Source organism: Amphiprion ocellaris, chromosome 20, assembly GCF_022539595.1.
Source record: "Amphiprion ocellaris isolate individual 3 ecotype Okinawa chromosome 20, ASM2253959v1, whole genome shotgun sequence".
NCBI lineage: Eukaryota > Metazoa > Chordata > Actinopteri > Pomacentridae > Amphiprion > Amphiprion ocellaris.
In genome coordinates this window covers 27,076,307-27,220,485 of record NC_072785.1, presented here as the reverse complement: position 1 = coordinate 27,220,485, position 144,179 = coordinate 27,076,307, and the positions used below count along the sequence as shown (strand labels likewise).

Sequence of the window (144,179 nt, the reverse complement as noted above, 5' to 3'; positions counted from 1 at the left end):
GTTTAACCCTCCTGTTGTCCTCATTTACAGGCACCAAAAAATATTGTTTCCTTGTCTGAAAAAAAATCCAAATATTCTGCAAAAAAATTTCTGAAAGTTCGCAAAATCTTCAGGAAGAAAATTCCAATAATTCCTTAAAAATTTCCCTTAAAAGTTTTATTTTATTTTAATTTATACTTTTTTGCGCGTCATCGGCACTGCAGACATTTCTAAGTTCTCTCCTTCTAGTCATGTATGTGATGCTTAAAAACAGGTGCAGGACTTTATAATGCAATAAAAAAAAAAAGCCCACGGTGAATAAAAATTTGCGAAACTGAGCCAAAAAAACACCCGGAAGCTGCTTGAGGCTGCAAAGTTTTCAAAATAACTCTGCAATGCGCAAATATATAGCCGAGCAATACATCTAGATGTTGAAATAGGGGGGGAAATGATTCACCTCATAATGGAGGGTGTGGATTTAAGAGTTTCTCATTGTGGAGGCTCCTTTGTGAGGCCCCCCGTCGGCTCTTTGGACTCAGAGTCCTGCTTCATTCAGCTCCTGTTCAGGTCGCCTCTGCTGGTGATGGAATAAGCTGCTTTCTGAGAACATAACTTATTCCTACTAATGGAGTGTTCCTCTCTAATGGTGCTACATAATGGTGATGAGCAACAGGAGTTCATAGATTTCCCACCTTTTGGTTTTTTTTTTTAAACTTTCTTTATTCCTAACCACATCTCTGGGCCCCGGCAGAGACGCTGCCATATGACCTAATTATCTCTCATTAGTGGCCTCAGTAATTACAGGCCTCTCTTTACAGCTCCATCTCACGTTGGAGGGAGGGGGATTTCAATTAGGCCTCTCTCGCTGCAGCTCAGCCACACTGTCACCTGTGCAGCCGAGCACGGAGGTGTTTCTGCAGCTTTATCTCTTTTATTCATTCCCTATCGCCCATCAGCCAGACATGACAACAAGACAGCTTCAAGCTGTATCTCTCTTTCAGGAAAAAATAACCTTTTATGCCATCTTCTGTGTCATGAAAAATACATAAGAGACAAACTACGTATTGCAGCACATCTTCCTGTCACAGGTAAACAGTGCCTCAGTGGCAGGAAAACGCCCAACAGAGCTGGAGATGGAGAGATTGATCGAGAAGCTTTTACATTATTCAGCTAAAAAAAGAAGGGAAAAAAAGCACAGATTCATAACGAGGAGGAATCTGGATGCAGCAGCAGCGAGGAATTACTGCACACGAGCTCATCGTTTATCTCTCAGTGCGACCCCGGTGCCAAATCAGTCACCCTAATTAACAGACCGGCTAGGAACGCCGATCGATACTGCAGAGGGATAATTAACCCCTTGTGTTCGCACTCGTCCCTACAAAAGGTGAAATTGATTGAGATCACCTTTTGTTGGCTAATTGTGGCCCCCGGTCGGGTGAAGGAGGGTCGACTAAACGCATGTTGTGTGCTGGTAGCAGGGATCAGTGTTAGCGGTGTTAGCTGCAGCAATGAAGCAATGACGGATGGCTTTTATTTTGAAATTGCACTGGAAAAACTGCACAGTGGCAGCATCAGATGGAAAAGCAATGCAGGAAAATTATGATATTCATTACTTTTTGCACCCAAAACCTCCTAACCTGGATATCTCTGGTGGCTTCTAGCTTTCTCACAAGGCCAAAGCCAAGTTAACAAATGTGCAAAAGGTGTGCAAGTGCACATTTATTTTGAAATGAAGTGCAATTTCAAGGTCCAATGACTATAAGGGTGATTTTAAAATTGAATTTTTACTATCTTCTTCTTTGATTTACCTCTAGAACTGGTTTGTCCTTTTTTTGCAAACAGTCCAATGAAACAAACAAAAAACAGCCTGAAAGTGGACATTTATTTTGAAATTAAACTTGAAAAACAGCACAGTGGCAGCTCCAGATGGAAATGCAATGCAGGAAAATTATGATTTTCATTACTTTTAGCACCTAAAACCTCCAACCTGCATATCTCTGGTGGCTTTTAGCTTTCTCACAAGGCCAAAGCCAAGTTAACGAATGTGCAAACAGCCCACTGAAATTAAAAAAAGAAAAATATGTGCACATTTAATTTGAAATTGCACCGGAAAATCTGCACAATGGCAGCCTCAGATGGAAAAGCAATGCAGGAAAAAGATGACTTTCATTACTTTATGCATCTAAAACTTCATTACCTTCATATCTCTGGTGGCTTTCAGCTTTTTCACAAGGTCAAAGCCAAGTTAACAAATGTGCAAAAGGTGTGCAAGTACACTTTTATTTTGAAATCTACCTCTAGAACTGGTTTGTCCTTTCTTGTTTTTAAACAAACAGCCCTGTTTACTGTGTTCATCTTTGATTTACCTCTAGAACTAGTTTGTACCTTTTTTTGTTGCAAACAGCCTAAAACAGTCTGCAAGTGCACTTTTCTTTTGAAATTGTACTGGAATAACTGCACAACGGCAGGAAGAGGATGACTTTCATTACTTTATGCACCTGACTTTTAGCTTTTTCACAGGACCAAAGCCAAGTTAACAAATGTGCAAACACCTGCTAAAAGTCATTCTTTTTCTTCTGATCATTATTTTTCAGATGTCTGGCGTTATTTAACAATTTCTGGCCATGTTCAACCAGCTAACCTGTTTTTTTTCTTGCACATTTGCTGCCAGATTTTCACCATTTTCTTTTTTTAAAAAGTGTTGCTACAAAATACATAAACAAGATGAAAGCACACACAACAACTACAAATAACCGCAAGAGTAAAATGCTGGTTAGACAGAAAACCTTTGAACTGTGAAATGTAAAAAAAAAAAAAAAAAAAAAAAAAGCAAAAATTTCAACTTTCTGACAGTCTTTCAACGCAGGAACTGTAAGGCTGATTGATGAACCTGGTTTGTCCCTTTTCTTTACCAAAAAAAATAATTAAATATTCTAAAGTGCCTCTCATTCCCCTGCAGTTTTAGTAGTATTTATTTAAAAATACTTGAATTGTGTTTGATAAACAGTTTTTAAAAGATTTATTGCACTTGTCATGATTTTAGCTGCTTTTTTGGGACACTGAAACTTTAAAAGTGACAAAACTCACAGCAGGCGACTAGAAATAAATGTCATGCAGATAAAAAATACATTTGTCCCAGTCTGAACATCAAGCAACTCTTGATGTTAACTGTCTAAAACATGACAAAGGCTTTAATATTGTAAATCGTCATTTGCATCAAGGCCTTGTGAGCCTGATTTGCATGACTTTAGGCACAGAAAACCTCAAATAACGAGTAAAAATGTACTCACCTTCTGCATCCAGACCCGATAAGGTGATCCGTTTAAATGCAGCCACGCAGGTCAAATCCACAGAAAACACAACATAATCCAGTTTTTCTGCAGGAAACTGAGACACAAATGTCAATTTACTCCAAATCCGACACTGGTAGACGCCATGACGCAGCAGCAGCTACCGGAGGTCTCCTCTCCACACTTCCAGCTTCATTTATCCGCCTCAGGTACGCTGTTTCTGGCTACTCCATGTCGGGAATCTCCCCTCGTCCTCGGTTCTCGGAGCTGCGTTTAGTTTCCAAACCGAACTTCTAAAACTTCTCACCGACGTCAAATAAAACTTTCAGCATCTTTCAACATCCGCACCTGCTGCAATTAAGGAGCCACGTGCGCTTCAGGAGCCAATCAGCTTCTTGGATAAGGCCGCCTGCTGCAGGTAACAGGTGCGTTGATTGGGCTGTGCTGCATTCAGGGGAAGTCCTGGTTTTCTACAGGCTGCTTCACTGTCATGGCTCAAGCTTTTATTATGCACGGTAAAATTAAAAAAAATGTTTGGCCTCAATAAAAAGAATGTTTTTGAGCTCTGATAACTTCTAACCAACAAACTAGAGTGAGCTTAGAGGATTCACTTTTCGTCCCCAGTCAAAGGTGGTTTTATTTATCTGTTCCAGCCGTGTTCAAACCTGTTGGCATTTCATTTTTATTAAGTTGTAACAGTTTACATCAATCTTTTTGAGTTAAGACAGCTTTTGGTGGAATTATGTTCAACCAAAAAATTATAATGAGCTTGTGGGAATTCTTTTTTCCACAATCAAAGGTATTTTTTATTACTTTCCTGCCAATCTGAAACTGTCCAGACATGTTGAGATAACAGAGGGGACTCAAGGTGAAGTACAATTAAGTTATCAGGCCAATTAAAAGTTACTTTAACTTGAATTTCATTTTAAAACCAACTCAATGCGGAATTTTTAGTTTAATTTACACACAATGTGAAATTAATGCAACGTTATTATGTCAGCCCAGCTTTTCAAATAGTGTTTGCAACTTTTAAAGTTTATTTAAATCTGCATATTAGATTTTATTTCTTGCCTGATGAAGATTTAGCAGAATCTGCAGAGCGAGAACCAAGAACTGAAGCAGCAGAAAACAGAAGAGAGAAATAAAGAGCTGCAAGAAGACAAGACGAAGCTGCAGGAAGAGAGTCAAGACCTGGAGGTGAAGCAGCAAGAAAACGAGCAACAGAAGAAGCAGAAGAAGAAGAAGAAGGTGGGCTGCTGGAGCTGGATGTTCAGGAAGTCCTGAGGTGGACGAGGCTCATGAGCTTCCTCTGACTCACCCCTTCCTCACCCTCCACCTCCCCATCCTTTCTCCATCTCATCTTCACCTCTCCATCCTCCCTCCATCATCCAAAAACACCTTCCTCACCTCTTCAACTTCACCCTATCTTCTCTCTTCCTCACCCCATCCCCCCCCAAAAAATCCCTAAAATTTTTTTTAAAAAACTCTAAAAAGATAAAAAAAAAAAAAACTTCTAAAAAAATTTAAAAAATATTTCTTCATGTTTCAGCATATTCTCCATGTTACTTATGACCTCGGTTTAATTACCAGCGTTACTTTTTACTGTTGTATTCTTGCTGTATTTTAATTCACTTGTTTTATTTCAGTGATGTGGATTAAAGCTTATTTGCAGATATACTGATGTCTGCAAATAAAAGAATGTCAATTCTCAGCAATAACATAAACAACATTAATCCACCATGTTTTTCTCAGAAAACTCTGACCTCATGTATTATATGTGACTTTATCTACTGTATGTGATTATTAGCAGCTACTGCTAGGAAAAGTCTACATTTTCTTGTATTTTGTGGCAGTTTTTTTGTTCATCACTTGTCTCCTAAATCTGCAGGAACATTTTCAGAGCAAAAATATAGATTTGAAGTGGAATTTAAGCTTCAGTTGAACAAGTTCTTCACTTTTACTCTGCATGTTTGTAGCATTTTTGTACTCATGATTTAGAGATATTTTTATAATGAAGAATGAAAATCGACCAGGCAGAACCAGAGGTATCATCTTTTTATCCTACATATCTTTCTTCCTTGTTAACACCCAAGGCCTACATTACCCACAAAGCAACACTTTGCACAGTTTGATGTGGTTTATGTTCTATTTTGATGAAAACAGTTATATTTTTCAGTAAAACCAAGGCTCACAATGTTGCTGTTATACTATCTGTTACGCACCCGTCTGGGGGGAAGGTGCATAGCATAATGTTTGTTGAACAAGAAAGGTGGAATATTTTCCCAGTCCCCAAAAACAATGAACAAGTTCTTAGACAAATTATCAAAGATTTATTTACAATATTTTAGAAATAAAAGAGGCCACCACATGGGCTATTCAATCAAGCAACAAAATAACTGGATACAAACTAAAGAGGCATTTTAGCACTCAAACAAAAGATCTTATCCAACAAAACCACAACTACTACAAAAATAAACCTAAGTCTAACAAACAAAAACCACACTATCTTAATCTGACAAAAAAAACACGGGTATTAAGCCAAAGGTTGGAGAGAGGCTCCTCCATCATTGCCGGTCGCCAAGATTTAAAATGGTGAACAGCCAATCAGCGCTGGGTCCGCCTTGCCACCAATCACAGCTCCTGCACACAAAGATCCACAGACAAAGACAGAACACCCACTCCCAGACAACAAAACAATTCAAAACTACAAACACAATATTACCAAAATACGGCCACAGCCATAACACTATCAGTATTCAGACTAGTTCAAAACAAGTCAGACAGAAGGTTATTTAAGGAAATGTAGCAGTTTGTATCAGAAAATATCAGGAATTTGATGTGAAAAATACATTTTAGACATTTTAAACAGAGGAAACACACAGAATATGCAACATCTGAGCATTTAATTCAGCATCACAAAGCTCTGATCTGAATGTTTTCCAAAGGAAAAAAAAAAAATATATATATATATATATATATATATATATATACATATATATATACATATATATACATATATATATATATATATACACATATATATATACATATATGTGTATATATATATACATATATATGTATATATATATATATATATATATATATATATATATATATATATATATATATATATATATATATATATATATATATACATATATATATATGAAATATTTCAATGTATATCATGTTCGTTATTATGCAGCCCAAGATTGATTCTCATAATTTAAATTTTGAGAGCAAAAAAAGACTCAACCCTGTCCGATATATTGTTGGGTTTTTTTTAACTGATAATGCTCTAAATATAAGTGCTCTCCTGTAATGATTTTATTTGGGGAGAGACTAATGCGTATTTCCTGATATTTGAGCATGAATATCCCCCTCGTATCCCCAAAATCTATACCTACATGATCCTGAAAACAAAATTAGCAAACAGGAAAAGTATGAGGCATCTCATTTGGGAGTTTGTGATTGAATGTCTTGCTGTAGCCCAACTGAGCTGACTTTTAAATAATTCTGGAAATTTTTAATACCGGAAATCTCTGTGCAAATCAAAGCCTTCCTCCTTCTCAATATCCCACATTAGAATATAAATAACTCACCAGTGCAAATACATGATGCAGCTTGTTTCAGTGAGTTGGTGTGAAAGTTTATTTCTACTTTTTCCACTCGTCTCTCTATGTCTGACTGATGAATTATCCACATAATAACAATGAAAAAAATAAATAAAAATACAGAGGAAAGTTTGCAGTGAAATATTAATCACATCTGTCTGAAAGTAATTACATCTCGGAACAATACAAGAAAAGTTATTGTTGAAACGCTGAGCAGCAAACACCGGGGACCGTAGCTTTTTCCAATAAAACTGCACTTTGAAATGAAAGTGTTTAAATGCATTCAAGTTTTAAGACACCTCGGGGCAAAACGAGCCCAGATCAGGGGGAAAATAACAACAAGCTACCGAGAAGCAGCATGAAAATTAGTGTGTAAACAGAAAAACTGTTTTTAAAATAATGGGAAGTGGCCTGTTGGAGTCAATAATTGGAGGCTTTAGAATTAGTCATCAATATCAAGTGCAGAGGAAATGCAAAGTCCAGTCAGCTGACTGAGCTCCGGTATGAAGAAGACATCAACCTGGAGGCAGGTGGAGTTTTGAAAAGCAGCTATAATGAACTGTGACAGTTGGAAAGCAGAGGACAGAGGATTTCTCTCATTAGGACGGAGAGTAAAAGAGCAACGAGCTGTTAAATAGTGGAGCAGTTCGTCCAGGGTGACGGACGCTGCCCCGACTGTTGGTACAAATTATAAATCCATCCCTGCTGGAGGGAAGCGGCTAAAAAACACTGAGGGAACGTCCAGTTCAGCTGGTCATCACTGCGGTTATAGCAGCTGAAATTAATCGATCATGTTCCAGGAGAATCCGGAGGGACCCAAAGGTGCTGCAGGAAAAATACTGCATCATTTAACCACCATCAGCAGGGAGAAAAACAAGCTGTCAGGTTTATATCATCATAGTTTATTTAGATAAAACTGTAGCATCTAATATTTAAATTAATCAGGTAAATCTGTATAATAAATAGCACTGTGGGGTCTAATATGACCTTAGTATTCAAATTAGTCAGGCTAAATAGTTAAATTATTTATCTAAAAATAATTCATATTGCAGGTTCTTATTTGTGAATTTTAAATAATCAAGTACATTTAAATAAATAATATTGTCAGGCCTTGACTTTAATATTTTAAATGTAGTCAGGCAAATTTATATAATAAATAATATTTGAGGGTGGTTTTAATGCTAATATTTTAATCTTAATCTTGATATTTAAATTAGTCAGGTTAAATAGTTAAATGCTTTATCTAAAAATGATTTGTATTGCTGGTTATTATTCGTCCGCGTCCCGGCTTTCCCGGGATCTTTCTGCATGGAGTTTGCATGTTCTCCCTGTGCATGCGTGGGTTTTCTCCGGGTACTCCGGCTTCCTCCCACAGTCCAAAAATATGCTGAGGTTAATTGATTATTCTAAATTGCCCGTAGGTGTGAATGTGAGAGTGATTGTTTGTCTCTGTATGTAGCCCTGTGACAGACTGGTGACCTGTCTAGGGTGTCCCCTGCCTTCACCTGAGTCAGCTGGGATAGACTCCAGCCCCCCCCCCATGACCCTAGTGAGGATTAAGTGGTGTATAGATAATGGATGGATGGATGTTTAATATGACCTTAATAATCAAATTAGTGTGGTTGAATTATAAAATGATTTATCTAAAATTAATTTATACAATATATTATATTGTAGGGCCTTAAACATAAATATATAATTAGTCTAAATTTGTGTTTTTAAAAAAACTATATTATATTACCATAATATTCAAATTGGTGTTGTTAAAAAATAATTATTTAGATTAAACTAATTGTTATAGTCGATTATATTGTAGGGTCCTAATTGTAAATTTAAAATAATCAGGTACATTTATGTAAATAATGTTGCTATACCTTGACTTTAATATTTTAAATTAGTCAGGCAAATATATATAATAAATAATAGTGTAGCATCTTAATCATAATATTCAAATTAGTCAGGTAAATCTGTATAAGTAGTAATATTGTAGGGTCTAATATGACCTTAACCCTAACCCTAATATTCAAATTAGTGGTGTTAAATTATAGAATTATTTACCTAAAATTAATTTATACAATAAATAACATCGTACGGTCTTAACCATAAACTTAAATAATTTAAATCAGTATAATCATTAATATTGTAGCGTTTAATATGGCCTTAATATTCAAATTAGTCAGGTTAAATTATCAAATAGGTTATCTAAAATTAATTAATACATTAGATTGTACTGCAGGTTTTTATTCTTAAATCTAAACTAATCTGGCACATTTACATCAGTATTATCAGGCCTTGATTTCAATATTTTAAATTAGATAAATGTATATAATAAAAAACATTGTATTGTCTTGATCCTAATATTTAAATTAATCAGACAAAACTGTATAATTAATAATATTGTAGGGTCTAATATGACTTCAATATTTAAATTAGTCGGGCTAAAAATTACAATTATTTATATTAAATTAATCAGAAATTATATTATAGAGTCTCAAATTTAATATTTATTTTGTTGAGTAAATAATACAATAAATAATACTGTAGGGAGGGTCTTGACTGATATTAAATTAGTCATTGTTAGCCATCAAATTTGTAAAATGAATAATATTTTAGTGTCTTAATATAATATTATATTATATATCATTAGTTGTCATGTAAATTTCTAGAATAAATGACAATGTGGGGTCCTAAACCTAATATTTACAGTCATTTGGTAGATTTATTGAATAGATATTATCAAAAAAGCTCTATCTTTTTTTTTTTTTTTTTTTTTTTTTACATACATATAGACCAATCCTGCCTGCTTAATGATTGGCCATAAATGCAAAAATAGTCACTTTTTAAATTATTAACTTAAATTTTTTTACTCATGAAGTCTCCCTCTGACAGGCACCATTATCCTGTGACTGGCTGCTGCTGGTGCAAAAAATATAAACAAACAAATACATCAAAAGTTAGCCTCTGAAAACTTTTATGGTTGGTGGAATACTGGAGCAGAACATCAATTTATTATTTATTTATTTGACCAGATTTACACCATCATATAACTGGTTTGTATCATTCTGTCTCAGCAGGGTTGAACCATTGGAGACCACATGAACATATCCATCAATGTGCAAAGTTTCAGGACTGCAGCTGCATTATTTCTCTAATTACGGCTCTTCAAACATTGACACACAGATTGGCAGCTACAAAACGCCACAAAAATCGACCTTTAAGAACTTTTAACTCAAAAGCAAGTTTAGATCTGGCATGAGAGGAAGGATATCTTTTCCTTTTAAAGATTCCTTTGAGCGTTTTTGCCTTTATTAGTCAGAAAGTGTGTGTAGAGAGAGCAGCTGAACCACACGCTGGAAACTAAGTTCATGTTTTCCCCTGCGGTCTGAACTCGAGTCAGTTCGGACGTCGTCCTGTTGCATCGTGTTTTTCTCCCCACAGAGTCGAACAGATCGCAGTAATACCTGAAACAGAAGCAGGTCAGATATCACAGGACGGATTTACTCCTCCACAGAAGCAAACTGATCAAAGATGGACCCCTGAGGTGCCATTAGGGTTGTTGGCCGCTCATTTATACATATTTTATTCTTTGATTTCATACTAACATAGGATAAAATATACCTTATGGTCCCAGAAGGGAGGTTCGCCTCCAGCACTGGTGCAAATTTTAACAGCTCTGTGAAATGACCAGACAGAACGATAAATAAACAAAATCCACGTGACAAGGTGGAGAATGAGCCACATATGAACCGTATGTGAACCCTCACATCTGAAATATTCATACACATAGAACAGATTCATATTCATAAAACAAACATGCACACGTTGCACTAAACTGTAAAAATCAAGCCTGTTATCACAGTTTTTTAAAACAATTTCTGTTTTTGTTAAATATGAGATAAGTAGTAAAATCAAAGAAAAAAATCTGCATAATTATATTTAAATAGGCAAAAAAAAACATATAGATAGTTGGTATTATTTTAAAGAGGCATTATTTATATTAAAGTTTTTAAAATGGCAAATAAATTTCTAAATATGTATTTTACTTTATTTTGGTTTTTACAAATTGTAATTGTTTTTGCCAAATTACAGATAAATTCTGGTAAATTCCCAGATTTTTAAAAAAATTTATTTATTACTTCACACGGGCTCAAACTGTAAATATAAACTGTCCACATGAAAATCTGTATTCTTGTAAAATTACACTTTTAAAATAATATTTAAATAAGAAAAAAAATCATATTACAGTTTTTCTCAGTTGATAAGACACTAAATTCCATTCACTGCACACAGCCTCCAACTGACTGCACACATTTCTCAAAAACAGGACACTGCTGTCCAAATTTTGGACACTATTCATGGTTTGCACAGAGTTTCCAAAACTCTTGCACTCTTTTTGCAAAAGACTGAACATGTTTTTTGCTCATTTGAATACACTTTTCCACTCATAGCACACATTTTTCAAAAAGTGAACACTAGGAAGCAGAATTGGGACACTGTTCCAACACTGCTGTCACAATTAAGACACAACAGGTCAAACCTGAAAACACTTTTCCCAGTGAACTGCACACTATGAAACCTGCTGGGGAGCAGCATTAGCTGCTCAGAATGCAATCTGTTGTTAAGGTCAGTAGATGGTAAAGATGGTGCATAAAGTAAATAGTTTCAGGTTTACTGTGGTTTACTTTACATGTATGTAAATGTTGTTTGTCACTTCAGTCACATGTCTATACTGGAACAATACAAACAGTCAGAAATGTTCTGAGAATACTGTAAAAAATCTAATGCATAATTCTGGTTCACAAGTGCTGGTAAAATTACAGAAAGTGGACATGACTGACTTTTTCTGTGTTTTGTGTGCGTTTGTTCCAGAGAGTTTTTCAGGTGGAAGGTATATGAGCAGCAGCCATACTTTGGGAAAATCTCCGTCAATCAGTGGTCTTGGCATGTGGTGATGTTTCTGTTGATGCATGTCAGGGCTGGATCAGACACACTAGATCTTTCTTTCCAGAGAAAACATAACTTGTGATGTTGATGAGGTCCTGAGGTCTGACCAGGCTGAAAGAACTGATGCAGACGTGGTGTAAATATTTACATACTGTACTGTGTACAATACAGTGCTGTATTTTTTTTGTCTAGCATTATTTTCATTTTATAATGTACAGTCAAGCATTGCAATGTCCCTCTCTGATTCATTTATAGGATGCATTTGTGTTTAAGTTGTCATTTTTGAGGACTGGATCATTTTTTTACACTTCATGTGAAAACATAGTGAGAGAAGAGTGTTTTGTATTTAGCACTGCAGTGTCCTTGTGTGTCTTAATTTTGAAAACAAAGTTCAGATTTTGACAATAAAGTGCGCTTTTGACACAAGTGTGCAGTGCTTTGTGAATTGTGTTCAAATAAAGAAAATAGTTTGCAGTGTGTTGGGAAATGTGTGCTATTTTTCAGGAACAGTGTCTTACGAATTGAGAAAAACTGTAAATCAAGGCCCTGTAGTGTGTAGTACAGCTGTTAATGGTAACAGTGTCGTGGTTTCTCACCTCTCTGGGGTCAGTTATTGCTTCTTTGTTTACTATTTCATGGAAATCCCTTCAAATTTGCTGCTGCTGAGACTAAAGCTGGACTGAGTGAAGTGTGGCAGGATGTGGACGGGCTTCCATCGGGGGCTTCCGGCTGGTACAGTTATGGAAGATTCATCGCAGGATCAAACCAGTCCAATTCCCAAGTTCTGTTAAAGACGACACCAGTGATTCCTGAGTAAACAACACAGAGACACTTGTATGAATTACTTTGTATTCACCAGCTGTGCCAGGAACTATAGGAAGACAGGAAGGAAGTGTCTCCGGAGAGTCTGGCTGGGAGAAACGATGGGCTCCGCTCACCTTGTTGCTCTGGAATAAACTCTACATTGAATCATAAAGAGCTGGACGGAGGTCAAAGCTGAGAGGAGGGAACCTGTGATGTGTTCAAATGAGGCTGTTTTCAAAGGTGCGTTCAAAGGAAATATTATCAAACCCCACAGAGAGAGACAGACGGACGGACAGACGCAGCTAATTATGAACGTTTCAAATGAATGGGCTTCCTGCTGAGTAATGATGTCCCATTAATGACACAAATAAGACTAAAAAAATAGTTTTAACAACGGAAACCTCGACATGGCTGAGTATATTGCAATATATTATCTAAGAAAAACAGCACTGTTTAAGTAGCTTTGAACTTAATTTTCTTTTTACTTTATTGTTATTTTCCTAATTTTGTGAAAATATTAAAATAACAAAAGAATTGCTGGGAAAAAAATGTTAATTTACACGTCAACCACAAAAAATAAATCAATTAAATTAAATCAAATAAGTTAACAAACAGGCCCAAACTGTAAATTAATGTCCACATCAGAAATCTTATTTTTGTAAATAAATAAATAAATAAATAAATAAATAAATAAATAAAAATTTGATAGTATTTAAATCAGAAAAAATAATGTTGTTGCCATTTTTTAAAAATAATAATAATAATAATAATAATAATAATAATAATAACACTTTTGTGGTGCAAAAGTGGTGCAAAAAATGAATAAATCAAAAATTAAATACATCAATTAAAATAAAAATCTATTTACAAAGAAAACTAAACAAAAGTGTGAAATATGTCAAGATGAAAAATATGTATTCATCTAAATACTAATTTATCCTTTTCCAATGTGTGACTTTTAATTAGTTTTTAAATCAGCAAAAAATACATATAATAAACATTACTTATATTAAGGATTTAAAAATGGTAAATAATTATTTAAATTGTTATCTTATAATTTTTTATTACTATTATTATTAGATAATATCTTGTTAAAAATCACAGAAACAAAATATGAATTCGTTCACATCAAAAATCTGTATTTTCATAAATAGTAATTTATTCTTTTACAGTGTTTGACCATAATATTACAGTATTTAAATCAGAAAACTAAATATTTTTTGACAGAAATTTAACATTATTTTAAAGACATGATAAATATTTAAAATGTTATTTGATTAATTTTTCCTGTCTTTTTAAAATTTCCTATTATTTTCCTAATTTTCTTATATTATATAAAATAACAAAAATGCAGAAAAAATATTAATTTACACATCAACCATACAAAAATGAATAACTTAAATAAATTAACAAACACGTCCAAACTGTAAATTAATGTCCACATCAGAAATTTGTGTTTTTGTAAAAATAAATTCTTTTGACAGCATTTCAACTAGAAAATAAATTCTATATTTTTAATAAATATTATTTACATTAGGATTTAAAAAATAGTAAATAATTATTTAAACTACAGATCAAATCTAGTTAACATAAAGTTAATTTCAAAAATTAAATTAACTAACAAACAGGAAATTAGTTTCCACATCAGAAATTGGTATTTTTGTTAAAAAAAACAAAAACAAACAAAAAAAACTGATAGTATTTCAATTAACAAAAGAAATTATTTTTGACAGCAATTTTGCATTATTTTAAAGACATAATAAATATTTAAACTGTCATTTGATAAACTTTCCCTCTCCTTTTTTCAATTTTATTTATTTTATTATACAAATCAACATGTAAACATGTAATCCATAAAAAATATAAATTAACTTAAATAGATAAGAAAAGCAGGCCCAAACTGTAAATTAATATCCACATAAGAAATCTAAAATAAAATGCTTTTGCCATATTTTCAATAAACATTATTTATATTAAGAAAGTAAAAGTGATAAATACTTATTTAAACTATTACAGATTATATTACTTTTTTTCAAGGAATGTTCTTCTTTCCAGTGCAGTTGAAGTTATTTACTCCCAACTGCATTTACTGCTGATTGTTTCAGACCTTAACTGGACGACACTCTCCTTTACAGCATTATAAAATATCACTGCATCACACTTCTAACATGCACAATTTAAAAAACAGTTTTAATCCTTGAAAACCTCCACATCCCTCTAGTCTTCTTAAACGTAGGTTCTGCTTGAACATGACAACAGACTAAAGGCTCTCAGACACATAACGGCCGGTCAGGAAAAAGCTGGACAGGTCTGCTTTTAGACTGGATCCAACCTGTCCAGATGGACACCAGAGGCCTCTCCTGAGTGACTGCAGCTTCGCCAGAGATGACATGACAAGAGTGTGGTGCTTTCTGCTGCACATCCCCCGTGTCACCACTGACCCACTTTCCCCTCCTCTAATTGCAATTCCCTCTTTAAAAGTGTATTAGGTTGCACCACGGAGGACCGACGCGCTGCTGGAGCCTGCAGTGAATCACGGCGAGGGGAATTCATCTTTATTGTGAGAGAAGTGGGCTGCGTTCACTTTGTAAAACACAAACATATATTTGCTGTGCTGCTCTACGCCTCACAGCTTTTGTGCCTCGTGTGTTTGCATTAAGTGATGCTGTGGTGGCGAACAGGTTCTGCAGCCAGATTTTCAGAATCAAGGAGGCCTAAAGACAGACCTGCTGCTAGAATCCAGAGAGAAAAACTAACAGAACATTCAGGCTCAAGGTTTCACAAAGTCACGTCTTGTGTGGACAAAATGTTCACATTATTATCATAAAGTTGGCACAAGAAGGTTGGACAAAATGCAAAAAAAAAATCTGTGATAATCTGTGACAAACTCAGTAGAGTTCATCCAGTAGTTCACACATTACATTTAAGAAAAATAAGGAAAAATAATGTGCAAAATAATGTGTAAATTGTGCTGGCAGAAGACATAAGGTGCAAAATCGTGGTGGTGTTTCACAATAAAAAAAACTATTCAAAAGTCTTATATTGTACAACAATAAACATACTAATTATAATATGAATGATAATAATTATATGCATAATGCATAGTGCTGTGACATTTAGTCCACTGAACTACTGGCAAGTTTAAAAGGAATGTTGTCTTTAAAAACTCTCAATAATGACACCAATTACCACAGCTACAAACTTGAAAAAAAGAAGAAAAAACTGACAGCTTTTCAACTTTCCAACAGTCCCTGAACTACTTGTGACGTGTGGTTCCTTCAGGAAAAATCACCAAATCCAAGCTTCAAATCCTGCTACTTCAGCAAAATCCATGTCTAATTTGTCCAAAAAAAAAAAAAAATCAGTAAAAAAGCCCAAATATTAAAAAAAAGAAAGAAAGAAATATATACATGTATAAACCCGAATATAGAAAAAAAAGTTGTAAAACTGATATGTGTGTATAGATATATAGATATACAGTTAGGTGACAGAAATGACAGAACTTTTGTCCTGAACTGGATTGAACTACAGGCTGTTTACACAGAGCAGATAGGAGACAAGTATGGAAACAAATAAGACAGATTTTAGAACAAAATAAAACATACTTTAATAAAATAAATGAAGCATGGCTCAAAAACTGTATACAGAGCAGCAAGTTGTGGTAAGATACATTCTGCATGGTGAAACATATTTCTATAGTTGAAGTGAAGAGTTTGTAGAGTTTGTAGTTTGTATATATATATATATATAAGCAGTAAAATATGTACAGTATGATGGGACACTGTTTTTATTTACGGGATTAGAAACACTTGTTGGCAGTTGGAACAATGTTGTATCTCTGGATTTCAGTCTTTGTTGATTTTTTTGTTGTTTTTGCAAAATATAAATCAAAGAAATGTAACTTTCTTTTTTCTTTTTTGTGATTTATGGCATTAAATGTGTCATGCTGAACAATCTCTCTACTTCTAGCTTTGGTTGTTCTTTTTCCATAAAGGTGCTTTACTTCATATTTGCAGTGAAAAATGATGTGACAGGAGCAGAAAAACAGCCAGAAACTGCTGGGAGTTCAGAGGATTAACCAAATACTGTGAAATATTAATGGCTACTATATCCACAAGTCCTTAATATTACTGAAATACTCCATGAATAACGAGAGAAAACAAGAGAACTTTTGGGTGGATTTCTATTATTTATGACCTGCAGCAGGTCCTGTTTGGTACAGTTCAGGTGGCAGCAAACCAAAGAGGTAAGAAAAAAACATCTTTTATGGCAGCAGATCAACACGAAGTGCAACATTGAAATATCACATCTCCCCATGCTCCTGCTATGTGTGATGTGGTCGTGTGATAAACCTCAACTTTGAGGGTTGATTAGACTCCAGAATGCATCATTAAACAGCTCGTCAGTGCACAATGGACTGTGGCATGCTGGGAAATCCACGAGAGCAGCGACTAAGTCCTCCAAGCCAATCAGAAGGTTCAGATCAACCACCGATGTCTACAACACCCAGACAATAAACTGTGCCTTTAGTGCTGTCATGGAAACACTGTATTAACTTAATTAGGAAGCACTTTACTGAGTGGACAGCCTTCCCAGAAGAGTTGAAGCTGTTCTAGCTGCAAAGGGGGGACCAACGTCATATTGAACCCTATGGATTAGGAATGGGATGTCACTTACAGTCATACGCGAGTCAATAGTGTACATATAGGTCATAAAATATAACTAGCTGAGTTCTGCTTTATCACTTTTTGGGTTATTTGAGCTCAAAGATGGAACTTTTCTCGACGTCTTCATTTTTGCTTTTATTTCAACTCACCCTTAATCAAAGATTATTTAATCTACATGTCCAATATTGCAGATTCTGAATCAATGACATGATGAGAAAAAAACAGTGAAAAATTCAGGATTTTAGCTTTAATAGTCCATGAGATATTGTCATTCAAATGGCCTCAAATTTGAAAAAAAAAAAAATGTGAAGAAAGTCGGTTGATGAGCAATTTTAAAAAATCTCAGAAATACTTGATATGTCAATCTAAAATTTACCAGTTACCATTCTAAATAACGGTAGTTTATGACAATAAAAAATATTAATGTTTTCATTAAAGTGTCCTAAAAGATGGGACATTTTTTTAAAATTTAGTTTATCCATAATTCGACTTACTCATAAACAAAGATTATTTAACCTACCTGTCCACTATTGTAGAGTCTGAATCAATTTAATGATGAGAAATAAGAGTGAAAATTTAAGGATTTTATCTTTAATACTTCCTGAGATATTATTGTTTAAAAAGTCTTGAATTTAAATATGCAAAAAAAATGTGCAGAAAGTGAGTTAATGAGCAATTTTTTCAAAACATCTCAGAAATACTTGATATGTCAATCTAAAATTTCACAGATACCATTCTAAATAACCATAGTTTACAATAAAAAAGAAGTTTAAAGCAACTCAGAGATGGTTGAACAGAAGAATATGATGATTTAAAATATGATGGAAAAACCATCTGTGATTAAACATACAAGCAACTGACAATGAATAAAAGATGAACAGATGATTAACATGCACATAAATGATAACCTAATTTGCTTACAATTGATTTTACTTCCGCAATGCAACTGTAAACCGAAAAACAACAGATTCTGGGGACAGGATGAAGCTGTGATCAGGTATGAAGAGAAGCTTCTGGTTCAGCAAGGCCTCCTGGACATCCTGTAATTTATGCAGTTCCTCCCGAGTCCCAACTGCAGAACTGGGAGAATCAACCAACTGCTAAGTGGCTGTCAGAGAAAAAGAAGAGGAAAAAACTCCCACACTTCCTGTTTTCCTGCTGGGCCTCGCTCGCTGGGGATTCTCCACAAATGAATAATACATCGTCTCCATTTAATTTGGAAAAGCAGCCATAATGAGGCCCTTTTGCACGGCGTTTCCTCACTCTGGGCTCTGGCGTGCCGTCAGCGCTGTGCAGCTGCTAATGGACTGTGGTAAAACTGGTGCGAGGGCAGAAACATGGATATTCACGTTTTTAAATAGGGTGCAAATTACTTGATTTATTTATGTACGCAAATTACCGAGTGGTAGCGGGCGCCCGAAGATGAGAAAACGGATCTCGTGATGTCGAACCCAAGGTTGAAGAACGTGAAAAACCTTGAAAAGCACGACTTAAAAACAGTCTTGACACCTTAATGTCACATTTTGAAGCTCCTGCAATCATTTTTCCCAATCAACCACGTTAATAACCTAATTAAATGTTAAATTACATCTAGCAGCAAAGGTGTTGCAGCGTCTTGGAGACGGATTTTGCCGGTTTTAAGTCATTGCTTTGGTTCCAAAAGCACATACATTTATTGAAGCTTTTCACACAGAAAAGCTTCAAAAAAATCAAGTTTATGCCACTTGTAGAAGACTAAATGGTAGAAAAATGGTTAAAAACTAGCTGGTAAAGCCAATTTAAACTGGTTGCAGAGTTTGAAATCACCACCCACAATTGCTCAAGAAGATCACGTGTTTGTAGGTAAGATGAAGGATTGTATCTCCAGGTTTACAACCTTGAAAAACAGCAACAATTAAAGTTTGTTTTCAATCAAATTCAGGATTTACTTTCGATTTTTCTTGTAAAAAATAATAATAATACTGCTCCTTGCAAGTGCTACCACACAATTATATTTTCTATTATTTTTTATTACACTGTATGCTTATATTTATATATTCCAAGTACGATGTAAATTTTTACATATTATATTTATACTTTTCTACTTACGTTTGCATTATTACTATTTTTCTACTCATGTTTATCTTATATTTTTCTAAGACTTGAATGAGAGCAACAGTAACTTAACTAATTTCCCCTCAGAAAAGATAAAATAATTCAGATTCTGATTCAAAATGATGTTAGCAGCATGTATGTGTTTCCTCAGAAATGATTAAAGACCAAATCAGAATGAAAAAAGAAACACAACATTGGACGAAAATTCATCAAATGGGCAAAAAAATTAAGTTTTAATGTTGCTGCATTGTTGTTAGCATGTTAGCTATAGCAACTTTAAAAGGTCCAAAAGTATGTTGGGATCTTGTTTACGAATAAAATGGAAGAAAAATAAGGACAGATTAAGGCAAAATCATAAAAATTGAAGGTCTATTAGACTGTTCTGGTGAAGATTTATGAGTCGATCTATGTTTCAACCAACACCATCAATTACAGATAAAAGAAATGGGTTTCCTCTATAGAGTGGTTGGATGTAAAGTTGCAACTCCTGCTCTTTTGCAACCGGAAATGCTGGCTAAGGTGGTGCAACCATCGGTTTTGTAAGATGGAACCCTGAGGTAGACCCTGAAATCTATGGAAGGGGTTATATATCTCATCTGGCCTGGGAACAGCTCATAATTATGGAAAACCTTGATGGGGAAATTAAAATCTGGAAAACCCTGCTCAACCTGCTGCTCTCATGGCTCTGGATAATCTTCGGAAACTGGATGGGTGGAACTTTAGAAGGTCCGTCAGTTGTATGTGTTTATTGATTTTGTGCCCCCTAGAGGCCAAAAATCAATAAATGCTCCTTCATGTTCATGTTAGATTAAATTCCATGTGAAAGTGTTATTACATGGCTTTATGCTTTGACCCCAAACTTTACCTTTTCCCCTTTTTCTGACTCAATTATGACAAAAAAAATTTTATTTTGCAGGTATTCTTCGTGGTATTTTCAGTAATTTCTTGAAAAACAATGCAAAAATCTCAACTTTGTATTGACTGTTGTAATCTTGTATCCAATGAAATGGTTTCTCACATGTTTACGCCTCTTCAAACAGCTCTATTAGTGAGTATAATGAACGATTAATGATTAGAAATTCTCCCAGTTACCACCTGGAACGCTGGTGCACAGGACCTAGCTAGTGATTATTGGTTATTAATGGTTGCTACGTTTTTGCTAGTGCTAACTAGCATAAACACTTCCTGGCAATGGCTGCATTGTACATAATGTGTTGTGCTGCACACTAAAATCTAACATTTGATCCCGATAAAACATAATTAAAGCAACAGTTTGCATCAGTTTTTTGGTGGAGTACTGCGTTCTCAGTGCTTTTCTTGTTAATTATGAGTCTTGACTGTGTAAAATTGTGCAGGCAGGTTAAGATGGAGGAGCAGACAAATCCTGAGCGCAAGAAACCAATTTCATTATGTTACCTCAACTTTAATTTAGTTTTAAATGGAGTAACATGGAAATTTGAGTTGAAATTCCGCATAATATCAAGCAAATGCAACATTATTGTGTCAGCTTAACTGTTCGCAACTTAAAAAGGTTTATCTAAGACGGTAAATTAGACTTTTTCTTTAAAAATTCTGCAACTATGCATTTAATTAAGTGGTAGGAAATAGGTTCCTTGAATTACTTCTTAGAGTTTGTGTGAATCTTGTGGTTAATTCTGCAGAACCGTATATAATTTGAATTTTAAACCACTCTAAAGTATAATACAAACACCTTTTTTTTAGTAATTTGAAGCCAGCACTCCTTTAAAACCTCTTTTCTGCTCTTGCACAGCTCTGAATGATGCGAGGTTCAGCGAGGAGCAGGGAGGAGTCGACGGGGAGGGTTCATGTGATAAAGGAGTACGACCCAATAAACCCTGCAGGCTCGGAGGAAAATACAGTGAGACACGCTCTCACTGTAATTTTACCATAAAAGACTCAGCCACTCTCCGATGTAAATTTATCGTGGAGGTCGTAACGTTTTTACGGCCGCTGCTCTGCGCCGGATATGATCACATTTTCACAGAGCTGCAGAAATTATGATGTGTTTTATCACAAACGAGCCATAACCTCCACATAATTATCTTAATTACTGTTAAAATCCCAATTAATGACCAATTGGAAGCAGTAAAGCAGCAGAAGGTTTCCAGCGTGATAAAAAAATGTAAGTTTTGATGTACTCCTACTTACTGCCAGTGTATTGTTGTGGTTTTTTTGAGAGTGTGAACTGTGTGTTTGATTTAAATAGTGGTGAAAAATAATAATAAGACTTCCTCCCAGGCTGAGGCAGATGGCATCCTGTTTGAAAATATAATCCCCTCTGAGTCACTATCAGAGCATCAGGAGCATGTGGCCTTTATCAGTCCAGACTACTCTATCACTTAGCTTATTTACAGATCAACAAATCAATTTATGTGGAGGGGAACAACAAAAAAAAAAAACTAAAAAAACAAAGAGAACTGAAAAGAAAAGAGAAAATCAAAGATATAAAGTCGTTGTTTGGATTTCTTTCCGTGAATTTGTTGTTCAGTCGACTTTTTCCCTGCAGACTGCCTTAATGAGCGAAAGCAGCAAAAAGCTGCGGAGGGAAACTGCAGCAGAGGGAGCTTAATTAAGGAATAATTGACTCATATTTTCAACTAATAGACTTGTTTGAAGTGCTGTGACAGTTTGACAAACTGCACCTTTTCCGACAGCTGAGGCGCCTCATGCAGATTGGCTGAAATGTGAAAAGAGACGTTATTCATGGGAGGGAGGGAGGGAAAAAAAAACATGAAATAAATGGCTTGAAATTGGAAATCTAACGCGATTTGAGATGCTAAAGAGAGAACATCTCTCTTCTGACGCCCGATGGACTGAAAATCTAATTCCCTCCCAGCATGTGTGGTTCAAGGAAGAAGGGGGTGTGTTTTCAGAGGAATTCCAGGTGTAAATTGCAGGAAAATCACGATTACTACATACGAGCCGCTAATTCCAGCTTTGCGTGTCAACTTCAAAACATGTAATCAACCTCCCACACGGGCAGCAAATCTGCAGATCTGTTGTGACACCTAATATGAGCGGCTGTTACCGCCGAGCAGCCTCCGATGGAAAAGCTCCAGGAGAAGAGGAATATTAGAAATTCTTGAGATGTAGGCATGAAAGGGAATAGAAATGATGCCTAATGTATACGAATGGGGAGCCGTGGCGTTCAGGTATTTCACGCTGCACGCCCCGACAGAGGCTAAAGTGAATAAGTCGTCAACTCGCATTGGAATTCATATCGTATCTCTGGCTGGAGCTGAGCCCATTTTCCTCCACTGTGCTCTCGCCATGAGCCATACAATAGTCGGGGAGACATCTAATGAGGCAGGAGAAAGAGAAAATATTAAGAGGAAAATCCTTAAACTCAGGAGTCGGCATACTCAACGGCCGGCCAGCTAGAATTCGATGAGGAAATCTTTTGTCAGGGCTGGCGGTGGGGAACTAAAACCAGGCAGGAGAAGAAGAAGATGGAGATGAGCTGTGACAATGTCAGCTTAGGTCTGGTCAGATGATGAGTGAATATGAGGGCAGATAGGAGAAGCAGGAACATGTAGTGGAGAGAAGGTGGTTCACAGTAGGTACAGACCGATAACTGAGGCTGATATCAAGCATTTGTTCCAATTATCGCTATTTTTATTGACTGACTTTTGATAAAGGTCTGATGTAGCCTCCTCTGTCTGTCTGTCGTCCCTCTGTGGTCTCAGAAATGTCTCTCATGCAGAGACTCAACAAGAAACACAAACAAGGAAGTTAGCTTCTCTCACAGTGGATAATGCTATGCTAAGCGCTAGCCACTCAGTTAGAAGGCAGCCACAGATTAAAATGAAGCTGCAAAAAACACCACAAACCAGGAAATTAGCTTCTCTCACAGCGGCTAATGCTATGCTAATGGCTAGCAGCTAAGTCTACTTGTCAACTGACTGGCAAAACCTTTTAAATCTATATGTTGCTTTTTACTGTTAATCACAAAACCTAAGGATCGATTATCACCGATATTTGCCATTTTCCAGACTGTATTTTTATTGACCGATTATTGAGAAATTAAATACTTCAGGTCTGATGCAGCCTCCTGTGGTCTCAGGAATATCTCTCAAGCTGTAAAAACTAAGCAAGAAACGCAAACCATAAACCAGGAAATTATCTCCTCTCACTGTAGCTAAGGCTATGCTAGCAGCTAGCAGCCACTTGTCCACTGACTAGCAAAACTTTTTAAATCTACACATTGCTGTTTACTGTTAATCACAAAACCTAAGGATACACCAATTATTGACACCGATATTTGGCATTTTCCTGTCTGTCTGCATTTTCATTGACCGATTATTGATAAATTAAATACTTCAGGTCTAATGCAGCCACCTGTGGTCTCAGAAATGTCTCTCAAGATGCAAAACCCAAACAAGAAACACAACAAACCAGGAAAATAGCTGTGCTCACAGTGGCTAATGTTATGCTAACAGCTAGTGATGAAGTCTACTTGTCTACTGACCAGCAAAACTCTTTTAATCTCCATGTTGCCATTTAATCACAAAACCTAGGGATGGGGCAATTATCGACACCGATATTTGGTATTTTCCCGTCTGTCTGTATTGCTTTTGGCCAATTATTGATAAAGTGAATACTTCAGGTGAGATGCAGTCTCCTCTCTCTGTCTGCTGTCACTCTGTGATCTCAGAAATGTCTCTGAAGCTGCATACAAGAAACGCAAACCACAAATCAGGAAAGTAGTTTCTTTCACAGTGGCTAATGCTATGCTAACAGCTAGCGATTAAGTCTACTTGTCAACTGACAGGCAAATCTTTTTAAATATATATTTGCTGTTTACTGTTATTCATAACACCTAGGGATACATCAATTATCAGCCAATTATTGTGGCCGATATTTGTCATTTTTCCAATTTTTAGCATTTTTACTGACCGATTATAGAAAAAGGAATTACTTTGGGTCTGATGCAGCCTCCCCTGTCTGTCTGTCATCTGTGTCTGAGTCTGCAAAAAACTAAACTAGAAGGACGTCACTTCCCTACAAAAATGCACTTTATTGTGTAGAAGTTCACATTGACATTAATGAGGCCAAACAGCTGAATGTGGACAACAAAGATTTGTCAAAATTTCCTCAGTTTTAAGTATTTACACAAAGAAAAAAAAACCTTTGATTATCAAATATCTTCCTTCAGACACGCTTTAAGACATATTACAACACTTTACATTGAAAAACAACTTGCATCTGACATGATTTTAATAGTTCTTGCTTTAAAAAATGATTATCCTGGCCGATATTTGGCTTTTTTTAATGATCATCTGTAATTTTTTTGACAGATTATTGAAAAATTAAACCCCTTTCTCTGTCTGTCGTCACTCTGTGGTCTAAGAAATGTCTCAGAGTGCAAAAACTGAACAAGAAACACTACAAACCAGGACAATAACTAAGGCTATGCTAATGGATAGCGGCTAAGTTAGAAGGCAGCCACAGATTAACCTGAAACAGAGCCTGGAAAACAATAATTATGCTTTAGTATATGGACTTTAGTGGGTTGTATAAGTGATAGAACAGAGAAATATTAAGTAAGTAACTGCATCCTTATTTAATTACTCCTATTTTTATTTTACATATTCAGTTATAGTCACTAGGGATCGAATGATATGTGTCTTTCCAGGCCGATACTGATGCAGATGATACTTGGAGCCAATACACATTAAATGCAATGTTTTAACAGCATGTGGCAGCAGAGAACCTGTCATTCCATAACTAGATTTCTTCATTAATAAAGGTGACTAGAACTTAACATGTAAAATAGAAACAGGAGTGATTAAACTAGGACGCTCTCGACTGAGATTGATCAGTTTGTCTCCTGTTGTTCTTCTCTATTTTCTTAATCTTTCACTGTTCTATCACTTATGTTGTCCACTACAGTCCACATCTTACTGCATTTTTGATTATTGCTCTCCAGTCTCTTCAGGTTAATCTGTGGCTGCCACTAGCCATTAGCATAGCATTAGCCACTGTGAGAGAAGCTAACTTCCTGGTTTGTTGTGTTTGTTCAGTTTTAGAGAGACATTTTCTGAGATCACAGTGACGACAGACAGAGAGAGGAGGCTGCATCAGATCTTAAGTATGGATTTATCAATGATCGGCTATTAAAATCGGGAAAATGCCAATTATCGGCCACAACAATCAGCCAGCCCGGTGATCAGTCTATCTCTAATAGTCATTCTAATTAATGAAGAAATCTAGTTATGAATGACAGGTTCTCTGCTATCACATTACATTTATCGGTTAGTTATCAGTCTTTCTTGATCACCAATAATCAGCGTCAGTATCGGCCCTTATCAGTCGATCCCTTGCCTAGTCTCATGTTCTTGCAGAATCGTGTCCAGTCCAAGCCTACCTTCTCTTCTCAGTGAGTCATCAGTTCACTCCAGCTTCTGTACAAACTCAGATCTGTTCCTTTGATCTAGTGGCTCTGCAGCTTCATGCAGTTTGACCTTTGGGGCCCCTCGAGAAACTCGCCCCACTCACCATCTGGTTGATTTTTGTTTTCCATTTCCAGCGCTGTACTGCTTTTAAAAAAAAAAAAAAAAAAAAAACAATTTGCAAACTTGGTGAATAGCACAAGATTGTTTTTTTGCTATGAGAATTTTATGTACTCCAGTTAATGGCCTTCAATTTATTCCCTGTGTAAGTGCTATTGAAGCCTGAGAGTGTTTGGGAGTTTTCATTTCAACTACACATTAAAGCCGCTGATTTTCGCCGACAAGCTTGAGCTAATCAGGGAATAATCACCTGCGGTGTTTGGCTGGAAGTAAAAAACTTGCAGATTCTTGGGCTTGCGGTAGCACTTAGCTGGAAACCTCTTTATAACCTTAATCCATTTAATCTTTTAACTTTAACCCCGCCGTGGCCTCGTTTTCAAAGTAAGTGTGCTCTTTTCGCTGCGTACTTCCAGTCCTGTGATTTCTTTGTGCAATTATTCTGAGCACATTTCTCACCCTCCTGACTTCCCTCTTCTCCCTCTCTCCATATTCCACTTGTTTATTTGCACACCGTGATGTGGCCTTACTAATAACCCTGCCTGCAAAACCAAGCGGAATCACAACATTCAACGTACACACACAAAAATCTGCAGCAGATACTGTATTTTCTAATCTCCACTTGACTCCAACTCATGCATTTTATCAAACGGCTGCTTGCAGGCAAAGATCAACTTCCGATTTCTGTGCATCACTAATTAGATGTAATTACAAACTGTTTTTTCACACGTGCACATGCAAAAACAATTAGTGTGCAGTTTGTTTGATGTTTACCATCTCATTTTAAATAGTTTCAAAGCTGCTGCAGCATCAGCAGCAACATCAGCGTTAGAGATTGTGTAACTGCTGGATTTTCACTCTGGTGTCACTGTTTGTCTCTGATTAGCAGAGAGCAGCTTCATCAGGTCACATGGCTGCATACTGCCCCCTAGCGGTCAACTAGAGGACGTCACTTACCCCCCAACACCGCACTCTGTAGTGCAAAAGTTTACACGGATGTTAATGAAGCCAAATAACTGAACATTTAAAGCAAATATTTGATGCTCATACACAATTTGAAGTGTTTACACAAAGAAAAAACTGCACAGATTATCAAATATCCTTCTGCAGACACATTAAAATACATCATTTTGAAAAACAATTTGCATCTGACATGATTTTTTTTTATTATTCTTGCTTTAAAAAAAAAATCTTAAATTTACAATTACTCCTCCTCCTCATTAACCCTCATGTTGTCCTGTGGGTCAAAATTGACCTGGTTAAAAGTTTGAAAATGTGGGGAAAAAAAATATTTTCACAGAGAAACTTCTGATGTCCACATTTTCAACATTTTTGGGAAATCTTTGAACATTTTTTGGTGGAAAAGAGAAATGTTAAAAATGTTTAAATAGAGTCAATATCTACATAAATCTGTAGATATTCACATACTTTTTTAAATTTAAAAATGTATTTTTAGTACACAAAACGTTCTCCTACTTTACCAAAAACTGTCTATGTATGTAGATATTTTAATATTTACGTTTTCAACCACTACAAATTTTTCACAACTCCACACATCAACTCCAGACAGATGTTTCACCATGCTGAATGTATCTTCCTACAACTTGCTGCTATGTATTCCATTTTTGAGCCGTGCTGCATTTATTTGAGGTTTTATTTCAGTCTCCAATCTGTTTCCATACTTAAGCCAGCCTACACAGCCTGCAGTTCAGCCGAGACATCCCTCAATTTTTATAGCAAGCATGTAAAATAAATTATTTTTGGTTAAATATCACAATTTTAAGCTTAGATTTGGTTATTTTTCCATCAGAACAGCACTTCACATGACTGTTGGACAGTCAAAAATTCATTCTGGCTCTGATAAATAGTTTAATTTTGGCAATTCTTAAAAAAAAATAACGTCTTTCAAACCTGCTGGTACATTTGGGCGTTTTGAAGGTTGAATTTGTTTGATTTTTGCATTATTTATGAGATATGTCACCATGCTGAATGTATCTTCCTACAACCTCATCCTCTGTATTCCATTTATGAACATTCATTTTACTTTATTATCTATTTTTTTGAGGGTGGAGTACGCTGTATTTGGCTTTCTAATCTGTATATTTAGTTTCCACGCTTAAAGAGCTTCCTGCAGACATGTTTTAAGTCACCTTAAAATCTCCTTCTTTCTCTTTAGGAGAAGAAAAATCCATAAATATTCATACATTTCTGTTTTAAAAATGCACCTACAGGTCACAAGATGTTTTCTACTTTAGTGAAAACTGTCAACGTATGCGTGCTTGAAGTTGCAAGTCTCCATATCGCACTCGCGTATAATTGGGCCTCTAATTGGCTTCTAGTCTTGTCGAAATGTCACAAAATCGTCTCGAACGTCTGGAGAGAAAGCTTTTCCCTCTTTCAACACATAAAAAAGACGACGCGGCCTTCTGGTGTCAGACTCCTTTCTGCACAGCGAAGGTCAAACATCCAAATAATAAGCAAAACTTGTTTTTTTTTCAAGTGGTGGGAGACATAAACTGTTCAATGAAACTTCAGGGTTGTAGACGGAGAGGAGACAAAAACAGCTGTCAGTAAGAAAACTCAAGAAAAAGAACATTCTCTGTAGAAAAAAGTTAAATTTAATGAATGTTTATAGGGAAATGGAGTCTAATATAAAGTCTAGGTGGATGTTGGGGATGCAGTTGATGGTTTAAAAGGTGCCCTGGATGTGTCTGAACCAGCTTTGATTTATTCATAAAGTCTGCCACTGATGTTGGTGATGAGGTTTGGATCCCAGTCAGCCTCCAGTTCAGCCCAGAGCTGTTGGCTCAGGTTGAAGCCGAGGCCCAATTCTACACAAAAACCGTATTTTCCTGCTTCCAGTGGACATAGTGAACACATTCCTCTCACTTTCAGTTTGATACCTTCCATTTGTAGCAGCCCTTCTTCTAAAAAATGTTGCTCCAGACTCAGATGGAGTTTTAAAGTTTGTCGGTGCTGCTGGCAGAAAAGCCATTATTGGAAAGTCTCTGAAACCTGAATTACCTTCCAGTGACGTTCGGTTTGGCGATATTTATACCATCAGAATGGGAAAAAATGATGTTCTACAAAAGGCAGCAATTGAAAACTGGACCTTGTTTATTACACCTGCACATCCATCCTATGCTAAACGTGGCTTACTGTTCATTTTTCTAATGGTAGATTTATATTATCTGCCTTTCTGTCACATTTTTTCCCTCACTGTGGACTCATTTTTCACTGCAATGTAAAGTCCTGCACCTCTATGGAAACAGAAAAGTTATGGCTAGAAGCAGAGAACTCAAAAATGTCCTCTGTGCAGTAAAACTAAGCTGTAATGCCATAAGTCACACACAAAAAAAGTGCTAAAAATTGAAAATATAGACTCAAAAACATTTTTCCAAGGGCTTACAGGTGGTACCAACACTGGAGAACAAAATAGTGGATCCACATACTCTAGATAGTTGAATATTTACATTTTATTCAACCTATATAAGCTGCATTTTCCACAAGACTCCATATATCAGCTGTTTTACCATGCTGAATGTATCTTCCAACAACTTGCTCCGTGCCGTGCTGCATTTATTTTATTGATCAAGTGGGTTTATTTTGCTCTACAATGTGTCTAATTGATTTTACATCATTGATTAAACCTACACAGCCTGCAGTTCAGCCGAAAAGTAACGGAATTTTTGTTGTGAGTCAGTCATTGAGCTTCTCAGTCACAAAAAGAAGCACTTTTCTAGCAAATTGTTAAAGCAGATATGTAAAATAAAGTCATTTTGATTAAATATACCAAGTTAATGGTTAGATTTGGTTGTTTTCCCGATAAAGTTACACATCACATGATTTTAAATTTAAAAAATCTTGCTTGCTAGTTGTAATTTGGTTATTTTTAACCCTCCTGTTGTGTTCATTTACGGGCACCAAAAAATATTGTTTCCTTGTCTGAAAAAAATCCAAAAATTCAGCAAAAAAATTCCCCAAATTTCTGATAATTTACAAAAACCTTCAGGAAGAAAATTCCAATAATTCCTTAAAAGTTTCCCTTAAAAGTTTTATTTAAAAAAAAAATCCCCCAAATTTGGCAAAACAATTCTTGTAAATATTTTCAAAAAATGAGTAAAAATCTTCCAAAAAATCCTAAAAAATATCTAAAGTGATTACATATATATCAGTAAAACTTCTAATATTTTCTTTAAGAACATTTGCATAAAAATCATTTTTTGATTTTTATGTGAATGTTCTTCAGAAACATTTTTTTTCCACCAAAAAATGTTCAAAGATTTCCCCAAAATGTTGAAAATGTGAACATCAGAAGTTTCACTGTGAAAATATATATATTTTTCCCACATTTTCAAACTTTAAAACGGGTCAACTTTGACCCGCAGGACGACAGGAGGGTTAAGAAAAACTAGCACGTTTTTCAACCACAATGGCAGATTTTGGATTTCAGATAGTTAAATTTATTTGATTTTTTTTTTACATTTTTTTTTTAATCACATTGCAGTTTAGTTTTTGCAGATATATTTTAGTTTTGAAGGCATGGATGTAACTTGAGTAATATGATAATGTTTTTTTTCTCCTTTTTTCTTTTAAACACAAAAAGGAAAAGTGATGATGCCTTCTATCAACACAGATTGCAAACCATATTTATCTTTTAGCAAGTCACATCTAAAGCACAGCCATCATTCAAAAGTTTGTACGTTTGTGTCACCCTCAATGCTCTTTACTGCACATTCAAACTCGCAGTAACAACAGCGCCCTCTCCTGGTCAAACAGTGGAAGTTACAAAGAAATCAGTTCACAGGTGCTTTTAGCCGACGCTGAATTTGCGTTGTTTAAATTACGAGACGTGCACAGCTTCAAAATCGTCCTCCTGTATGTCATATTTAAAGTTCAGTCTTCATTTTTCCTTTTTTTTTTAAAAAAAACCGTGCTGCATCCTTGATTGAAGTGCACACAAGTTTCAAAGAATACGCCTTGGGTAACAGTAGAAATTAGTTTTATTTTTAATACAGAAAAAGGAGAAGATCAAAGCAGCTGATGCTGGCATCCAGACAGAACCGGCCCTCCCCCTTAAAGTCAAAAAATAAATAAAAAATCACCGCTCCGGGTTTGGAGGTTCGTTTGCCAACACAAAAACTGGGGTTTAAGGAGCTTTTATGAGGCCAGGAGGAGGAGTGGGATTGTGAAGCACAACAGATGTTCACAAGATAACAGGTATACATATTTTATCTGTCGTGTCAGGATGTTTCTGTTGTACTCGTTCTTGTCATCGTTTCCTGATTTGCTCTGTATTTTGCGTGCCGGCTTCCCTGCGTTCATCCCATGCGGGTTTTAGAATAGGTCTCGTCATTTTCCGCCTTTTCCATTGTCCTTGACGTCTAAGGAACCGCGACATTTCAGAGTGACATTAAACAGGTCTGACTTTGATCTTTGATTGCTCTGTTTCTGCTGTTTGCTGCTATGGCATGATTCATACTTTGTACTGCTGGGAAAAAAACAAAATGTAAGGTCTTTTAGTAGTCACAATGTATTTTCCAAGTGCCCACAGCTGTTACCAACATTGAAAAATATAATAGTGGCTCCACATGTTCTAAATATTTGAATATCCAGTTTTTCAACCTCTGAAAACGCTGAATTTTCCACATGACTCTACATATCAGCTCCAGAGAGATGTTTCACCATGCCGAATGTATCTTCCTACAACTTCCTGCTCTGTACTCCATTTTTAAGCAATGCTGCATCTATTTTTATTGACCAAGTTTGTCTGATTTTGCTCTCCAATCTGTCCAATTTGCTTAAATACTTAAACCGACCTACACATCCTGCAGTGCAATCAAATCAAACGCAGAGTGTTTTTATGGCGTCCTGAAGGTCTCGCTATACTTATTTCTTTTCTGAAGCACCATAACAAAGATTACAAGGACTATTTTCTTTTATGTTTATTTATTTATTTATTTATTTGCTGTGTTTTGACCATTTATTTCAAGTTGCACTCCTGATTTTGACTCCTTTTTACACTCCTGTGATGCCACAACTCAAAACCAAGGCTGGGTTTCTCTCTATAAGATGATATAAGCTAGCTATTTATTCTCCTATATGAATTGCGCAGTGACAACTTGTGGTATGAAGTAGTGGTTAATAATTAAAAGTAAATTGCATTTGAGTTTGAAAGTTCAGTGAAAACTTTCCTCAACATCAATGATAAAATTTCTCAGCCAATTCTCTGCTACCACACTGCTTAAAGTTGTGAAGAAGGTACGACGTCACTAAAAAAGGCTTTTTAGTGCTTTAAACATCTGAGAAAATTTGAGAGACTTTTGCCGTTTATGAAAACAGAAAAGCCTTTTCTTCATTTAGAACATAAAAGCAGCCGTTTCCATGTAAATGTCAGGCAAATTGGAAGCAAACTTTTGAAACATTGCAACAAACTTCTTAAAAATTAAAATGCAAATTAGACTTCTTTCCATAAAAACTGCTTTGGAGCGAATAAACAAACTATGTAGCGTTGGCAGAAGCTGGCTGTATAGGCTACGTTAAACATGACTATAATATGACTATTTTTTGATTAAATATGACAACTTTGAGCTTAGATTGGGTTGTTAAACAGGTCTGACTTTGATTGCTCTGTTTCTGCTGTTCGCTGCTATGAGATGATTCATATTTTGTACTGTGAAGAAACAGAAAACAAAATCCCATTCTGCTTCCCTCCTCCTCTTCAGAAAGGTCTTTTAGAAGTCACAATATATTTTCAAAGTGCCCACAGCTTTTACCAACACTGGAAAATAAAATAGCGTCTCCATAGGCTTTAGATATTTGAATGTTCACATTTTTCCAGCTTCTAAAAACTCTGCATTTTCCACACAACTTTATAATATAAACTCCAGAAAGATGAATGTATCTTCCTACAACTTACTGCTCTGTATTACATTTTAAAGCCACGTTGCATCTGTTTTTATTGATCAAGTTTGTCTGATTTGGCTCTCCAATCTGTCCAATTTGCTTCCATACTTAAGGCAACCTACACAGCCTGCAATTCAGCCGAAACATTTCTCAATTTTTTGCCTGGTCACAGGTGAGTCACTGAGCTTCTCAGTTGTAACATGTTTTGTTTTTCCCTTAGTCTGGTTAGCTTTTGGATAATATTTAAAGTATATGTGCAGAATAAAGTATTTTTTTTTATTAAATATCACAATTCTAAGCTTAGATTTGGTTGGTAACCAGGTCTGACGTTTATTGTTCAATTTCGCTGTCTGCAGTGTTCATACGACTCTACATATCAGCTCCAGAGAGATGTTTCACCATGCTGAATGTATCTTCCTGCAACTTACTGCTCTGTATTCCAGTTTTAAGCCATGCTGCATTTATTTTTATTGATGAAGTCCATCCTATTTTGCTCTCCAATCTGTCTAATTTGCTTCCAAACTTAAATCAACCTACACAGGCTGCAGTTCAGCCGAAATGAATTTCAATTTTTGTCTGGTTGCAGCTGAGTCACAGACATTCTCAGTCATGAAATGTTTAGTTTTTAACTTAGTTTGGTTTACTTTTAGCAATTTTTTTTTACAGTAGATATGTAGAATAAAGTCATATTTGCTTAACTATGACAACTTTGAGCTTAGATTTGGTTGTTAAACAGGTCTGACTTTGATCTTTGATTGTTCTGTTTCTGCTGTTTACAACTATGAGATGATTCATACTTTGTACTGCAAAAATAAAAAAAAAAAGAAAAAGGAATTCCATTCTGCTTCGCTCCTCCTCTTCAGAAGGTCCTTTAGAAGTCACAATAAGGCACTTTGAGATTCATTTATACTCCCAGAATTCTTAAAAAACACAAAAATAACACATCAAGTCTGGTTTCCCAAGGTCACACTGTGACATTTCGAGCACGGTGAATCAGATAAATAGCCGACTTTGATGCTGACAAGTGGGTCTTAACTGGCCTCTTCAGCTGCACTCTTTAATCTGCCACATTTTCCTTCCCACTCTTCAATTTGACAAACAGGATTTGAAGTGAAGCCTCCCACACAGTAAACAGCCAGCAGTGAGCTGCAGCGAGTGGCTGAGGGAGATATTTACCTCCCTGTGTGTTCACACGTTGTGCAGCAGCAGCAGCAGCAGCAGCCCGGTAGTCCACCGCTCTTCACCTGACGCACAAATGTCACCGAAGGTAAACAGCGGCCGGCGTTTGTTTTGGTTTGAAAGCCGGCACTTAGGGCTAGCTAATAACTGAGCTGAAACTAGAAGTGAGACTGCAGGCAGGTAGAGTCGGCCACAACGAAAATGACAACTGGGTTCATTTGGCCATGTAAGCTGCTACCTCCTTCTCCAGACTCTGGGCAAAGCGGTGGTTGAGGAAGAGGAGCTGGCCGTGAGGAAGCAGGCGGCTGAGCAGAACATCGATCCGGCTGCTCTTCAGGAGGACCTGCAGGGGAAATATGCCATCAGTGTTGTTTTAATTTCACTTCCTGCACTTTTTAGCTCTTATCTTGCTCTATATCGCAGCAAAACAAACATGCTGTATCTTTTCACAAACAAACAGTGGAGGCTAACTAGATCATCTATCAGCTGAGATGGTAATACTTGACTAGTACTTATCTGTACTTCTGTGCTGTAACATGAACGTTTCACCACTGAGGGATCAATAAAGATTATCTGATCTAATGAAACCATAGCGCCTTTGTGACACATGACAAACTGACAAATATCAGTTGAAAAATTGAAAAAAGATAAGCAAAGATATTACTGAGCAAAAGTTTCATCTTTCTGCATAACAGTATTAATCCGGAATGTACAAATATTTAACAAGTATAATTCCAAAGCTCCAGTTTCTATCTTTCTTGAGATATGGTAATAGCATTTCATTATTATTAATGATAATATCTATACAAAGATTGCAATAATAGCAATAATAATAAGAAATTACTAATATACAAAAATAATAATAATTATATTTTATCAATTCATTATTATTAATGCTAATATTTAGTGTAAATAATAATAATATAGTAATTATTATTATGATACATTTTATTAACTAATTCATTAATAGTATTAATACTAATATTTAGTGTTAATGATAAATTAATAATAACTATTATTATTATTATTATTATTAGTAGTAGTAGTAGTAGTAGTAGTAGTAGTAATATCATATGTGTATTAATTGCTCCATTAGTATTATTAATACGAGTATCTACTGCTAATAATAACACAACAGTAATTTTTATATTACTGCCTCCACTGTTTTTATTAAGCAATTCACTAACATTATTAATACAAATATTTAGTGGTAATAATCATAATAATAATAATGATTGTTATTATATTTATGAATTCCTTACTATTATTAATACTAATATGTAGTGTTGATAATAATAATAATAATAATAATAGTTATTATTATTATCAATATTATTATTACTATTATTATTACTACTATTAATAATAATAATAATAATAATTATTATCATCATCATCATCATCATCATCATCATCATCATCATCATCATCATCATCATCATCATCATCATCATCATCATCAATAATATGAGAGGTGATTTACAAAGTAGGCGAGTGCAAAAAAAATTTTAATTAAAAAATATAGTGGAGAAAGGAGCATATAGATTTGCATTGTATTAATATGAACATACCTCCAAATTAACTTTTTTTATGCAATAATGAGTTCATGAGTAATTCAAACAAGAGTAATGGGCGAGGAGATGGATGTACAACTGTAACTATGATGAAATCTGAATTCTGAATCTAAATTTGCGATTAGTTTTGTGGCACAAACGAGCTAGTAGCGTTATTTGAAGGATCAAATCATGTAGTTTCACTTGATATGTGCTACACCACACTGCTAGAAATATTTCTACAGTAATTTAGCCAGCGAAGAAGCGTTTTTATTATGAGTTCCACAATAGCTGCTCTTGAGAGTTTGGCTAGCGTTGCTCAACAGCACTATTTCTTAATACATTTCAGCCTAATGAGGCCTTTCAACGTGTGTGGAGAAAAATATTCAGCACATATACAGCTTTGAATACATGTTTAATTACAGTAGTGTCTTTGTGGTAATAAAAGCACACGTCATACTGCGTGGCGCTGTGGCTAATTAATGTATTCGGACGTAGGAGATGTTTAACATGGAGGAAAAAGGTGTGTCAGGCTTGGGATGTTCGGCGCTACTTGTTAGCAGGATCAGCTAATTGTTGGTTTTGACCTTTTCCTGGGATTTGTTGAGAGTTATCCTTTAAGACCAAAGTAATAATTGTCTCCCAAACAGCAGCGATGGAGCTTAAACCCTGCAATTAGAAATCTTTCCCTCCTTTAATCCCAGACTCACGAGCTGGCCGACAGCGAATGAAATGCAGCCAGACCTCCGACTTGTTGAATTCGAGTACAAACACCGGAGAGGCAGCAGGCCCATGTTATTCTGCAGCCAGAACAGTTAAGCTGCTGAAAAACTGTTTGTAGACACCCATAAAACAGCCACAAGCAAGAGTGTTTTTATGGCGTCCTGAAGGTCTCGCTATTCTTATATCTTTTCTGAAGCACCATAACAAAGATTACAAGGACTATTTTCTCATTTTTTGCTGTGTTTTGACCATTTTTTTTCAGCTTACACTCCTGATTTTGACTCCTTTTTACACTCCTGTGATGCTCAAAACCAAGGCTGGGATTCTCTCTATAAAATTATATGAGTTAGGTATTTATTTTCCTATGTGAATTGCCCAGAAATGACTTATGTTACGAACTGGTCGTTAATATATAAAATTAAATTGCATTTGAGTTTGAAAGTTCAGTGAAAAGTTTTCTTTCCTTTCCAAAATTTCTCAGCCAATTCTCTGCTGCCACGCTGCTTAAAGTAGTGAAGCAGGTATGACGTGTCATTTAAACAAGCTTTTTAATGCATTAAACATCTGAAAAAATCTTCACTTCATTTAGAAAATAAAAGCAGCTGTTTCAATGTAAATGTCAGGCAAATTGGAAGCAAATTTTTGAAACGTCGCAATGAAGTTCTTAAAAATTAACATGCAAATTAGATTTCTTTCCACAAAAACTGCTTTGGAGCAATAAACAAACTATGTAGTGTTGTCAGAAGCTGGCTGTATAGGCTACGTTGCACTTCTCTGCCATAAACAGAGTAAAAAAAATTAAAAATAGATGCTTGCAAACTGCTAAAAAAAAAAAAACCAAGACAACAAGAAACAGACAAAAGTTTGGTCATCTACGAGAGAAAAATGAAGGGAAGTCTGCAGGAATTGTTTTCAATCAGGAAAGTTGGTAAAACTGTTTTATATCAGCTGATATTTAACATATTTTATCCTGCCAGGAGGTAAAGACAACAAAACAAGCACAGACAGTTAATAAGTCATGTGGATTAAATGTTCATTATGTCAGAACCTGTTCACTCTTTTTGGAAAAACTTTTTGAGGAGACGTTTTTGAAAATTGTGCTGTTTCTACTGAGATATTTCAAAATGCTCAAACAGAACAAGTTTTATGTGATCTGTGTATGTAACCTTCTACATTTTCAGGTGATGAATCTGCAAATTCTTGTGCAAAGGAAGTATTATTGCAACTCTGTGACCCTGAATCACTTGATTACACTTGCTGCTCATTTGTCTACTGACTGGCAACACTTTTTTAATCCATATATTAATGTTTACTGTGAGATCAACCAATATGTTTTTTTAGGGCCGATATCAATTACTGGTGAGCACAAACGGCTGATAACTAGTTGAAAAATGTAACGTTTTAACAGCATGTGACAGCAGAGATCCTGTCATTCGTAACTAGATTTCTTCATTAATAAAGCTGATTTTAACTGAATATGTAAAATAGAAACTGGAGTGATTAAATTTGGATGCTCTCAATTGAGATTGATCAGTTTGTCTCCTGCTGTTCTTCTCCGTTTTCTTAATATGTCACTGTTCTGTCACTTTTATTTCCCACTAAGGTCCAGATTTTAAAGCTTTATTAATTATTGCTTTCCAGTCTCTGTTTCAGGTTAATCTGTGGCCGCTTTCTAACTTAGCCACTAGCCATTAGCATAGCCTTAGCCACTGTGTGAGAAGCTAATTTCCTGGTTTCTTGTCCAGTTTTTGATGATTGAGAGATATTTCTAAGACCACAGAGTGACAGAGAGAGGAGGCTGTAACAGAACCGAAGTGTTAAATTTATCAATTATCTGTCAATAAAAACACAGATAATTGGAAAAATGCAAAATATCACCACGATAATCCTTTTCTTAGCAAGATAAATAAAAATCATGTCAGATGCAAGTTGTTATTTAACCCTCTGATGCACAACATGAGGTAAAAGTGACCCATATTCAATGGAAAATCTCTTGACCCATGTGGTGCATTGAAGGGTTAAAGTTAAGTATTTTTAATATGTCTAGAAACATTTCTGCAGGAGGATCTTTGTAATCTGTGCATTTTTTCTTTGTGAAAACACTTCAAATAGTTGTTGAAGCCGAGGAAATTCAATGCAAATATCAAATCTTTGCTGTTCACATTCAGTTATTTGGCCTCATTAACTTCCGTGCAAACGTTTGTTCAATAAAGTGCAGTTTTGGAGGAGAAGTGACGTCCTTCTAGTTCAGTTTTTGCTGCTTGAGAGACATTTCTGAGACCACAGACTGAGAGAGAAGGCTGTATCAGACCTGAAGTATTTCATTTGTCAGTAATCGGTCAATAAAAGTACAGAAAATCGGATAAATGCCAACATACTGGTTATGATAATCAGACAGGATAGTAATCAGTTTATCAATATTATGCAGTAAAAGTCAAATTCCTGCTATATGAGAACCTACTTGGTGATAAAACTTTTTTGATTGTCCTTGAAAAATCTCCTGAACGAACACCACATCCTGGAACCCTGTCTCATCTAACTGCTGTGGTTCTGACCTCGCTGCCGGGCCCCAGCATGTGCAGATGTTCCAGGCAGTGTCGGCTCAGGTTCCTCAGGGTTCCCTCGGCCAGCAGCAGGTTCTCGTGGGGCTCACAGACCATCGCGAAGCCCAGACTGTGGACGCCGAGCCACAGGACGCTCATCTCCTCGTTGAAGGGGTCTCCGGCTCTCAGCCTCACCACTCCGCTGTCGGCGTCCTGCAGGGCCAGAACCTCCTCACCCGGAACCATCTCCACCAGCTGCCGACCCGAAGCCTCCCGGGACAAAGTGACGGCGCTGTGGACCTGCCTGGAGGATCAGCGGGGCGTTAATAGCTGCAGACCCTACAGGCTTGTTTCTGTCAATCAATTAATCAAACTATATTTATAGAGCACTTTTCATACAAATGAAACGTCACATAATGAGCTTTAGAGATAAAAGAATTTAAACTGTGATTAAACAATACAAACAACCCACATTGGGTGACATAACTACATAACTCTGTGCAATAAAACACTATTTATTACACTGTATAATTACACATTTTTCTACTTACGTTTATCAAGTCAAGAATCTTTATTGTCATTATGCAATTAGTTTTCAGCAGTGACATAACAAAATTTTTGTTGGTAATACCGGCTTAAAAGTCAACATTAAAACACATGGACAGTAAAACATAGTGCATTAAAAAAAATTGTAAAAATACAGCTTACACTCTAAAATTTTGAATAGCAGCATATGTAAAGTAAGCAATTCCCCCACAGCGATCAATAAAGTATTTCTGATTCTGATTGTGTTAAAAATGTAGGACTCAAAAACACAGGGATTGAGGAACTAACCTAAACAAGAAAAGTACTAAGAGAGCGCAGTACTCCTCCAAGGCTGCTCAGTCGTATCATTTTCAACAAATTAAATCTTTAATAAAAAATTACCTTACACTGAGCACAGGTTTGTGTTATGCATGTACACCTTATGTTTGGACACCGAATCACGTGACCTAAATATGCAGCGGGCGGCGGGAATTGATGGGACTCAGAAACACCCCCACAATTTAATCAGCTGTTCCTTGTATCATTTCTGATGGATAAGTTCACAGCGGTGGATTTGTAGTAGGATCACAATCATGAGATCATCAGCAGGCAGTGTTCACTTGTTGTCATGGTTACAGTGACGCCGTGCTGCTATCTCACAATGAGACAGAAAATTTAACAAATCCATGGATCCAGATTATAAGCTGCATCACTGCCAAAATCTAATCACTTGATCCTTGTGTCATTTCTGACCTTGTCTGAAAATTTCATCCAAATCCGTTGGTTCATTTTTCAGTAATGTTGCTAACAGACAGACAGACAGACAGACAGACAGACAGACAGACAGACAGACGTATGCCGATCATCACATACAGTGGAGCCCGAAATTATTCATACTCCTATCAAATTTTAACTTAGCTAATTTTAAATGTAAATAAAAGCTGAGAAGTTATTTTTTCCACAACAATGCCTCTTGTACATCAGCTTACTATCTTTTGGGAAACACCTGTGTCATTTTCAATCAAAAAAAAACTTGCTGGTTAAATAAAAGCAATTTTAAGTCAAAATTTGCTAGGGGTACGAATAATTTTGGGCTTGACTGCGACTCTGCCGCGATCCTTGGTGGAATAATAACATGCAATAAGTAAAAAACCAGATAAGTGAAATAAAATAAAATAATTAATAAATAAAAACATAAAATTTCATATTATTAAAAAATGGGTGAAAGGCAAAATAAAAGCCAAAAAATCATAAAAACTGAGAAATAACATAAGGTAATAAACTATACATTTAATAGAATAAAATATGTAAGTGAATAAATAGTGAAATTAATTAATAAAATGAGTTCTAAGAAGAGTAGTGAATAAATAAAATCCATAAAGTCAATCAAAAGTCTAACTAAAAAGGTAAATCTTGAGTTTTACTTTAAACTAACCACTAGTGAGGCTTATTTCTTTATAAATTAGCTCATATTTATTGATGGTATTCAAATCAGGGCTCCAAATAAAGATTATTCTTTTGATTCTTACTTTAAAAATATCAAAAAAAAATTCAAATTTCAAACTGAAATGCACCACAACTGTGATTTTGAGAATCACACACCTACATTATAAAAACATCCTCCATAAAGAGAAAGAGGGTCTTCTTTGTTGTGTATTTGGCATTTTACCATTTTTACTGATAACCACAACACAAGCAGCCGTTCACAGAAAACCATCATCTCTTCTTTCGTGCTCGAAGACGCTGAGAAAACATCTACTTCCCTCAATGTTGTCGAATTTAACTGTCATGACTTGACATGTTGCGGGAGAGCAGTAACGTAATTCTTTCCCACCACGTTTTCCTTTTGACAGCGATAATGAGCAGCTACAGGCTGTCATTTGGGAAGAAGCGAAAAGCAACACAAACACTTTTCAGTTAACGGAAAACACACGAGACGAAACGGGGAGAAGATTGACAGCCTCCACTAGTCTGTTTTTTTTTTGTTTTTTTTTGTTTTTTTAACGAGTGTTGGCTGCGTTTTTACAAAGTGTGCCATCACAAAATAAAGGATGCAGAACGAAGAATGGATGCGAGGACAAAACAAAAAAAAAAACAGGACGAGGGTGGTGTTACTCTTGGATCACCACAATCAAGGTTTCTAGAGATGACAGGTAGTAAATTGGCAGTTGTTGCAAGTTATTACAAACATTTACTGCTGTCGACAAAAGTTTTCAAGTTTTTATTTATTGATTAACTTCATACAAATGGAATAAACCCAAAATCAAAACAACATTTGCCTTTAAAACAGCACCAGATACTGTTTCTGACAGTTTATCAATGTATTTAGCAGGTAGTTTAGTCCGTGCATCTGAATTTAAGCTGTTTTGACGTATTCTATTGCTTTATATAATCTCTGACTGACACCTTAATGTTAAAATCGGGGTTCTGTGGATTCCAAACCATCTTTTTCTGGGCTTCTTGATGTTCTTGTGGATGAAGATGATGTTTTTACACTACCAAGGAATGTGGCGGAGTTATGTGACGATCGCCGTTGGTCTGTCTGTCTGTCTGTCTGTCTGTCTGTCTGTCTGTCTGTTAGCAACTTTACTCAAAAACGGGGAGTTAAACTGGAAACTCTCACATGATAAAATAGGTAAAAAGACGGGGGGGGGTGATTTTGCTGATTTTTTGGATTTTTTTTCAGACAAGGAAACAATATTTTTTGGTGCCCAGGGTTAAAAGAACATTACACAAGATAATCTAATACTGGACATTACACTGAAATACACTAAAAATCTGCACATGAACTTGAAATATATAATATTACACATGATCCTGAAACTGATATTGTACAAACTATCGAGAAAAGTGGCATTGCAAGTAACACTGACATTAATATTTGAATTTAACCCCCTTTTTAACCAAAATCATCCCCACCTGTTGCCTAATTGACGCTCTGCTGATCAGGTGACTGAAAACAAGCTAGCAAGCATTAGCACCATGTTAACCTTTATTTAGAGTCCACTTATTGAAAGAAACAGTTCTGTATGCTCTCAAAAAAAATAACAGTGCATTATTTCATTTTTTTTAATGTTAAAATACTCCTTCACCTCGCCACCACAGCCACCTTCTCCTTCTGCAGCAGCCTCCTCTCCTCCGGGTTCAGCTCCTGGAGCTCCTCGGACAGAACCGTCTCATCCGGACCGAACACCCGGGAGTACAGCACCCGACACTCCCCGGCAGACAGAGCGCTGATGGGGCACACGGTGTGGATCAGGAAACACCGAACCATGTTCTCAGAAATCTCCCAAAACCCCCAAGAACGAAACTTATTTCTCAGGAATAACGTTTCCTTCGCTATGTCGTTGTCGCTCACTCACTTCCGCGTTGCTCAGCTGACCGCTCTCGGCCGCCGTAATCTCGCGTTATTTGAGCCACCAGATGGCGTCATCAGTCTGCAGCTCAGATATTAGACCTCATGAAATACAGACAAGTCAAGAAGGGGGCAACACAACATATGCATATTGATTTTATAACATTGTGTGACTTAATGTTAGTAAATGTCGGCAGTAAGATGTTTAATAAAGTCAAATTTGTTTACAAAGCACATTTAAAACAACAACAACCACACTAAAGTGCTGCACAACGGAAACAGCAGGTGATAAAACACAGTAAAGTACAGCGACTACAAGACAAATCTACAGAAAAGACAATGAAATAAAAATACAATAGATAAGGTAGGGTGTCAAGCTCTACTTGAATCGAACCATGCCAAGAACTGGGTCTTCAGCAGGGACTTTAAAGTTTCTAGAGCAGTTCTCAACTGAAAATGTAAACTTTTTCTTTCTGTTTTTGTGCTTAAATGTCATAAGATCCTAAATCATTTGGTTGGTTGGCCTCAGTGCTGAATACAGTGGCACTAACTCATTTAAAACCTAAAACCAAGAAGAGTAAAATCTTAAAATGAATCCTGAAATGAAGAAAAGCCAGTAGAGGGAGGCCAGTGCAGTTGTTATGTGATCACACATTCGTTTGTAGAACACAAACAGCTGCAGCAGCTGCAAAAGACAACTGTTTTACATTCACACACAAAGAACTACAACAGTCCAGCTGAACGGCAGAGTCTTGGGTAAATGTCTTAACTGATAAAAGACAGTCTGTCAAATTCTAAAAAGAGTCATCAGAAGTCACTACAAGGTTTTTCACACATGTGAAGTAAGATGAAGCCAGAATAAAACACAGATGCAGTAAAAGTCTTCATAATAGTCTTCAGTTTGGTTGTTTTGCACAACCAACAGCCCCAAATCTGAAAATATTCAAATAATACCGCGAAATACAGATATAAGGAGCTGAAATCTGTGAGTCCTCTTCATTTTTGCTTAACCCTTGTGTCGTTTTAAAGTTTGAAAATGTGGGGAAAAAAATATATTTTCACACTGAAAGCTTCCACATTTTCAACATTTTTGGGAAATTTTAGAAAATTTTTTTGTGCAAACAAAGAAATGCTAAAAAAGAATGTTTCTTTAAGAACATTCGCAAAAAAATCAACCAAAATCCAGTGAATTTCACTGGATTTTGGTTGATTTTTTTCCGAATGTTCTTAAAGAAAATATTAGAAATTTTACTGATATATGTGGAATCACTTTAGATATTTTTAGGCTTTTTTGGGAAGATTTTTATTCATTTACATTTTTTATTTTTTTGTTTTTTATTTCTTGCCAAATTTGGGGATTTTTTTAAAAAAATGAAACTCTTAAGGGATATTTTTAAGGAATTTTAGAGATTTTCTTCCTGAAGATTTTGCAAATTTTTATAAATTTGGGGAATTTTTTGCTGAGTTTATGGATTTTTTTCAGACAAGTGAACAACTTTTTTGGGTGCCTGTAAATGAAGACAACAGGAGAGTTAAAGACCCTGTCTGGCCATTGATTAATCCCCTAAAAACTCATTTCTGTGTATCAAAGTTACATATTCTGACTTTTTTTTCCATTAAAACAATCCCTTACTGCCCTAAAATGACTTAGATATAACTCCACATAATTGCTTCCTCTACAATGTGCAGATCTAAATACTAATCACTGCAGCTCCAACGCACCAGCTCACCCATGACTCTGTTTAAACACAGTAAAACTACTCTATACTTTACAAGTTGTGATATTGGAGTAATTCAGCTGCACAGAAACTGACTCTGAAGAAGAATAATGATGCAGAAAGTCCCACGCTGCGAGCTGTCAGGTTGTTTCTTTAAATTTGTTTTGTGTGAAACCACAAAGGTCAGAAGCGTGTTTTTGAGACTGTCATCTGCAGCTTTGAGGCAGAAATACTCAGCCATGGTGTTGACTGCTTATTCCACCCAGGATGTGTCTTCCAGCACATAAAAAACAACATAAGGACATATTAAAACTGTTTTTAAAAATACTTGATTTTCCCCAGAGAGGGTCTTTAACCCTCCTGTTGTCCTCATTTACAGGCACCAAAAAATATTGTTTCCTTGTCTGAAAAAAATCCAAAAATTCAGCCAAAAAAATTCCCCAAATTTCTGAAAATTTGCAAAAACTTCAGGAAGAAAATTCCAATAATTCCTTAAAAGTTTCCCTTACAAGTTTTATTTTTTTTTAAATGGCAAGAAAATTCTTGTAAATACTTTTTTTAAAACGTGTAGAAATCTTCCATTTTCAACCTCTAAAATGGCTCAATTTTGACTCGCAGGATGACAAGAGGGTTAAAATGATGAAAGCTACATTGCTTCTGAATAATTTTCTGTCAAATGACAAGCCAATTTTAATAATAAGCTAAAAAACACAACTTTTAATGGGAAAAAGAATCAAACACATTGGTTTTCTTTACTTTAATGTATCGTTTTTGGAAAAATGTTTGATTTTTAATTGAATTCCACCTATTTAAATGTATAAATGAAACCTATCAATCACATCCAACATATCAGAAGCAGTAAAAGCTGTAGACTGGGTGTAGACTTGTGTTAAAGTGGATGTGGAGGCAGAAGGAGGCTGAGTTCAGGGATCAGAGCGTCTCAGCAGACAAACAGAGGCAGCTGTTAATCCAACAGCTGCTGCTGGTCACGCTTCTTTACTCTGAGAGCTGCTCAGTGTGTCAGAGAGTGACGGAGGGAAAAGAAAGAAAACATTCACTCTGCTCTGCTATCATTCACTCCACCGGCCTGTTAACCTCTTCACCCGCCGTCCTGCACCGACCTGCTGAGGAAGAAACTCTCTGTAACCAACCTGAGGAGGAGCTGCTTCTGGTTTCACCTCCTACAGCTGGAACATGTGGATGAGAGGAGCTACAAGAGAGCAAACACTGACTTTCATCCAAGTTAGAGGCTCCACCGCAGGGATGTCGGTCAGTCTGGGTCAGAATAAAACATCTAGAAACTACATTTCAGGGGAGAAAATTCCTATTTTACACTGTAAATAGTGTATTTGAGCTGTAGTTGAAATAAAGAACTGTTTAAAATAAATCTCACTCATCTTTCTGAGTTTATGATAACAGTTTACTTACTTGAACCCTTGTGTCGTCCTGTGGGTCAAATTGACCCGTTTTAAAGTTTGAAAATGTGGAAAAAAAATACATAGTTTCACAGTGAAAACTTTCACATTTTCAACATTTTTGGGAAAATTTTGAACATTTTTTGCTTGTCTGATAACATCAGCTACAAGCAGCTCTTCAATTCACTATAACATTACAACAATATTAAATCTTCTCACCTAACTCTCAGCAAGAAGGTGAATCAATTAACTTCACCAAAATGCAACTATTCATGAGCCCGCTGAACTTTAAATCCAACTAACAGGTTTGAAAGGTGGGTTTCCTTTTTAAAATCTGCAAACTGGCATCATTGATCAGACCTAGAAAGTGTAAAAACAGCAAGAATTATTGGATTTATCACATTTAAACTATGATTTTTGACTAGAAACTGTGACATTTCATGACAAAAAGGACCAAATCTAAGCTTAAAATCATAACATTTCATTATAATCACTTATTGTCCATGTCTCTTTCAAGAATTTGCCCTAAATAATCGTTTGCACGAATCAGACGTTGCAAAAAACAAAATGTTCTCTGCTCTTTGCCACAACCAGGAAGTCATGACTAACTCAGCTGTGACCAACAGTCACTTGACAAAAATTCTGAGAGTTTTCTAGAGAACTGTGGCAGTTTCAGAAAAGTGAGCAAACTAAATAAAAACATAAGTAGTTAAATATCTATAGAATGTAGAGCCACTATCGTTTATTCCAGTATTAGTAACACCACTTTCCAGTTTTTTTTTTTTTTTGTAGTTTTTGGCATCATAACTGCACAGAAAACCTAATTAATCCTCTCTGCTTGTAGTCATGTTTATGCTGTTTCAATAGAGGTGCGGGACTTTATATTGCAGTGAAAAATGAGCCCACAGTGAGTAAAAATGTGATGGAAACAAAAAGGAAACATCCAGAAACTACCTGTGGTTCAAACAATGACAACTTCACACTCGGGTCAAGTCTTGTTTTGATTTATTACTAAATATTCAACCCTCTATAGGAAGCTCTTCTAGAGAAAAGGTGTGGAAGAGAAGTATTTATGCAACACCTGTAATGATAAACCAACAGAGGGATTCCTGCATTTAATAATTAACCAAAATCCCTCTGAGAATTCAATGTGAAAGTGAAGCTAGATCTTACTGCAACTGAACTTTGAGATTTCTTACATGGATGGTTGCATGAAAAACATGTGCAGCTGCAAGAGAAGTTGCAGCACGTTTCGATGTTTCTGAGCTGTGAGTCACATTTCCCCCGTGATGAAAGAAAACCAGCTGAATAAGAACAACAACAGGATGTGGGGGTAAATCCGCCGGCTGTGTCGACCAATGAGGACGAGGCCCGCGGGTTTGAAATGGAGGAAGCCAAAGACAACAAGCAGCAGGCGACAGAAATATCTTTCTGTCTGCTCTGCAAAACATCATCAGCGTGTGGTGGAATCATTATAAGAAGAAGAAGTTTCAAAAACATCGAGAGCCAAACCACAAACCCTCCTCCCTTCCTCTGAAACCACACCGATGCGCTGCAGGTCTCGCTGCTCATCACTGTTTAGCTCAGGGGTGTCAGACTCAGTCATTAAATAACCTATCATTAACGACAACAACAAAGCTTTCCTTTGTTTTAGTGCAAAAAAGTACGTTCTGAAAATTTTACAAAACATCGTGAACAACCTGAAGTTTCTTCAGAAAAATAAGTTAAATGTCAACAATATTATGCCTCCGTTTTTCATTTACACATTACAACTTCCAGATCACAGAGTGTCTACACAGGCACAAAACATTCAGTCACAGCTGTCTGGAACTGAACAAAGTAGTGTTTTACTTTATGATTAAAACAAAAGTCAGACAAAAAAAACCAACAAAAACAAGAGAAAATATTACAAAAAATGAGACAAAGTGGCAAAAGCGAGACACAAAATGCCAAAAATGAGACAAAAAAATTACACAAATGACACAAACGAGACAAAAAATGACAAACGGGAGAAACAAAACAACAAATAAGGCAAACCACAAAATGCCAATAATAAGTTTTTTTTAAAAAAAAACAGAAGTCAAACAATAAAGAAACACAAAGCCACAAAAACAAGACATAAAATGACAAAAACACAAGACAAAAATCAAACAAAAAAGCCAAAATATAACACAAATGAGACAAAATGACAAAAGAACAATGAACAATGTAATATTTTGCTTTATGATCAAAACAATTTGTCAAATTTATAGTTTTACAAGTTTACAATTTTCAGTTAATGTCTTCTCTGCATGGCACTAGCCATGATGAGGGCATCACTTCATCTGCCTCGCTTCTTACCCTGATGCCCCCATCAGTCTGGAACAGGGTAAATCTGGACTCATCAGACCACATGACCTTCTTCCATTCATCCAGAGTCCAATCTTTATGCTCCATAGCAAACTGAAGCCTTTGTTTCTGATTAGCCTCGCTGATCAGCTACAGCTGTTTAGTCCCAATCCCTTCAGTTCCCTTCACACTGTGAGTGAGGAAATGCTCTAACTTTCACTATTAAACACAGTCGTGAGTTCTACTGTTGATTTCCGATGATCATCTAAGTGTTTGTTCCTCGAAGACAACGGTTCACTACTATCCTTCGATGGACGGTTCTAAACCTGATTTTAGTAGTTTCAGAAATCTCCTTAGTTGTTTTCTTTGCTTGATGCAGGCCAATAATTTGACCCTTCTGAGACAGATTGACATCCTTTCCATGACCACAGGATATGTCTTCCAACATGGCATGCATCAGCTAGAGTTAAATAAATTGTTGCAGCTGAAACGTATTCATCACTGCAGTAATTATCCAATGGAAGACTCTTACCTATTTGCTTAGTTAAATCAAAGTGGCGACTGTTTTTTGGACAGGTAGTGTATTTCATCTTCTGTTGTATATTTCATCGTACTCAGCTGGCAGGAAACATTCCCACAATATCAGCTGACGTTACTTACAAGTTTTATTAGTATTTTGAAGAAAACATTTATATCTAATGTCCAGAGAAACTACATTTCTGCTTTAGAAACATGACTTTTTGCTAATCTAGTTCCTAAATGTGTGCACACCCAAACTAAAAATGTTTCAGGTGCAACTACAGGTCAGAAAAGGTTCTGGACACCAAATGAATAACTGAATTCTTTTTTTTTTTTTTTTAAAAACGTTTTCTTCAAAGACAAAAAGAGGTTCATTTGGCTTAAAGTTAAATGATTTATTTGAAGCCTCAAAGAGTGGAGGTCATTTTCTGACCTGGAGCTGATTTTTAAAGTCAAAAACCATCAAAGGAAGTGAACCTTTTTCAAACACAAGCAGAATATTTCTGTCTTTAAGCGTCTCCTTTGGATTGAATTATATTAGAGCTTTTGAACAGACCAAGCCGACCTTTGAGAAGAAGAAACAGTAAGAGGAGTATTAATTGCTTTGTTGAGTTTTCTGTTTTGGGGAGCTGCCAGAGACTCATCTACATCTTAAAACCAACTGCCTTAGAGGAGAAGGAGGCTGGAGTTGAAAGAATCCTGCAAGTGTTGCATTATGTATGCAGCGGGTGAAGGTGCGAGGCCTCTCAAAGCTCAGCGAATGGCCTGTTAGTCGTCTTTCTGGGACAAAGAAGGCAGACGGCTGATGTCTGGTGGAAAGATCAGCGAAGCAAGCTGCAGATTTGTAGATTTTTGTGCCTCTAGGTTGAATTAAAGCAGCTTCAGTTGCGTCTCAGAGACTAATTTCAGCAAGAAACTGTTGCAATGCAAACAAAGACCTGCTGGATGTTTCCCACAGACCAGGGCCTCTGAGGAACTGCCCGATTTCAAACTTTGGGAAAGCGCCAGAGGGAAGGGAGGGAGTTGTTCTTTTATAACCTCCGTCAGGTCGGTCACGTGTTTTCAGCACGTGGTGGCTCTGATTTTCTTTTTTTTTTTCTTCCCTGCTGCAGCAGAAACTGCGAGCCTCATGTCAGGACACGTCGCTGCCTCCACACCCAGGAATGTGAGCCTGTGCGTGGGCACGTGCTGCAGCCGAGAGGCCCCTCCCTGGGCCGGCCGGAGAGGGAGAATTTGAAAAAACAGGAACCGCTCTGTGTGCGGGAAGAGCTGCGAAACCCGCCAGGCAGAGCCAGAGCCAAACAATAACACAGTTCAGACGAGGGGCGTTAGGTTTTGCAGGATGAAGGTCTGGCAGCAGGTTTAGAGGTTTCTGCACAACTTGAAATAAAACCTGGAGCCAGCTTAAGCCTAAAAAGTGGATATGTGTGATTGTTGGTCAACTAACTTTTGTATTTTACCCTCGCGTCGTCCTGCGGGTCAAAACTGACCCGTTTTAAAGTTTGAAAATGTGGGAAAAAAAAATATTTTCACAGTGAAACTTCTGATGTCCACATTTTCAACATTTCTGGGAAATCTTTGAACATTTTTTGGTGGAAAAAAGAAATGTTAAAAATGTTTAAGAACATTCATAAAAAAAATCAACCAAAATCCATGAATTTCGCTGGAAAAATGGAAATACTGAGCTGTAAATGTTTAATTTGTGAGCATATATTTAAAAGAATAACACCATATAGACAAGACAAAGGCTGAAAATAGCATTATAGAGCATTACCTTCAAAATGTCTGCATACTATATAGACACTTTTGCAGGGTTTTTTTGTTTTGGTGGCATATAACGCTTTGGTTTTACACTAAGAATACAGCATAGCGATAGTTTTACTCTACAAATTTTATTAAAGTACCTTTAATAAACCTACTTCTTGTTCCAGGAATAGAGATAAAACTTAAGGAGCTGCGCTGGGTATCAAAACCTCATAATTTCTGCTGCAAAAACAAAAACTAGAGCCTGGTAGGTAATGGTTCACACATTATCTAGGAAAATTTTGCAGTAAATATACAAGAAATAAGGCTGAGGTGATTCAGAAATGCTGCCAGCAAATAGTCACATCCTGCAGCTCAGATAGAACTATCTGCAGCACATGTAGCAGAGCCGCACGGATGGTGGTGCAGATGTAGTATTGTGTATTTTCAATATTTAAATAAGTTGATATATTTTGATTTTTTTTACTCCACAAAAATCCAGTTTCTGCCATTTTCTTGCACAAAAGCCTATCAAATTGTCAAAGGTAGCACCAAATGTCTGTTTTAATATGGAAAATTAGCCTCAATTAGCCACTTCTTGCTCCTGATTCTGAAGATAAATCCCAGCAAACCAACAGTATATTCACAGAAAAAAGATGCTTCTGTAGAGGCATTTTTGAATGTGCATTGGATCTTTATTTCAGCAGCTCCTCCACGAGCCTGCACCAAAATATTCAAACCAGCCTACTCCTTACAAACTGACATCATTAGCTCTGCAGAGGGTCAGACGCTGGATCTCTGAAAATGATGGAGTCAAAGCCAAACAAAGGATGTTTTTCTCAGTCAAAAGGAAAAAAAAAAGTCTCGTCACACTTGCTGACCTGCAGCATCGGAAAAATCTCACTGCAAAGTTAACAGGTAGCTTTTGTTTGCTTTGGTATCTTCTGACTGAGCAAAAAAATGACCAAGTATTGCAACTGTTCAGGAAGGAGAGGAAAAAAACTGCACTTTATGAGCTGTAAAATATCCAATTTGCATTTCTGGGACGCCCGGAGAAAGGTAAAACCTTCCACAAATCACCGTCTAATTATTAGTACACACAATTCATTACGACAAAATTATATCAAAAGCAGTTTCACAAAAGCACAAGGGATTTAAATTAAGTGCTTAAATAAAAGAGGGACCTGACAAATTCAAAAGAAAAAAAAACATCCAGTGAGGAGACCGAAAGACAAACTTCAGACCTGGCAGTGTGGTTTGGTTGTGTTATTGCAGTTTAGCACCGATTTGTGCCAGAATATTAAAAGTACAAAATAAAAACAGGCAGTAGGTCCAAGTGGTTTTTAAAAACGCTTCAGATCACCTGAATAAAATCTGCTCACTGCACCTCGGCGACGTCTGGAGGCCGAGGGGTTCATCATTTCACGTCTTTCCCTCTTTAAATTTGCATAAATAACTAACTTCGCTATAGTTAATGGAACTTTGAGGACTTTTCAAATCCCCTTTTCTGCTGGTGCGATGCCAAAAGGCTGCTCCTCGGCGGTTCGGTGAGGCTTCGGGGCTCTGTGCGGAGGTCGTTTGGAGTTTGTTTCCGGGAGGCAGGTGTGTTTTCGAGGCGGTTTTCGGAGGACGAGGAGGCGCTCACAGCTTCTTCAACCGGCTGTACATGTCTCTCTTGCTGCGCTCGCCAGCCCAGGTGCGACTTTTGAGGCGGAACTTCCTCAGGTCCTCCTTGAAGTCCTCGTGGTGCATCGGCCGGTAGGACTGAGGTTCACATTGTGCCTGGAGAAGAAGAGGATGAAAAGAGTTTAGAGCACTGAACGGATATCAAGACAATAAGACCTCCTGATGACACGATAAACATCTGAAGCCCGCAAACTAGATTTTCTGAGTTTGAGACAAGTGAAGGTTTAACTTGTGAGCTCATAAAAAGGTCAATAAGTGGAGCTGAAGGTGAAATTATTACACCACACATTCATCGTAAAGTCCAGAAACAATATTCATGCTAAAACCTCAGTTTTCTTCATTCGTCACAAAAGCAACATTACAACTTTGTCCAAAACATTAAAATCTAAATGCAGTAGTCTTGCCTATCAATCACATGTAATCAGAACAGAATTAATCACTAAACAGGATGATGAGATTCTAAATAAAAATGATGATTTCCTTCTGTGTCTCTGTCTGTGCTCCATTAAAAAGGGGATCAAGGCTACAATCAGTTTAGTTTATTTTTATTTCATTAATTGACAAAAGAAAACAAACTATTCAATAAAAACAAGTTTCCAAACTTCTGAATGAAAGGGAACAGAAAGAATACATTTATGTAATCTGCCCCTTTATAACAAACAGTTTACAATGAGCATTAAAAATAAACAAAAAATAAAATGACCATAATGTGAGTTTCCTCTCAACAAACACTATGAAATTCTTAATTCATTTCTTCGTAATAAAATGTGCATAAAAATACTTCATGGAAACACGACGACTTAACATCCCAGCCAGAGCTGCAAGGACACAACCGTTCTTGTACAGATTATTCGATATAATAAATGTGTCACAATGTTTTGTCACAGTATTTCGGCTAATATTGGGCGGTTTCCATTAGAATAAGGTGGTGCATGTTGTCTGTGATATAAAAAAGGGATTTTATAAACTTCTACACGAGTTTCTGGAACAGCCACCAAGTCAATCCCTACAAAGTCTGCATGATTTAAGTCAGTTATGCAGTTTCTGAATGGACCTCGTGGTAGGAACAAACTACCAGCTCGAGTGGAATCCTGACACAAAAACTCACCTGAAAATGCGGGAAGAAGTCTTTGTACCCGCCCTTGAGGATGTAGAGCTCGGGGTAGTGGAGTTTGGGGTAGTCGTTCATGGCGCGATCTCGCTCCCGGACGAAGCGGCACATCCGAGGGCCGCGCTCCGACGAGAACTCGCAGTGGAAGATGATGACGACTCGCTTGTCGGGGCAGGCCGGGACGATGGGGGCCTTCAGGAGGAAATCCTGCACCTGGTCTTCCTGGTGCAGGTTCAGAGCTCCCTGAGGCGACAAAGACGAAACCAAACACTTAGATGTGCAACAACTGTATCACACCAAGTGAAAAGAGTATGACGGGACATAATTACCACATATTTTTGGGAGATTTTGGACCTTTTAACATAATATTTCTCCATTAAATCAGGAACATTTGAGCCGTTTTTATACCATCAGACTCACCTTGATGTGCCCTCCGTCAAACTCGTAGGGGTAGCGGCAGTCAATGATGATAACTTGCTCAACTAGATGACCAAACTGTCCCGTGAGAGCTGCCACCATCTTAAAAAGCCATGAAAAACACAATTTAGTGCTTTATTTTGAAAATATTTAGCAGGAAAAACACCAAAAATGTGTCATACTGGCCGAGCAAACCAGCAGAGATGGTCTACTCACTATTTCTGGGGTAATGTACTTTAGGTCTTGATGTTTTCCCTCCACTGTTGGGAGCACGAAGGGCTAAAAGACAAAAGAGCAAATTGGATTAGAAAAGTTATCTCATTTGTTTAATGTGTGTGTAAAAGCGGCACAGCTGAGGAGTCGTCAGTCTTCCTCACCTTGGTGAAATCTCCTATTAGCTCATTAGAACCGTCCTCACTGTCCAGCAGCTTTTCAATCTCCGTCTGACAGAAGGATTTGGACCTCTGCAGCAGCGAGCAGGTCTGGGAAACAGAGGAAGGAGAGACTTCAGGAGGCAGTCATGGAGAAAATGAGGTAATTTAAGATAGTCTGTAAAGCCTGTGACAATAGCCAATAAGCCTTGGCGGATGTTTCAGAGCTCATTTCTTCACTTTCACTAACAGGTGACAGATGGCCGCTGAGGCTGGTGTTTTGTTCTGCCAGTAGGTTAGTGTTTTTGCCTAAACTGATCAATGTTTGCGTTTCCAGGTGGGATCAAATGTTTTCCAGCATCACAAAAAAAATCAAGTTTAGGGTTTAGAACAGCAGCTCCAAGTTGTAAATAGTTGTGCAGACTGTAAGAAGGACATAAAAGCTCAGTTTGGTTTATATTTAACAGAGGACGAAGCAGCTTCATCTACCAGATCTGATCTTATAGTGTGGATACGATAATCCTGTACAGTATTAATCCCACAGTGGGTAAACGTGCAAATATTTAAGAAATAAACAAAAAAAAAAACATACATAAGTACTAGTTTAGATCCAAATTCCTCTGGATGTGGAGACACCACTCTTTAACGTTTATCACTATCATGTCAGCAGTGATCTTATGCAATAAACTAATTATAATCAGTTCGACTGATGACGTTTTCTCAGGGTTGATACCGATTGTCACTAATCAAGGAAACCGTTTGAAACAGTGATACATTCACAGTGGATCAGATCAAATAGTGTTGTGGGTGGGACATTGCTCAAGACCAGAGTGGTGACGACAGATGCCAACAATCGCAAATAAATGCTAAATATTGGATCCAATTAATGGTCAGAACAATAATTCATCAATCTCTAAATCAGGTACCACAGTGGTAAACTTGACATCTGTTGCTCCAGGCAGAGAAATCTCACCGTTCTGGGGGATTCGGGGTTTTGTTCCAGGATGGTGACGTGAGTTCCTGCCAGGCTGCGTCGTCTCTTCACCCTGACCGGCGTGTTTTCATCTCCGGGGCAGTCGGGACGCTTCACGGCGGGACGGGACACCGGACTGGGCATGGAGGGCGAGCGGAACAGGTTGCGTGGCCGGCAGCGAATCACAGGCTGAGGATAAACAAGAACAAGCAAAATATTAAAACTTGCACACATTTCTTGGTCATGAATTTGCAAAATTCCCCCAAAATGATTCATATCTGAATGAGCCAAGCAGGAAGTCTTGGGATAACGTGAATAAACGAGCAGAAAACCTATTTTTTTAGCATTAAATGATCTGCTTCCACACTTTTTCAATCTAATAGAAACTCCCACGCAACTCTTCCATCTTCCTACATTTCCATTGCTTTAGCACACTGTATAATAAAGTCTGTTAATGCTGCTAAAACATCGCTTTTGCTCTCCAGTAGACAAACTTACCGAGTCTTCTGCTGTGCTGTCGGACACCAGCGGGGCAGTGAGCAAGCTGGCCATTCCCATCGGCATCCCAGAGTCATTCTGCAAGGACAAACAGCCGTCATGAGACAAATATTCAGACAAAATGTTGCGTTACTTTCAAATCATAGTGCAGAAAACAAGGTATATTAATGGCAAAATCCTTCTTGGTAACACCCCTGGATAGCTATTTTTAGGCTAACAAGACCGTATGTGTAAGAATCACCAATCAAATTTGATTGAAAAAGGCTTAAAACGTGATGAATTTTCTCAAAAATAAAGCTCAAGAGGTGTTTTCCTGCAGGTTATCTTCCTACAAAACATCTGCAGAGTTTCATGACACCACACTTGAATCAGTGCACCAACACGATTGGCTAGAAGATTCCCATTTCAGCCAAAAAAACAGATGACTGGTGTTTTTTGGGGAGAAATTTCTACTTAAGATTCTTTAAGTGACACATTTCTCCTTTATAATATCTCTTTTTAAAGTGAAACTCTGGGCCTCACCTCCATGTTGTCGTCTAGTACGTCCAAAAAGCCGTCATCATCGTCGTCGTCGTTTAGAGACGAGGTGAGGGAGGAGCGTCTCAGGAACATGGGGCTGGAGTCGAAGAAGTCTTGCTGTTGGCCTGAAGGAGGCGAACAAAGCTGGACGAGAGGGAGAAGATACAGATTAGCATGTTTTAGAACCAGATGACAAGCTTGTGAGCAAACAGGAAACAGATTCTTGATGTTAAAGCTACCATGAGGGCTGGTGCTGAGCTGGGACGGCGGGCAAAAGCGTCCTTCGCCTGTCCGCCGTTGAAGGAGCGAACGCGGCAACGTGACGCCGGCTTGGTTGGTTTCTTGAATTCAAAACACTCCTGAAATGGGAAAAGCACTTTTAAAGGTAACTAAAGGCTCAACACAAGAGGTTTCACAGATTCTAAATCACACAATCTATCTGTAGGCATTCATTATCTTCACAAAACCTAAAATTATGGAAGGAAAGTGAGATTTTTCCTAGGCTAACCTACTTTTAAAGACATAATAAAATGGAAAATGAAGCAGAATTTTAACACAGATTTGCCATGGTAACAAAAAAAAGTTTTCTGAGCATTACTGCACTTCTAAAGCAGCTGCTGCCTACTTGTCAAACACTTTCTTGTTGAGGTTTTGTACCAAAAACAGTCTGACCCACTGACCTCTGGCATGTTTTCCTTGTCGTGTTCAGAAGCGGAGGAGGCGGTTATCTGAGAGGGTTGTTGGCCGAATATTCCATAGCGGTTCGAATCGGTTTCCTGTCCCCTCAGAGATGGACTGAAACCCAGGAGCTGGAGCTGAAAGAGGCAACGAGAGGGAATCCGTTCAGTAAACAAACTGCTCTGTGGTGCATTTTTCACTGGAGGATGTTTTGAACTCATTAGATAAGAAGATATGCCCTTGAGATCAAACCTTTTTACTAAAAATGTAACATTTTTTTTTACATTATTCTGAGGCTTTCCTTCCATTCATAGATGTTGTTTTTATCTCTAAACACTCTGGCAGAAAATTGTGTAATTAAACTTCAGTGATATGGAAACTAAACGGCCTAATTAGAACTACAAGAAGCCACATTCTCACAGCTTTGACCACAAACTAAAGTAATTACAAACAGACATGCAGGGCTGGAACCACAAGAAACATGAGAAAACTGCTTACTGGCAATGAGTTGATTCGTCGAATTGGCATCTTCCTATAATCAATAAAAGGAGACAGGAAGGAACTGCAGTCAATACAGGTGAAATTAATAGGCAGGGAGGCTGGTTTAGCTTGAAGAACAAACCGCTCCCAGGACAGCAGTGTTGAAATGATTTTATGCAACTGACTGGAAAGCAACTTACTCGTTAACTACTCTGCTCGATTGCTGAATGGCCTTTTCAAATCTGGAACAGAAAAATAGAGAAAATAGTAAGGAAATATGGAAAAAAAACCCATAAAAGAAAGTTAACACGTTTTTGTAAAGAAATCTGCCAAGAACAGCGGCCTTAACTGCCGGTCAATACATGCGAAAGCTCATAAACTACAGAAGACAAAAGAATCCGGGGCTCTATTGAGAAACCGACGAGAACGGTTGGACTTGAGGAAGTCGGGTGAATGCAAAGCGGCGAGAGGTGGTCTTTGCATTGGAGTAATGCCCACCTGTATGCTAAACAAGTGGAGCTGAGGGCTCGGTGTGGAGCTCAAGAGGAGAGAGGAGGAGGAGGGAGGGGAGGGGATGCAGAGATCAGCTAATCTACCATATGCCTGCTGGAGCCAACGCTGCCAAACCCTTTTCTGCGAGGACTCTTTGTTTGTCGAGGGGGGAGCGTGCCCCATTCAATGCAGACCAGTGGAGGGGAGGGCGGCTATTCTCTGGGGGTGCCCTGATTTCAATAGCTCTGACGCAGAACAAACCTCCAGCCCCACTTTCCCTATTGAAATAACACCGCATAGGAAGAGTGTGCCAAAAACCAGAGGGGGTGGGCTATCATTAAACCAGGGCATGTCCTCCCCCTCTAACCTGGAAAAATTCCTAGCAACCAAACAGCTGTTAAAAGGAGGTGAATGAGGCCCTGAGCACCAAAAGCTGCTGTAAAGGAACTCGCATCAGACAGCGGCAGATGTCTGCGGAGACTCACCCAACTGAGAATGAAGAGAAAAGAGGGGCCACCCAAGACTAGGCGGTGGAGGATATGCTGACAAACTGGTCGAGATAACAATGCGGAGCACAACCTATGCAACAAGTGTGGTTGTGACCTGCATTCAGGTTTCAACAAAAGTTCAACTTTTCCTTGTGGAAACAGAAATTCATATGAACAGGTCTTGATGATTTTTTTGCTGTGAATCATCCGTCAGTCAACACCTGTAGGCTTATTCTGCAACACCCCAGACTACTGTGTCTTTTTCACTTAAAAACACAAAGAAAGTTAATCCTATATTGCCTTATCTGCTAATCTGATTACAAAAAAAAAAGATGAGTGAAGCCGGAATCTTAAAGCCAACGGTAGAAACAATAATCCTACAGATGAGAAATGCTGCTTGGCTCATCTGAACCCAAGCGAAGGGAGGGTGGGGATGGGGGGCAGAGGGGCGCCGCTCACAAGCTGACTGATTAGAACAGACAAGACAGGGGGGACAGTGCAACTTACGTGTCCTCAACTTCGACAGCATCCATGGGGCTGGGGGGATCCATGCCGAGGCCTGTGGGAAGAGATCTGGGTCATAAATCTACGCAAGCGTCAGGTGGTACGACACACAATGGCAAAGTGGCACCAAAAACCACAGTATTTGAACTGTGACTGGTGAATTATCAGTCAAACAAAGATGGAAAGTGTACATTTGTGATAAATTTTACACTGTGGGCCAGTTCAACTTGAAGAAAGGACTATTACAACTCCCGTAAATTGTTGGATTTGTTAAACTAACACTCAAACATCCATGTTTGACAAAGAAAACAAGCAAATCCACACAGCTAAGATGACTGTGGCAGTTTCTGGTGGATTTTCTGTCAGGTAAATAATGCAACTGCAAGTCTGAAGAACTTAAACCAATCATTGATAACACTCCTCATCCCGTGACCACATCTAAAGCTGAAGGCACGACTATGAAATCAGGTGCAGTGCATAAATATGAGGCCCTCAGGCATCAAATCTAACAGCATCAATTAGCACAGACAATAGATTTAAGGGGGGCTCACCAGCATCAGATGAGACGTCAGAAGCAAAGGAGGGAATCTTCTCAAGGGGTGCATGCTTTCTCCTTTTCGGGGTGTCACATTGACTGTGCAGAAAAGAAATTAACAGGGAAAAAAGATCAATGATGTAAACAGTCATTCATATTCGGTATGACAGAAAAGGAGCTCAAAACAACTAATATGAGGTTTGGTTCATGGCTTGCAAAAATATGAGCTAAAGTTGGAAATAACAGATAGTATATTAATAAATGTACCTTCCAAGTCCAGCTAAATTGTTCATATCCAGAGCCAGATTGGTGACAGGGGAGAGGACAGCAGCGGGTCCAGGGGAGAATAGGTTCCTGCAGTGCGGGTCCTTTGTGCTCAGTTCGGGCAGAGTGAGCGAGGAAAGTCCGGGGATGCCTTCGGGCCTGCTTTTCGACGTGGTGTTAACGGGACTATAAAAGGCTTCCATGTTTTAATTTGTCGCTGTCCAATGTGGAAATATCCTGCAGGGTGTATCACTTTGTGTTGGATTTAGTTTGAATTACGCCAAATTAGCAAGACGGTCCAAACTCCAAGCTAACCCGGAAGCTAACAAGTTAGCTAGAAACAACTTTTAAGATGACATTTCCAAAGATGCGCTGCCAAAACACCGGCTGGAAGGGAGACGGCGGTTCCGTGCGGAGTGAAAGCTTTGAGGCGGTCTTGTTGAATTGCTAAAGCCACATAGCTGCTGTTTGTGTCAGAGAGCCGCAGCGATGGATCCTCTCTCTCTCTGACAGCCTCCGGTTTCTGGGAAAACACACACTGGAGCTGCTTGTATTTATGTTCAAAATAGCAGCTCAGGAGCGGCAATATTTGGACCAATCAGAACCGCTGTTACATCCAGCTGACCAATCAGAGCGCAGGACGGCCCCAGGCTGTTGTCCTCTCAGCAGATGCAGAGAAGGAGGAGGATGTGACACAATCCTTTAAAATTTTCATCGCCTTTTGTTCTCAGGCTGCGAAATGTGAGCTTTTCTCACATATTAGAAAACCTCACAAAGCTGCCTTTAGGATATTTAGTTCATTTTAAATCTGTGGAGTAAAATTCACCTTAATGCAAAAGATACATTTGATAGGAACTTGTTTTAAGATAGGAAAATTTGAGAAAAAATGACCAAAGTGCTGCAAACAAAATGTCTGAGCATGCCAGCCTGTGTTCAGATCTACAAATAAATCATTAACCTAAACTCAGGGACAACAGGATGGACATTAAAACAAGATTATTGCATCATCTTACTGCATGATAGTGAAGGATACAGATAACATAGTATGTAGTATCATACAGTAACATTGTGTAAAAATGAGTACATAATCAATACCAGAAAGATGATCTTTTGGTATAAAAAGTACCATCAATCATAAAGGAACACTTCAGATCCTTCATAAGTAAAAGTAATAGTATTACAGTGTAAAAATACTTCATTACATGTGTGTAAAAATCCTATGTTTGAAGTTTTACTTAAGTTTAAGTGCAGAAATGTAAGAAGAAACAATAAAAATATCTACTTAGTTAGCATTTTATTCAATAACAGTATCATTTTTGTGCAAAATATTTCTTTGTGAAGTAACTAAAGCTGTCAAATAAGGAAAAAGTACAATGTGCTTTGAAATGTCCAAGTACCTTACATATAGTACCTTAAATCTGCAACTAAGTACAACATTTGAGTGAACTAGGTTGAGAAAAGCTTATATTCAGGGACAAACTACACAAATTCATTACATAAATCCTGAAGATAAATCACAGCTTTGTGCTGTCAGAGGATTCTTCCTTGGTTGCTTAATGGCAGCCTAGCTAATACTTCTCCCACACAAATAAATGGAAATTTTGTGCAAAAATTGGCAAAGCACTGAGAATAAAATGTCCGTGCATGCAGGCCTGTGTTCAGTTCTACAAATAAAGACACCGTTAGATAATCCAAACTCAAGCAGAACAAGATTAAGATATTAGAGGAAGATTATTGCATCATCTTAATGCATGATTCATTCAAGTACAAGAAGTAAGATGATGTGAAAAGGGCTCCATTATAGGAAGAAAGAAGAAAGAACTTTAGATAGAAAAGGTACAATCAGTAGTAGAGGAAAAAAGCAACAATACGCAATAAGGTAAAAACACTCTATTACATGTAAAAGTGCTGTGTTAGTAAAAGTAAAAGTACAGAGAAATGTCCAGAAAGCACTTTAATATTGCAGCAGATGTAGCTGAAACCATTTCTAACTATTTAATCGGTCTTTTATTTAATGTTATTTGGCTCCAGTTTGTGTAAAATATCACTTTGTAGCAGGGTTAGCTTAGCTTTTAGCTGTTAAGTAAAGAAAAGGTACAATGTGGTCCTTTTAAATGCTCAAGTAAAACCTTAAACCTGGAAGTGAGTGGAGAACTTGAGTAAATGTCTCAATCAAAACTGATATTTAAGGGTCAGGGGCAGAAATAAATCCTGTATCTGTCTGTTTCTGCCCAGTTTCTAGGAATCACATGGTGCCCTGATCACATGTTTGCTTTAATGGCTGCCAGGCTCATCTGCTTCCCACACAAAGTGACTCAGACTGAAGAAATCAGTCCCTCACTGATCAAACAGGGTGAATATCACACTCCACACACTCTTCTCTCTGCTTTCTGAAGTCAGGCTCAATTCATGGAGGTGGAGAAAAGACGATTAAAGCTGCTCACTGAGTCTGAAAATGTAAAGATGATGTGGTTTGTATTTCGGATGCATGACTAAATGTAAGAGTTTTAAAGTGGTTTAGTTACATTTTCCTACATGACGTCACATCCTGCATCTTAACACTGCAACCAGAGCTTCAGAAGTGAGCTGAAATAGAACTGAAACCATCTACATGTGCTTGATTATATTCAGATAGTCCAGATTTATTAATCTATTCTGAAATGTAGCAGGATTTAAAAGTGAAGTTTGACATATTGACTCTATAAATAGTGAATATTATAAATTATATAATTTTAGTGTCTCTGTATTTGGGGTTAATACTCTCGGTTTGGTTAATGGAGGCATTTTATCAGGTTTTGTCATAATCTGACTCTCCTTGTTGAGCTTTTGTTGCTTTTTAAATTTCAAAATCCTGTTGAAAATAGAGGCTCTAACGATATATTACATTTTATAACTTGTACACAGAATGAAAAATCTAAACTATACACTCTAAAAAATGTAGTGGGACAATACAAGCGCATATCTATAAAATAATTAAATTTTTTTTTTACCTGATTTAAAGGCAGTAAAATAGCATAATTGTATGAATTATTTGTTTTAAAAAAAGATAAAAGGAAAAAGAAAATATAGATGTCTAATGTGAACATTTTAGGCCTTTTTGTTTACAGTAAACATGCCAATTTATTTTAAAATATATTATATGTAATTTAACAAATGGGAAAGAACTTTTTTTTTGCTATTTTTTCAATCCTTGTTATAGATAATTTTATTTCTAAATAATAGCAAATATCAGTAAAACAATAATTTTTTGCTTATTTAAATACATTTTTAGAAGGGTTTGTTCTAATCTTAATCTCATTTTTCAGTTTTTGTTGGATTTTAAATTTCGAATTCCATTTTACAAATGAGGACTCAACTAAACTATATCGTCTAAAAAATAATAAATAAATAAATAACTGTGAAAATCTTCAGAAAAAAATGGCAAAACAGTGAAAATACAGGAACATATCTGAAAAAAACACCCTATAAATAAATACATAAATCAATAAATAAATAATGGTGAAAATCTTGCAGCAGAAATGCCCAAAAAATTATGTTAAAAAAATTTCAATTCATTTTTTTCTTAGATTTATTTGCCAATCAGATATTTACAAAATATTATATGAAATTTACCAACACAGAGAAAGAAACCATTTTCAATCCTTATTATCGATATATATATATATATATTTTTAAAATAGCAGCAAATATCAATAAAATACTTTTGTCCTGTTCTGACTTTGGTTTTTCAGCTTCTGTTGGATTTTAAATTTCAAATTCCTTTTGCAAATGAGGACTGAATCTAAGCTATACATTACAAAATAAAAATAAAAAATAGAATAAAAACTGTGAAAGTCTTTGGAAAAAATATGATGAACAGTAAATATTGTACTTTTCAAAAACTGTAAAACAGACAAAATACGGGCACATATCTGAAAAAACAAATAAATAGCAAATGTGCCCAAAAAAATTATGTTAAAAAATGGAATTACTTATTAGATTTATTTGTCAGATATTTACAAAGTATTATATGAAATTTGACAACACAGAGAAAGAACCTGCTTTCAATCCTTATTATAGATCACTTTATTTTGAAACAAGAGCAACTGTTTGACTACATTTTATATGGTTTTGTCCTAATCTGAGGTTCCTTTTTCAGTTTCGTCTGGGTTTTAAACTTCAATATCCTGTTTTAAATGGAGGATCTCCTGCTAGAAGGACTGCATGTGGCTGGATGTGTCTCTGGGAGTGTCTGGCAGTCATTTCTTAGAATCAAACAACAAACACACAGCCGCCTGTAACTAGTTCAACCAGAACATTAAAGCTGTTCAACCAGACTCATGTTAGCAGTGAAAACATGCCGGTATTCTGCCTCGGGTTCATGTCAGGCATTTGTTGATGTTTCTGTTGCTTCTCCTCAAGTCTAGAAGCCCACGTTTATCATCTTCTGACTGTATTTATAATAAACTGAGATGTCATTCAGAATCTGACAGGAGAAAGTCTTTCAGTTTCATTTTTAGTGAACCCATTAATGTGAACAAAGGAGGCTGTGCTGACCTTTGGTTTGTAGAATAACCACCATCCACTGGATTGGTTCAGCCGGAGTACCTGTGTGATTGTCATTAGAAATGTAAATGCAGCTTTAATGAACTTCCCCTGCAGAGGTACGAGCTCAGGTCTGTGACAGCAGGATCCACAGAAACTTCTGAAAAGACGAGACAAAAGGAGGAACGAGGGGAGAAGGGGAAGGAGGCTCACCCCAAATAAAACCTCCTCAGGACTGTTGACACCTTCTGGTCCCACCAAACTGCACTTTACACCAACAAACACACACAAATGATGAGAAGAGAATTTGATTTAAAACGAGGCTCAAAACAAGAAGTTAGAGGATTACATTTGAACACTAACTTTCATCGTTCTTCCCAGACCATTTTAGATAAGTGCAGCTTCATATTAGTCCTATAAATCAGTTTTGTTAATTGGGATTAAATTTAGCCAATTTGCCCAAACATAAGGTTAATTTTTGTTCATTAATGCTCATGTTGCCCTGTGGGTCAAAATTGACTCGTTTTAAAGTTTGAAAATGTGGGGAAAAAAATATTTTCACAGGAAAACTTCTGATGTTCACATTTTCAACATTTTTTGGTGGGAAAAAAAGAAATGTTAAAAATGTTTCTTGAGAACATTCACATAAAAATCAACCAAAATCCAGCGAAATTCACTGGATTTTATCAAATAGGTGCACTTTTAAGAAGTGCACCTATTTGATATCTTTGTACAATAAATGTGAAGCTAAAGCTAGCAGCTAGTTAGCTTAGATTAGCTTAGCATAAAGACCAGCAAGCCTTCCACAGTGACAGAAACACTTTTTCTGCACACAAATCGTGAAGTAAACCACACAAGTTGTGTTTTTTGTTGAAGAAATCTCCCATAATGCACCTCTTTTGGAAATCTATGATTTGCTTTGTTTGTTTGCTGATAAAACAAACCAGCTGCAACATGCTAAATCAGTAAAATCTAGAGTTTTTACGCTTCGGACAGCCTGTTTTCTTCTCTTTTTTGTTCTTTTTAAGCCTGAACTAAACTAATCAATGACCTGCTGACTCAGCTTCAACTGTCTCAGCAAGAAAGCAAACATTTTCCAACAGCAAGTGCTTTATAATTAAACTGTGGAGCATCAAGCGGTGAAGTAAAAAGATATTAAAAGCAGTCAAACACAGAGCAGCATTTGTAATCTTGATACAGAAGCAGTTTTTAACATTATCTTGAAATCACTTCAAGTTCTGTGTGTTTTCAATATCTGATTGTTATTGTTGGTTCTGTGAAGACACGAGGGACAGAAGTCTTAAATTAAAGCTGCATTTATGAGAAAATTGAGGTTTTTTTGGTGCTTTTTGTTTTGTGAACAGCTCATGTTGGGTCACAGTGGGGAAAAGACGGCTACACACAACGCAGGAAATGAAATTCTGGACCGAGTCGGGTCATGGATGGAATATGTAATTCTCTGTAAATAGCTGTGATCACACTACAGAGAAAATGTATCATTAAGGCTGCTACAGGTTGAGATGTTAATTAGCTGAGCGTCGGTTTGAGGTGGTGAGGTGTCTCCTCTGTCCACATGACGGTCTTTAGCCACCACCGTGCTAATGACGCCGTTTGAACTGGCGTCAATGTTAACGTAGCTGCAGCAAACACATTTCCAGATGAGACAAATGCAAATCTTATTGACCGTTAACCTCCACTGACCTCCACTGTCAGCCGCCAACTACTAGAAGATCCACCAGTAGCTTCCCAGAAACGCCCTGAGAAGGACCTTTAGTTCCTAGAATGTTTGTCGACAACATAGTTGGACCATTATGCCCTTAAACTAAATGCTACGCTAAGGATATTCTTTCTTTGGTGTCATGTAACACTGTGGAACATTGTGGAAACGTTTTATAGATTCTTCAATATGTTTCCTTAACAACATCTCCAGAACATTGCAGCCAGAATGTTCCAACTTATATCATAACAGAGGAACGTCCTATAAAGAACATTCTGTCTTCTAAGTTTGTTTTTTTAATGCTGATTTATAAACGTTCTATCTTTGTTATCATTGAACATTGTGAGAATGTTTTATGGAAGACCATTCTACAATGTGTTCCCTCAACAAAAAGGCAAAATCAGAACATTGCAGTTAGAATGTTCCACCTTTGTTGACATATCTCAGGTCAGGAACATTTATAAAGATCTTATGAAGAGCGTTCTGTCATTAACATCTTAAAAAACATTTTTGGATTGTTGGTTTGAATGTTAGTTTGAGAACGTTCTTCCGTTGTTTTCATGGAAAACCTCTTCAGAACACTGCAGTCAGAATGTTCCACCTTTGTTAATACATTGCAGTACAGGACCGTTCTATATAAAGAAGCTTCTGTCATCTAAAGTCTTGATAACTTCTTAAAAATGTTGCTTTGAGAACATCATTTTGTTGTTAACATTATGGAAACTTTTACAACAGAACGCTCTACCAAGTGTTCCCTCAACAAAATGATGACATGTTCAACTTTTTAAATACTGGTCTGCAAATGTTTTGCCTTTGTTATGATGGAACGTTGTGAGAATGTTTAATAGAAGAGTGTTTTCTAACGTGTTCCCTCAACAACATCCCCAAAAATTCATGAGACATTTGTTAATTATTTCACAATTACAGGGAAAAAAATCTGAGGCCTATCTTATCTAGATTCTTGCAAATAGTAATTTATGTTTTTAACATTGTGTAACAATAAAATTATACTGTTTTACTGTGTTTAAATACGAAAAATACAGATATTTTCCCGTATTTTCACCTGTTTTCATTATATTTCAATGTTACAGTATTTTACATATTTTTCCTGCAATTCTTGCTGTCAGAGTTTCGCTTTTTTTTTTTTTTTTTGTATGTTTTTTACTGATTCTTTCTACAATCTATAGTTTAGGTTCAACATCCAGGATGTACAGCTTCTAAAATATAATTTATTGTTTAGATTAAACTGTCTAAAAGTGCATAAAGTAGTTAAATGACTCTTTCTCTCATCCAGTAATATAACAGTAAAACTCTTTTATGAACCAAATTAGTTTTGTTTGAGTTTGTTTCTGCTTCTCTCCTGTACTTTCACCTGATTTAGATTCAAGATTTTAGATTCAAGTCTTGTATGTGAGTTTATTACACTCTGGTACAATTCTGCCTCCACTGCTGCAGAAACTCAGTGAATTAAATCTTTGTCTCTTTGTACTTTATAGTATTTCATTCATTTTGGTTGTGCAGCCTCAACAAGACAAAAACTAGAGCCAGAATCTGTATTTTTGCCACCTTGTGCTGCTGATTCGTCCAGTTTTGACTGAACTTTAGCTTCTTTCATCAAATTCAGGAGTTATTTGCAAATGTCACCGCCTGAGAAAACCCTCCTTCCCTTGTCGCTGCGCCGCTAATCACGGCTGTAAAACGGACGGTTTGAAAACAAAGCGGGTGGAACCGTCGATAGAATAATTTATGAGCGTCTCAACTACAGGTTACCAAAGTCTAACGGAACAAACTGCTGCAGCTGCATTAAGAAACAGTCGCTCACTGAATTAGACGGAAAACAGCTGACTTTAACCACAAAACAAACAGAAAAACTCGTGTTAGCATCGGTCAAGTGTTTCCAGCAGCTTCTTCTGGTCTAATTCAGGTCTTCAGTGGTAATATAACATTTTAATCATCTCTGAACGCTGCTGTAAAAAGGTCTGCTCCATCCATAAAGGGTTTTTACTGCAGTTTATTATTGTTAGACTCAGTTTTTATCTCGTTTTATTGCACAGTGTGACTCACTTTAAACAAACCCTGTGGAAAATCGCGGGAACTAAGTTTGCTGACTCTGCAACGCAACAGTAATTTAACCTAAACTGACTTGACTTTGAAGAGTTGCACAAGTTGTACAAGTTTCAGGGGTCGGCTAATTTTTCATAACCCAGCGTACAGAATAAATAGTATTACACAGTATGAGAGCTAAGATAGGCCTATGACTGATAAATAAATGATGTAAATAACCTAAAAGCCTATAATAAATAGAACACATGGTTAAAAATAACATTATAACAGAAACCAAATGCACATGTTCAGTCAGGAGTTTTGTTGCAGCTCATGGAAGCTAATGTTAGCCACGTTTAGCTAAATTCTAATATTGTTGTGTAACGTTCTTGGAATTTTTTACATTAATTTTTTACATTTACGACTTTTTACATGTGTGTCTGTTCCACAAATTTATTGAATTTTTTCTAATACAAGCTCAGTATGTACAACATAAGATGACAAACATCCCACTTGTGGATCTATAACTGCATAAACCACAAAGATTGTCATTGTCATTTCTGACCATTTAACCCTCCTGTTGTCCTCATTTACAGGCACCAAAAAATATTGTTTCCTTGTCTGAAAAAAATCCCAAAATTCAGCAAAAAAATTCGCCAAATTTCTGAAAATTTGCAAAGCATTGAGGAAGAAAATTCCAATAATTCCTTAAAAGTTTCCATTAAAAGTTTTATTTAAAATAAATAAATAAATAAATAAATAAATAAATAAATAAAAAATCCCCCAAATTTGGCAAGAAAATTCTTGTAAATATTTTCAACAAATGAGTAAAAATCTTCTAAAAAAAAATCCTAAAAATATCTAAAGTGATTATATATATATCAGTAAAACTTCTAATATTTTCTTTAACCAGTTCCTTAATCCACAATAAACAGCTTTAAATTCTGTAGAAATCAGAAAACAAACAAAACAAGTCATAGTTTTCCAAGAGAGGTGCATTCTGGGAGATTTCATGCAGCAACATCACCTAAAAACACAACTTATGTGCTTTACTTTGCTATTTCTGTGCAGAAAAAGTGTTTTTGTCACCATGGACAGTTCCAGGCTTGGTGGTCTTCATGCTAAGCTGAGCTAAGCTAAGTTAACTAGCTGCTAGCCTTAGCCTGACAGTATTTGTACAAAGATATCAAACTTCTCTGCATGACAGCTGGTAATTACACTTTCCAAAATGTCAGCCAGTTCCTTAATCCACAGTAAACAGGTTTACATAAAATTAAAAGCATCATTGTTCTGTAGAAATCAGCAAACAAGTCCTACATTTCCAAGAGAGGTGCATTCTGGGAGATTTCCTGCAGCAATGTCACCTAAAAACACAACTTATGTGGTTTACTTTGCTATTTCTGTGCAGAAAAAGTGTTTTTGTCACTATGGACAGACCCAGGCTTGCTGGTCTTCATGCTAAGCTGAGCTAAGCTAAGCTAACTAGCTGCTAGCTGTAGCTTCACATTTATTGTACAAAGAAATCAAACTTCTCAGCAAATAAGTGTACTTCCCAAAATGTCAACCAGTTCCTTAATCCACAATAAACAGCTTCAAATCCATTTAACGCCTCATTGTTCTGTAGAAATCTCTTATCACAGGATTTGTGGTTTCCCTCCAGCAGATAAGAGCTCCATCGTCAAGATAACAATTTGTAAACTGAGGCGATGCTGATGTGCAGCCAGGATTATATGGGATAGTTATGTTTCTATTGTAGCATTGTCGGGCATCTTTTATAACTTATTTTGCTTTTTTGGTATTTGAAATTTATGGATTCATTGTGTTTCAGGTTTTGGCATGTTCTAGTCTAAAGAAATGTGGTTGTTAGAAGCATGCAGGGTTCTTCTTTTGTTGTGTTTTGGGGGTTCACGTGTTTGTATCTCCAGAAATGTGGTTAAATTAAGCTCCACATTAAAGTGAGCATTAGAGCTGATTCTTGTAAATTCTACATACAGTTTTGCACATAATAGGGAGATTTTGTTTTAAATTTAGGTCATATTTTTAACCCTCGTGTCGTCCTGCGGGTCAAAATTGACCCGTTTTAAAGTTTGAAAATGTGGAGAAAAAAAAAATTCACAGTGAAACTTCTGATGTCCACACTTTCAACATTTTTGGGTAATTTTTGAACATTTTTTGATGGAAAAAAGAAATGTTGAAAATGTTTCTAAAGAACATTCACCAAAAAATCAACCAAAATCCAGCAAATTTAGCATTTTTTGGTTAATGTGATGAATTAATGATAAACTGAGGATGTCCTGTTATAATTAAAATAATCTTTTATAACTTTCTTTTGCATCATCATTATAAAGTTCAGGTTTTATTGTGTTTTGGGAGTTCCAATCTCAAGAAATGTGGTTAAATCAAGCATGCAGATACATTAAAGTGAGCATTCGAGCTGATTCTTGCAAAATTTGCTTGAGGATTTGCAGATTTTATGGAGATATTTTTAAATTTAGGTAATATTTTTAAGTTTTCTGGTTAATGTGCTGATTAACTGATGTATTTCTTGGAACCTTTCACTACTTTAATCTCTTCACTGTGTCCTCCCAGCAGAAGAATGAAGGGTGTGCTTACATGGAGATGGTCAGTCAGCTTCCCCCATCCATCCTCCTCCCTGGTGTCCGTCCACTCCATTGTTCCCTCTCATTGTCTTAAATGGTGTCAACGCAGGCTTCTTCTTCTTCTTCTTCTTCTTGGAGCAAGTTGACCCTCCACAACCCCCGAACGCTCACTTCCAGGCCCAGGTCGAGGAGGAGGAAGGAGGACGAACATCTGCCGCCGGAGGAGGCCGACAGATGGACGGGAGCTCCGGCCTCTGGCAGGAATTCTGGAGGGAAACCACCAGACAAAAGACCAGGAGGCGACGAAGACGGAGGCTGCAGCCGCCGTTAGTGGGTTAATGAGGAGGAGGAGGCTGATAGAGTGAAGTGACACATCCTGAAAAGACTCCCAGTCTGTTTTAATAGAAAGATAGATGACCAATAGCCATTTTAACGATCCTTCACCGGAAATTATTTAATCACAGTCAAGAACCAACATCGAACACTGAACATAAAACATATCTGGCACAACAACTATTCACAGGAAATGTTCTAAAGATTTAACCGTCCTGTTGTCCTCATTTACGGGCACCAAAAAATATTGTGTCCTTGTCTAAAAAAAAAAAAAAAAATCCCAAAATTCAGCAAAAAAATTCACCAAATTTCTGAAAATTTGCAAAACTTTCAGGAAGAAAATTCCAATAATTCCTTAAAAGTTTCCCTTCAAAGTTTTATTTTAAAAAATCCCCCATATTTGGCAAGAAAATTCTTGTAAATATTTTCAAAAAATGAGTCAAAATTTTCCAAAGAAAAATCCTAAAAATATCTGAAGTGATTCCATATATATCAGTAAAACTTCTAATATTTTCTTTAAGAACATTCACAAAAAAATCAACCAGAATTCTGCCGATTTTGCTGGATTTTGGGTGATTTTTTTGTGAATGTTCTTAAGAAACATTTGTTAAACATTTTTTTCCACCAAAAATGTTCAAAGATTTACCAAAATGTTGAAAATGTGGACATCAGAAGTTTCACTGTGAAAATATTTTTTTTTTCCAGGGTTAAACTTACCATACTATTTATACTACTAGATCTTTCCCATTGCGGCATTTATGGCTCAGTCTACGCATCAAATGGGTTCTATTTAAGGAGTCATCAGCTGTAGTCAATCGTAATTACTCACGACAAGTTAAAAGGCCATGAAACTAAGAAAATTTGATCAACACACTTTCTACATCGACAAAACTGATAATTCAAGTTGCTGTTTGTATATTTCTGATATATATATATATATATATATATATATATATATATATATATATGTGTATATATATATATATATATATATATATATATATATATATATATGTGTATATATATATATATATATATATATATATATATATATATATATATATATATATATATATATATATATATATATATATATATATATATATATATACGTGTTCAGAATTTGTGTGATTTTTGTAGAAGTGACTACATTCAGCCTGACTATTCATTGCAACATACTGTTACTTTAACATGTATCTCTTCTTACTACTCAAAAACAAAACAATGTAACTATTTCCGTTCGTGCATGACATACGAAAGTTTCTTTGCATTTTTTTAAAATATAGCTTTGATTATTTTATGTCTTAGATATAACATTTACATTCCATCTACTGTTCATGTTTATTTTTCTGATTCTCTGTATACATGCTTGCGGCTGTTACTGTTTTAGGTGTTTTTATTTAGTTGTATTGCATTCAATAACAATAAAGTTGAATAAAATCAGATTTTAGAGGCTTTATGTGTACATGTTTTGGTTAAGATAAGAGAAGTGTATTTTGGTTACAGTTTAGTGGGTTTTTATCACTTATTTTTATATAAACAACATCCTGATAAAGCTTGTTTTAATTGAAAGTAAGTAATAAATGTTTACAACATTCCTAGAGACAAAATTGTAACTTTTGCTCCAAAAATATAGCAATTCAAATGAGCAAGCAACTTATTTCATATCCTGACTGATGTTTGTTGCTCAGTGATGAAGTTAATTTCTTGGTTTGTTTTCTTCCAACACACAACACAAATGTTCATATGTTTACCAAACAAACACAAACACCGACATGCAAACACACATATTGCATGAAATGAAACCAATTAAAACAACACAAAAACAAAGAAATGGGATAAAAACACTGAAAGAAGTTCAAATATGTTGTTTCCCTGCTGGCCTCTGGATAGTTTTCACTCTATTAGCCGACACCTTCCTGCCTTTCTGATGTAAATCCTGTTTGTGGTCAAACCTCGCTGATGAGCTCATAGAACAGACCGACATCCCATCCAGGAATCAGCCTCCTCCGCCCCAGTGACCTCTTTGTTTGGCTGTGACGGACACGCGTGTTGAATATTACATGGGAAGCAGTTAGGGTCGTCCATCTGTCAGAGGATCAGACAGAAACAGATTATTTATGGATGAGGTCAGGGATTAAAAGTTAATAAGTTCAACAAGTATCAGAGGGAACGTTATGAAAGGTTCATGAACTCAACAATTAGCAGCTAAGGTCCGCAGTGATTGATCGCTTATTAATACAGCTTTAATTGGGTTTAATGTCACTCCTCTGTGCAGGAGTCAAACATCATGTTCTGAGCTTTAAGACGATTCTAATCCACTGAATTAATACTATCCGAACATCTTTAAGGATCAATACATTCCCTGAAATACCATAATTTCAATAACATATTAACAGTTTAGGTCTTTTTCATCTCAAAGGTGGTTTGCCAGTAAATCTGCACACTGTCTTTAATAGTTTATCGTTAATTTCCTGTAATTCACCAACAAATCACTCAAAAAAATCTCCATAAAGTTGCCAAAAATGGTGGTAAATTAGCATTAAATTTATATCCACAGGCTGTATATAAATCCTCTCGTGATTCCTGGTGTCACAGCAGCATCGACAGAATGACTTCATTTTTTATTTATAATATGACGCCATCTGCTGGCGATCTGTGGGACTGCATATACCAAGAATGAGACTACAACTAGTTCTGGACTACAAAGATCCCTGAAGGAAGCTTCAGTCCTTCTCTCTCTTTTAAAAGATGAAGGTCCAAATGCAGGAATTCAACTGAATATTACATAAATATTATAATAACAAATGGTATATTTTGAGAATAGAAATCAGAATCACAATAGTAGATTTTCACATACCAGAAATCTGAAACTGTTTTGATGCATAACAATAAACATGAAAAAGTCAAAACTATTTTAAAAGACAGTTAAAACAAAATAATGAAAAATAAATAAGCAAGCATTACAAGGCAAATCAACAGCAAGTAATAAATCCAAGAAATTCTAAACATAATAAAAAGTACATAGGAAGATGCACTTTATTCAACTGTGATACATTCACAGGTGAATAATAATTCACCAAAGTAGATGAGACTGGCCAATGTATTAGATTATGTCATTGTTTTCAGCAATAAAAACAACAAATTCCACATTTTTTTGTAACAAAGAGAAGACAGTTAAGTACAATAAATCAGAAATAACATTTCTGTTTGTTATAACAAAGTTTAAGCAAGAAATATAATTTATTTACTTCTGTCAGAACCAAGAACAACAAGAATTAAAAACAAGAGCTGACATAAATAAATGTAAATATGTTCAGTTCTTTAGGAGCAAGCTGACATGCTGTAGATGTCTATGACTGTGAATGGGGCACTATGACATAACATAGCATAGCATAGCATAAGATAGCATAGCATAGCATAGCATGACATGACATAGCATAGCATAGCATGACATTACATAGCATAGCATGACATAGCATAGCACAGCATAAGATAGCATAGCATAGCATGACATGACATACCACAACATAACACAACACCACGAAACATAGCATAACTTAACATAGCATAGCATAGTATAGCATAGCATAGTTTAAAATAGCATAGCATGACATGACAGAGCTTTGCACAGTATAGCATGACATGATATAGCATTGCATAACTAAACATAGCATAGGATAGCATGACATAGCATAGCATAGCATTATATGACGTAGCATAGCATAACTAAACATAACATAGGATAGCATAGCATAGCATGACATAGCATTGCATTATATAGCATAGCATATCATAGCATAACACAATGCAATATAATGACGTTTAGATATAATTCTTCTAATAACCACATGGGGGCGGTGTTGGTACATCTCAGGGTCCCTGTCTGCTTTATCCTTTAGGTTTCTAAATATATGATGAAAAGTGATCAAATTGATTGTGATTCAAATAAATGTGTTACATTCAATGGAATAAACAACATAATGAAGTGAAAAGGCATTACAAAAGAAAGTCAAATTAATGTCATTATTTCAGGTTCATTTCATACATTTCAGTTGGCTGGATCTTCCTCTCGCTCTCTCTTTCACCACATTTCCACTTTGACTATCTAGTAAAGGGGAAAAAATGTCAGGTGAAAGTGTGCTGTAGTGAAAGAAACCAGGACTTTCTTGCTGTAGAAATTTTGACATGACATTACAAAGGCAGCTGATATGTATGTATTCTAATTAATGACAATAAAGGGTCCATTTCAGCTGGTTGATGCTTGATTATTAGTCACATCAGTGCTCCCTCTTATTTAACATAATGTTGTACATGTTTAGCTGAGAAATTCTGCTAACATCAATTTTCTCCCTGGATCAGAAAATAATTTCCCACCAAATTGAATTTAGAGCGACGCATTTCTGATTTAAAGCACGCTGTATATTTGTACATTTACTCCAAAAAAAAAAAAAAAAAAAGTTTCAATCTTTTAGTTTTACTATAAAACCATCATCAGGAGCAGATCAGGTGTCAGGAAGTGAATTAATAACAGGTTTACCAACAAGGTCTTCCTTCTTGGAGTAACTTTGATTACAGACCAAGTCCACATTAATGAGTTTTATTTTTAAAATGCGTAACTTTTACTATGTTTACTAGTTTCAAACTAAAGAGGGACTGTTTAAACAGGGGCTTTCCGAATTATGACTAACATTATATATTAACAACCCCCATCCTGATGTTCATTCAAAAACACAATTGAGTCCATGTAATGAGTCTGACACACCAGCAGGGGGCGACATAATCCTGACGATAAAGCATATTGGCAAGTCAGAAGCCTTAAAAATGGCATTTCCTTCCTCATGTAGGCCACAAACAATATAAAACCTGACATTTCTGAATAGAATTTATGTATAAAGATGTATTTTTTATTGATGACTTTATTATGTATAATAAAGTCTTCCACTATTTTGTCGGCTTATATAAATAAAGGTGATAATGTGAACACTTCACAAAAAAAATATTTTTAAAAACTGCATTTACATGCCGGTGAAAGGCCAAAACGCGAGAAAAAGCTACATATTTTAAAAAAATACCTATGTACATGTGAACAGAGATTCAGTGAATGGAAAGAAACGGAGATTTTAGAAACAATGATGAAGAAAAAGATGTAAATCAGAGCGGAGTTGGTCATGGTTGCTGTTAAAGTTGAGCAGCTTGGTGCTGGTTTTTTGTCCAAAATAAACAAGTTATGCTTTGAGTCAAGATATTAGTCTAAAATAAAGTTTTGTGAAAATAGAAATGAGTAAAAACAATGAATGCTGGTTTAAAGCCACTAAATACAGGATTTAAAACAACTTACATGGCTTTTTCAATCATTTAATCAATAAAAATGCCTATAAATGTACTAAAAAGTAAGTATACCTTGACCTCAATAGCCTGTTTAGCAGAAATAACTTCTTGTAATCAGTTTTGTGGACATTTTTGACCACTCTTTCATGCAAAATCCCTTCAGTTTCAAGATGTTTGAGAGTTTTCACAACATTTCAAGAGAATTTAAACTTCACCCTTTAAATAACTCTCTATTTTTTCACTTTTTGAAGCTAATCTATGTGGATTTGCTCGTCTGCTTAGGAGCAGTATCCTGTTGAAAACCCCAGTTCAGAGGAAAACGTCAAATTTCAGACAAATGGCTGCAGAATTCATAGTGCAAAGAAACTTTTAGATCTTAAAATACCAGATTTCTGTAATTTGAACATATAACTGTATTTCAAAAAAGATCAAACACTTGCATGTTTAAATATGTCAAAAAGTCAACAATTTCAGTGGGATGTGTGCACTTTTTCATGTCTTTATGTAGAATTGTACTTTTTTTTTAATCCTTTCAGCTGGTTTTGTTCTTATTTGACCTATTTTACACCTAATATTCTTTGTTTCCTTTATTGTTATATGATTTCTTCTTGTAAAAGTTTAATTGGTCAACTGAAAAACATTATCAAACCTGTGTTCTTGTTTCTATCAACTGTTTCTGCTCTGTTCTTCCACCAGATGTCAGCAGATGTTCATCAGACCACTTCCTACCTGTCGGTCTGTGTGTGGTCTCGTTTGAAGTGTTCAGTCTGCTCTTGTAAAAACACTAAATTAGCCGCCGTGTCCTCGGCTCTTTGCATAAGTTAAAAGCCGCGAGGTGGAAGTGAGGTGTAATGTGCCTTTAGCTGGGCCGTCTGCGCCGCTAATTATGGCGCTCAGTCCATCATTGGTCTACAAAGTCCACATTTCTGTCTTTGTCTGGGGATTCTCCAGGGAGACGGAGGCTTTGATCTGCTGCAGACTTACATGGACGGACACTAAAGATGACAACTGAGGAGGGACGACTGTAAACTTCTGGGAACTGAAGCTGCAGCAGGACAGTCAGGAGGATAAAACACCGGAACCTATATGTGAAGAAGGAAAAAGCAGCATTTAATTAAATATCAACTGGACACAAGATGGAAATCCATACAAACTGAGACGCTAAATGAGTGATAAATGATGATATCTGCATCATTAGCATCACTATTAGCTTTTAAAGGACATATCTGACCGACAGGAAACACCGTCAAGCTAAAAGTTTACATTCTGAATAGAAATAAATATAATCTACAAGCATATTAAAGCCGTTTTATTGTTTCATCAAGAAGAAATCATAATAATATGTTAATTCCACTGATCCAATTCTAATGTTTTCTGTAACTAGGTGGAAAAAATATGTTGGATATAAAGAAAAATCCAATATCGTGCCTCCTTATTTTTAAATTTTGAATTAATTCACAGGCGGCATCCACTGAAAATTAATACAGATCATTGAAACAAGATTTAGATTTATGGTCATAATTCTATAATGTTTCAAATATATGACAATTCAAGGTCATCTGATACTATTTAAAGAACTTCAACATATTTGTCATCATAAATGTGACACTCATTTTGGTGATTTATGTATTTTTTTTTAGATAAACTGAAGGATTAAGGGACTCTTTAGATGAGTTTTATGCCAGTTGAGCTGTTAATCCATCTGAAAATCACCTCTATTATCTGCATCTTTAGGAAGATGAAAGTTAGCTTTAACTAAACTGTGGAAAGTTTATGTATTTGGTTTACAGTTTGGTTTAAAATTTGATATTGCTACATAAAAATAAATATATTTTACACGCAGGTTACAGCTGTTTTGTCGAAAACCATTGTACTGTATTTCTGCACTGGGCCATCATGATAAGAGAAGTCATAATAATATGTTTAATCCACTGCAGGAGGAATCTGACGCTGTCGGTAATTAGGTGAACAAAATATGTTACCAAAATGAAAAAAGGTCACTGTCTATTTCTTTAATTCCTTTTCAAAAGTCGTCCGTTTGGTTCTTTGTGTCATTTTGCGTCATAAACAAGTTTCTGTAACCCGATTCTTGACAAAAACAGAGAATTGCTTCTTTATTGTTCCTAAATAAATCAGATTCAAAGGAATTTACTGAAGTCTTTGTCTTAGATCTAAATGGAGATGTCATTTTAGCTGCTGTTCTTACTGAAGCCAATTGAGCAGACTTTCTGACTGAAGCTCCTGCCATCTGTGCCAAAACGGTGAACAATATTTCAACATGACAACCATCTTTTCCTCTTGGTTCTTGATCCAAAATCTGAATAAAATGGGCCTGCTTGACATTTTCACATCTGTCAACGGGCACGACTGGATGTGACTGAAGCTCCTACCATCTGTGCCCCAACACAGACGGCAAAATGAATTAGAAAATATTAAATAGTACATTGGACACTCACAAAAATCCAATATTATGCCTCCATATTTTAAACCTTTAAACTAACTTATAGGTGCCATCTGATGAAAATTATTATCAGAGTAATTTTCACTGTCATAATTCTACAACATTTTAAATGTGAGACCCCCGTTAAGGTAACATGGTGCTATTTAAAGAAGTACAACTTATCTGTCATCATGGTGATTTATTAGATCAGCTAACGGATTAAGATCATTCTCACACTTTTTGAGCTGTACAGTCTTTTTAAAAATAGTCTCTGTTATCTGCACCATTAAAAGCTGAAACTTGGTTTTTATTAAATTGTGGAAAGTTTATGTTTTGGAAGTGGATCTTAATTAGAAACAAATCTAAATGTTGTTGGTAGGAGGCAGAAAAAACAATAAAAATGGACGAGTTCTGATAGTTTCTGTACAAAGGTTGCTTCCTTTTCTTGTATCTGCTCTTCATTCATGTATTACTGTTTTTTTAATTGATTTTTTAAAATTCTCTGCATGAATTACTATAAGTTGTCGTATCATTTGATCTTATTGGTTTTCTTTGTGAATGTTGCTTGTTTTTATTTCCTTCTTTTTCCTCATGAGGATGCTTTTAACATCTGGCTAGCGATCTGTTACTACCTCAGTCTATTTTCTGATCTCTAACATTGATTAAATAGCTTAAAAATCAATTAAAAACACTGAAATTCTGGCCGAAAAAGTACAGGAAAAAATATGTTTAAAATTTGTTGAAATTAAAAAAGCAAACAACCACAAATATCTGAAAAATAATATTATTTTTACCAGGTTACCATTATTAACCAGAGAGAAGCTACCAAGAAGAATCAGGTGGAATTTGCACATTGTAAAAAATAAAAAAATAAAATCCTATGGAAAAATCACATAAAATCTGCCTGCAAAAGTACAAGAAAAATAATTTTAAAATTGTTTAAAATTGAAATAAACACAAAAAACGCCAATAACTACAAAAATTTGTAAAATAATTATATTTTTAGCATGTTGAAATATAGTAAAAGAGTGCAACTTTATGTTCTTTTTTGATGTTCTTTTTTAGCTTATTATTTTTCCGTCAGCATGTAAATTAATACCTTTTTTCTGGGATTTTACGGGCTGTTTTTTTTGTAATTTATCGAAACAGGGAAAATGTGTAAAATAACTATTTAATAAAATATTTACCATATTTTAAATCATTATTATCCATAATTTTTCTTTCAAAGAAATACAAAAACATCTGTGAAAATTTTAAAATTTTAAAAATCTGTAATTTAAAAAAATTCTAATAATTTTAATGTAAAACAACAAATTAATGTTTGGAAAAGTACAACTTTTTGATGTGGACATTTGTTACAGGTTTAACTTGTTTTTTGAGGTTTAACGCATAAATTCTTATTTTTTCTGTGATTTTACTAGTTGTTATCTATGATTTAACAAAAGACAACAATCTGTAAACCAAGAGTAAATATTGTTTTAGAAGCTACAGTTTAAAAAAAAACATTTCTAAGAGAGCACAGAGAAAAATCAACTAATGCCTGGTTGAAATGAGTAAATAAATACATAAAATAAAACATGTCTGCTCCTGAAAACAAGTTTTTCAGTTTATATGTGTTGAAATTTGTCACAGAAACTCTATTTCAGTCCATTTTCTGACCTCGAACCTCCAGTAAATCTGCATTAGAAACCAGACAGAAGCCAACAAACACAGGATTCAGGCTGAATATGCAGGTTTGTGATGATTTTCCTATAAAAGGCCCGAGGAGCTGAGTGTGGGGGGTCGAGGAAGTGTGGCTGTAATATAAGCAAACAGAGAATGTGAAAGGAGGAAATGGCCGAGGAGCAGCGGAGCATTCAGCTCGCAGCGCCGCCGCTTCAATGCAGCAGCAGCATTTATGGACAAGCCCAGGAAGTGTAAACAGAGGTCAAGTGTTAAAGTCCAACCCGCCAATTCTCACCTCCATTAAAGACGGGGGGGTCCACAGAGCACCTGGGAAGAAACCCCCATTTAAAACCGCTGCAGGTTCCAGAGGGAGGCTTCACAGATCAGCAGAGACGGGAGGTCGTTGTAGACATTTATCAAGAAACTGGTGGTCATAGTGGCTGGACTGCAGGGGGGAAAAAAGAAGACAGAATTAGATATCGACCACAATGTAGAAGACAAAAAAAGAAACAAAACAGTGAAAATCTTGCTCCAACAAAACTTTAAACATGTTGGTATGTAGGCTAATGTGTTTACGTATCTATTTTATTAATATTTTTGAACAGCCATGGGCAAAGTAAACACATCCCCTGGAAACTGTTGTTTTGTTTTGACATACAGGAAATGTAAATAAAAGCCAAAAAATAATAACAAGACGAAGAAAGTAAATTAAATTAAAAATTCTGTGAAATTTTTTTTTTTTGAAAACTGAAAATCTGGAAGCAACAGCACAAGAAAAATGTGCTAAAAAAAAGTGGAGTACTGCAACATTCAAAAACTGAAGGAAAAAACAAAAACTGGTGGCTTTTTTTAACATACAGGAAATTGAAATGTAAGTTTAAAAAAATATCTAAAGTCACTTTGTGATGCACTTGGCCACCCTGGAATAAAATAAAATTTTTAAAAAAAAATTTTAATTAAGAATTCTGTTAAAAATACAGAGAAAATCTGGCAGCAACAGAACAAGAAAAATGTGTTAAAAACTGTGGAGTACTCCAACATTCAAGAACTGAAAAAAATACTGTGAAAAACCGTGAAAATCTTGCTCCAACAAAAACATGTTGGTATGTAGGCTAATATGTGTTTATGCATCCATTTTTATTAATATTTATGTACAGTCATGGGCAAAATAAGCACATCCCCTGAAAAATTGTTGGCTTTTTTTGACATACAAGAAATTTAAATAAAAGTTAAAAAAAAAATTAAAATGTAAAAAATTCTCTTAGTGGCCACTTGTCCACCCTGGAATAAAATTTAATGTAATTTAATTAATATATATACTATATAAATATTTTTTCTCTTTTTTTACAGTATGGTAGAACTTTGCTATTTTTTTACAAAATTAATTTAGTAAAAAATTTGTCATTTTGCATTTTTTTTTTTTTTTTGCAGTTCAGCCACCATGACCGCTGTTTTCTTGAAAAACATCTAAAACATGATGCAGACATTTACCCTTTTTTTTGTCATAGTGTAGTACTGTTTACTGTCCAGTGTGTTCCTTCTACCTTTCTGCATTTTACTGAAACTTATCTGACCAATAAAACTCCCCAAATCAACAGTAAAAGCCAAATAAAAGCTGTTCTGGTGCCTTAAACTGTCTGGTTGTGTTGAATTCTGAGTTAAACTCTCTCTTTTGTCCAGTTCTGTTGCTTGTGTCTGCAGCGTCAGACAGCCTGAATACACTCCTGCTCTGTTCCTTCACGAAGGAGAAAGTTAATCCCTCATTAGGTGGGCAGCGATATGGACGAGCGTTCATGTGAATGGACGAGTCTTTGTGTGTCTGAGAGCAGCTCGTACTGCAGCTCCTCTCTGGTGTCGATGCTAATGCTAGCCCAGGACCCCCTCCGACACACATGGAAATGGAAAACACAAACGATCTGCAGGAGAAGCTGTTTTCATCCTGGAGTTTGAACCATTTAGATGAAACGGGGCTGCAGGGTTTAGTCACTGAGGAAGGATTTAGTTCCGTTTCTACTTCTGTCCCTCTCCAGCTCAAATAGTTTCAATCATTCAATCGGAAGTGTCGTTACTTTAAAGATATCTCCAGTTTTTTTTTTTTTAAATATGTGCATTAAGGTTTGAAATATAGTAAATAATCATTTTAAAGTGTGACTTTACAGATTTTCTCCATTTCGTTTAATTGCAGATCATGTCTAGTAAAATCAGGTCGACATAATGAAAAAAAACCAAACAAATAAACCCCCAAAAAAGCCAAAAGCGTACATAATGTCCACCTCAAAAACCTGTATTATCACAAATTTTTCTCTTACAATATGTGATTATAAAATTATGAAACAAATAAAACATTTATTTAAAAAAATTGACATTATTTTCACTGTTTTTGGAACCTTTGAACTCCAGAATTCGACTGTTTTTAATGTCTTCCTTCTGGCACCCTTGCTGTCAGATTTTCACCATTTCTAGGGTAAATCTATTAACAGAGCTTTAAAAGCAGAAAGTTCAAGTGTTAGCACTGAATTCATCAGCATTCAAAGACTTGAACTGACCTGCAAAAGGCTTCTAAAGACCTTCAGCTCCGTTTAGACTCGTCCTCATCGACCTGAGACTTGTTTTGACAAGACCTGACATGCACTTGTCCTAAAAGAATCTGATTTTAAACATTATTTATGCATCAGTAAGATGTTGTCATTTCAAACTAATGTCACTAACGGCCATATTAAATAGACATTAATATAAAAGTATAACTGAATGGTCAGATTTGGACTTTTGCAGACAGGTTTTCATGTTCAGATGCGTTTTCAGGTCGTTTTCTTTGCCTGATATTAATTAACTGTTCAGGTAGAACAAGAGGATCATTAGTTATTTAGGCAATTAAAAGCGAAACTGAATGAATTCAAATGAAAACAATTATTTTCACCCCCACATTTTAATCAATGTGGCCGTGACACCGTGCTGCTATCTCACAGTGATACAGAAATCTTTAACAGATCCGTGGATCCAGACTACAAGCTGCATCTCTGCCAAAATCTAATCACTTGATCCTTGTGTCATTTCTGACCTTCCCTGAAAATTTCATCCAAATGTGTTATTCCGTTTCTGAGTAATGTTGCTAACAGACGGAATAATGGACGGACAAACGTATGCCGAGCATCACATAACTCCGCTACGTTCTTGGTGGAATAATGAATGTTTTTAACTATAATTTTTTGAACAATTTACTGCTATTGTACAGATTTCCCCAGTTTTTTTTGCCAAATTAAAGATAACAGATAAAAAAAAATGAAATAAAAACGGCCCAAACTGTAAATAATGTTGAGTTTAAGAAAAACTATTACATTTGACCACAAAATGACACAGTTTTATCTATTTAAATCTGCATAAACTATATTTTTACAGATATTTGACATTATTTATACCAAGAATGATACATACTAAGCTATGGAGAAAGGCACAGAATTTTTCTCTTGCTTACGTTTACAAATATTTCTTTTTACATGACACTAAAGCTGGTTTTGCATGAGGGGTGTCGAACTAATTTTAGTTCAGCCCAATTTAATCTTCAGCGAGGCAGACCAGTAAACCAGCTCATAGTAACCTATAAATAACTCCAAATGTTTCGATTTGTGTTAGCGCAAAAAAGCACATTCTGAAAATGCTCATACTTAATGAAAAACCTTTTTACAAAACATTATTAACAAACTGAAACTTCTTCAGTAAAGTAAGGGAAATTTCAACAATTTTTGCCTCATTTTATCATTTACACATTACAACATACAGATCACAGTGTGTCTAGAACTCTACAATATAGTATTTTTGCTTGATGATCAAAACAATTTGTCAAGATCTAGAAATTCTTTGAAATTTAAAGTTGATGTCTTCTCTAATTTTTGCCCTTTGCAAAGTCGTCCTGCGGGCCGGATTGGACCCGCGGGCCTTATGTTTGACAGCCCTGCTGTAGGTTGATTATCTTTTCTCAAGAAAAGAAAAAAACGTTGAGAAAGAAACCTTTTCTAAAACTAGTGGGTCTCTTCTAAACCTCAGAGCAGGTGTTCACAATTTATCTCATCTTCAGGCTCCTCCTGCAGCTGGATAAAGTCTATTTTTTAATCCACAGCATCACCTGGATGCGTATCAGAAGCAGACGATCCTTACCTGTCTCCTGCTGGACGCCTTTCATGGTCCAGGTGAGGCTGAAGCTGCCGGTAAAGACTCTCCTCTCCTCTCCTCTCCTCTCCTGGATCGTCCTGCAAACAGCTTCATAAAGTCATTAGCGGCCGTTAAATGTGTCGGCCAGGTGTGAAGAACATCCTCTTTCAGCTCAGGAATAATAATGATGACAGTGTTTCTCCTGGCTTTTGTCTCATTCAATCACGTGTGAAGTGAAGTCGACACAGAACTCGGTTTCTATTCGCCGCCGCCTCATTTTTGCAGTTTTCACTTCTCTGTCAGAGACCAGAAGTTCTGAGGTTTTGTTGCTCCACTGTTTGGAAATCAGGGCTTTGATCTTTACAATTCTTCCTAATGACTTTTATATTATAGAGCAATTAAACCTCACAGATGAGAGACCACACAGTGCTTTTTAAGGAGTTTTTCAGTTTCATTTTACAGATTTTTTTCTGGGGTTTTTGTGTTGTACAATACAGAAAATATTCCTGAAAAAATTATTTTGAATTTACATGTTCATTGGAAGATCATATTGAAAACAGCAAATGTGAAGAATCAAAAAATGTGTTTTTTAATATTTTTTTACATAAAAATATAGTTAAAAGATCTTTGTCATCTTAATTCCATTTTTTTCTTCTATAAAGAAAGTCTAATACTGCAGATAATATAGACAACACTGGAAAAAAGGACTGTTTTACTGATTTTTTTGTGTTTTCTTTAACAGTTATTTTTCGAGATTTTTGTAACTATGCATAACCAAATTATGTCCTTTAAAAATAAAAATAAATTAATACAAAATAAAAATAAATACAAAACTAGACACATTTAATGTATAATAACATTAAAAACCTGTAATTGTTTTTTAAAAATATTTTTAGTATTTTCACATAAATGTTACTGTTGTGCAGTTTTTGTGGTATGATAATATTACACTTAAAACTAATTGGAACAAACAGAAAAAACACTGGTACCATTCTGCATAAGTATTTTTTTTATTTTAAGCACATTTATTGTTATAAATCTGCATTTTTATAGTCTAGTTTAGCTACTTTTACTTGAATAAATGATAAAAATACTGACAGACTTAGAGGTGAATGTTTGATAGGTGATGTTTGATAGCTGCTTTAACAGGACATTAAAAGGCTTAAAAAATCAGTTTTACTGCGGTAAACAACATGATGTTGGATAGATTGCATAATTGTGAGTGTTTTTAGGGTTATGCATGACTCCAAAAGGTCAAACATTCCCAACAAGCCACTAGAAATGAGCCTCCCTGCAGATACTGAGTAAGTGCTGCTGATGAGTTTCAGGCTTTTTTCTGAGAGCCTCATTTAGGAAGGACGACCTGCAGAGCCGTCAGAGCAGCTCTCAGCTCTTTCTCCTCTCAGGACATGACTATGAAAAGAGGAATCTCCAGGACAAAGGTCCGTGTATTCCTTGTCTGGCTCCAATACACAACAAGAGGCAGCAGCTCCGTCATCAGAGACACGGAGGTGAAGATTCATTCAAGTTTGACTCACAAAATCAGGAAAAATGTGTCAGTGGAGCTCAGATGTGCAGACAGAGAGCTGAACTGGAACTTCCAATAAGATTTAACTTCATATTTAGTGTGAAAATCAGCAATTCCATTGAGAAATGTCTTCATTATTGATTAATCAGCTTCTAAAATGTCCAAAACACATGAAAAATATCCACCAGCTTAACACGATTCTGTTAAATGGTTCATTTTATCTGTACAAAACCCAAAGATATTCAGCTAAAGAAACAAGGAAACTAGCACCTGTTGAGATTTGACAAACTTTAACGTTTTTTGTAGCTGATTGTTTAAATTTAATACTGTGCTGTAAAAAAAAAAAGGTAAAATCTGGTAGCAAGAATGCTATAAACATGCGCAATTGTACTGCAATGTTCAAAAACTATTAAGAAAACAGTAAAATAGCAAATATCTGTGAAATAATTATCTTTTTAGTGGATTTAAATAATTCTATGGTCAAATATTGTAAAAGAATCAATTACTAATAGTAAAAATACAGACTTTATCTGCAGTTTTGGTTAGTTTTTTTGTTATTTTCATAGTTAACATGTCAGTTACTCCTTTTCCACTGGGATTTTACTTGACATTATCTGTAATTTAACAAACCATCTGTAAAATAAAAATTTAAAAATATCACATCATTATTATACATAATTTTACTGTAAAATATTAAACTTTTGCGCAAATTTAAATACAGTAAAAATAAAATTTTATGTTGTAATATTGTTAAAGTATAAATTACTATTGGCAATAAATAAATAAATATATACAGACTTTTTTATCTGGACATTATTTAAAGTTTTGGCCGTTTTTTTTAACACTACTATGAATTTATTCTTTTCTTCTGTGCCTTTACACTGGGATTAATGTCTGTAAATTTATTTATTTTTTTATCCATTTAATGGTGTTATCAATCTAAGAAGAAGAAGAAAAACAGAAAAGTCAATCACATAATTCCACTATTCACTTGTTTTGACAATATTTCCTTCCTCTGAACAAATTAAGCATTTTTAAAGTAATTACTTTGAAGCTGAATTAACTCAGAAACATGTCAGATTTGCCTCAGAACTCAAAGCTTTTTCTATTTCATGGCTAAACGTGACTTAAACGACCTTTCGGGGCAGATCTGTTCCTCTGGGGTGGGTGGTCCGCTCATACAGGCATCACAAGAAACCTCCTCATTGTTCGGGCGCAGTCGAGAAAGTCTGTGTTTGCGCTCTTCATTAGACATTCTAGTGTCAGAGAAGGAGAATAAATAAAACGAGGCCAGGTCAAAGGGAGCTAGCGGTTCGCTTCGGTGTTTAAATATGTTTTAACAGTTACTTAAGGCTCTGGAGACGCTTTCTGCCACTTCCAAATGATGGAAATGAGAGTTTGCAGAGCTGGCAATAATCCCAGTTGAAAGGGAGGATGTGGTTGTCTTGGGCCAGTGTAAGAAAGCAAATCACCTCCCTTAAAGAAGCCGCACTGACCTCTGAGGAAACTGGATTTTCTGTGCAAACTGGATTTCCAAATTTGTTAGACTCAAAACGAGACTTTTTAGACGAAAAACTTTTCAGAGCAACTTTGGATTGTTTTAGGGCTCCATAAAGCCCGGATGGATCAACCTGTGGATTAAACACAGTGATTGAGATTAGCTGGAGTTGTAGTTTGGCCAAAAAAAAGAGAGAAACCCCTCAGCAGCAGCATTCCCACTACACCCGAGCCGCTGAATCTGACACCTCAATTACGCAGGGCAGTTATTCAATTTTAAGAGCGACACCGCTGCTGCTAAAATACGCACTTTGGGAAACGGAGCTCAACGCACTGTTTGCATGCAGAAGCCGTTCTTGATTTACAGCCGCTTGAGAGAAACACACATGCAAGACTCGAAAGTTTCAAAATTAGACGTTTGGATACGCGCGTAAAAATAAAAAAACAGAAGGAGAATAAAGGAACAACAGCAGATTCTCTGTAAATTGCGCAGCTTAATCTCAGTCTCCAATTGTGAAGTGGCTTGTTACGCTGCTTAAAGCATCTGTGGGCCAGCCAGGACTTAAAAGGCTCCAAATAAGATGATTTAGCAACATCAAGGCTTTCCCAGCGGTAATGATTACATTTGGACTTAAGATCCATGCAAGAATTTGTAGCCCAGTAAATCTCCCTCCCCCAGGACCTCTTCAAAAGCCTTGTCATTCAAAGGGTTAGGATGTTTGACAATCCCAGCTTGTACTACTCCACCAATTAATTGGATACGTTGTCGGGATGTTCGTCTCTCTCATCTGCTACTTAGAAAGACAAAGGATCGATGGGGGGTTGTTGACACCTCTGTTCGCGCCTCCTCTATAAATGAGGAGTCTGGGCTGAGGAGCAGCATTCATCCACCCGCCGTACTCGGAGCAACGACTTATTTCCAGCAGAGACCAACGAGATTTTCACCTTAAACATCTGTCAGAATGCAGGTGCCCAACAGACCGACGTATGGATACTCCGTGCGTAATTACGCACCGGCGGCACCGCTGCACCAGCAGTTCCAGGGAGGCCAGTGCGCGTCCACAACGAAGCCCCCCAGCGGGAAATCTTTCACGATCGAGGCTTTGCTCGCCAAACCGGAAGACACAACCAGCGACAGGACGACTGGCGGAGTGAAATACCAACCAGCGGCTCCGGTTCTGCCGCTCACCGGACACGCAGGGTTACCGATGGCACCGTACGTCTACTCTCCGAACATGCTGCACTCCGGGATTCACACGCAGCCTGGATATTCTGTCTACTGCTGCCCGCCTTTCACCTACCAGGCATCGTGCCGCGGCGCATTTTACGCACAAGGTAAACGGAGAATCAGAGCGATATCGACTTCAAAGAAACCCGGAAACCACATTTACACAGCAGTGTGACTAAACGTGTCCTCTCCTTTCCTTTACAGCTTCCATGTCCAAAGTCAACGCAGGGCTGCATTCCTTCAAAACCAAAGGAGGGAAGTCGAAACGGATGCGCACCAGCTTCACCAGCGAGCAGCTGTCCCGCCTGGAGAAGGAGTTCGCTCGGCAGCAGTACATGGTGGGATCGGAGCGGTTCCTGCTGGCCTCCGCTCTGCAGCTCACAGAGGCTCAGGTAAGAAACTCAACAAAAACTTCCTCAAACTTCAAAATATGCTTCAACAATCTAATATATGTCTCCACTTGCTCTCTCCAGGTCAAAGTCTGGTTCCAAAACCGCCGCATCAAGTGGCGCAAACAGAGTCTGGAGCAGCAGCAGGCCAAACTGGCCAAACTGGGTCTGGCTGCTCCTCCAAAGAGTCCCGGATCTCAAGGCCACGGAGATGAAGGCGACGAGGATGAGGAGTTCTCCGACTCAGACGTGGACATCGACGTGTCCGATGACTCCACTGACCACTGCTAACCAAACACACCTGGACTTCCGGTTAAAACAAAGACTGTTGTACATAAAGCTGAGAAAGGAGGCTCCAGTCTCCTACTATGAATATTTAATAGATCTATAGCTATATATTTAATTTTCTACATTCATTGCTCTTTGATGGGTTCACGTCATGTGTTGCTTTTGTACATTTGAATGAATTATTCAGAAATATATTTTATGACAATAATGGAAACCTTGTCCTGTTTCTTTCTTTTATATTTAGTCTTCAGATGAGCTTCTATTCACACGTTTTCTGCCAAACTTAGAAGAATTCGGATGTTTTATTGTCTCGGTTTGTTTAAATGTTGGGCTCAAATAGAAACAAGAGACATTTTGCACTTTTCCCAGCATTTTTGACATGAAAGTTTATTTTAGGAGTTTATTTTTTCCTCAATGAACTTTACACTCCCGATTAAAGCTAATTAGTTTGTCTTTTGAGCCTTAAATTCTTACCTAATTACACATGAAGATGGTTTTTCTGAAACTTTAACCTCAATAATTCTGCTTCTTTATTTAACGATAAAGTGAACTTTTTAAGAATAAAAAACAAAATTATAGGCCCAAAAGAGAAAAACAGGTTAAGCCTATAAGGCAAAAATGTTGAAGACATGAATATTTTAGCTGTGTACGCTGTAAAAAAAAAAAAAAAAAAAAAGTTTTTAACTGTATTATTTGAACAATTAACTGTAAAGGATTTTCTTTTTATTAGTAAATTGCAGATAACAATAACCAAAATCATTTAATGCTGACCGTAAAATAAAACAAAAAAACTATGTCAAAAACCTTTAAAGCTTATTCATGTGTTTTAGTGTATTTTTTCTTTGCAATTTTTTAAAATTAATATACATTTTTTTATTTAATATACATTTTAAATATATCTTATTAATATATTATTATTTAATATATTATTTTATATTTTTTAAATAAATAATTTTCAAAATAATTTTAAACTATTTTACAGATATTTGCTGTGATTTTCACAGTCGTCATAGCTTTTAAATGCAACAGTATTCCAGCATTTTGAATATATTTTTAGGCACATTTCCTGCCAAATATATTCTTTTTTTCACAGTGCATTTCATTCCAAATGAACATGAGTTTGAACTATAACTCTAAATGTTCTTTTTGCTTCTTTTAAACAATCCTCTCAATCAACAGCAACATCTTTAGCCACAGAAAGATATTTTTATTTATTTATTTATTTTTTAATAGTTGATATGATCAGTCGTCCGGGTCACAGTAATCCTAAATGCTTTAGCTACAGAGAACTGAACTTATTTGAGTTCTTGGGGACATTTTCATCTCTCATCCAAGCGTTTTCTTCACTAGAAGTCCAGCTGCCTTCTACTGAAGCATGAATATTTATCATTTCAAGTCTGACAGTTTAACAGATGAATCTGAAGTCACAAAACGTCTCCAACCCTAATTTAACTCCCGGCAGCAGATATGTGCCTAATTCCATCATTTGATGACCTTGAGTTTACTCAAAAAGAGAGTAAAACGTCTTTAAAGCGTCCTATCATCACTGTGGCCTCCTGACCTTTCACTATTGTTCTCTGTGCTCGGTCTGAAGACGATGGAGACGTTTCCTCCCAGGTTTGATCTAACGTAAAGTCCTCGGCTCCCCTCTGATTTAAGCTAAGCAAATAAATAAGCAGCTCTGGGATTAGTGGGGATATCTGTAACCCGGGGCGGTGGGGTCAATCTGTCTCAGGGCTGCAGAGCTGCCTCTCACTGTTTAATCTGTTTAAATGGTCAATACCAATGTTCTCACTGCTTCTCCATCCTGCAGGTGTCCAGCCTCCAGACGACTGCAGCTCCACGTCCGACCGTCCGTCCGTCCAGGCGGAAACGGACTGACGCTGTCCGCTGAAGCCCGACTGGCAGACATGAGGATGAAACGGGAGAAAGGCAGCCGTCAGACAGGAGTCCATCATAAATAATGTCTATTAAAATTTATAATTGGCCAATACTAAGCTGTTTTTTGAACAAATTTTTAAAGTTTTTTTTTCTTTTTCATGTACTGTTTTTTTTAAACAGTGTTTAGCTAACAGATCATTTCTTCTTTTTATTTTTAAATGAATTAGAGATCATTTATATGATCCCAGATCAGGAACCACTGATCTATAATGTTCATTAAAGCTGCAATGATGACTTTCATCACCAATTAGTCTACTGATTATTTTCTTGGTTAATTTCTTGGTCAACAAAATGTGAAAAAAAAACCCTCATATATATTCAGTTTATGGTCACGTAAGATACAAAAACATGACATTGTTGTATTTCAGAAGCTTGGAACTTGAGAATGTTTTTGCTTTACTGCTTGAAAAATGACAAAATGCCTTGATATTTAGCCTATTTAAATTTACAGCCACTGTTTGTCAACAGATTATTTTCTTAATTTTCTGGTCAATAAAATGCGAGAAAACCAAATTATACTGAGTTTACTGTCATGCATGACTCAAAAACATGTTGTTCTAGTATTTTAGAAGCTAGAACCTGAACATTTTCCACTGTTGCTTAAAAATGACAGAAACTAATCAACAGGCTGCTGATCGACGACTAGCTGACTTGTTTTTGCAGGTCTGCTGTACACGACTCCTTAATATTTAGCCTATTTAAATTTGTTGAAATTTGCTAGCAATGAAGTATTTTCTTAGCTGTTGAGTCAACAAAATGTAAGAAAACTCCAAATATACCGAATTTAATGTCACGCATGACACTAAAACATACAGTTTTTGTATTATAGAAGCTGGAATCTGATGATATTTTGCATATTGACCATAAAAAAATGACAAAAACTTCTTTATAAATCATTCCAGTTCCACTGTGTGCAACATACTGATGCCTTAATATTTAGCCTGTTTAAACTCACAGAAGTTGAGCAGCACCTCTACAGAATAACTCAATCTATCTCTTCCACTTTCTATTGTTTTACTGCATTTTGGAGACAGTTATTGAACATGAAACAAGTATTTGAGATGAGTTCCTTTACAAACTAATAAAATCTAATAAGAAACTGAGCAGAAAAATGAAAGGAAAGCTTAAGTGGACGTAGTTCTAGCAGCTGTTTTTGATGTTGGTGTATTTTGGAACATTTACAGCCCTGTTCTGTTTGTTTTCTCTCACTGCTGACGGATTTAACTCCACAAATTGCAGCAAAATCCCCAGAAAACTGCAGATCTGTGTGCAGCAGAGGATCAGGGAGAAGTCATCTGGCCACAGTATCAAAGAGAGGAGTTTAATAAACAGTAACAGAGCTGATCTCTGTCCGACGCCCCCCGCCTGCTCTGGACAGAATCTGGGTTTCTGATGTGCTTCCCCCCTCCTCTGCCTTCTCCACAGCTCCACCTAATCCCATTGAGGAGCAGAAAGAAGCAGCCGGAATCCTGGGAAAAGAGGAGCTGGGGGTCTCCGGACTCCTCGTCTCAATTAGCAGAGGGCACCTTAACGGCTGGAAACATGCCGACGCTGGACGGCTTTCTTAAGACGCTCGGCAGGACTCGGACCGAAGCTTCTATCAAAGCCACATCTTCATTTGTCTCCCGACTTGTCGCTCTCATGAGGTTTATGTTTTAGCACGTCAAACAATTTGTCTCGCTGGCAGACAGTGGGGATTAGCTTTTTTTTTTTAAAGTTAATTCACAATATTGTGTCTTTGCTCTCCGGAGCTGAAACAACTTAATCAGCAACTGTCCCGATGACACAATTAAGAGGAGAGACAAAGATCTGCTGGTTTCAGGTTCTCAAATGTGAGGATTTGCACCTGTTTTTTAAAATTCTACAGTGACTTAAAGTGGAATTAGGTTTTTTAATAAAGCAATTTGAAGTTCTTGGCCAGATTAATAAATAATAAAGGAGAATAAAGACAATTTTTGTTTGGATTCTGGCTATTTTATGAGGCCAGACTGTAAAAAAAAATAAATAAAAAGAACACTCCAGTTATTTTATAGCTTTTTTCTTATACTGTGTTATTTTCCCTGTTTTGATTAATTAAAAATAATAACAAAATAAAATCACAGAAAAAAGGTTTCATTTACCAGATAACAGTGAAAAAAAGGTCAAAATTATAAAAAATGTCCACATTAAAATTTGTATTTCCTCAGATTCATTCATTGGAAATGTTTGGTGACAATATTACACTATTTTTACTGTATTTAATTCAGCAAAAAAAAGACATTATTTTACAGAAATGTATCTTAATTTTTAAGAATAAAATATGTATATTAAGAAAAAAATAACTGTTAATTTATTGATTTTCTCACTTTTGTTAAATTACAGATAATATCCAGTAAAATCACAGAAAAAAATATTAATTGTACTGAAAAAACAAAACAGGCCAAAACTGTAACATCGACATTTTTAAAAAACCAGTTAAAACCTGATTTTAAAAGGAAAAAAGGTGATTCCATTTTTAGCAGTGCACTAATACGTTTGTTTCACTCTCTACCAGGGCTGCAATCAGTCACTAATCTTAATTACATTATTCTTTAGTGTATATTTGGTCACAAAACAAGCAAACAAGGCCACAATTATGTTTTCAAGTGACCTTTTTTTTAACCTGAACAACAAACCAAAAGCCAAAAAAGCATAAAAACATCTAATTTACTGGCATGAAACAGAGAAAAGCAGCAAACCTAAACAATTTATCCATAATAAATAATGCTGCCAGACACTTTTCTGTGACTTAAGTCTTTACTAAAGTGTTCTTTACGGTAAAATTTGTGTTGTTTTAAATGAAATATATATACTTTTTTAAAATGCTGAATGATTATTGAGGTCAGTATTTGATATTGAATACTTTAAGCCCATATTACTATTAATAATAATAATTACCTTAAACCTTCTACACTGATTTAACTTTATAGTGAGTCTGAAAGAATATTTATGTTGAGGTGGAACTTTGTTTCTGTTTTTTTCCTTTGAAGGTTGATAAAATTTAGCTAAAAGTAAATGTTCAACATAAAAGTTTCTATCTAGATTGTGCTTTTCCATCCTATGCTCATCATTTTTGGTCATATGACTCTTTCTTTTAACAGCCAGATTATGATGTAGCTCAGGGAAGGTGTGAAAGTTCTCATGGAGACTATTAACCTCCAGCTCCTATAGCGAGAGTAAGCTTCATTTGACCACGACTCGTTTTAGGGCAGTCTATTGTAAAAAAAGAAAAATCCTACTTTGCATTTTATTTGCAGAGGTGAGGGCCACTCTACTCCATCTAATAGTCATTAGCTTTCATTACAAGCGTTTGAAGTCGGAGCCGCTCTTTGTGTCGCAGTGAAAGGGGCGCATTTGTGATGCACAATGACTTCTGACACGGGCACTGACGAGAGGAGCTGCTCTCCAGTGAAGTGGTTATCCTAAAGCTCCTTTTCTGTCTCAGGAAATGGCCTGCTGGTTCCTGTTTGCATCGTATACAGGCAGAAAGAACACCACGGAGGACAAATAGGAAGCTGGAAACATCTGGTTCCAAAAAAACGCGTAATTTATCCAATGTGCGACTTTTACGCACGGATTCAAACATAAATAAACTGATTAAATACATATAAAAGTTGCATCATATGTCTTTAAATATTCGACCTGGTGATTTCTCAGTCATTTTATGTCTTAAAAATAACTTTAAATTTAATTTCAGGCTTTTAAAACATCGCTCATTAACCATAATTAAGGATTTACGCGTTGCATCGCCAAAAGTGCCATATATGGCGGATTCAAAATCATAAAACCTTTTAATTTATACTTTTCATGACTATAAACGCATGTATTTTTTCTCCAGGCCCCGCTAAAAGTGGGGTGTTTGTTTATGCAGAGCAGGGGAGCCGCCGGAGGAGCGGAGCCCCCCGTACAGGTGGCTAAACGACCCCACTTGTCATGCAGGTGGCACAAACGCAGCGACGTGCTACTTTTGCCATCTCGTTATAATGGGGTGAAATTTTCCAAGTATTTAAGTGGAATAGATTAGCTGAACATACAACGCTAATGCGAAACAAAATGGCCAATTAGTTTATTAATGAACACGGGAGGTGACAGGAGGAAGAGGGGATTCAGCGCTGCTCTGCAGTCTGATTTAATCTCGTGGCTTTAATCAACATCATGGAAGGTAAAGATGGCAGAATTACACCTACAAGCTGATAGATAAGCGGATAAAACCAGCATTTAAGGCTCATGTTTGCTCATTTTTGTCACATACCTTATCAGAAACCGAAAAACTAGCAATTAGATTAAAGCAAAACCGTAAATCTATTATAATTATTGGTTATACTGATGCATATTTCATGAAAATATAACGCGATAAATGAAAATTTATCAAGATAATCTGGTTTATATCAACATAATGTGGTGACATTTAAAAATAAGGCAAGTTAACTGTCTTATAGTATTAAAATGACTTTAATTCTTAAATCTGGAGCAGCTGAGGTCATGGCTTCTCTTTGACCTCTGCAGGAAACTTAAAGCTGTGCCTCACATTAACCACTGGAGGGCAGCATCGGCATAGAATAAAGCAGTTTTCACAGTGGATTCACTGCGTTTTGAGGCCATATATTATCCAGAATCTCAAGCTTTCAGGCCTCTGCATTGGAAATACTATTATTTAAAGACTGTGGGCTGTCACACACTTAATTTACTGCATTATTGTGAGTTTTTAGGCACCAAATTGTGTCTTTTCTGCTTACAGTTTGTGATGTCTTGCACTTTTTTCAGCAAGATTCAAGAGATGTCACATATTTCTGTGTTTGACATGCTGAAGAAAGAGACCTGTCCATGTTGGAGGTAAATATTGGATCTATGGGTAATCATTATAGTGGGTTTGCAAGGCCTTTTATTGAAGTTCTTATTGGGGGAACAAATGCATGTCTTCTAAATATCCTCTGAAATCAGAGGCATAAAAACAAAGTGATATTTTGCACTTTTTTAGCATCACTAAGCCTTTTCTATATATACTTGTAACAAATTAAAGCTCCTATGCCCTTTCGATCTTTAAGAACAGTCAATAAGGGATTAAATTTGTCTTAAAGTGATATTATTATAAATTCAATTTAATGCTACTTTCATATTTGTTTGTATTACAGAAATTGATCTTACAAGTTGCTGTCTTCATACATTATACTATTTTATTTAGTTTTACTGGCTTCATATTGTCTGTACAGTTATATTTGTATATTTTTTATTAGATTTTTGCTGCCTATCTGTGTACATCTACAGCACTTTGGTCAGCTCAGGTTGTTTCTCAACGTTCTTTATAATTAACTTGATTTGAATTAATACTACAGACACTGAAGGTCACAACACCATCATAATGTTCTTAAATAAGATCAGCAAGTGTGAAAAATTACAATTTTCAAGCTTCCCTTTCAGTCAGAGGCCACTGGAGGGCAGCACTTATATTAAATTGTGCCATCTGTCCTCAGTGTGGTCTCCATCTTGGATCAGTTTCCTGAAAAATGTGGACATCTGAAACTGAGAAGACTTATTAGAAGTCCACTTGTATATTGTTATTAATTTTAATACATTTGTGTAGAATAATAGACTATGATTAAAGAGTTAAGTCTGATTTGAACAGACTTTAAACATGTTTGTTTGGAAAGTAGTTCATTTCTATATATCAATAAATATGAATTTGGAAGCAGTTTTGTTAAGATTATGTATTTCCAATCGTTTTTCTGCATATTTCCACATTTTTAGAACACAAACGTGAGCAAAAACAAGAAAATTGTCATTACTTTATCAAATAAAAATAAAAATTGAATGTTGGATGTGTTTTCCTTAATTGTTTTTACTGGTGCTGGGTTGATCTAAAATTAGCTTTCAATTATTTTATTGTCAATAAACTGTCTTGTGCTGCTTTGACAAGGTCAGTTAACCCTAAATTTGTAATCTGACCTTGTGCCAATTTTCACAGTCCACATTGATTGTCAATTGTTGCTCAATTTGTGGGTTTAAACAGACAGTTTAAGGCTTTTTCTTACCGCTAGCTGCATAATTTAGGTGCGGTTATTTCTAAAGTCCGTCCTGCACATGTAAAATAAGGAGAAGTGCACCTCCAGCTAATCAAAAATTTGTGTTTTGTTTTTAGTTAATTGGCAATTTTAGGCATTATGATACACAATATGAACCACAAGGAGAAAGAAAATCTCGCAATAAATAAAGATGTTCTGCTCTCCACTAGTTGCGCATGAATGAAAAGTCCGTAAAAATGTCAACAGAGGACTCGCTGCTTTGAGTTGAAGATCACTTTGACTCTGAGAAACTCTCCTGCGGAGCCTCGGGGGGGGGGGGGGGGGGGGGGGGTGAAATACCAACAGCAGGCTCGGAACAAGAAGGAGGCTGCTTGGCTTTGTTTTTGTAGAAGCAGAGCGATTTGATCATCTATTAACCAGCAGCGATCAGGGTCAGCGCGTAAAAAGGCCCACAGGGTTTCATCATTAAACTCCACCGGCTCGCTCAGCCGCCAAGTTCCTGCTGCTGCAAAAAGGACAGTTTACATATAAAATCCGTCCTTTAGGATCCGTGTGACTAACCGGGTATTATGGGATTGCGCACAAATAGCACGACGTCAATTTATGCGCAAATCGGCTGCTGTGACCGAGACTTAAATATTTTATGAGCTGCATTTTATGTCACTGCAGCTGTAAAGTAACTGAACTATGATGCAGTTTAATAATGAAATATAACTTTAAAACGAATGTGAATAAAATCAGCAACATGCAACAGTTATATCTTGCAATACTTTCAATTTGGCAACGAAACATTTAATAAAAAAAGGTGCAAAACAGTCATGATTCCTGCAACAGAGTAAACTAAATAAAGGAATTCGGGAATCGGAGCCACACAGAAAATAATTATAAATGTCCATATGTGCGCACAATCCCACTGAGTAGAAAAGAAATTCAAAAGTATATATATATATTTTATTATTATTTTGGACACTGACTTTTTTCACAGAACCTGCTGCCTCCGTCTTTAGGAGCCTTTAGCTCTAAACGCCTAATCAACAACTTGTTTTAGCTCATAATTTCCATCGGTAATGATTTTCTAATGCAACCTGCACGCAAACGAGCGCGTTAACGGGTTGATTATTAACTTGGTTAGCGCGCAAAGGAAGCGGAGCGCCGAGGGACGGTTCAGCTCCAAAGACCAACAGGATCCCTCTTTCTGCTGCTGCTATTAACTGAGTGTAGAGAGGACAAACCGTGCGTAATGTTCTCTAATATCGAATCATTTCCATATCTTATGTAGACTAACTTCCAAAATGATGTGTGCCTAAACCTTGAAACTGTGTCTTCAAAAAACAAATAAGTTCTATTAGAATAAATGTTTTAGCTCAGTTTTAATTAAATTAAACTGAACTAAAACGGTTGATTTCTTGAGTATAATCTAACAGCAAAAGATCCCTATTAAACCTGCTTTTCCAGATTAAAAATACATAATCATGATGCTACTTCTATATTTACAACGATACAATCCGAATAATAAACTGAAACAAACATTAAGAAAAATGATCCAGTTTTGACATTTAACTGCTCAGTCGAATACAAGTATCAAGTAAAATATTTTATATGCAAAAAAATGTTTAGGGTGTAAGTTTTGCTAAGATGTAAATATGAATCAGCAGAAGCAAGAAATGTCTGAAATAATTTTAAATTACTTGGTGCTTTTAACAATCAAAAACCTATAATTAGCTGTGAAATATAAGGTGGAATAATAAGAAGGAATCGTGCGTAAAAGAGAAATTAGTTGACCTTTACGCACAGCTTTATCTTGCACATATTTAAAGGAATGTCCGGTGGCTGTAGACGTCCTTTGTAGCGTTTTATGGATGTATAATGGGCTTTAAAATGGTTCTAAATGTTATTAAAATATTTGAAAAAAACTGCCTCCACGAGTCACCTTCGTTAATTTCTTGACATTCGAGCTTCAAATATTGACACTGAGAATTCCCGAGCCGCCTGAATGTGCCGTGGAACAAGTGGAACTTTCTCACCCCCGCCGGCAGCCTGTTTTTCCCCACAGAAAAACCAGATATTAAGGCTCAATGCGACACACAATGACCCATTAATTGGAGCACACATGTTTTCTCAGCGTGCCTGTGTAACTAAGCCGCCTCGCTTTACGTGTGATCTGTGAAGCAGGTACTTGAGGAGAACCTATTGGCAGGTGCTCCGGTCCAATCAGCGCTCCCTGTGTGCGCAGCGTCAAGCCGCTGTGGAAAAGACTGAAGGGGTGCTTGGCTCGGTGCGCACTTGTGCACAGAAACCCTCCGAGTGCGCACAGTATCAGGGGCAATTTGCAGGCGCTGTTGAGTTTTGTAGCAGCATCTTCAGCTCGTTGTAGGCAAACCGACCCCCGCCCTCCACCATCTTTTTTTTTTGGCCATGATGCGTCTCTGAGAGGAGGTTTCCAGCGAGAAAACAGAAGTTTTTTAATTTTTCTGGGTTTCTTTTCCAATCAAGAGATGATGTTTTCGTCTGCGGGCAAACGCTGCTTCACGATAGAGTCTCTGGTGGCCAAAGAGAACCCGCTAACGGCCGAGGAACCCATCCGCCCGACGGCTTTAAGTTACTCCAACCCGACGACAGACGCCTTAATCAACAGCTACCAGCCTCCTCCGACCCGCTCCCTCTACCAGAGCCCGGACCTGGTGTTCCCGGAGACGGTGAACCATCCGTCCCTCACCGTGGCTCCTCACCAGCTCGGAGGCTCCCACCTACAGCATCCGCACTTCTTCGGGACGCAGCACAGAGACCCGCTCAACTTCTACCCCTGGGTGTTACGGAACAGGTTTTTTGGACACAGATTTCAAGGTGCGTAAAGGCGCAACATAAGGAAACTGATGCGCAGCTTTGATCTTTACTATTAATCCACGTAAACCTGGATGTTCAGGCTGAAATTAGAGTAAATAAAGATGCCTTCTGCAAACAAAAAAAGCGCATTTATGTGGCTCAATGTTTGCTTTGGAGAGTTTCTGTTACTTCTACGTGACTTTAAAACAATACATCACTATCAAGATTAGCCACATTTCTTTGTTGAGCAATAAACTGCAGCTAAAAACAGAATAAACTAGCAGATTGTTTCCAGCAGGCTGCCGGGCTGCTCTCATATTTCCACTTTCATTCGCCCTGCAGCTACTCTCGGGGTAAAAAAAAAAAAAAAAAAAAAAAGACAAACCTCAGCAGGAGAAGATAAGCACTGAAGTAGATTTTTTTCTCTCCACACAATAAAACTGGTCTTACGTTAGGCTATGTGTTTTCATTTAATTAAAAAAAATCTTGCAAGACAGGGAGAAAATAGAAGATAAAATCAGCGACAGTGATGGGAACAGAAAGCAGAATGAAATCAATATTGAGAGAATTTGAACACAGCTCTGCAGTGACCTATTTACCTGACAAACCACAGCTTTTACGCCAATAAATAAACAACAAATACATGCATTTCTAAAACCAACAATACAGGTTTATTTTTATAGAATTGCTTATTGCATTTCTAAATGTATGGACAGAAAATTTAATTTTATAATGAAGACAGAAGTAAGTGAATCCATGCTCCAAATTAAATAATTGACACCCTAATTACAATAACCTAATTAATTAATACCCCACATTAACCTGATGTGGATTTTCTTATGACCGCAATGAGGCAAAGATGAAAGGAAACGTTTAAACAATTTGCATATTATTAGATTAAAAGAAAAATAGAGAAAGAAAATTAAATCATGCTATTCTAAAATCGGAGGGCCGCCAGTTTAACAGTTTTTCTTCGAAAAACAAATACATTTTAACAAAAAAAATTAGAAAAGAGTTAAAATTGTAGTATCTTTACAAAAAAAATCTTAATTTCCACTAAATATTTCCAACGTCATCCTGTAAACATTTTTAAACAAATATTGCAAAATTAATGAGATTAAAAATCGATTACTTGCCAGTTTATTTACGACAGAACTATGATTTTGCGCACAAAAGAAAACCAAAACTTTACGTTAATTCGCTGCATTCTCCGGTGCATTCATCTGTTCTGATTTGATCGTTTATCCGACTATTATAATACAATAGAGAAAATGTAACATATTTCAGTAACCATAAATATCTAATGTCCATTTTTTTAAGAATTGAGTTTTACGCATGAGCGGTTTTTGTTTGGTTAATAATTTGGCAAAACTCATTTAAAAGGGGTTTAAATGTCAATGTACAACCATAATATTTAGAATACAGACTTATTAGGTGGTTTTTAATCAAGCGCCATGTGCAATAAATAAAGATATGAATAAAATTAAAAAGCATGATTCTCTTCATCCTGAATTTAAGCTAATTCAACTAAATTTAATGAAGCCTTCTGCAAACAAAAACGTACATTTACGGGACAAAAGCCCCAAGATTTGTGGTAAATGCTTAAAAACACGTAAATCTAAATGAAAATTAAAGTACATGACTCTGCACACAGCATATATGCCTTCTGGTAGTAATCTGGCATTATTTTACGCGGCCTACAGCTCTATTTCATTTATTTTTTAACGTAATATTAACCACAAAATGCACTATTGTGGCTTTCCTTCATTGTGATGTGCAGTATTAACGTTACCTGGCCGTTTGTGTGACTCCAGGTAACGACGTGTCCCAGGACAGCCTGCTGCTCCACGGCCCCTTCGCCAGGAAACCCAAACGCATCCGGACGGCCTTTTCTCCGTCGCAGCTGCTGCGTCTGGAACGAGCCTTCGAGAAGAATCACTACGTGGTGGGAGCAGAGAGGAAGCAGCTGGCAAACAGCCTGAGTTTATCTGAAACACAGGCAAGTGGTGGAGACTTACTGCTTCCAGTGATTTAATGACAATTACGCACAGTGTGAGGCTCTTAAATAAAGGGACAAACGGCCACAGCAATGCTAATAATTACAATAATAACAAAAAAACACAGTAAGAACCTATATTAAATCAAGAAATAACGGATATGTTGTGGGTATTCGCATGTTTGAGTGATTTTACAATAATAATGCACAGTTTGGCGCTCCTAAACAAAGAGATTAACACCAATAGCAAGGCCATTCATTAGAATAACAACAACAAACATAGACATAAACTATATTAAATCACAGAGAAGTTGTAGCTCTGTGCATTTAATACTTTGGGAATTCTATATAAAGAGATAAACAGCAACAGCAATGGCAATAATTATAATAATCTCAACAACATAATCAAAAACCATATTAAATCAAGAAATAACAGGCAAATTGCAGACACTTGCTATGATTTTATAATAATAATGCAGAGTTTGGGCTCCTAAATAAAGAAATAAACAGCAACAGTAATGTCAATAATTATTATATTAACAGTTAACACATTCACATGCTATCTTAAAACAAGAAATCACAGGCAAAGTCATGGATATTTGCTGGTTTTAGTGATTATATAATAATAATGCTCAGTTTGGGGACCCTAAACAAAGAGATAAACAGCTACTGCACTGCTGATAATGAAAACAATAACAAAAAACATCTTTATAAACTATATTAAGTCAAGAAATCACAGGAAAAGTTGAGGGTATTTGCTGGTTTTAGTGATTTTATTATAATAATGCAGAGTTTGGGGCTCCACAATATAGCGATAAACAGCTACTGCAGTGCCAATAATGGAAATAACAAAAAACATAATTATAAACTATATTAAATCAAGAAATAATAGGCAAGCTGTTGATATTTTCTAGTTTCAATAATTTTATAATAACAATGCAGAGTTTGAGGCTCCTAAATAAAGAGATAAATAGCTACAGCAATGCCAGTAATAAGAATAACAACAACAACAAACAGTCATAAACTATATTAAATCAAGAAATGACAGACGAGTTGTGGATATTTGCTGGTTTTAGTGATATTTGCTATGATTCAATTATAAAAACACAGAGTTTGAGACCCTTTAATGAAGAGATAAACAGCTACTGCAGTGCCAATAAAACAAATAATAACCAAAAAACATAATCATAAACTATATTAAGTCAAGAAATCACAGGCAAGTTGCTGGTATTTGCCAGTGTCATTGATTTTATAATAATAATGCAGAGTTCGTGGCTCTAAAATACAGACAGCTAAAACAATAACAAAAAACATCATCATAAACTGCATTAAACCAAGAAAAACAACACAGTCCAAATATGAATTTTAATTTGCTGCATGCTTTGAAATCAAATTGAAATTAGAGGTTATTTATGCACATTTTTAATGTAAATATCATCTTAATGACAATTATGAGTGTGAAAGTATGCAGTGAATATTGTTCTCAGAGGTGTTTTAATTCACACTTGCTCCATAATAACGGGGAGTAAATATTATTGATGCTTAAGTTTAATGAGTCCACATCAGTCTGGTGTCAGTTAGTCCTAATAGGCAACATCAAGACATTTCCTGAGTCAGTGATACGAAAAAATGCTGCTTGCAAGTTTTATTGCGGTCAATATAAGATGGTTGCAATTAAGCAGCAATTGAATTATGCAAATTCTAAAGACAGTGAAGTGAACGTTAATGACGGTAAAGTTTATTAGGGCAGCAATAATAACTTGAATCAGCTCTCTAACAGGGTTGATATTGCAGAGAGGCATCGATTCCTGCAGAAATGGAACCATTATTTAAAATTAACCTCCTCAGCAGGTGAACTAGACATCAAACTGGGACTAAAGATGTCAAAGCAAAAAGGTAAATTAACACTGCTGCACCTTTTCTGCGGCTGGAAACGAGCCCACTCGTTTCTTTTACACCCTCTGCTACAGATAAATTCAACCTTAAGAGTGTTAGGGGGTTCTATGATGCAGAATCAGCCTGAAGCCTCGGAAAGTCAAGAAGGAAGCTAATCTGAGTGTTGCTATTTAAAAAATGCATCCTGCCACATATAGGTTCGTCAGCGAGGCTCATGTTCCAAGGTCAGATTTGCAGCAGTCAGTCAGTCAGGAAGCCTCGCAGCCTCTTGATCTTTCCCAGCATTAATGCCAAACTCAAAGAGGAATTTAAGATAGTAAACACAATGAAACTGAGCAAAAATTGTCAATTGAAAACTGTCTGCAACTGATAATTCTCAAAAATGATTGACTCTACTGATATTTTGAACTTATAAATGCCAGAAATATAGTGTACTAGAGCCCAAAGGAGCTGGATTTAAATCTAAACATAATTAATTTGCATGAATAGTAAAAAATATTCACACCCAAGAAGCTGCAGCTCGACTGTGTTTGGTAGTTTTGCTTGTGAGATGACCTAAATAATAGCTTGATTATAATAAATTAAATGCAGATTAACTTTCAAATTGACAGATTCACTAATTATAGTTCATTTCAGAGACATGGATTTAGCCTATAATGTTTTTTAAACAGATTTTAACTGTATTTGATGATTATTTTTCCAGATTTTTCCTCATTTTGCTAAATTACAGATAAACAGTAAAATCACAGAGAAAATGCATTTATTTACACATTAACCCCTAAAAACCAGGCTACATCTGTCATAAATCTGTATTTCTATAAATTTTTCTTTTACATTATACTGAAAAATCATTACAAATCGAATAAAAAAAAAACATTCATTTAAAAGATATTTGCAAGTATTTGACAGAAAAGTGATATATATCAAGGACTGAACAATGCCTAATCATTATCACTAGTAAATGAATTAAAAACATATTTTAGTAGCCACATTATAACAGTTAACAGATTTTCTTCATTAAATTAAAGCAAAAATAGATATATTAGGACTGAACTTTTATTTTACAGATTTTCAGTTTTGTTAAATTACAGATAATATCTAAATTACTCAGAAATCCAGTCTAGACATTGTTAATGTGGTAAATGACTATTCTAGCTGGAAACAGCTGATTTTTAATGGAATATCTCCATAGGGGTACAGAGGAACATTTCCAGCAACCATCACTCCTGTGTTCTAATGCTACATTGTGTTAGCTAATGGTGTTGAAAGGATAACTGATGATTAGAAAACTCTTGTGCAATTATGTTAGCACATGAATAATAGTGTGAGTTTTCATGGAAAACATGAAATTGCCTACAGTTGACGGTAGTGCCTATTCAGATTTACAGAAAGATCTTTACTGATTGATTTTTGGTCTTTTGCAGGAAATGACAGAGAAAAGCGGATTATTTTTGCTGGTCTACATCTTTTTTAGTAACTAAATCTGATGTTTTTGGTCCAAACACACTTTCTAGCTGCTTTAAAAAAAGCCATATGGTTAATTTCTGTGCTGGTTTTGGGTTGAAAAAAAAACATAATTTATTCAAAAGTTTGTTTAATTTTGTGTCTCAAAAGGTAATTTTGTTAGCTAGCTACCTACAGCCTCTGTCCTGTTGTAAACACTGGCTAATTGATGATTAGAAAACCCTTGTGCAATTATGTTAGCACATGAAAAAAGTGTGAGTGTACATGAAATTGCCTGGGTGACCCCAAACTTTTGACTGGTAGTGTATGTTTTTCTTTGATTTGAATGTATTTTTACTTTTTTACAGTGTACTGTGGAGCATTAATGCCATTCCAGGTTTGTTATGAATCACAGCTGCATTGTTAACATCCATTATTGCTCCTTTCTGCGTAGGTGTTAACCTCTGTTTGACAAGTCAAAACATCCTCCTATTTGTGCTTTTAGTTGCCGTTGTTTATCCTGAGGTTACATGCTGATGGTCTTCTTGTTTCCAGGTGAAGGTGTGGTTCCAGAACAGGAGGACCAAGTACAAGCGTCAGAAGCTGGAGGAGGAGGGACCAGAGAGCCAGCAGAAGAAGAAGGGGAACCACCACATCAACAGATGGCGCATCGCCACCAAGCAGGCCAGCTCCGAGGACATTGACGTGACCTCAGAGGACTAAAGAAAAAAAAAAACGGCGTCCGACCTCCGACAATGCTGCCCTGAACCCTGCGTCAACCTTCTGACGCATCAGAGGACCAACACTATTTATTATGTAATATTATTGAGTATAATTAGATACATTAGAGGAAGGCTCAAGGACTCAGTCTGTGATCACTGCTCATCAATGACGCGCTACAATCAGTGATGCCGGAAATAAATAACTAAAAACACATCTTATTTAATGACATCCATCCTGAATGTGTCTGGATGAAGTGATCATTTAAAGCTGAAGAAGACGAGAAACAACCTCTAATCATAGCGTTTTAACATTGTACATAGGGCCGCTGATAAAGGTTGTTTTTGAAAAGAGGCTATTTGTTTCATTAAAGCTGTTTTTTTATCACTTGCTTAGGTCATTAACACCTCACCGCTCAACACACCCAACGCGCCACCTGCGCACCACGTTAATTTAAAATGTCTCCTCAACGTCGAGAACGTGTCGACGCACACTTTTAACCCACCCGAGCCCGAAGAACAAAACAGGAGATGAAGGATGGCTCGATTTTATTCCCATTTTTGTGACTCCAGAACCCGTCCCCTGCACTTTGTTCCCAATGAAGATTCCTCCCAGAGAAAAAGGCGATTCACGGCCAGCTGTGCGTGACTCTGGGACAGACGAGAAGCTGCAGAGACCTCTAACGTTAGGGGCAAGTTGAGCCGCATAATAAAAGCCACAACGCAGCTTTGTCCGACATTCGTCAGCGTGGGGTGATGGATGACATCTCCATTTGTTTGAATGTCTGCAGATTTCATTAAAGCGCTGTGTGTAGTATAAAATGCATATACTTTTTGAGCAGAACGTGTAAAAGTACAAGAAGATGTTTTAGAAATAAACGCAGAAAATTATTTCTCGCGTTGGAAGTGGAATGTTTTGTGTGATTCAGGTGCTACAACAGCTGCAGATTTCGCTCATTACTTCCTGAACTGAAGGTAAATGTGTAAATTAGTGTTTGATTGGAAGGAAAAGCTGCAGTTTCTCAGGCATCAGTGGCACAGGAAGGATTTAACCTGATGCAAGGAGGATTGTTTTACATTTTAAGGTTGTTTTAGGCTTAAAACTACAGCAAATGTGAGCATTTTAACAGTATAAATATGACAGGAAGAATATCTAGCAGCTAGTTAGGAGGGTTTTCCCAGGTTGGGAACTGCTGCTGAAGACTGATGTGTCAGGAATGCTGCAGGACAGCTGCACAGGTGTCAGGTGTGTTACCTATCGGCCGGAACTTCCTCTGAATTCCGGCAGAAATAATTCCCATCCAGAGGGTGCAAGCTCTGAAAAAAAAGAGGGAAAGTAGTTACTATTGTGCCGCAGTCCTTTCACCAACCGCCTCAGTAATCACCTGTCAAAGGTAACGGAAGGAATCTCCGTCTAATGACCCCGAGGGTTTTGGAGGTGAAGCCCTGACGTCTGACCCCGATGTCTTGTTTTGTAAGCTAAGAGGGGGAGAAAAGAGGGGAGACGTGAGAGTGAAATACACTGCAATAGTCTCACCTTTTCACAAAAGGTGCACAATACATCTGGAGGTGCAAAAGGGGGCCACATGTGTTGTTTTGAGTTCCCAGGACATCCTATACTCGCTGCAGGTGCAAAAGGGACTCCTTATCGTCCAAATAAACACCATCAAATGTGCGTTTTGAGCGGCGCAGCAGCACTGAAAGCCTCCCCATTAGCTGCTCAGTTAAGGCCGACCACATCCCGGTTAGGTAAAAGGTCAGCGCGATTTAATAAGAGCTCTTAAGGCGTCTGTTAGGGAAACAATTAAAGGGGAAAATCATGCTCGTCTCCTGCCGCCTGAGTCAGCAGACGGGAGGAATCCGTCGTGGAAAACAAGAGTCTCTCCGGAGGAACCAAGAGCTGCGAGGCGGAGGGAAGGAGCCGACAGATCCCCGCTGCTGCAAAGGTGTTAGAAAACTCCACCGAGTCACTGCTTTAATCAGTATTATTTGATTACCAGGCGGCTGAAACCTTCTATTTTCACAGCCAGCAAGACAAATTACATGTTTGGCTTTAAAATTCCACGTTGAGCGATAAATCATGCAGTGTAGTAAACAGGCTGAATTACAAATCACACGTTAAACACTGAAACCAACACTCAATATGCACTGTTACTCATATTAGCATACATTTCTGAAACTTCACATAATTGAACAGCATTTATATAACTAAAAAAAGTGATGTAGCATTTAGAAATCCCTCAGAAAAGAAGATGCAAATGAGCTAAAATCAACACAGAACTGCTATTTATTCAAAAAATCAAATTCACTGTGGATTTATATATACATTCTAGCTAAAATATGACACGAGACCATAATTTCGAGTGAAATTCTTCAACCAGATATGATTCCAATATCACACAGAGTGAGATAAAACTGAGCTACAGTAGGTTTTGTGAATGGCGTTTTGTTTTTATTTGTCTCACCCTTCCTGCGCTCCACATCTCACACCCAGCATCTCCTCCGCTCATCCTGCATGCGGCGTCTTGTCGAATTACGCCGCATCGCAACCCTACTGTGCCGCGTTCCCTCGGCAACCGTGCAAACATACTAATCACACAGATTGAGACAAAAGATAAAGCTGTGAGGCTGAGCGTTTATATAAATCAAGTGACAGTACATGCACAAAGACAGGAGAGACAGAATTTAAAAAAGAAAACAAACACTAATAAGAATAATCAATAAAAAAATAACAAAGTTGAGGTTAAGACTTAAAAATATTCATTAAAAATGGATTTGTATGGATTTATGTTATACAGTTCATCTGTGTTGTGCATTTTTTCACTATTAAATGACTGATTGCAACTAAAAGAGTGAAATAAATGAACGGGATTTAAAATTACTGAATCGTGAATTGAAAGAAATTAAAGCAGATATTTTACTGCTTTAAAACTCAATTCAATTCAATTTATACTGCAGTAATTCACAACATAAGTCATCTCAGGGTACATCGTATAGTAAAATTAAGACCGTACAGTTTTATAACATAAAGAGGAACGCAAAGGGAATGTTTTTTGTTTTTTTTTTAATTATTTAAGGTCACGGTAACAAAATGAGGTTGTATATTTTTTTGAATTAAGGCCGACATGCTGTCAATCTATTTAAAATTTCAGGTTTGACTTTATACTTCTAATGGTGCAACAGGCAGTAAAGCATAATTAAACTGTCATCTGACAATTTGCAAATGTATATTTTAAACAAACTAATTTTTCTACTCAGCTTGAATTTACACATGCACAAAATTAATTAAAAGGTTCTAAGAGCTTCAGTAGAAGTTATTGGACTTCTATTTTTGGTTTTTGAGGACAATTCACTGAGAAAAAGAATAATTCAGATGCACGAAATGTCTTTGTTTCTCTCTGAAAAAATAGTGTTGTTTTATCCCATATGTCCTAGAAAAAAAATCTGTTATTTTTTGATTGAACTGGTCACAGAATGTAAATGTGCAACTTATTGGACTTGGGTTGAGGGGAGGTATAGTTTCACACTAAGGGCTCAAATGCAAAAACAGTTCTTCTAGACAGCCCTTGCACTAAATTATAAACACTAAAAAAATGTATTTTGAATTAAGTCACAGTATTTTATACATAGAGCCCAGATAACAACTACAATTAGCTACAAAATGTCTGATTTTCTCTCATCTTTGCTTTTCTTTAAAGCAACACTGCAGTTTTATCACATTCGACCTGGAAAATCTAAATATTTCTTTGATTAAACTGCTCACAGATTGTAAATGTGCAACCCAAGACAGGTTGAGAGGAGATACAGTTTCACAATAAGGGCTCAAATGCAAAAAGAGTTGGGAGAACAAAAGAAAAAAATGTTGCTTCATTTCATTCACAGTATTTTACACACATACTCCAGAAAACAACTACAATCAGCTACAAAAATGTCTGGTTTTCTCTCATCTTTGCTCCTCTCTAAAGCAATACTGTTGTTTTATCCAATAACACCTCTGAAAATTTTTTTTTTTAAATTTAAAATGTGCAACTTTTGGATTTAGGTTGTGAGGATTTTCACAATAAGAGCTCAAAAGCTAAAAATGTTAGGTTTACCTGCCTTCATTTATAAACAATAAAAAAAAGGCATGATGGTTTCATTCACAGTATTTCACATGTACAATCTAGACAACTACAATCAGCTACCATCTATTTTACCCCCTGTTCATTTACATAAATCTCTAATTAATTGTATATAATTGTAAAAAAGGGAGGAAAAGATAAAAGCCTGTAAGTCATCATCTCTCTGCTGATTCCCTCAGTTATTTGGCATCATCTCTTTGGTATTTGTCCACACTGCAACACCTTTAGAAGTGTTGTGATGTATATTTTGATCACTGTTGCTGCTTTTTTTGTACCATGATGTGTGCGTTAACAACACGTATGTAAACGTATGTTCACTCCTTGCTCGCTGCCGCGGCCAAATTTACCACAATCCCTTCTCTGGCAGCTTCGAACCGCGATGAGCAGCGGGTTCGATCTTCACGCGTCCGGGTCAGGATGGCTCACAGCCCTTTATTGTATGTCACGATCTTACGATCTGTTGCCATGGCGATCTCCGGCTCCAGCTGATCCACGCTGATCTGTTGGAATTGAAGGAGGACAAGAAGGTCGATGGCGCAAATATTTGGTCACAAGCCTTCAGATATAACAAGTTTACATGTTGTATTTGTATGCTATACGTGCATCCTTAAAGATTTGTGGTTTTATTTGTCAGTAAGTAATTTCTTAAAGTCTCTAAATGTTCTGTATTTACTGCTAATGTGCAAAAAGAGCCAATTTGGCAGATTAAAGTCTAATTTGAGGCTCGCATCTCCTAATATTTGAACTGGAGACAGATGGCTGCTGGAGTTGGAGGCAGAATCCTAATCAGACATCTTGGTAGGTGTGAAATGGGGAAGTAGGACAAATCGAGTAGGCGGGGGGTCCAGGGGAGTGGGGCATTTGTGTTGCTTTTTGGGGAGATCTTTTATTTTTTTCTTCCCTTTTTCATCTGCTATCCTCACGAAAGTGCAAAAAGGACTTGTGAGAGAAAAACAGGCCCCTCCTTGGAACGGGAGGCAGCTTTTCACACGGCTGTTGGCGGCACATATGTCTGAAGTTTTTTGCCATATGGCTGTCTGAGCTATTTCCAGTGGTAATTAAATCCTAAATATTTTAAAGCCAGAGCTGCTTGCCTTGTGTCAGCAAGTCACTTGGCAGAGAGAAGACAAAGAGAGAGAGAGAGAGACGGTGAAAAACAAAATCACAGTCGTCTAATGAGCGTGACAAGCACGAAGGCTACGAGGCTAAAGTTAGATCTCAGCCTGCTGGCCTGGATGGCAGCGGCGGCGGTGAATAAAAGCAATGGAGGCGGATCACAACAGAACAGGTTAAGTCTCTGAGGGCTACGCCTCATTAGGAGAGAGCTTCAGCTTCAGCTCAATGGGAAACACTGAGGAGGTCAGGAGACTTCGGTCAAAAACATCAGTCACTGAAACTGAGCCCTGCAGACCTGAGCTGAGCAGATAATTCAATACAGGCAGGCTTTAAAGACGTAAAACCAAAAAAATAACACACCTGATATCACTGGAAGTTATGGTAATGACTAGTATTTGATTAGTTAAATCATTGTTTATCAAACTTATTTTTCTCAGAGCATCACTAGTGTAAACTAAATGAGATTTGAAGCATTTACTGAGGTAAAACAAGACATTTGATATCATGTCTGTTTACTAATGTAACGTATAATCTGCTTACAAAAAGCTTAACACTTTCTGTTTAGTATGTGGCAGCTCATTTAAAGAAAAAATACCAACAGCATGAAAATCTCAAAATTTAGAATTAGCAGTTGAAGACAGTACAGGAAAACAAAAGAGGAGTAAAAGTGCCACCACAGAAACTTAAACTTCAACACAGAAATACAAGAAAACACTGTTGGGTTGCTCCATCTCCTACCATCGACTTGACCAACTTTGATTTGCTTAAAACGTTATCATCATAAACTATCGATATTTTAAATGGTATCTGTCAAACTTAAGCTCACTATATTCAATACTCTGTGAGAAAATGTAGGTTTTTATTATCCATTTTTTGTAAATATGAGCTCAAAAATGCAACTTTTTTCACATTAAATCTACTTGTCTAATACTGCAGATTCTGAATCAATGATATGATGAGAAATGGCATTAATCTTTAGTAGTTCCTAAGATATTGTCGTTCAAACTACCTTAAAATTCAATCCCAAAAAAACAGGAAGAAAGTAGATGGACAGACAGTTTTAAAAGAATATAAAACAAGTAAGGTGTTTGATATATGAAGCTAGAATTCCACAAATATCTCTATACATAGCCAGAGTTTAGGATAAAAACATTTCAGAGATGTCAGGCAGAAACTGTTCTAAAAATTTGATGATTTAAGATAGAATGATCCAGCTACAATATCAGACATGGACTAAATGAGGAAACATGTTTTTAAAATCCCAGTTGAAATCAATCTACCCATTAGTATCTATCAAGTACTGACTGGAGTCTGTGGGAAGAAGCCAAAGCATTCAGAAAAACATTCAATGAAGGTACTAAACACTGCAGCACCTTGCCGGTCAAGTTACAGTTTAATGAACTAATGAAATTCCGTTTTATTGGATTAAAGAAGGGGCAACAGATGCAGAATGTTTTGGGGTAAAGTACCTGTGACATCTGTGGGAAGAGGCTGATGGCGAGCGGCAGAGCCAAGCTGAAGGCAGCGAGACAAACCAGACTGTGGACCGGCAGGACGAGCCTCCGATGTTTCTGCAGCAGAGGAAGCCTGGTGGGACACAGACAAGAAAACAGTCAGATCTTTTACCTAACAGGAAATAAAGTTAGTAGTAGTCGGTGTTCATTAGGAGATGCATGTTCCACAAATTTACATGGTCAGCAGAACAGACTTTTTACACAAAGCACAGTTCAGTATAGGCTGGGCTGCATATATAGTCAACAGTGGATTTAAAATTTCAACATCAATCATCGGAGTAGATAAACATTGAAGAAAAGTCAAGTTTCAGGTGTTACTGAATTCTTTTAAACATCAGAATTCAGACAAGATGAGATGATGACCTTCATTTCAGACAAAATACAACCAAATCAAATCTTACAATCAATTTAAGGGTCTCCGCAGAGCATTGCTTTGCAGAGATAAAAACATATGATGTCAAAAAACAATCAATCAAAATTTATTTATAGAGCACTTTACAATAACTTAGAAGAAGACCAAAGTGCTTTCCATCAGCATGATAAAACAATACAATTTGGTTACTACAAAACCATAAAACCATAATGCAGGACAGAGGGATTAGTAACATTTAAATAAGGCATTTTGGAACATGAAAATGAAACAGTGCTAGCAGTCAAAGTCATGTTGATGTCACAGCAACATGACAGATATATACACTACCGTTCAAAAGTTTGGGGTCACCCAGACAATTTCATGCTTTCCATGAAAACTCAACATACTCAACATAACTGCACAAGGGTTTTCTAATCATCAATGAGCCTTTCAACACCATTAGCTAACACAATGTAGCATTAGAACACAGGAGTGATGGTTGCTGGAAATGTTCCTCTGTACCTCTATGGAGATATTCCATTAAAAATCAGTTATTTCCAGCTAGAACAGTCATTTACCACATTATCAATGTCTAGATTGGATTTCTGATTCATTCAATGTTATCTTCACTGAAAAAAAGTTTTTCTTTCAAAAGTAACAACATTTCTAAGTGACCTCAAACTTTTGAACGGTAGTATATGTACACAAACGATGTCTTCACTGGTCAGAAACAAAGTATATACATTCATGAGTAGTTGGGTTCAACATGTTTTTTTTCCCAGGGCTGATACAGATTATTACTAATCAAAAAGACCCATGAACAATGAACTGATAACAAAATTTTGTTGCCAAAATTCACAATAATTAGACAAACTCCAACACAAATCTTTGCTGAAATGCCTTTATTTATTTGTGCTTTACGTATGTTGAATTGAAAGTTAAATTTTTAAACATTTGTTGGTGCTGATTGGTTATACATCACCACAAAATAATCTATCAGAGTCCTGTAGGTGGGACATTGCTGGATCAGAGTAGCAACTACAGATAGAAAGATGTGGCTGCAGCAGAACTGAAGTAGTACATTTTGAATTAACTTTCGTTATCTGAAAATAAAATTAAAAATTACAAAAAAATAAAAATAGGGGCACAGGTAATTGGGACAAATGCTAAATGCTGGATCTGACAATAGACCAAGCCAATAATCGGTTAATCTCTACTGAGTAGGTGAAAAGGTCAAAGTTTTTATGAGAAAGTATTTTGAGATTGAAAGTCATTGCTCAGATTTAGTTTAAATAACAAAAACAGAACTACAGACTTTCAATAAAAAGTGTTATTAATACCAAAGGCACTGTTCAACAGTTGAATAAACTATAACCACTTAAACTATTCAGATTCATTTAATCCCTGCTTACAGTTAAATCTTTGGTTTTATTACTTTATATTTTCATATTTTTTGTCAAATTAAATAACTCTTAAGCGTATTTTCCTTTATAAATCTCCTGTAAGAGTTTCACAAACATGCAGCCCTCAACATCAGAAGCTGCTCTCGCTCTAAATAAACCAAACTTCTTGAGGGTATGTCATAGATTCATCTCCAGAAATATATTTCCTGGTCTCACTGCCCTCCGTAGAATAATCCCCTCTTCAGTGTGTGGGACAGCGAACTCAGCAGGAGCTTGAGAAAGAGCCGCTCCGTCTCTCCTCCACCAGCGACGCCTCTCCCCCTAACGAGGAGAGCTAATGCCTAATGAGGGAGCTCATTAACACATATGGCTGCCATGGTTTAATTAGGCGACACGCACACAAAACGTGCAGATCTGGAGAACAGCGTCACAAAGAGGAAAGTCAATGGGAGAAAAAGTTGCGAGGTGTGTGAGAAGCGAGCGACGAGGGAATGTGGGTTTGGGGAATTTTAAAAACCTTCGAATCAGGTGGAAAAACTTGACATTATACAAAATTAATGACACTATTTTGTGCTGTACCGACTGCATTCAGATGCTCTAAATACTAGTGGCTGTTATTCAGGTTCAACTGTCTACATGAACTTGTGTCTCATGAACAAACTGGTTATAGAATAAACCTCCTGATTTGTTTTATGTCTTTTGATGTTAATGGAAAACCCACTATAAGAATTCAATAGTAGTAGTGGCTGTTCTTGCTACAGTAACGTCTGTGTTTACATGCACATTTGGAAATTAACGTCATTAAATACAGTATATATTTTTTGCTCTTTGTTTGAATATTTTCTAGTCTTGTGAAACTTACATTACTGTAAATACAGAGGTATGTGAACAGGAACAGTGGAAGACACAAAACAGCTTGTGAAGGTGAGGGTGGCAATTAGGAACACAAAAATTCAACCGATTTAAAAAAAAAAAAAACAGGTGGCGTTTGTCAGAACTGGAGAGGCTGTTGTTTGTGTGTGGTAGATAGTATTAGAGACACACTTTCTGTCAGCACGAAACAGTTCATTAATTGTTCAATAGCATTTTCACTACATATCTTGCTGACTTGTGCAGCATGAAGGTTCAATATGTAAAATGTTTTTGTGAGCATGACTGTACAAGACAAAAAACTGCCCTTGAAACCACAGCTTTATTCAATTAGTCTTGCTATTTCACAAAATCCTGTCAGGCAGATATGCTAAGACTGAATACAAAAGCTAAGCAAAAGCCAAGATACTATTCCTCTACCTGTAGCTGCTTTCCTGCAACACAAGATTGGCCCAAAATTGGATTGTTTGGCCCAAAATTGACATTCTCAATGCAAATAAATGTAGCTTAAGACTAGTGCTGCCTGACTTTGGAAAAAAAATACACTGCAAGATTCTATTTTTCTGCAATATACAGCATTTCAATATGAGAATGACTTGAATAACAATTGGAAAGACCTAATCAATTCAACATGATTGAGGGGATTTTGTAGCATCGCGCAGCCAAGTTGAAAATAATTGTAAAAGCCAAAAAAAAAAAAAAACATTTGGTAAATTTGTGATATGGTTTAACACTGGCAAAGGCATCCAAAATTGTTTTTGTGTTCCGGATGGTAATCAGAACTGTATCCGCACTTGTCACATAAAGCTTTGTGCTGCAGATTTAAACGGTCAGATAAATTAGTTACGTTGCCTCATGTGGTGGCTGTTTCAGGTCATCATCCTTTCTGTAGCCGAAATATTTCTTTTTACCACCAAATATTCCTTTTCAGGGTTTTTCTCCTGTTTCTCTCTAATTTTGTTACACACATGTGGATGGATCCTGTGTGTTTCTGTTGCATAACGTTAAAAAGAAAGAAAGTGTAGCCAAGAATCTTCAGGTAGACCAGTGGTGTCAAACACATGGCTCAAGGGCCAAAACCGGCCCGCCAGAGGGTCGAATCCGGGGTGCAGGACGACACTGTAGTACAAAGTAGCGCAAAAAGCTGTAGCATGAAATGTTCGAGTTCATTCTTCCGACTTCACGTCGCACTTTTTGTGATGTGACCCACAAACCCATAAATTGCGCAGCCCTACTTAAAACAACACAACAAAATGAGCTAAATCTTCAAAACACACTCACAGCTACCAAAGCACATGAAGGACAGAAGCTGCTGTCAGTGCCTTAAATCAGCTCTCAGCAGTGTCATCCATCACTGAGGGGCCGCCCAGGGACCCGTCTCTCTCCCCTTGTTCTCGCTCCATTGAGAGCCAGTGAAGGCGAGCTGACATGGAGGATAGCTGAGCACTACTCACCTGCAACCTCAGCCAACTGCACAGCTCCCTGCTCGCCCTCACTCACTCACTCACTCACTCACTCACTCACTCACTCACTCACTCCCTCTTCCTCTGCGCTCAGTCATCCAGCCACCAGGAATCCCAAACACACCTGGGCAGCGGTCGGGACAAGTGCTGTCAAGGGTTTTTACGGAGACGGCTGCATTCCTCGGCACACCGCAAGGCGCAGTCACGCCATTGATCATAGGACGTCCGCATAAACACGTTGCATCATTAAGGCATCATTACAATCGTATCACACAACACAGAATCTGAGCGGTGGAGAGGGTTCATTGGACTGTGTGGGCTGATTAAACAGTAGCTGTGCTCATCAGAAGTGACTCCGACAATTATACTTTTGCATAAATTTTGGGTAGTTATACAATTCATTCTCATTTAATTAGGAGAGAGCTTCAGTTTTTAATTATTCTAATCTTTTTCTCACCAAAAACTTTCACCCCTTTCATTAATGCCATCCCACCAATAATAAGAGTGATACAAACGGTGATAATGAGAGCACTTTTTGTTGCAAACTTTGGTTGTTTGGACTGCTATTCTACAGAAAAAAAAACTCTACCTGGAGTTTTCAAGCGATGCATTTAATGTGCTCAGCAGCATCAGTGTTTGAAACAGAAGGTTAACTTCAGGAGAGAGTAACAAAGAAAGAGTGCCACCTACAGAAACTCAAACTCCATTAGCAGAAACTCCAGGGGAGTCATCTTCTCAAGAGCGAGGAAGAAGACTCTCTCTGTGCTGAAATTAGACATCACGCTTTTCCATTTTTAGGAAGAAATGTTACTGGGAAGCAGATGTGGCTGTTTTTTGGGATATTTTGCTGGAGTTTATTAGCACTTCTCTTTCTTATCTTGTTTTTAAGGTTGCAAAGGGCATGAAACTCCACAGAAATTTCCATAAAGGTGACACCAAATGAAGAAAAGCAAACATCTATAATACATCATTTCTACAGATTTTGAGCTTTTCTTTCTGCTCTGAGCTGTCACACAAATAAAGTAATAAGCTTATCTTGTAAGATTGATTGGCTGATTTCTAATATTGGCTCCAAGCTAAAATTAAGTGAAGAAGAGTTTCTTACTTTTCCAGTACAGCCATGATCATGGGAGGAAGCACCAGGATCGGCATGGGCAGCACCACTCTAGTCAGGGCTGTCTCCAAAAGTGCCTGCCAAAGAAATGAGAAACGACAATATAAAGACATAAAAAAAATACACATTTTCTTGTTGGCATGGCAAAAAAAACTCAGTATGTGTGAATACTTATGTATGACCACTAGGCCTTCTAATTGACACCTTATACTAAGTTACATGTACAGATACTGCAGTGCATACAGAAAATTTTGCCAGCACTAAAGACAACTTACCAGCACAAAGGTCATTTTATTAACCACTTTTGTTGTTTATGAATTTCATTTACTTAAACACAAGACATTTATGTTCATCAAATGATGCGAAATGACAGAAAACTGCATAGATTTCTGTCAAATAAGACAATATACTCCTTGCCTTATTATAGCCAGTTGCTCCCAACCCAGTTAATGATCATTACTAACTTTACGACATGATAAATTTACATCAGATATTTGAATTTCAGTGTTACGCACATGCCTGGCAGCCACTTTCGATGTCCCCACCACGTTCCCGTTATCGTCAAGCACACTGATGCCCTCTGAAAGCTCGGTGTGTCTCATGAGCACCACGTTGCAGACATTTGCACTCGCTGTGAAGAGGTGAGAATACTTGTGAAGATCAAAATGAAGAGTCTTCACAAATCAGCATATTAGGTGCAAGATCAGGCAGCAGCACGATGCTGCTGGAGCAGGAAGGAGCCTTTGCTCAAGAATACATAGCACGTAGGTATGGCAAGCCCTGAAATTTCCTCTCTGGTCCTTTAGATTTAATCCTGAAAAACTAATTTCTTTGTATAAATGCATTAAATTACATATTTAGAAGTCTTTTCGATGAAAATAACCCCTTCCGACTCTGCTCTATCAATGTAAACCTACACTACACAAATGGCAAGTTGCAGTTTAATAATTCAACCATTCATGTTTTTTTTTCTATTTGCCGGTCGACCCACTTTCAGCAGGTTTTTTGCACATTGAAATTAGAGGAATGACAACACATTAGGAACTATGAAAGACAAAAGCCTGAAATTTTCATGTTCAGAGTACTGCAATATTGGGCATGTGGATCAAATAGTCTCAGATTATGGGTGAGTTGAAATACTGTAGGGAAAAAAAATAAGTTGTCAAGGAAAATCTCATCTTTGAGCACATATCAACAAATAAACTGATAACACAGAAGTTAACTAGTGATATTTTCTGAACCATTATCTAGTTGAATTTCACAAAAACACAAAATAGAACATCTAGAATATTTAGAAATCTGAAATATTTTTCACAAAAATGCTTTTTTTATTGAACTTTAATCAATAATTGAGCAGTATGGTTTGCAGAAAACATCATCTGAGCCCTCCTGCCCTCCATCCAGGAACTATATTCCGCTAGGACCAGGAAGAGGGCAGGGAACATCATCAGAGACCCCACTCAGCCTGGACATAAACTGTTTTCCCCCTCCCCTCTGGCAGGCGCTACAGAGCCCTGTACACTAAAACCACCAGACACAAAACAGCTTCTTCCCCACTGCCATCACCCTGATAAACAGCTGAGCCATTCCTACTCACCTGTACAATAGACAGTTTTACAATGGACATGTACAGTATTATCTCTGCTTTTTGCACTGCATCATGCAATTATCATTTGCACTGCTGTGTTTATAGAAATTACCAATTTTGCACTACTGTAAATTTCTGTTTATACTGAGTTATATTTAATTTTGATTAGTACAGTTTTTTTTCCCACTTTCTGTAGTTTCTTTATTTTTTATTATTCTCTTCCATATTCCTAGGGTGACACCAACAGCCGAAACCAAATTCCTTGTATGTTGTGTACGTACTTGTCCATTAAAGCTGAAGCTGATTCTGAGGTACATTGCTACATACTATCCATACAAAATGGTTCTACAAATATGACCAAGAAAAACTGGCAATTTAATGTTAGCAATGAAAATTTTTGATGTATCAAACTAAAAATTTGCATAACTCTTTATAAATATCTATATGTGATTCTAGGAAAATCAGAAATGGCAAAGCAGATTGTTGCTCTAAAAGTCTGATGATCTGAGATGGAATGACCCTATGGCATACTCGTATATTGGTAAAATCTTCTCCTGTCTTTGGAAAATTATCTACTTCAAAGAAACCAAGACACAAAATTGATTCTATGATGAAAATATCACAGATTTGTCTCCCATAACTACCACTGAGTGTCCTTCTGATGCCTTCTTAACCCCTGCTTGCTTTACTCATCACTGCTGAGTCATTTGTGTCACAATTTACAAAACTGAATGCCAAACCTGTGTGTGTGACTTCAACACAAACAACAGCCAAACAGCAACACACAACAAAGCCAAGGCGGGCGACATGTTGACGAAAAGCGGTGTTGTTCCCCTGCGATTTATTCACGAAAGCCAAAACGAACACAAATGTATGTTAACGTAGATGAACCTTTCTTCTTGACTCTAATAGGAATAAGAAAAACTCATTTTAGAGAGTTTAGTGTTGGCGCCCCGAGCCTTTTTAATTTAAGACAACAGCGTTCAGAGTTATCTCTGCTGAGGGCCGCAGGGCGGCAGGTCGCTTTGTGAGGGGAATTCAATTGACTGAGCAAATAGCTCTTTTTACCTACAAGGGATTTTTTAAAATGCAGACCAATTAATAAAAGAGACAGATAGCACCGTTTTGGCAGGGAATAACAAAAACTACAGCAAACGGATCAAATTCTCAAAAACCTGCTTGTAATTACATGAATAAAAGGCATCAAGGTAATTATGAAATTTAATTGATAATTGCAAAATCTGCACAGCTAAATGCTGAAATATCTGTCAATAACTTGCAATTATTTAAAACAATTACATTTGTGTACATTTTAATTGTCCTCTAATAACTAGCGGTACACTGGCGGAAATGCATCCAAGAATTTTTCCACATAATTATGTCCTAAATATGACAAATAACGATAAATATTTTCAACAGACAACAATTTAATTATACCCACAAATTTCTGCCAGCGTGGCTTTCCCTCCAGTGAAGGTCTTCATAATCTAATTGAATGACAGGCCGCCGCTTGATTAGGTTATTACAAATAAATCTAGCCTTAAGTAAGCGAGCAAAATCAAACGGGTGAAAATTCAAACAGCATTTTGCTTTTGCTCGCTTCAATTAGCCATTTTAATTACCTTTTATATGGGCCTTTCAAAACAACAACAGCAACAACAATGGAACAAACAGAAATCAGGTAAATGAGGCCTTGACATAGACGCCACTTTAGGGGTAATTATCCAATTTGTTTGCAGCAGCAGAGTTCTAACGAGCAGCCAATTACCAGGCAAAGGCTGCGCTGTAGAAACCTGTTGATTTAATTAGAAGAACCGCTATGGTAAGGAAGGGGGAGGAGGCAGACAATTTAATTATGAGCCAGCAGCCCGAGGCATTCTGGGACACGGGTCTATACCCCTGGGTGCGATTGCGTTTGCGGGGGGAAAGTGGCATGAAAATCAGCTTTGTGGCACGTCTGAAAAAGCGAGCTCTCGACACGTCTCTAACCCTGCAGAGAGGGAAATGGACTGCGAGGAGCAAGATGAAACCAAATCACTCTGTTGTGCTTGGCTTGTTATGATCACAGAAGAATATAAAAGGTAGACAATACATTTATCAACACAAAAGAAAAGGAAAACTGCAATCTGTGCTGTTTATTTTAAAATATTGTAATCACAGCAGTCCAAAAATGCAAAGTTTCTCAAACTTCTTTTCAATCAAACGTAAAAAATAAACAAAATTAAAAATATAAAAGCTAAATGAGGTTAACTCTGCAGTGTAAACCCAAATTGAAACTAATTTAGCTTAAAGGATGATCAGAATGAAGATCTGGGTTTAATCCCTGTCCGTCCCATGAAGAATTTCGCTGATTTCACTGAGCTTACCCACTGCTGGGAAGGGGATGAACCTCTGCACCAAAAGCCTGGTGGTTGGGTTGAAGCGGTTTGCTTTCTGGATTAAAACATTCAGCCCAACCTGAAGGAAAACCACAAGATGCACATGACACTGTCAGACACTAAGCTAATAGTACACAACACTGAATATTTAGAATTCACAGGAACTTTTTTGGTCTTTTTAAGCGCCACGAAACATGTTTTCAGGACAGAAAAGCTCAAAAACTGGCTAAAAAAAACTAGTTAACTTGTCACTTTTTACCCAACGATCCCATTTCTGACCAAAGTTTCTGGCACTCCTGAGTACAAACAGTTGATAAATGTAACTTTGCTGTGCTTTAACATGTTAGAGGGCTTGTAGTCAAAAGGTTACGTGCGCTCCGATAACGCACCACCACGCCACTCCAGCCTCCAGCTCCCTCCAGCTCCCTCCAGCCCTGCGGGGGGTCGTCACCAGAGCCAGCGTTTAATTGGAGAGCTCCTGCCCTCCTCCCGGCCTGTCGTTCCGCCCTCCAGACACCCCGTGATTTTTTTTTCTTCTGTGCTTTGCTGCCATTGTCAAGCCCGAGGGTATCAGCCGGATGAGCGCCCAGCAGGACCAGTAATTGGCTCGGTTTGAGCTGCTTGTCCACGCTAAGGGTTGTGTCAGGCAGGTGTGTGAACGTATATTATACTCTTTTGACATATGAGTCTTTGATGAAAAAAAGGTTCGACTAATAAGGGTATTTTGAAGTCTGCTATTAAAAGGTTTATGCTGATACTAAGCTTCTTTACAATTAGCAATTTTCCAGTCAAAACCATTCTAAATTAGAGGTATAATAGTGAGTGTTTTTGTCGTAAACACGCTCAATTTGATATGATTTTACTTGATTCCAAGTCCGTTGATACTGACATAGTTGTGCTAACACAACAAAATTGTCCACGTGGAATGTTTTGGTAGTGCATCAGTTGTTGTCCAGCAGCTATAGCATGCTAACGGAGTTAGCCTTGACAGCTAGGCAGATATTGTCAGTTTAATTCAACATGTACAGTGTGTAGAATCTGTGACTTCTCTGCTCTGTACATGCACTGTCCAGGTCAATCCACCGGCTGTCACGTTGAGCTCACACTGAACAGAAGCACCATGGTTGCTTTTTTTCTAGTGACCATTCTAATAAAGTTTTTTCAAACAAGACAAATATACATCAAAAGGCAGCTGAAATTTCACTGCTGGCATTCAGCGTTATGTTCAACTTTGACTTCTTATTACATGTATGTGTCTGTTAGCATGAAAAAAACACAAGTGAACAAGGTTAAACTGATAGATTTTCACAGGATTTCCTTTCAAATCTGCACTAAAGCCCAGATTACTGATACTTTCTATTGGGTTAGCGAGGTAACTAGGGGAAACTGAGGTATGCACAGAAAGCACAATTTGAATCCACATTTTCCTGACATTACAAAAATTTAAAAAGAAACTTCCAGACAAAAGTAGTTTGTGACATTAGTAGGTGACTAAACTATTTATTATTATTATCAGGCCCTGGATAATCACAATAGAAGAAATTATGGGAACTCACAGCAATGGACACTGCACTGGTCACCGCTCCGAGGTATCCCTGAACGAATTTGGTAACCGGAGCGGGCTAAGTAAAAGTAAAAGAAGGCAATAAGAAGCAGTTCTGTTAAGCAACAACAAGCAGTTGTTAACACTCATCGGATCACACACAGTACCTTGGAGGCGTTGCGGTTGGAGTAGTTAACGCAGGCATTGTGACTTTGGTTCAACCACTGCAAGAGAAACAAGAGAAAGTGAACAGAAGAGGAGCCTGATAGTAAATGTGCTGTTACCCTTGTCTGTAGTTACAGGTGCTCCATTCAGCATTTAAGTTCATTGTTATGTCTTTGTCTCATTGAAGGCCATCATTTTGTACATTTACCATCAACAAATGAGACCGTAGAAGTGTATTCTTGACTCTTGAAGCAAACTTCTGAGATAAAACATTCTAAACTCTGGGTTCATTGACTAGCATCACATATCTTATAGCCTTGTTAAGCAAATAAACCAGTTGGAACCTCAGGAAAAAAGATATAGTTAAGTCTTGAGTTAAATTTTGTTTTATATTTCCATCACAGAAACAAGTCAATGATTTAAGCAATCGCAATCTTTGTCTCACATCAGCATTTTACCTCTGTTAGTTTTAGATGCTTCATGAATCCCAATGCTTGAAAACTGATTGTGTTCAAAGTTTTATAAAGACAAAATTGCTAATATGTCAATATATAAAGGAAAAATGCATTTATCAACAAAATGTAAACATAAAACTGTAAAATTGAGGCTATTATATTGTTGTCTAAATATTCTTCAGTTGCTATTGTTGTCACTTATGTGTTATATGTTTATATTTCTTGCTTTGTCATCTCATTGGTTTTACATTATCTCATCTTGACTACTAGCAAATACTGGACCACTTCACCTTTATTAATTAAAAGAACTGAAATTTTTATTATTCTAACTGATAATATCAGGTTCGACTGAGTTATAGAGGTGAAGAAATACCTGCCAGAAGACAGTTGACACCAGTGTTTGATTTGGGAGAAGGAGACCAACAACCTGCACAGATAGATAAATAATTTTTTTTTTACAACAAATATAGATACACTTCTTTATAGTCTTGGCTTGCATTTCAAATTAATAGTTTTGGCTTTTCACTAAAATGTACATGAAAAAGTCTTACCACTGGTGTGCCAAATGGGATAAAACCTGCAAAAAAAAAAAACAACAACAAACTACATCAACACTCTTGTCATCTTTTGCTCATATATGTTTACTTTTTAAGGCAATTTGCTGTCAGATTTATTTCTAATGTTTTACTTTCTGAGTGTTCAACTGTAATATTTCTAATCCTTTATGGTAATTTTCCTCTAAATCCCTTTGCATTTCTTCAGCAACTCATTGTTCTGTTCCTGTGTTAGTATGTGCAGGTTAGACAGAAGATGGATTTTGCAGCTTCTTCCCATTTCTCTGACAAATAAAATATGTTGGTCCTAACAGGTTAAACATGCTGTCTTTTCCTCCTCTCTTGTTCGTTCTTCGCTCCCACCTCCCTCTCGGACACTTCAAAGTCAAAAAAGGTGCTTTGAAACTGGACTGAAACACTAGAGTTTGCTTCTTCAGAAACCCCGAGAACTTCTCTGTCACCGTAGGAGAGAGGTTTTAATCAGCGCCCAGCTGAGTGTGACCTTTTCGAGGCCTGAGACAACCTGAAGAGCCCCGTTGAGTCATGACAGTTCCCAGGGTGAACGACGCCTCCATGTTGGACCACATAACAAGCCCCCAGATCCCACTTTCCCCCAAGGTTTCCACACTGAGCCACTCTACCTGACATCCGAAAGGGCATGAGGATCTTCTCCCCTGTGTCAGGGTGGATGATGGCCTGCAATAAGAGCGATGAGAATCGGATGATAATGAGTACAGAATGATTTGGGTTAGTTCAGATCACAGGAAAGAGGAGGAGAATAGTGCTGTGAGATCTAAAACTGAAGGAAAGTTTACACAAGTGGAATTATAGGAATTAATTTCATCTTAAATACAGTGAAACTACTAAGAACAAGGCAGTAGATACACTAGAAACTAGAGACAGTGTCTTTAAGTAGCAAAAATTATGAACATTCTTAAAGGTGCAAGATTTTGAACGTAAGTAATCAAATATCTGCTATATGAAGATCTTGATACGCTTCTCTATTCTAAGCTTTGGCAGTCAGTCCAGCATGTTAGTGCCAACGAGTCCCTCCCTTTGAAACTGCTGGACTTCCCTGTGATTATTAACAGGCGAAGTGACTTCCCATAAATACTGTGAAAGTACAAGTCCAGTTTAGCTATCAGTCGGTGCTCTAAAAATCCAAAGAATTCAAAACTTTAAAAAAAATATTTCCCAAAATAATGTGCACTCATTTAATTTTAGCTCAGAGTGAGAGTCTCTACTGCTGTTTTGCTACTCTCCCTGCCACCTTTTTCTCTACTTGGCACTGTTCTGCAATGGCATTTGTTGTCTCTTTCTAGATAAAAGTCGAACCGTGGAAACAAACAGAGGAAAGATAGATTGAGTGAACGTAACGTTTCTCCAGTTGACAACACTTCCTTTTGGACGTTCACCGTATTTTAAGATTGTGGATTGATTATTTCACGTTACTTTCATCCACACCTTTCTGGTTGTAAATGACAATAAAGGGAGGTGTGGTCATTTGTTTTGGCCTGAGATGCTGGTGCTCTTGCATCATCCACTGGCTCTGAATGTTGAACACAAACCAATACTGTTAACTGTAGCTGAAATATATTCATCTGGGGATCCGAAAAATGCCTCTGTTCCTTTGAGAAATTGTACGGAGATGTATTTATGTGCTCTATAACAACCTAAAATAGAAATCCAGCTGCTTTTTACAGAAGCCACCAAGATTACCACAACCTGGATGACAGAGAACCTACAGAAACGTGCTCAGAAAGGCAATATTTGGCAAATACATGTCAACTATACATGCTAACATTTACAAACAAAGCATTAAACTCAGAGTGCAGTTGAAGCTTAGCATTATATGGACAGTTCATGGATAGCCAAATGTCAGCTGACCATCTGATTGGTTGCAACAGTGACTTGTATAATTAAATGCCCTGAAACACATAATCAACTGTAAAAGCAGCGATGAAGGTCTGGTTCATACACAGCTCCATGCAAAAGATTCAGTCACGTTACATTTTTAGCTTCTTGTGCATCCCATAATACTATCAAGGAGGACTTTGATTAGTCCCAAATTCAGTCTGCACTACAACAAACCTAGACATATGGTGAGCGTCGTCAAGAATTATCTGCAACAACAAGAACCTGAGTCCTGCAGTAGATGATATGGAGCCCATAGAGCTTTGATCTTAACATCATGGAGTCAGTCTGGTTTCACTCCATGAAAAGACAGAAACAACTCAGACAGCTTAAATCCAAAAAAGAATTGTTGCATATGTTTCCAATATATTTGGATCAATATACCCTATCAGTCAAAAGTTTGGACACACCTTCTCAGTCAGTGCTTTTCATTTATTTGTATTATTTTCTACATTGTAGATTAATACTGAAGATGGGAACTTTTTTGCAGACAACATAATTACATATGTATTCTTTTATAGATTTGATGTCTTCAGTATTAATCTACAATGTACAAACTAATTAAATATAAACCATTGAATGAGAAGGTGTGTCCAAATTTTTGACTGGTAGTGCACTTGACAGGCATTTTTAAAAACTTCACAGCATCAAAGAGAATTGGTAAATGCATCCTCACTTTACATTTTCACATATGCATAACCAGATAATTTTTGCATGGTGCATTAAAGCTTCAAAAGCTTTTTGATTTTTGCTACTTAACATTTTAAGGCTTTTTGTCATGTGTAAGTAAGCCTGTCAAGGGTTTTTGTACATACACACAAAGACAACAGACAGCACTATGTCAGTGCTGTAGTTCCTTGTCTTAAGATAAGACAGATGGAAATCTGTTTCCCGTACTGCTTCAGTGGTGATGGGAACTCCTGATTAGAGAAGAATGGAAGGCATTTCACTGCTTATGGAGCTCGTGGGCACTATAATGTCTAAATATGAGTGCCCTGTGGTGTGTATCTACTCCTACACCTGAAGAAAAGCTGAAGCTACAAAGACTGTTTGCCACAGTTTTTTTCAGTCTTTAACAGTCAGCAATGAGCATAAATCTTACAGTTGAATAAAAACACAAGAAAGCATGCGGGAGGATTACTTAGTAACACCTGGAGTCCTGGCAGTTGACAACCACGCCAACTGTTGCATGCTTTTGTAGCAAAACAGACATGCATGGCAATCAGCAGCTCTCACTCTTTATATGCAGTGTAATATTCTACACAGACAAATTGGAAGAATTCTTCTTCTCATTGCATTTATTCAACGGTTTGTTTCTTTTGGGCAACACAAAATAGCCTGCAATATCTGTTAGGGAACTGCACATCAATCCAGACCCAGAACATACCTCTAATTCTGTAAATGGGTACTTTTGCAAAATAAAACACCTTTATGTGCTTGAGACATTAAAAACACACAAACGTGTGTTGACTTGGTCCTTCTTTAGAGCGTTGATACACAAAAGAAACAGATGAAGTAACTCTATTTGCAATCACCACATGTACAACAAAGAGTAACTCTATTGTTTAATCTCTCTAGCCTCTGGGGGCATCACACAGAAAATAAAAAGAAAGAAATACAAACAAAACATCCTCCAACAGGTGGTTAAAAACATTCCCAGTCAAGGATGGTGTAGAAAATATCCGCAACAGGAAACAAACATTTAGTCCAACATTAGTCAACAAGACAAAACTCCGGGCACCCAGATATCTCAGCTGGCTGAGCAGGTGACCCATAAACAGGGGCTATAATCCCAGATGCAGTGGCCTGGGTTCGATTCCAGCTCACGGCCCTTTGCTGCAGGTCTTCCCCACATTCTTAGCCCTACTTTTCTGTCTGCCTCTCTACAAACCTGTCTAAAGAAGCCAACAAAATACTGAAAAGAAAAAAAAAACAATGACAGAAGCACTGAAGCTGTAGCAATATCAAGATTTAGTTTCTACAATGAGTAAACTGAGTTGAACACACTTAAAAGAAAATGTTGAATATCCACTATAGTAGTTATTAGTTAGCAGTAGTTAGTTAGTCACTTTACATGTACAATCTAGTTAGGTTCACAGTAATAGGGTAGAAAATTTTAATGAGGCTTATTTCTTTATCATTAACATCAATGTGGAGACATTAACTCCTTCAGGGAGAGTTAGGTGCTGCTGCTGCCAAATTCACACATTAGCATTAAACCATGTGTTTCATTGTCTAGAGTACACAATTTCCACATCTAGTGTAAATGTAGAAATCTGTCTGAGTCAGAAATAAATATGGACCAACTGTCTGAGCCGTGTCTGCCTCAGTTTCATGCTGGTCTGATCACAACAGATGTAGCATCTGCAGTGTACTGACTGTGTTGAACTTAAAACCAACTGTGCTCATTAAATGCTTTTTTTGTTATTACCATTCGTTCCAGACTTCTGACCTTGAATAAATAAGCAAATCTTTGAGTAACAAGGTTGAGAACCTCTGGCCTGTACACTGCAGACATACTGCTTATGATACTCAAGACCAACTTTAGTATCCAAACCAACATTTTAAACAGTTGGAAGCTGACAACAGCCCCATTTAAACCTCTTGTATCCAGATACAATATGTCTAGACTGTGTGATAATCTGTATAATGAGAATACAGCTCACACCTGGTGTCAAGAAGTGTCTCAAACATAATAAGCAGCAAAAAAAAAAAAAATTAAAAATAAGCACAAGAATTGATTGTTTTTGCATATTTGTCAATTTGTCACATTTATAAATTCCTTATTAAACAGTTTTTTTTTTTTAGAAAATTCTCCTACTGGTAGTGTATGCACAGACCAAGCTTGACCAAACAGTATTTTTTTGTGGTTGAGGATATGTTTATGTTCCCAGTATAGTTGAACATAGAGTCCAGCACATTCCAGATTAACCTTGAATGTAGTTTGGGCAAGTAGATACATTTTTGTATTGTATCTGTATTTGAACATTATAAACAAAACATTGACAATGTGTTCAAATGAAAAACCACATTTTAAACAAAGTGAGAATTAGAGCAACACATTGAAAGAGTTGACAGATTTGAGAAAATCCTAGAAAGTACAGAACATAATTTCCATAGTGTTGACATTTCCCATAAAGACACTGATTAATTAAATAATTCATCAATTCATTACAATAATTAGGCTTTATTTAGATGAGTCCTCAATACCAGATTTATAAACTGTAGCCGATGGGTGTTGCTGTAACAGTTTCATATTACTGTTAAATGCTTTTCTGATTCTTTGACCAACTGCACCTGCAGCTCGGTCATCTTTCAAAGCTGGCACCAGCAGCTAATTATCACTGGTGGTAAAATCACTCGCCTGCATCCCCGTCTAATTTTACTGCAGTTACTCGGCCATTAAAGTCTCTTTCTTATGTTGCAATTTCATGTTTTTGTCCACTCCGCTGTGTGTTTGTTGTGTAAACAGGGATGTGTTGAGCTGAGTGGTGTCAGTTTTGTTTGCCATTTCACTGACACCATGTCACAACAATCAGACGATAAAGATAGCGATCACAGTTTGTTTGACTGAGAGGAAAAATAAATGAAAGGAGTGGAGTCTTACCTGCTTTATTTTCTGGGCTTGCCAAAGCTGTAAAAAGAAAAAAAAAAAGGAAAAAGTTCATTTCTAAGTACTAAACAGTTGTCAGTTCATGCTTCAGTAGTATTGATGTGCGCTTTTTAATCTACTATATCGTGGTCCCTCGCCATATCATGGTTCACTTTTCACGGTCTCACTGTATCTCGGATTTTTAAATTGTATTTGGTATCATGGATTTTTCGCTATATTGTGGGATTTTGCAGCATAAAGGCATTTTTAAATATTTATTATTTTCATTATTTTTGCAGTAAAACAAGCATGTTCTAGCCTAAAAAAAAAAAGAAAACAGTATTAAAAAAATAATTTAAAAAATATTACAAGAATATTAAACCGAAATAAAATGCGTAGTGTACAGCGCTGGGTGCTGATTGGCTCAGCGACCGTAGCATCAGTCTCCCGTGTATTTATTTATTTGACCAGGAACCATGTAATTAACATAGAACACATCTGATGTTTTACAAATGGAGTTTATAGCATTAAGCTAATTTTCAACTCCCATCCCTGGTTGGGCTTTTCAGTAAAAGTAGTCAGAGGATCAACACCAATAAAAACAGCAGAGACAACATTAAATATAGCAGCGTTCAGTATCTGGCCTTGTCCATTCTCACTGTGCAGTACATTTATTGCCATCAGTACTGCACAACTAGTTCATCATCCTCATCCTCATCATCATTTAAGTTGTAGTGTTTTCACTGGTGAGTACCCATGTAGAATTTTATATGTTGCTAAAATTACATAGGTTTAAGAGCATAGAAAGTGTTTAAGAGCATAGAAAGGATTATAAGAGTGCAGGGAGAGTTTATAAAGCCTTAAAATATATAGAAAGAATAAAATAAATATGGTCCCTATTTCATGGATTTTCGACTGTTGCAAGGGCGTCTGGAACGTAACCCCCACAATAGACGAGGGGCTACTGTATATAAAAAATATATACGCTGTATATACTCAGACTTTGTTCAGCAGCAAATATCTGCAATTGACGTTATTGACTGTTGAACTGTAGATGTGTGTAAAAACAACAACATATGAATGGTAAAAGTGATGTTATTTGTCCTTGGAAGAATCTGAAATGTTCGTTCATTCATTCCATTTGTTCATGGAAACACAATGACAATAAAGATTCTTGATTATTTTTGAAAAGGAAGATTACAATTATGGGTATCTGAGTCACATGCCCAGTCTATGAAAAGTTAAAATGGCTCGTCATACAGCTTAAAATCATCCCACTCAACACTTGTTCAGTCACCATTAAGACTCACTTGCTCCTAAAGGAGTTTTTTTCAGCCTTAGTTTGCTTTACCTGAGCATCTGTCACTCCTGGAGGCAGAGTTCCTTGTTTGAAACGTTCAAGCAGCTCGACGCTGTCCTGCAGCCGTTTCTGACGTGACAGAAGATGAAAGTCAACAAAATGTGAAACTAAGTCTTGCCAGTCCTCCCTGGAGACTTTCAAGCAGCTTAGAAGTGTATTTTTTTTTCTCCTCAGCTATGTAAGCCGCACGGTTCAACGTACGATAATTGTGCTTCACTGAAACTTTCATGCTGATTTTCAGTTGACAAATGAGTTTCCTAAAAGGTAATGAGAAGCTTTCTGTGGTGTGATCACTGTCTAATGCTGAGCAAAATACAAGGTCATGTGGACCAATTTGTTCTAATGAGCTTGCCGTGAACGTGTGTGAGCGTGTGCACGTTAGCTTCTCGTGTGTGCTTATTACTGCGATCGTATGCAAATGCCCTTGTTCCGCTCTCATCATTGGGGGGCAAGTTGAGGCTTCTCCAGGCCCAGCAAGGTGCAAGATTTGTGTGTGTGAGCAAACACACATCCCACCCCTCGCAGCTGCCCCATATGTCCACACCTCATCACATCCCAGGAGTTACTGCCGCTATTACTGTCACCAAAGAGCCCACTAACAGCTTCATTACCCACAGCAGCAGAGCACTGATGGCTCCATGAACAGAATTACCACAACACAACCGAGACTCATGTTACCATGAGCACAGCAGCATTTTCACAGAGCAGCCCGTTAACCCAAAAGTCACACCTGTGCTCTTAATACCTGTGAATCCACAAGTATGGTAATAAAATTGTCTTGTTAAATGATTAAAAACAAGGTTGAAGACTTTAAGAATGCAAAAATCACTGTCAGATTCAGTGTCTTATATCTCTGCTTCCTTTTCTCTCGTCTTTTTTAATTAAATGGTGCCTAAATGATGTTTTATGTACTAACATTTTGGCCCGATGAAGAAAGTGCTGTAGATAGAGATCACTTAAATAAAACTTTAAAAAATACAAATAATATTGGAAACCTGCATCACAGTCATTAAAATCAGACATCTGCGGACGTTCTCGCTGTCATCAGCCATCAACAGTGAATAAGATTTCTACTTTTTCATGCTTCTCAATCAATGTAGTTTCATTTCACGAGGAGCATTTGTAACTACAAAGTGCAAGACAAGGGGAAAGTTCAATTTAGATCCCTTTAACTCTGCAAGTACACTACTGTTCAAAAGTTTGGGGTCACTCAGGCAATGTCATGTTTCCATGAAAACTCACACTTTTATTCATGTGCTAAGATAATGGCAGAAGGCTTTTCTAATCATCAATTAGCCTTTCAACACCATTAGATAACACAATGTAGCATTAGAACACAGGAGTGATGGTTGCTGGAAATGTTCCTCTGTACCCCTATGGAGATATTCTATTAAAAATCAGACGTTTTCAGCTAGAATAGTCATTTACCACATTAACAATGTCTAGACTGGATTTATGATTCATTTAATGTTATCTTCATTGAAAAAACTTTGAAAAAATGCTTTTCTTTCAAAAATAAGGACATTTCTAAGTGACCCCAAACTTTTGAACGGTAGTGTATAATGTAAATGTCACAGAAAAATCAGGGGAGAACAGCTGATGTAACACATGGTCAGAATTTTCTCTCAATTTTAGACATCTGCACCTAAATTTAATGGGCTCCGTTTTTATGCTGCGACTCTCCACCAAGTTTGGTAAAATTTGCCCTAGTGGTTTTTGCACTGTCTTGCAATTAGGCCAAAAAAACACAGCACTGAAAACATATCTTATCTTTAGCTCCCACCTTAGTGGAAGAAGTAAACATTTAAAACTTTGCAGTTATCTCAGGAGCAGTCATTGCCTCTCAAAATCTATAATACCTTTCCTTTTACAATACTTGATTTTTAAAAATTTTTTCCAGAGCTATCTGTTGGGTTTGGCTCATGCTGGTGCTTTATTAATGCGAGTCTGGTCTGGATCTATGTACAATATTCTGGATCTAGTGCTTGCTAGTGTTTACCCAGCATTCGCAGCACTTTTTCTCTCTTTCTCTGTGTATAAGTGCACTTCATCCATGTTACAAGCTGGTTTTCCAGTTGAGATTTGGTTGTTCAGTTTCTTTTCGGTAATACAAATTCTTTTCTTCATACACTTTTAAAGAGCTGAACAATTATCTGAAATATTATCGAAATCACAATATGTCCAAGTACAACATCCAAATCACAGTAACTGCAGTTTTTTAGGATAAAATTTAAATTAGTCACCAAAAAAACCCAAAACATTTGAATTGAAGCACCATGGTGTTACAAAGATGCTCCGCCCTCTAAATTATATCCTCAGACATGAGGAAACATATTTGTTAGGTAGAAAAATGTATATTATTATCTTTGCATCTGTTTAAATAGGGCAGAAATGCTAAAATATCACACAACTTATCACATTATCTGTCAAAATAATGACTTTTTAAGCATATTTAAATACTACTATCTGCATCTCTGTGACACTAAATGCTGCTTTATTCTACATTTCATCTGTGCACAAAACACGGACCTGCACATAGATTTTGGCAATTCTGTAACTGGTAGTTGGTTGTATTGCTATTTCTGTCTATTCTATTCTATTCACAAGACACCAAAACTGACTGCCATCCATAGTGAAGTTTCTCCCATTTCTCTCCCTCATTGTTTTCTTTTTATTGTTTTCCTCATTGTGGGTCAGAGGGCAGCATATCTTTAATGATATACAGATTATTAAGTCCTCTGGTATTGGTAGTATAAGATCAGGAGAGTTAATGTGGATGGCATTTGTGAATAAGTAACTGTATTCACTCACTTATCAAAAAAATGATAAGGCCATCAATGTAATAAATCAATAAGCTGGTGTACCTCTGTCACGAAGAGTGTTCTGGGGTCAATCACATCCAAGAAGTGCCGGAACCGACCAAAAAACGTGTTCTAAAAGCAGGAAAAAAAACCCATTAAACACGCATTAACTAAATAAAAGTCTAGAAAATGTTATTTACATGGCCACTTCTAGCACTAAAGAACAATTATCTTCTATTGAAACATAATTAACAGTGACCTACAAATTAGATTATAAAAACTTCTTGTGCTCTTCTAAGGTTTTTGAAATGTAATCACTGGAATACTGAAGTGGGGATGAATAAATTAGAAAAATCAAACTTTCCACCGACTCCACAGGTGAAATAAATGTCATTTTTTCAAATGTAAAAGTCAAATCAGATTCTGGATTGCTTCTTTAAGCAGACAAGAAGCGAGATTCCAGCTGTCACCCAGTAAACATGAATATTACAGCTCGCCAGCTGTTCTAACACACCAGGTGGAGGCTCCTCATTAATGCTTCTGACAAACTGTTTCACATCTGCATCTTTTAGGGGCCTGAATCCACTTGCACCACTTGCAATTAATTCCAATAATGACTGCGCCAGAAATACCTTTTCGGATGATTTATTCATAACTGAGCATAAGGAATAATTTGGGAGATGCAGAAACGCACCACGCAGCCTTGAAAGCCCCCCGTCCCTGCCTGACTTCAGTTTAATTACACTAACTGCTAATTTGGATGAAAATCTGGTATCTGACTCACTGCTGCGCTTTGTGACTTCCTGAGCATATGGAAGGTTGGTAAAAACATGGTTAGAGGGAATAGCTTTTTAAATCTGTTAAATTCAATTATTCGCGAGTGCCAGACCAACATGACTCGTGTGAGGTGACACTGGTGAACAGTGGAAGACAGGGGACGAACCTTAGCACTGTGCCCTGTGTGCTGGAAGCTTGTTTCACTTCGTGTTATGTATGTGATTTACAATCTGATGTTAGCGCTTTCATTACTGATCATACCATGTCTACGCTATGAATACATCTAGTACTGATATATTTTTCAGCAAAAATTCCAAACTCAAAAGAGTAAATTTAATCATGACAATTTGGAAAAAGAAACAGAAACTATACATGTAAACAGGGCTTCCTTTACACAGTGAAAAGTTATGTATCTCCAACATTTGTTTAATGCAATGTATCTATTGTTACTGTATTTGCCATTAGCTATTTTATTATATTGGTCCACCAGTGTAGCATTGCATATAGAAAAGTTGGGGAACTCAGAAAAGGCAGAAAAAAGAGGAGTGGTCAGTATTTTTTTTTAAATTTAAATCTAAGTTTAGATCATTTCTGTCTACTAAATTCCCAGGTCCATGCTTTGAACATCCTATTCACGATACAGGACTACAAATTAAATACAGGCAAGATTATTATTTATAACTTATTTATTGGAATAGCCTTCCTGTTTCAATACAATATTCTGTCTCCATTGACATTTTCAAGACAAATCTCCAGATGTGCATATATTCAATGGCTTTTGGCTGCTTTTAACAGTCCTAATATTTCATATTTACTTTATTTCAGCAATTGAGATAACAAGCTGCTATCCCCTTTTGCCTGTTAGAGTATTTTATACCATTTTATTTTCTTTCACTAATTGATTTTACTAGTTTTATATTGTCTATACATTTATATTGTTATCTATGGTATTTGTATATTGAGTTTCTGCAGATCATTTTTTTGCTGCCTATTTGAAGAGCTATTTGTAGAGAACACTTTGGTCAACTCAGGTTGTTACTAAGTGGGCTACATAAATAAATTTGACTTAATGTGATTGATTTATTTCAGTTTTTTTATTGCTGTGCTAAAACTGTTAGCAGTGTGCCTCAAACCACGAGCTAAAGTGGTTAAATTCGAATTAACCTTTCTTAGTGCTGTTCTTCATTAAAAATGGTTAAATGAGAATTATCTGTGAGTATTCATACGGAACATTTTACTCTGATATTTTACTTATTATGGTAGATTTTTCATCTCTATAGTCAAGTCCTAGCTACAAATTGTTAGCTGCTAGCCAAATTAGCTATCAGGTTAGCTAGCTGCACCTGTGGAGCGCCCCACCAATCGATACTATTGATCAGCCAACTTGTCACGTTGTCGTAACATCGACGTCTCTTTTATTTTTGAGCTCCTAACAACATTTATTACCTGTAATATTTAATTTTTAACGACGGTTTCATTGTATTTTATAGGGAAAAAAACGGCCGTGAGGAGACTTTTCCTCACGCGCTCCGTTTAAACTTCGTGCATTAACTTCTAATTTTTAAAATCATATTATTGTTATCTAGGAAACTATAAAACGGAGAAAATGCAATTTCCAGCAGCAAACTTGTAATGCTCTAAAAATTAGTGTATTGTGTTTTTTTGGCTTTGCTGAGAGTCACCACTGCTTACCACATAAACATCTAATGCTATGCTACTAATATGCTAACACGCTAGCAGGATGTTGCTTGTTTAGCGGGCAAATTACCTCCAAAAATGCACCTCTTATTACCTCATATAGGGTTAAATATACAAACATGTATGTGCAGATACTGAAAAGCTTCCATCTGGTGTGTCTACAGCTGTCTGAAGTTCCCACGTGAAGTTGTTGTTTCTGTTGCAGACTTTGTTTTGAGGTAAAAATGAAAATACCTGGTCGAACCGAGACGTGCCGGACTGGAAGCTCGGGTATTCAGACATGCTGCAGCCGATTGCTTCCACTAAAACTCGTCTCCTCCTTCTCCGCGGTCACTAAACTCCTTTTTCCACGAACACTGGCTGCAGCAGGAAAGCTGTGTGCTCAACAGTCAGCTGTCCCTGGTCGTGTTGCATGATGGGTAATGAAGTTTTCCCTGCCCGCTTTTTCTCTGCAAGGAAGTGGCTCGTAAAAGGTGACTACATTTCCCAGGAGGACGTGCGTTGTTTTTATTGTTTTAAAAGGGAAGCTAACGGTGAAAGAGATGCCTCAGGTAGGAGAACAACTAAAAAAACAAAAAAAAAAAACAAAATAAAAACTCAATTGTATCTATTTTTTAGATTATAATGCTTTTGATGGCTGCACTGAGGGATGTTTGAGTTAACAGAGGATAACATAGCCCCCTAGTGGCGGCTTTAAATTAAAGTCAGGAGTAGTTAGTAATAAAAATGAGCAACATAGCAGCAGAAATGACAGCTTCTAACATTAATAAAGTACAATCAGCAGATAAAAATTTCAGATTCATTGCAGTTAATAAATTATATTGGCCATAAACACCGATTGCATGTGTCTGTGTCACTTGAAATCTGATAAAATTGGAGCTATATTAATCCCAAAGACAAATTCTTGTGCCAGATAATGCTAAGAAAATAAAATTACGTAACATGGGAATAAATGCAGTTCTTAAAGTAAAAGGATACAAGTACAATATAGTACTAAAAGTAAAATAAGTAAGCAAAAATAAGGCTACAATCGAAAATTAAGACGTAATACTGACAATGATGCTGAAGTATAAAGTAATATTATACATGATAATTAAATATTGCACATACAACAACAATATTAGAACTGTGAAAAACGTCTGTAACTAAAGGATGCTGTAGATTATTAGTCCTGGATATGTGAAGTACCATTTTATACATATAAGTAGAAATTAAAATGGACAGAAATGTCAATTTAATACTCAAACCAATAAATTAAATATTAAAAATGGAACTATTGTTAATGTTCTGTAATAAAATTCAAGTTTTGGGATTACAAATGTAACCAGGTGGTAATATATATACAACACCTGGCACAGAACCTTGTCAGGTGCTTAGCTGACAGACTACAAACCAAAGAAAAGAACAGTTCACTGACTGTTGCTACAGTTGTGGCTCTGCAGTTCAAAACTTTTGGATTCACCAGTCAGAGTGGCAGCCAGTGTGAAAGAACGTTTAATAACAGAATGCATAACAATTAACATAAAGAATACCAAGCAGCAGTCATCTACATCACAAGCACCACCACAGCCTCGTCCTCCACCACCAGCAGCACCTTCCACAGGTATTCTTTTTCTCTTCTGAATAGGGAATGACTGACATTTCTGGTGATGATGATGATGATGATCTTCAATATTTTTCAGTTCAACTGTGGAGCCTATTAGACGAAGACGCAAGTAGAGCCTGGCAAATGCAAAGCGCCACAGCGAATGCAATTGTAAAAAGAACGGCAGACCCACTGGCTTACTGGGCAACCCACAAAACTGTTTACCCAAACTTGTACAATGGAGCCAAACATTTCCTGTGTACCTCAGCCTCATCTGTGCCGTGTGAACAGGTTTTTTTTTCTAAGGCTGGGGAGATAGTGAGTAAAAGAAGGAACTGCTTGAGTCCCAAACAATGTTCCCTGTAATTTTTCATGACTCTGAGCAAACACACAAACTCCCTGAGCGTTCCTTGGACCACTGTGAGCAACATCAGACGTGTGCACTGTGGTCACACCAGCATCACATCCATTCAAGTTACATGGTTCATTAAAAGAATCACATTACAGCATTTACATTTCTGTTAAAACACTTAGTCAACAGGAGCCAGTTGAAGGCTGCAGTGATTTTAGTGACACTACAATGTATAAGAGTGAAGTTATTGAATATTTGTCTCTCTTTACTGTTGCAGCGGTTTTGCAAATTGCAGACGGACCCTGTTCACTCCATAGACACCAATGTTATTCCTGTAGCTTGAAAGACAGCTACTTTTGATAAAACTGGGCTTGTAGCACATTGTCTGCCTTGCAACAATGGGAAAGAGGCACCGTTTATGTTTTTACAACCTATATCTAATGAGTTATTGATGCTGGAAGTCTGAATCTGTGAATATCTTTCCAACTTTACTGAACTTAGGGTCACTACCACCTAAGGAGTGATATATTTAATTTTGAAAAAAGCATTTAGCCATACTTAAAGCTTTAAGTGCTTTATTAACATGGAACTAAAAATTTTGTATTGTTTTATTATCACAGGTTCTGTCTGAAAAGAGGTGGCATCATTTTAAACAGTGAAATCAAACTAACAAAATGTAATGACCAACCAGTGAGTAATACTGGATTCTGCAAAAACATAAACAACTTTTTTAAAAATCTGAATCTTATCTTAACACAGTTAATGTATTAACTTATTTATGTGTGTATGCATGTATTTATTGATTTATTTAGTACTGTTAACATAGAGTTCTGAGTGAATTTTTCTTAAGAGAGGCAAAGGTCATTTATTGATTACATAGAGGCTCTTAAATGTTTATTAAAAACTGAAAAGCATTAAAAAAAAAACAACATAGGCATTTATTGAGTCACTAAAATAGTGTAGAGTACAGACCACATCAGCATGATTATAAGCATCCTCTGGTAAATTAACAACCAGATACTGATGTCTCTCACCGTATGGACTTCAGGAGATGACTGGGGGATGATAAACTGTGACCTACTGGTTGGGTTCTCTCTGTTCTCATGTTTCTTACATGTTTGTCCCTGACAGCCGGATCCTAATGTTTTTTGAGCAACACACCATACTATGACGTTTTTACAACGATGGTTCTACTATGGAACCAGTTTGACATGTTCAGGTGTTCTTTGTGTGAAAACTCAGAGATTTCAGGTATCAGAAAGTGGTTTTCAACTTTCTTTATTAACTTTCTGCTTCAACTTTAAACTAAATTTCCTTCACTAAGCCAGCCCTCTGGACTTCCAGTAAGCTGTGTTCCTATTGGCTGTCCAGGTGGCTGCTTGGTGTTATCAGGAACACCTGAGCAGCTCAGTGTTATCAGGAACACCTGAGCAGCTCAGTGTCTTCCTGCTTTATTTAGCTGCAGTCAAACATTTCCTCTGCTTCTCACCAGTGAACTGGGTTTGGCTCCATTGCTTTAGTTTGTTCTTTAGGCGTTGACTTGCAGCTTCCAGCAGTAAAATCGTCTTTAATGTGTTTCTTGCTGTGTTTTAGGGCTTTATACTGGATAGTTGTCTTGGTAAATGTGGTTCTTTAGCCACAGTTAGCACATGGTGCTGATGTGTGCAGTGATTAGTGGATTTGGTACAGCTGAGTTGTGTCTTTATCTTGGCTGTAGTGAGTCTTTAGAGGTTTTTGGTCAGACACATTCTGTATTCTTGTTTGTGGACCAGTGTTGGTTGTCCAGAAGGTAAGAGTTCCTGTCCTGATTCTCTGTTCTCAGAGGTTCTCTGGTAGGCTGCAGGAGACTTTAGTGTTTGCGTTGTGCTAGTTTGGTTTTTGTACAGTTTCATTTGGACGACTATCTTGAGGCCCCTCCATGTGGTTTAGTGTGGTTTTCTGCAACAGTTCTACAAAGCAACCTGCAGCAGAAGAGACTTTGAGAGTTTTTAGGAAGTTCTGGAGACCAGACTTTAGAGCAGCAGAAACATTTGTCAGCAGTTTGAGCAGGAGAAGGTGAGCTTCAGAGTAGAAATGAGATGGAAACCTTCTTGACCCATGTGGTGAGGTCCTGTACCAAGAGTTTGAGCAGGTTGTGAAGAGTCTGTAGTTCTTTGGTCTGAAAGCACAAGAAGAGTCGACTCATTAAAGGAGAAAACAGGAGATATTGTTGGTTCTTCTGTCGCTCTGCAGTTTCCTTAGACTGAATATCAAGTTTATATTTTAAATGATTTCCCATGTGAGCCCAAGAAGACTTCAATAAACTCCCTCCATCCCCTGGACACATATTTTATTACCATGTTAAATGTTTTTTTTTTTTGTTTGTTTTTTTTTTTTTTTATGTTTTTGAGTTTTAATCATAGTTTTTTCTCTTTGCTTGTTTAGTTTTGTCATCTGTGTAAAAGGTGCTGAACAAATAAAGTTGAATTGATAAACTGAATAATTGACTAACTCATGATTGTGACAACAGAAGTATTTTCATTGTGATTTAAGGGTTTATTTCATTTTTAAGGTTGGGGTTAAAATCTTGACAGAAAAAGAAGATTAAAGAAATAAACTACATAACAAAAAGCAATTAAATCAAACAAAAAAAATAATACAATAAAACTTTAAAAAAATTTTATTGTTAAAAAGATAAGAAATTTAAGATGTAATTTTCTAATTAAACATTTAATTTTTTAATTAAATGTTTTGTCTTTTTAAAGGTTTAATAATCTAATTAAATGTTTTGCATTTTTTTAAATGTTTAATATTCTTGTTTAATTTTATTTTTTAAATGTTTAATTATGGAAAATATTTTATCTGTAATTTTTAATATTTGTATTTTAAAAATTTTGTTTAATTTCATAATGACATGTATGTTGTTGAATTATCTAATTCAATATTTTGTCTTTTTAATAGAGTTAAACATTAAATACAATTAAATTATATGTACATATACCACCTTTTAATGTTTAGTTTTCTTTTTAAATGCTTCATTGTATTTTCTGTTTAATTCCTATTTGAAGTTTTATTGTCTTTATGATGTAATTTTCTAAATAAACATTTACTTTTTAATTAAATGTTTTGTCTTTTTAAGGGTTTAATAATCTGATTAAATGTTTTGCATTTTTAAAAATGTTTAACATTCTTCTTGTTTAATTGTATTTTTTAAATGTTTAATGATGGAAAATACTTTATCTGTAATTTCTAATATTTGTATTTTAAAAATTTTGTTTAATTTCATAATGACATGTATTGTATCGTGTTGAATGATCTCATTCCATATTTTGTCTGTTTAATATAATTTAATGTAATTTAATGTTTAACTCTATTAAACAGACAAAAATATGGAATGAGATCATTCAACACGATACAATACATGTCATTATGAAATTAAACAAAATTTTTAAAATACAAATATTAGAAATTACAGATAAAGTATTTTCCATCATTAAACATTTAAAAAATACAATTAAACAAGAAGAATGTTAAACATTTTTAAAAATGCAAAACATTTAATCAGATTATTAAACCCTTAAAAAGACAGAATGTGGGTACCCATATAGCTCAACGGGTTAAGCGGGTGACCCATGTACAGGGGCTGGTCCCTGACGCAGCGTCCCGGGTTCGAGTCTCGCTAGTGGCGCTTTGTTTTCCCCCGTTTCCTGTCTGTCTCTCACTACACCTATCCAATAAAAAGCCAAAAAAGACAAAACATTTAATTAAAAAATTAAATGTTTAATTAGAAAATTATATCTTAAAGACAATAAAAGTTCAAATAGGAATTACACTGAAAATACAATGAAGGATTTAAAAAGAAAATTAAACATTAAAAGGTGGTAAAACATTTAAAAAGAAAAACCTTAAAGATTTAATCGAAACATTAACAGACTGTCTGAAGGTTCAAACTAACAGAGAACCACTCAAGAACTTTTAAGATTTCAGTCCTCAGACTGTGTGAAGGTTCAAACTAACAGAGAAGTACTCAGGAACTTAGAAGATATCAGTCCTTGGACTGTCTGGAAGTTCAATCTAACAGAGAACTACAGTGGGACTTAGAAAATTTCAGCCCTCAGAGTGTGTGAAAGCTCAGGTCCTGAGGACTCGGGAGGTCTGGAGGCTTTGAAAGTCTTGGAACTGAGGGTTCAACCCTCCAGCACAAAGGCTAAAGTCCAACCTCCTGAGAAAAACGATCGAGTCGAGACTCAAGTTAAAAAAAACTCGAAAATGGCAAAAAAAAAATAGATGATAAATGCGCAAAAAAAAAAAAAAAAAAAGTATCGCGCGCAGCTTAGAGGGAACAGTGGTCCCAAAACTGTTGATAAATTATTTCTCAATAAAACTTCATAACCAGTTACATAAGCACACCCTCTTTACTGACCTCTTTACCAATAAACCCCAAGACATACTTTGCCAAAATCCATAATAATCCATAAAATCTTTATTTGCACCAACCCCATGTGAAAATGACATCAGTCTGTATTTGTAGAGCATCTCATGAATGTAGCAGCACCGTTTAAATGTTTCATAACACAGAATATAAGCAAAGAGTATATAGGGATACAGACAAACATGGGAAATAAGAAACGTGCTCTTCAATAGTTATTGTCATTATTATTACTAGTAATATTATTTTTGTGTCCACTAGAACCCATACAATCATCTAGTGTAGTCAAACAGGAATGTGTGCATGGCGAATCAAATCCAAAACAATCCATGAACCAACGACCACGTCTTGATTGCACTTCATTTTATTGACCACTAGATGTCCTACTCGAGCACTGTGTGTCATTGAGGCCTCGAGTAATGAACCATGTTTTGAATGAAGTGTCGAAGCTTCAACAAAGTCTCGATCAGCCATCACTAATCGGCGCTCCATTGATACTGGCTTTTCAGAGTTGTGGTGCACGCGCTTAACTCCGGGTGAAACTATTCCGAGTTGATTAAACCAACTCAAATCAGCCGTTGTGAAACCGAAAACTCAGAGTTTTCTATCTCAGAGTAGATCAACTCAGAGTTCAGGGTTACACTCAGAGTTTGTTGAACCTGCTTCGTGAAACGGACCCCAGCACGAAAACAAAACCGGCATTTAAAAAAAACTAAACAGCGACGGTGTGCATTGCTCTTCACGGACCTCTCTGTTCTTCATAATTTTAATATGACAGCCAGACCTGTACCGTGGGTGGATGAAGAGGTCGAGACTTTTCTGTCTTTGGTGGTGGACCAAAGAATACAGAGAGAGCTGGACGGAGAAAGTTTATCAGGAGGTCTCTGAGCGGATGGCCGCTCACATATACAGTAGACTGTATATAAAGAGGACAGAAGCAGTGTAGGGAGAAGCTGAAAAAGCTCAAAAATGACTATTGGTTCACCAAGGACCACAACGGCCGGCGTGGGTCAACCAGGAGGTGTT

General features: G+C 36.6%; 5 protein-coding genes across 6 annotated transcripts; 2 read left to right on the top strand and 3 right to left on the bottom strand.

Annotated features, from left to right (window-relative positions):
* Nucleotides 1-30,907: 30,907 nt before the first annotated feature.
* ap5s1 (adaptor related protein complex 5 subunit sigma 1) lies at nucleotides 30,908-42,724 on the bottom strand. Its single transcript, XM_023270002.3, has 3 exons — nucleotides 42,444-42,724; nucleotides 38,839-39,130; nucleotides 30,908-34,350 (listed from the first exon to the last, which is right to left on the bottom strand). The coding sequence occupies exons 1-3, from the start codon at nucleotides 42,623-42,625 to the stop codon at nucleotides 34,222-34,224; spliced, it is 603 nt and encodes a 200-aa protein (XP_023125770.1). The 5' UTR covers nucleotides 42,626-42,724; the 3' UTR covers nucleotides 30,908-34,221.
* Nucleotides 42,725-51,102: 8,378 nt separating this feature from the next.
* cdc25b (cell division cycle 25B) lies at nucleotides 51,103-59,977 on the bottom strand. The gene is made up of 15 exons (XM_023270003.3): nucleotides 59,449-59,977; nucleotides 59,198-59,280; nucleotides 58,650-58,701; nucleotides 57,363-57,404; nucleotides 57,181-57,214; nucleotides 56,685-56,819; nucleotides 56,244-56,363; nucleotides 56,008-56,148; nucleotides 55,486-55,563; nucleotides 54,988-55,176; nucleotides 54,021-54,125; nucleotides 53,860-53,922; nucleotides 53,647-53,745; nucleotides 53,224-53,469; nucleotides 51,103-52,211 (listed from the first exon to the last, which is right to left on the bottom strand). Exons 1-15 carry the CDS (start codon nucleotides 59,646-59,648, stop codon nucleotides 52,071-52,073), a joined length of 1,728 nt encoding a protein of 575 aa, XP_023125771.1. The 5' UTR covers nucleotides 59,649-59,977; the 3' UTR covers nucleotides 51,103-52,070.
* A 13,699-nt stretch (nucleotides 59,978-73,676) lies between these two features.
* Nucleotides 73,677-137,212, bottom strand: sfxn5a (sideroflexin 5a). Of its 2 annotated transcripts, XR_004847304.2 has the most exons (20): nucleotides 137,043-137,212; nucleotides 134,397-134,465; nucleotides 131,524-131,601; nucleotides 130,188-130,214; nucleotides 125,308-125,362; nucleotides 124,664-124,689; nucleotides 124,486-124,539; nucleotides 123,660-123,716; nucleotides 123,506-123,571; nucleotides 121,938-122,028; nucleotides 118,499-118,614; nucleotides 117,975-118,060; nucleotides 112,737-112,854; nucleotides 110,499-110,651; nucleotides 107,286-108,619; nucleotides 101,769-101,964; nucleotides 90,958-91,075; nucleotides 84,251-84,352; nucleotides 80,394-80,543; nucleotides 73,677-77,075 (listed from the first exon to the last, which is right to left on the bottom strand). XR_004847304.2 is itself a non-coding variant. In XM_023270005.3 (14 exons), exons 1-14 carry the CDS (start codon nucleotides 137,088-137,090, stop codon nucleotides 110,574-110,576), a joined length of 969 nt encoding a protein of 322 aa, XP_023125773.2. In that variant the 5' UTR covers nucleotides 137,091-137,212; the 3' UTR covers nucleotides 108,300-110,573. The 2 variants fall into 2 exon arrangements, 1 of the variants encoding a protein (XP_023125773.2); XM_023270005.3 differs by lacking the exons at nucleotides 73,677-77,075; nucleotides 80,394-80,543; nucleotides 84,251-84,352; nucleotides 90,958-91,075; nucleotides 101,769-101,964 and having other exon boundaries at nucleotides 108,300-110,651.
* On the top strand, nucleotides 88,175-89,382 carry noto (notochord homeobox). Its single transcript, XM_023270008.3, has 3 exons — nucleotides 88,175-88,604; nucleotides 88,702-88,889; nucleotides 88,971-89,382. Exons 1-3 carry the CDS (start codon nucleotides 88,232-88,234, stop codon nucleotides 89,175-89,177), a joined length of 768 nt encoding a protein of 255 aa, XP_023125776.1. The 5' UTR covers nucleotides 88,175-88,231; the 3' UTR covers nucleotides 89,178-89,382.
* emx1 (empty spiracles homeobox 1) lies at nucleotides 99,384-106,252 on the top strand. The gene is made up of 3 exons (XM_023270007.3): nucleotides 99,384-99,997; nucleotides 101,791-101,975; nucleotides 105,867-106,252. Exons 1-3 carry the CDS (start codon nucleotides 99,649-99,651, stop codon nucleotides 106,032-106,034), a joined length of 702 nt encoding a protein of 233 aa, XP_023125775.1. The 5' UTR covers nucleotides 99,384-99,648; the 3' UTR covers nucleotides 106,035-106,252.
* Nucleotides 137,213-144,179: the final 6,967 nt, after the last annotated feature.

Bases quoted from the DNA above. Each gene is read 5' to 3' on its own strand.
- ap5s1 (XM_023270002.3), bottom strand. From the start codon at position 42,625: ATGGTTCGGTGTTTCCTGATCCACACCGTGTGCCCCATCAGCGCTCTG. The intron at 39,131-42,443 runs GTGAAGGAGTAT...CTGATCCTCCAG, and splicing joins AAGGTGGCTGTGGTGGCGAG to GCAGGTCCACAGCGCCGTCA. The intron at 34,351-38,838 runs GTCAGAACCACA...TTTCCCCTGCAG, and splicing joins TGCTGGGGCCCGGCAGCGAG to GTCCTCCTGAAGAGCAGCCG.
- cdc25b (XM_023270003.3), bottom strand. From the start codon at position 59,648: ATGGAAGCCTTTTATAGTCCCGTTAACACCACGTCGAAAAGCAGGCCC. The intron at 55,177-55,485 runs GTAAGTTTGTCT...GTTTATCCTCAG, and splicing joins ACAGCACAGCAGAAGACTCG to CCTGTGATTCGCTGCCGGCC. The intron at 53,470-53,646 runs GTGAGTCTGATG...TTGTCGCCTCAG, and splicing joins TTGACGGAGGGCACATCAAG to GGAGCTCTGAACCTGCACCA.
- noto (XM_023270008.3), top strand. From the start codon at position 88,232: ATGCAGGTGCCCAACAGACCGACGTATGGATACTCCGTGCGTAATTAC. The intron at 88,605-88,701 runs GTAAACGGAGAA...TTTCCTTTACAG, and splicing joins CGGCGCATTTTACGCACAAG to CTTCCATGTCCAAAGTCAAC. The intron at 88,890-88,970 runs GTAAGAAACTCA...TGCTCTCTCCAG, and splicing joins TGCAGCTCACAGAGGCTCAG to GTCAAAGTCTGGTTCCAAAA.
- emx1 (XM_023270007.3), top strand. From the start codon at position 99,649: ATGATGTTTTCGTCTGCGGGCAAACGCTGCTTCACGATAGAGTCTCTG. The intron at 99,998-101,790 runs GTGCGTAAAGGC...GTGTGACTCCAG, and splicing joins TTTTGGACACAGATTTCAAG to GTAACGACGTGTCCCAGGAC. The intron at 101,976-105,866 runs GCAAGTGGTGGA...TCTTGTTTCCAG, and splicing joins TGAGTTTATCTGAAACACAG to GTGAAGGTGTGGTTCCAGAA.
- sfxn5a (XM_023270005.3), bottom strand. From the start codon at position 137,090: ATGTCTGAATACCCGAGCTTCCAGTCCGGCACGTCTCGGTTCGACCAG. The intron at 123,572-123,659 runs GTACTGTGTGTG...ACTTTTACTTAG, and splicing joins CCAACCGCAACGCCTCCAAG to CCCGCTCCGGTTACCAAATT. The intron at 110,652-112,736 runs GTACTTTACCCC...CAATTCCAACAG, and splicing joins TCTTCCCACAGATGTCACAG to ATCAGCGTGGATCAGCTGGA.